A 142,383-nucleotide genomic window follows, 5' to 3' on the forward strand; every position below is an offset into this window, starting at 1 on the left:
GTATTGTTAGGGCTGGATTCGAGCCGAGCCAAGTTCAACTCAAATCGAGCTCGAGCCGAACTCGAGCCGGCCATAAAAAAACCGAGCCGAGCCCGAGCTGGCTGCGAGCCGAGCTCGGCTCAGCTCGAATCCAGCCCTATGTATGGTTAGGTCTCTTATTAGAAATAGATAATTTTTTTTCTATCAAATTGTCATAAGTTTGTTAGGAGAGCAGAGTCTCTCCGTATAACAGTCTTAAGTTAAGAGAATATGCCAGGTGATAGTGGTGTTTGTACTGTGGATTTAGCTCTCTCTGTTTCTTCTCCAAGAAATGTAGTCAAATTATCCACATACTCAATGGTCTGCAATACAGTTTGCGTAAGATGACGAAAAAAACAAGCGCCCTATCTGTTCTGCAAAAATAAATACTGCGGAGTTGCATCTTTCAAACAAGAAATATCACTTATTCTTATAATATAAGGTTACATAGAGCAGTTTGCAACAAGCAAAATTGTTGGAAATTAAAACATTTAGGTAAAATGATACAAAATAAGCCCGGAATATTCTCATATTTCGTTCACCCAGAAATTAGATGGAAGGAAAAAGAATATTGTGGAAAGCGCCTTCAGTTCTAACTGACTGTTTCAGTCTGCAGTTTCTTCAAAATCAAGTGGGCACCATGCTCCGGATGAACAGTAATGACTGTATCAGGAGCATGAACATAAGATGGAGACAACTCGAATGCAAAGTTTTGCAGAATTAAAGCTAAAGCCATTTTTGCCTCCATGAGAGCAAAGTTTTGACCAATGCATATTCTAGGACCCCATCCAAAAGGGACAAACGAAGCTTGACTCTTTGCGGCCTTTGAAACTCCCTCAGCAAACCGCTCTGGTTTAAACTCCGCCGCCTCATCACCCCAAAGTTCTTGATCACGGTGAACCAATATAACCGGCGTTGAAACTTCAACTCCAGCTGGCAGTGACAAGTCTGCAATCTTTATTTCTTCGTCAACAGCTCGACCAAGAGTAGTTGCTGGAGGGTATAACCTCAGCACCTCATATAATATCATTGTCACCTGAGCAATCAAAATTAAAATTAACATATGTTTGTACAGGTGGTTTTATTGCATATTAAAATCGAATTGGAATGAGCAAAAGAAAGATAATTTTTCTATGATAGAAACTCACAACTTTCAAGTGATTCAATTCATCAAAGCTAGGCTTCTGATCACCAAATACTTGGAAAACCTCTTCTCTTGCACGAGCTTGCCAATCTTGATGCTCACTCAATAGAACCAAAGTCCATACAAGCAAAACGGAGGTGGTCTCTTGACCAGCAAAGTAAAATAGCTTACACTCTTTAATCACTTCATCCATTGTCATTCCACCATTTTTGTTGTTTCCATGCTCTTCAATTTCTCTATAATTGGATTCCATGAGTAAACCCAGTAAATCATTCTTTACAGCTTCACTTCTTTTCATCTCCTTCTCTCTATTCTTAATGATGCACATAAGTAAGGCTCGTATTTCATCGTCAATCTCTTTCAATCTCCTATTCCTCTTTGTAGGTAAAAACCTGCATACATTTAAGCAATAAAAGTAAATCAAGAATGAAATAATTTTCTGGTTTCAACTTTAGAAATTGTTTTACCTCCATCCGGGAATGTAAACGGATTCTAGAATCTCTTGTGTAATATCACCTAATTCGGTGAGGAGTTCGAATATCTTTCTTCCTTCTTCAAAGTTACTTCCAAATGCTGTTTTAGAAATCACATCAGCCGTCAAATTAACAAGATATGGCCATACATCCAATTCACATGATCCTTCTGCGAAGACCAACTTTTCCCATTTGCTAATCATCTCATTACAAACTTGATAGAATTCAGGTAACATAAGCTGCAACAAGTCATTATAATTAGGCAGATATATTTGATCATATTGTTATTTGTATATATCAGAAAAACCTGTGCCATAAACAATTTACAGTGCCACATTAGTAAATGGAAAAAATAAATGAATTATTGACCTTCAACTTATCTAGATGGAATGCTGGTTGGATGATCCTTCTATGTTTGGCCCACTTCTTCCCCTCATACTCTGCAAGTCCAGTTGCAAGATACATCAAAAGTGGGTTTCCCTGAGGTTTATGAAAATCATCAAGTCTGGAAAATATGTCTTTTATTTGTTCAGGATTCATGATGGTCACCCTGGGTATTGGACCAACCCATATAAAAGAATTTTTACCTGCATTTTTTTTTTTGTTGACAAAGAAGAGTGATAATCAATTTCACGTTATAATAAAACTGTGTGCATATAGCTTCGCTCTTCACATAAGTGTTAATGTCATATACAAGATGAAAACATTAAGACCACCTTAATAATATAATCTTCATACATTGAAATACCAGACATGCATGAAAGAAATAAAAATTTTATAAGAAGATTGGGGATTGACATACCATAATCCTTTACCGTTTTACGGAGGAATGGAACAAGCCGTGGTGTAATGTCATCAGAGACATTGAAGGATCTGGATTTTTCTGTTTCTAGCATCATGGAGGCCTCCTTCAAGTCTCCATACAGAAGCCTGTAAGGTTTGCCGGAGAGACCTTGCTGTCTCAGGTACCTCTCCAGCTTCTTCGGCCTCAACCATACCCAGTTCAGCACTGTCCATGCCAGTGTTACCACTGTGACCAAAACAATGGAGGCTGCAATGGAATTCAGTGATAATTCCATTTCAGAATGAGTGAATTATGGACTGTTTAATTTGTATCTACGATTGTAGGTGCTTAGAATGAACTAACAGAGAGCCAAATGCTCTTAATTTATAGTATTTCAAAGAGACCATGAAAGAGCGTGAAAAAATTTATATGGGCTTTGCTGATATTTTACTTTAGACTTTTCGTTTTTGCTTAATAATTCGAAAACAGGATTGAAGACTTTTGTCGTCGTTTAATAGTCAAAAGTCACTATCTACAATGAAATTTAAGATGAATTTTTTGTTGGCAGCTAACTTGATCACCAAGGATCTAACTTGGTCTCCCGAACTTTTCTTACTGGCGGTATGCCATCCCCGTCAACAATTTTTTATAAATAATAATATATTATTATATAATTAAAATTTTTTATTTAATTTAAAATTATCAAATTTTATAATAATATATTATTATTTATATATAGAATTGTATGGATGATATTATTATTAAATTATATATGTTTTTATGCTTTAATAGTTATTATAACCGCAAAAATTATCATACAATAAATCACCAAATTTAATATAAATTCATTATCAATATTTTATAAAATATAAGATTTATTTTATAATATGGTATAATTCAAATATAAGATTATATATATCTTAAAATATATTAAATTAATACAATATAATAGATATATAATATAAAATAATACGCATTTTAAAGAAAATAATAATATACCAATAAAATTTTTTTATTATTTTATTTTTAAACAACACATATTATAATATAATATATATAATACAAAAAATTAAATTTTCAATATATTAATATATCAACTCAAAAATCTCTTTCCCTTGCCCTCCAAGTAATATTTTTCCCTTGCCCTCCAAGGCTTATTTTATTCAACAAGTACTCTCTCTTTTATATTTTTCTTCGCTAAATTACAAACAACGATTGACGTTTTACAAGGAAATAAGCCTAAAATTTTTTGAAGGATCAAAATCACCCTCTTTTTATCCTTTTTAAAAATACTTACATTAGAAAATCTTACCATCTTTTATGGGCACACGTGATAAGACCTTTCAATAGAATTCGGCAAATCAATTGAGTTAAAGTAAATAAAGATCCGGTTTGAAGTTCAAAAATAAAGTTTGATTCAAAAGAACCTTGTCAAGTTTGACCCATAAATCTTTTAGGCCAATTATAGGCCTAGGTATTAGGGTCATGGGTTAGCCCAACCCATTATTATTGAATATATTAAAAAATAATAAAAATTTATATAACAGTGCATAAGTCAACTATTTTCTACAGTTGCTCTTATATTTGTATTTACAAATCTCTTAATTTTAATTCTTTTATTATATTCTTAATCTCATTTTTTTTATCAACTCTTTTTAAAAAATTATCTAAATTCACAAAAAATAATTCTCTGTACTTGTAATTTCGTTTTTATTTCAATTTTATCAATACAAAATATTATAAATTAATCCAAGATCAAATAAATTCAATTCATTTGAATATCAATTAACCTATATGTCATATTAATCAAAATATATATGTTGCTCTTATGGGTAGCTATAACGTTAATAAAGGAAATTTCATGTATAAGAGAGTATAGTTCAAATATCCTTTGATAATATTATAAAATTAAATTTTATACTTATGTAATACAATGATTATAAATCCGATGTATATCAATATTATAAAAGAGTTTAAAAAAATATTCATACGACCATATATATAAATCAAAATGTTTTGTCCGCTGCATTTCGGATAAATAAAACTTGATTCTTTGTTTACATTTGAAATTTCCCTCTAAACCACTGTTTGGTTTAAAATCCATTGTATCTTCATCTCCAAGTTCCCGATCATACTTCAACAAAATATTTTTGATAATAGTGAGCTAACAATATATATCTATTCTTTATAAATATTTCTTCACTATTTCATAATAAGTTTCAAGTTAGTTAATAGTGTGCTAACCATATATAACCATAAACCCTAAATCATAAAATCTAAATTTTAAACTTTAAACCTTTAATTCTAAAATCAAAGTTAAAGGATTAAAATGATACTATTTGAAACGATTGTGCTTGGTCGGTACTAGGACTGAAAAAAACTTGGGAGAAAATAGAATCCTCTCTCAAATGACAGGTTGCATTGGGCGTATTTTAATGTCAGATTGAAGAAGGCTTTTTAATAGCAAGAGAAGATTATTGTATTGAGAAACTTATTAGTAATATTAAGTAAAACAATTATAGAGCTAGCTTCTTTTTTTTTTTTTGCTTTATTTATTTATTTATTAATTAATTGTTTATTTCAATTCTGTAGGAATCATTTGATATTTATATTTATATACGGGTCTGTAAAAAGTAAGTTATTGAATTATATACTAGTATTTTTCCCCATTAGGTTTTTTATTAAAAAATTACCTGTTTGTCTCATAACCTTATCTTTTATCTGGCCTATTTATATGAGATTTCTCATAATCTTTGGTCTGCCTTTTTAATTCTAGACGTCATTTTCTTTGCATGCTAGTATTTCTCCCCATTAGGTTTTTTATTAAAAAATTACCTATTTGTCTCATAACCCTATCTTATATCTGGCCAATTTATGTGAGATTTCTTATAATCTTTGGTCTGACTTTTTAATTTTGGACGTCATTTTCATTGCTTTCTCTCCCTATCAACCTGACTAGATATATGATTTATCATTAAAATATAGGCCGAAAGACTATTCCCACCCAAGGTTTAGAGAAAAGACAAATTTTTACCCATGAACTTTCAATAACTTAACTATGCACACATATGTTAAAATTCACTATTAAAGAAAAGAGTAAAATTATCATTTAGCTATAAATATTTAAAAAACTAAAAAAATTATCATATTTTCCTATTTAGGTTTGAAAATTATCAAAAAATATTGAAAATTCTATCTATTGTTGGTGAAACCATCAAGGAGGGAAGTGGTGGGACGGCCAGCTAACAACCTTCTCAAAATGGTCACCAAAAAGTGATTATTGGATAAAATCAAGCCCTAAAGGAGAAAATACAATTTTTTTAATTTTAAATGAAAGAAAATTTTTAAATTTTTAAATTTATAGGAAAATATGACAATTTTTTAGTTTTTTAATATTTTTAACTGAATAACAATATTACCCTTAACTATAATAATAAATTTTACTATATGAATGAGTATTTAAGTATTTAAAAATTAATAGGCGGGGATTTGTCTTTTAACTAAACAATGGGTAGTATATAGTCTTTTGGTCTAAAATATATTGTATGTTTTCAAAGGTTAGTGATAATTAGATATTGAGGAATGTTATATATATAATTTTTCTGTACAATTTTATATAAAATAACGATATGTCATTATATAATTGAATAGTTAAAAATTAAAAATAAATCAAAATCTAATTACAAGGTAACACCTCATATTTGTATATAAAATTATACACATATTTTTATTATTAAATACTTGACAATATAAAAATAAAATTGCTTCACTTACTAATAGACCGTCTGATGTTTAATATTATGCATATGATAGCCTGATTATATATTGTATTATGTATTAAAAATATAATTTTTTAATCACATATTGTATTATATAATATGTTTTTAATAAAATAAGATAATATAAAATTATAATTTGCATATCATCGTGTTAAAAAAATCACAAATACCTCTAAAGTTTAAAATTTTTATATACACCTCTATTACATCGTCATTTTCTCTAAAAATGTATATTAATATCAATCGATAATATGTATTATATTATAAAATATATATTATATTATATAATATATTTACTGTATCATATTAATTCGATACATTTCATAATATATGCTGATTTTTATCTATACTATATTATGTTATAAGTTATGTATTATATATATATATATATATATATATATATATATATATATATATATATATATATATATATATATATATATAAAGGAGATAGAATACGGCAAGCGTGAACACAAGATAATGCAATGTAGTCTCTGGCGTCTGAGTCTATTATTCCTATAATTTAATACATTATCTTACAAAGAGGGACAACTGGTATTTTACACCTGATTCAGTTGTTTTGCACAGAGGGTGGGTCTAAGAACTTTTTAAAATTAAATTAAAAAATAATTTGAAAATTTTGTAAAGTAAATGGAACTATTTCGCATGTAAAATATACATAAAATTTTTGGCCCATAAATTTATAGAATAAAATAAATATTAGAAACAAGTATTATATCTAATTGTCTCTATCAAATATTATTATATAAATTAAAAAAAAAAAGATATATAATTTGATTGAATTTTGAAACTTTAAACTTTAAACTAATTTTATAAAATTTATGAATTCAGGTGAAACTGTTTTATGAATCAAATTATACTGTATATGATTTGATTTTACAACTTAAAATAATTATTCATCCTCTGCCCTCTAGTATTTAAAAGGCTGGTGGTACCTTGTCTTTCTCGCAATGACGTATTCCCTTTTATTATGCTTATTAAAATAAGCAATAAGCTTGTTTATTTTTCTAATTAGCCGTTGATTCTAGACCACTTATTTTCGGAGATTTCTCCTCTCTCCTCTCACTGCCTTCTTGCAAATGGAGATCAGAGTTGCATCCATGGCCTTTTCCTTTGTTTTTGCTGCCATTCTAGCATCTGCATGGGTTTTACTGAACTGGATTTGGCTGAAGCCAAAGAAGGTGGAGATGATGCTGAGACAGCAAGGTTTCTCCGGCAACTCGTACAAACTTCTTCATGGAGACACAAAAGAGATGTTCATGATGACAAAACAAGCAGAAACCACTCCCATCAGCCCCTTCTCCCACGACATCGCACAGCGAGTCATTCCATATTACCATCATATCATCAAGTACTACGGTAGGCTTATTTCCACTTGAAACTTTTACTTGATTCAGGTTTACCAGTTAATGGAGATCTTAATGAGTTATTGAACTAACATTTCAATCTAGCTTTGTTGAAGGTTAATTTTGTTTGCTTTGTTAATTTTAAGAACTTCCTCATTCTTCTCCCATTTCATCACTTTTGGAAAGGCTTGTCAATCTGCAATCGAATTGATTAGTTAAGAGTCGAAAAATTCAAGGCAAGTGTATGGTTTAGGAGTAATTGAGTTTTAATTATTTCTGATATATCTTTTTTTTTTTTCATCGAATTGTCTGCGATCGAAGAATATGGATCTGGGTTCAAAATTTATATTAAATTTGATTGCAATCGTTTCTTGTTGAAAAGAGAGAAAATTTTGTCTCGTAGTGAGAGGAAAACTTTTCTCTAGCAGCGAAAAATTTGGGGCTCTTAGTGCTCGCTTAATTAATCTAGTAGGTTATTGGATTCATTTTGGCCCTTAAGCCTTATATACCTTTCAAATCTATAAACCAGCCTCACTTCGATCGATATTCCTCCCCTCCACCCCCCAAACGCCTTTATCACAAAACCCTCTCAAACTATAAAAATTTTCTCGACTATACTTTTATCACGTCATCACTTTATCCAAAAAGTATATTGATAATATATATCACATTATATGATATATTCATTGTATCGTATCAATTTGATAAATTTTAATATACGTATAATTTTTTATTTATAATTTATTATATCATATAATATTTATCACATTATATGATATATATTCATTGTATATCACATTATATTATAAGATACGTATCGTATATCGTACAATAATAATAATTATGTTTTTGACTTGAAGAAACATTAATCTCTAGTCTGTGAACATTCTTCTTTATTTAGTAAGAGTTTTTCACTCATCACTCATCCATGCTCAGTATATACCTTACCCCATAACCTCTGAATGATAAAAGTAACTTATGGTGTATAATTAATGCAGGAAAGAATTCGTTTATATGGATAGGTACAACGCCGAGCATAAATATCATGGACCCTCAATTGATAAAAGAAATTATGTTAAGACATGACATATTTCAAAAACCCAGAAGGATTCCGCTTCATAGGCTGGTTTTCAGCGGAATGTTTATGTACGAGGGTGAACAATGGTTCAGAGTCAGAAAGATAGCCAATCCAGCTTTCCATCTCGATAAGTTGAAGGTTCTTATCTTTCTTCTCTGTATAAGTCAGTCTATTCATACATAATATTTATGGGGTGCCCATGGAAATTAAGTCTTTTATTTGCTATTTCTTAGGATATGTTACCTAAAATGTATATAAGTTGCAATGAGATGGTGAAGAAATGGCAGAATTCAATCCCAGAGAAAGATTCTTATGAGTTAGATGTGTGGCCTGACATTAAGGCTTTAACTTCAGATGTGATTTCTCGGACTGCATTTGGGAGTAGTTATGAAGATGGAAGAAAAATATTTGAGCTCATAACTCAACAAGTTAATCTTTTGAAACAAGTTTTCTACACATACCATATTCCAGGATGGAGGTAATTTGAATTTATTAGTATCGGTTGAGTAGGAAGAACTTGCATTAATGAGATTAGTTTGTTTATTTTCAGGTTTTTGCCCACCAGTGCAAATAAAAAGCTAAAAAGTAGTTATAAAGAAATTCAAGAATTGATAGAAGGCATCATAAAGAAAAGAGAGGAAGTCCTAAAAGCTGGAGAAGCAAGTAATGATGATCTACTGGGTTTATTAGTGGAATCAAATCGCAGGGAAATTCAAGGGCATGGGAACAAAGAAAGTGGAATGAGCCTTGAAGAGGTGATTGAGGAGTGCAAGCTTTTCTATCTTGCTGGCCAAGAGACTACTGCATCTTTGATTGTATGGACAATGATTTTGTTATGCAGGCATCAGAATTGGCAAGAACGAGCAAGAGAAGAGGTTTTTCAAGTTTTTAGGAATAAGGAGGTAAGATTTGATGAGCTAAACCACTTGAAAGAAGTAAGTATACATCTTCCTTCTTCAAGCCTACTTTGAATTTCATGGAAAACCTATTTTCACTTTTACAAATTCCATTCGAGGGATTATGAGAGATCATGTCATTTTTCTAAAATGAAGGGATCAATATAACACTTTCAGACAAATCACACATTGACAAAGCAAAAGAGAGATGTTAGATTTGCATGTATATCTTACATCACTTAAAGATGCTAAGATAAGAGCTCAAGCTGTCAAGACATATTTTGGGTTATAAAACCCAAAAATAAACCATAGTGAGTGATTGGATCAGTGATATTACAAATGATATCAAAATCATATCGCTTATAGAGTTTAAGATAAAATTGGTTAATATGATATATAATTTGCACATTAATACACATTGTATAATGAAATCTCTTTATATATATCTATTTTAAAATTTGAAGAGTCTATATTACAGGTAAACAAGATTCTCCATGAGGCACTGAGATTATATCCACCAGCCTCTCTAATTACCAGAGAAACTATTAAAGAGACCAAACTGGGAGACATCATTATGCCACCTGGAGTTTTGATTTCAATGCCAATAATTCTGCTTCATCAAGATGAAGACTATTGGGGAAATGGAACAGCGTTTAATCCAGATAGATTTTCCCAAGGAGTCTCAAAGGCCTCAAAGAATGATCAAGTCCCTTTCTTCCCCTTTTCTTGGGGGCCTAGAATATGCATTGGACAAAATTTTGCTTTGATGGAAGCAAAATTGGCTTTAGCTATGCTCCTGCAAAATTTCTCTTTTCAACTTTCTCCAACTTATGCACATGCTCCAGCTCGTGGTGTAACCATTCAACCACAATATGGTGCTCATTTGATTTTAAGCAAAATTTAGTATTGCATATAATACTTAGTTTTGATGTAATTCATAATATTTTATAATCTGGATTAATTATTTTAACGTTATTAATATATAATATTTTGTTCCAATAATCGGTTGCAAGTATGATCAATGTAGTATGAAAGGTTTATTTTCTTAAATTAACTTAGTTATATGTATCTTGGGACATTCTGTAAGTACCAAAATCATGTTTTAATACGAACTTGTAATATCTCTTCTAGAAGTTATGTCTTTCGAAGTGAAGCTCTAACTAACTTGGCTAATTGGGTATGCAAGACTTAATTTCTTTTTGGAAATACAAGTTCCCTGATCTTTGTTTTTCCTCAAAACATCATATTCAGATAGCATTCTAGTGTGAAGATTGTAATGCATCTAAAACAAATGTTAGTTTTTGGTGTTCACTAGTGGGGTGAGCATACAGAGTAATTACAGAAGTTGGTGAAACTATACAATTATGTTGTGCTGACTATATGTTGGTTTGTGATCCTGTTTGCACTGGATGAGTTCTTTTTGGAATATTGTGTGAGACAAAATTAGGATGTGAGTTTGGGTGAGGTAGTGTGGAAGTTATAGTTAAATTAACTTGTAGAGAAATCTTTGGCAGAGACTCTGGTTTGCTACATGTATGTAGAACCGGAAGATAAGATGACTTTGGTTAAGTGACATGACAATGGATGGTGGAAGACCAATGAGATTTGACTTTGATGATGTTGTGGATGTAGATATTGTTGTATGATTAGATGGATATGATAGATGAGATTGGCTACGAAGACAATGAGTTGATGATGAAACTGAAGGCCAAGCCAGTCGGTGATAAAGAAAAATCACCTACAACTTCAAGAGGCTGCCAAGAGAAAAAAAAAAGAATTGTTAGTAGGAAAGGGAAAATTAGTTTTTTTGTGATTATAATTAACAAAAACAACAAAATATCTTTATACAAAGAAACTTTGTTGCTCAATGAAATACTATCTCATATAAGACTGTAATGTTTCGATACTGTTACAAACTTTTTTATAAGATAGATTAGAGTTTAAATTAGAATTTTCATTTTAATGATGTGTTTATATATCATTCATATTGTTATTTTGTTGATAAACATAAATACTAAAAATATTTAAACGGGGTTTTTGGTTTAACGTAATATTTGATCAAATAGATAATTTATCTTTTATTTCTTATATTACTTTGTTTAAGATAATATGATAAATAATATAAAAATAATTTAATTACCACTACTAAAATAATTTTAATTTTGTTATAATTTTATATTTATTAATTTTTTATATCAAAAATACTTTATTTTCAATTAAAGTAACAAGTTGTATGAAAATTTTTTAAAAATATATATATTAACAATAAAATGATAATTTAATAAAAATAATTTTATTAATAACTTATATAATTTGACAACTTGAAAATTTTTATTATATTATTAAGATTAAAAAATAATAATTTAATTAGAAAGTGTGAACTTGGCTGCTCATCCCCCATTTTAAAGTGAAAAATTGTCTATAAAATAAAAATGAAAAAACCTTAATGATGAAATTTTTCTACAAAAAGATGGTAGGGTCAAGTTTGTCTGAGTGATTCTATCATTTTCCTAGAGTAATGCAATTACATCATTCTAGACATCATCTTCATAATTTTTTTCTCTTATTTTCATGTAACCCTTAATTTTTTTTTTTCTCCAGTCAAAATTTGCAATTATTGGTATAATTCTGGACTAAAATTATGTTGAATTAGTATGATTTCAATCTAAACCATGTCAATCGATGTGATTCTAACGAGAATTTTCTATGTCGTATTTTACTATTTTAATATAAATTTTATTAAAATCATATTAATTAGTGTGATTTTAGATGTTATCAATTAGAAATATTATTAATAATTGTCAAATTTTAATTTTTATAATTTTAATTAAAATTAATATTAATTAAAAATAAAATTAATTTAATAATTTTTAACAAATAAAATATTATTTAGCTGGAAAGTTTCTGTCTTTTTCTTTTTGATAATCTTAAACAAATTTTCCTCATCTTTCTTTAATGAAATTGTCAAACTAGCAGAATATTGGATAGAATGGTCACATAATTAAACCTTTGGTCGGAAATATTATGTGGCCAATATTACTTTATCCCCTGTAATCAGCCAACAAATTTTGGGAATATGTATTAACACTGATAGCTTTTGAAACATAACAAGCACCATCCAATTTAACAGACTTAAGTGAGACTTGAAGATTTTAATAAACAATAATATTGTATATACATATATTTTTAAGTATATAATTAATTATACTAATGATATGTTAACAAGTCGACTATGAATTTAATTTTATATAAAAAATATATATATATTATTACTCAAATTTTATTTTTGTTAAGAGCAATCCATGCGCTCTGGTGTGATGTGATTTAGATTTGATATTGGATGTTTTTGTTAACTTTTAAATATTAAGCTGGGTTAGAACTTTGGTAATACTTCTTGATGGATATAAAAAAGACCAGTAAATAGGCCACGCATCTCAAACCACAGTTTTCCTGTATTTCTATTTTTCTCACTTCTGATGATGGAGTTCAGAGACACAGACACTGTCAAATCTATTGCCTTGTCCTTTGTTTTTGCAGTGATTGGATTATGTGTATGGGTTTTTGTGGATTGGGTATGGTTGAAGCCAAAGAAGCTAGAGAATTTGCTTCGAAAGGAAGGTTTCTCTGGCAACTCGTACAAGCTTCTTCATGGAGACACGAAAGAGATGTTCATGGTGTCAAAAGAAGCAAAAACCAGACCCGTTGGCCCCGTCTCCCACGATATTGGGTGGCGAATTCTTCCATTCCACCATCGTATCATCAGCAACTACGGTATGCCGACCTTCTCTCTTCAAACTTACAATTAATTAAGTTTTAATTACTAGTTAATGGAGATGTTAATTAGTTATTAAATCCATCATGTGCTGTTGTAGATTCTTCAATCTCTTGTTCTTTCGCTTTGGCTAGATTCGGTTGTCCTTAGGAAAAATTCTAGAATTGAATTAATTTATGGCTGAGAAGATAGAGAAGATTGTGTCTCTCTGTGAGCCAAAACCGCAAGCAGTAGGGCGGTGCCACCTTCTTATCTTTCTTTATCTGATCTTAATTTTGTCTACAGAAATTACAGTAGAACAAATTACAGCCAAATCTTCAAACATTTAAGCAAGAATTTAGAAAGTATGATACAACTTTTTCTTAAGCAAAAACCAGACCCACTTTTTCGCGGGATCGTGCAACACGGCACATCTCGCTGCGACCCTTTGCTTTTGCCTAACGCAAACTTTTTGCTCCCGCCACAACCCCAATCTTTCTGTCTCTTCAATCTTCCACCCAATAGTAAGGACGGCGAGTCATAAAAAGTTCTTTATATTCAACATTTCGTAGTTGCTGGGCTTTAAAACGTTTGAGAGAAATTAATTGGCCAAATGATTATGTCCCACCCAACTTTTGATAAAATAATAATTTTCACCCTTTAAGTTTGAACAAATAATTTATTACCCATTTACCAAAATCTAACATTTAGTTTAAATAAAAGGTATTTTTGTCATTTTCTTAAATATTACCATAAAGGTAATTAAATATTATTTTTTCCTTCAAGGAAAATAATAGCAGATTTTCGTGCATGTAAGACGCATAGGCACAACATGGTGATTTAATATATGCTTCATTGTCTATCGGTACTTTTGACTTAAACTGAGGATAATGAGAATTCTTTTGGAACTTAATTAAATATAAAACATAGATAAATCAAAATTTTGAGCACTGTAATATATGATTATGCAGAGTTTAAAGCAGATCTTATACTGAATCATTCTATACTTAGCAAGTTTTACTAATTTAGGATCAATAACAATTATCTATGGTGGATGCAGGTAAAAATTCATTCTTTTGGCTGGGTCCAACACCAAGCATAAACATCACAGACCCGAAATTGATAAGGGAAATAATGTTAAGGTATGAAATATTTCAAAAACCCAACAGAAGCCCACTTAGCCGGTTGGTGTTCAATGGGATGGTGATGTATGAGGGTGAACAATGGTTCAAAGTCAGAAAGATAGCCAACCCAGCTTTCCATCTAGACAAGTTGAAGGTTTTTCTTCTTTCTACCCTCCAAAAAGTCATCACATAACATTGTCAAACATAATAATTTAATTATAGGACTGTAAAAGTTAAGAATTTATCTTTAGTAGAGTGTATATATGCATATGTTTTCTTCTGAATCTAAAATTTATGTACTCGTACATTGAGATAATCAACTTCAGATTGTCCTTCTATTTTTTCTTTTTGTTTGTAGGATATGCCACCTAAAATGTATTTGAGTTGCAATGAGATGATAAGGAAATGGCAAAACTCAATCACCAATAAAGAATTCTGTGAGCTAGACGTATGGTCTGACATCAAGACCTTAACAGCAGATGTGATTTCTCGGACTGCATTTGGTAGTAGTTTTGAAGACGGAAGAAAAATATTTACACTCATGACCGAACAAATGAGTCTTTTGAATCAAATTTTCTACTTCTTCCACATCCCTGGATGGAGGTAATTTAGAATAAATTGAGGTCATTTTATTTTTATTTTATTGAAATTTATGATGAATAATTTCAAAAAATGGAAACAACTCCATGCATAGAAAGTACTCTCCATAAAATTGACTCATCTAAATTGTGATTTTTAATTTTGAAAATGAACTTGGAAAATGGTAAAATTAAGCATCATAATGTTTGCTCCATTCCTTTGCAGAAGTTTAGATATTGTCTTTAATCTATGTTATAATAAGGTGACTCTGTATATTTCATGCTTGCACTTTGAAGATTAATTTGTTTGTTTTCAGGTTTTTGCCTACTCAAGCCAATAGAAAATTGAAAAGCAATAATAGAGAAATTATAGAATTGATAAAAGGCATTATAAAGAAAAGAGAGGAGGCACTGAAAGTTGGAGAAACAAGTTACGATGATCTGTTGGGTTTATTAGTGGAATCAAATCATAGAGAAATTCAAGAGCATGGGAACAAGGAAAGTGGAATGAGTATTGAAGAGGTGATTGAGGAGTGCAAACTTTTTTATCTTGCTGGACAAGAGACTACTGCAACTTTGATTGGATGGACAATGGTTTTATTGTGTATGCATCAAAATTGGCAAGATCGTGCTAGAGAAGAAGCTTTCCAAGTTTTTGGAAACAAAGAACCGCAATTTGAGGAGTTAAACCGCTTGAAAGAAGTAAGTAAACAGATCACTTATAAAATTATGTTTTACTTGAGAGAATTCAGTGTTTTAAGACTCTTCCTTCATAGTGGTTAACTAATTTCCCTGAAAATGTGTTTCAGTTAAACAAAATTCTCCATGAGGCACTGAGGCTATATCCACCAGCAGCTTTGACTAACAGAGTAACTACGAAGGAGTTCAAATTAGGAGGAGTCAAGATACCATCGGGAGTTTTAATTTCATTACCAATAATTCTAGTTCATCATGATGAAGAATATTGGGGAGCTGATGCAAAGGAGTTCAATCCAGATAGATTTTCCAAGGGAGTTTCTAAGGCCTCAAAAAATGATCAAGTCTCATTCTTCCCATTTGGTTGGGGTCCTAGAATATGCATTGGACAGAACTTTGCACTGCTTGAAGCAAAATTAGCTTTAACGATGATTCTGCAAAATTTCTCTTTTCAATTTTCTCCAACTTATGTTCATGCCCCAGCTCGAGGTATAACCATACAACCACAACATGGTGCTTACATGGTTTTACGCAAGATTTAGTATTATATAATAAATGAGCAATGTTATCATATAATAATACATTATGTATATACTCAAAAGTATGTATGCATAATTTTATTGATAATCCATAACTTTGATGTAAGTTGTTATCTTTTTATAAACTAGTTTAGTCACTTTGGACCTTATAAATAAGCATATAATAAATTAAGAAGTGAAAAAAAAAAAATTGAAGGGGATCTTGTGTTGGTAGTTTTCCTGCCATACTTATTGTGTACTTGTTTTGTGTAAAGTCTGTTTCCATTGTGAATATATAGTAACTGTTGGATTGCTTTTGATGAGTTTATTTCTGATTCCTAAACCATTCGAATGTTAATCCAATATTATATTACCTTTTAATTGGATTTTTGTTTTGTTTGGCATTTAATTAAAATAACCTAATTTGCGGGTTTATATGAATTTAGTCAACGCTTTTATATAGTAGGTATTCTAAAGCCAACCTTTAAGGTTATATTTGTAATTTTCATATAAACAATGTATCATTTTTTATTTATAATAAATTGACATTTCTTCATTTGTTTCTATATGTATGTATAATAAATGTCCCTAAATTGATGGAATTGTAACAAGATGATTAATGAGTAATTTGATTTTAAGAATTCTATGAACACATATGGTGGTGAATATAAAAGTGTCTATAGCTTTAACATTATTCAAACCAAAAGCATAAAGAATACAGTAAGATTATTATCCTATAGAATGACTCTATCTAGTAACAGATCTCATGTGTTAAAATTATTGGTCTCAATTTATTGTAATATATAGGTACATATTGACTGTAGGTTCATCGAACCAGCACGCCAAAGAATTCTACATAATGGTACCCTGGTGTATATGGAATAAATGATCTAATGGATGGTGTTGCATGTGATTCTCAAACTCTAGAATTGAAGATATTCATCTATATCATTTTAACTTGTTTTTATATTTGTACGATTAACATTCAAATATTAATATTTTCAAATAAAACATTCTAACTTGAATTTTAGTTGATCGTTTTAACTTGAACTACTTTTAACTTTTACTCAATAAATTTAACTCGAATCTTATCCAAAAAATGTTTAGACACAATTTGATTTGTTTACACCTTTAACAATGATAGGGTCACGTGGACTCTCATTCAGTAAAAATTATAGGTTTGCCATTAAATATATTTATATTCTTCATTCTCAACTATTTTATGAGATGATATATTCAGGGATAAAGGGACTTTTTTATTCAAAGTATCTACCACAACATTGATCTTATCTTAGTTAAATCTGGGTGATATCAAATTTTACGATCATAGTCACTTATTTCGATCCTCTTTTATCTCATATTCAACTTTTGTTTAGTGAAAAAGTAAACACTTATAATAAATGTAAATGTTACGTTTGTCGGAGCTGTAATATGTCAAAATGGGCTAGGGTCATGTGGCTAGTTGTTTAAAAATGCATCATTTGAGCTTGCACAACTTCCATATCCTCACTCAAATTATATTTGTGTAATTTGAGGAAATTCATTTCACTACAAAAATAAATAGTCTTTAGCGGGAGAAAAATAACAAGATAATGAATATTTAATCATTATAAGTATTATTTTTATGATTTTAACAATTAATTTTTTTTTAAACGAAATAAAATTATACTTTTAACAATAGATTTTTAAAATTTTCACTGAAAAACTTGTAAGCCAGTTATTATCGGTGGGGTTAGACTCAAACCGAATTGGGTCAATCTTATAAGTCAATTTAGTTCAATTTGATTCAATTCAAATTTATTTAATTAAATTTTGGTGTGAAAATTTCTATATGGGTATGTAATATAGACATCACATTTTTCAGTAGTATTCTATGTATAAAGGCCAAAAGACTTATTCCCACCCAAGGTATAGTGAATTCTCAAATTCCCACCCACCAATTTTCAAAAACCCAAACACCCACCCATAGTTTAGAAAATTAACACCTACCCTGCAAAATTAAGTTAAGATTAAAGATAAAATTGTTATTTAACAATAATATTTAACATTTATATCATTTTACCCCCTTAATTTGAAAAATTAACAATTTACCCAAAATTAAGTTTTGAAAAGTGACATTTTCCCCCCTACCTAGGGTTTCCAATTTCGTCGACAAATTTTCAACCAACGATGGTTGATCTCTCTCTCTCTCTCCCGATGTCGTCTCTCCCTTCGGTGTTCAATATTGGGCCTACGATGTCTGGATTCAATGGAATCCAGACGAAGAGTCGAAACTCTTAGTTTGGATCTTCGTTGTTCAAACGAAGTTGGCTTTGTCTGGATAACGATGACTGTCCAGATGAAGAGATCGTTGGCCGAAAATTCATCGACAAAATTGGAAACCCTATGTAGGGGGAAAATGTTACTTTTCAAAATTTAATTTTAGACGAAATTATTAGTTTTTCAAATTAAGGGGGTAAAATGATATGAATGTTAAATATTATTATTAAATCATGATTTTGCCCTTAATATTAACTTAATTTTGGAGGGTAAGTGTTAGTTTTCCAAATCATAGGTAATGTTTAGGTTTTTGAAAGTTGACGGATGAGAATTTGGGAATTCACTATCCCTTCGGTGGGAATAAGTCTTTTGGCCATGTATAAATAATCTCAACAAATATGGTCGACAAAAACACAAATTTAAAAAAGATTCTTTTGATTAATCTAATTATTATTTTATCTCCAACTCGACTTTTGCATCCTAAGCTTTTCAACTGACAGAACAGTTGTCCCAAAATGATGTCACAATGGGCTGCAATATATTGACAAGAACTTCCAGAAAGTGATTAAATGGGAGTGGAATGATAAAGTGGCACACAATGCTTATTTATATTCAATGATCTTTTAAAAGTAATTAATTAAAATAATATTTTAATAATATTTTATTATTATATATTAAATATAGTAATAATTTATATATAATAATATTATATATAATACATAACATTGTGAAAATATATAATAAAAATTCTCAAAACCAAACTCACTCAAAAATGTTGTCTTAGCTATGGTTGCAAACCAATGGACTCTCCTCCTGAATTTGACTAAAGACATTTTAAAAAGGTCAGAAATTGTCTTTCATTCATAATATGAAACTATAGAACTCATATTTCCCTTAATTACGTGATTTTATATATATATATATATATAATAGGTATGTATAATATTTTTCTTATGTAAATTATTTTTTACTTTTTTACAGTTAAATTAGATAGTAAAATTGATGGACGGTTGAATAAATAAATTTTTTAAACTTAAAATTAAAGAAATCATTTCATTTAATTTTGAGTGGAAATAGACATTTAGTAAGTATGTCTATCAAAAACACGCATCCCGATTTAAAATAATAATTAAACCAACCCCTTAATAACAATATGCTTTTTCAATTGTAGAGTGTGGACTTGGCTGCTCAACCCGTATTTTAAAGTAAACAATTATCTATAAAATTAAAAAATAAGAAAACTTAATGATAACATTTTTCTAGAAATAGACAATGGGGTCAAGTTTGTTCTAGAGTAAGGCAATTACATCATTCTAGACATCATCTTAAACTATTAGCATTTGTCTTGTTTCTTAAAATTTAATTTTTTTCTTTCTTCTAGAGTAAGGCAATTACATCATTCTGGACATCATCTTAAACTATTAGCATTTGTCGTTGTTTCTTGAAATTTAAATATTGTTGTCTATGTGTGTGTGTTTTTATACATAACAAAAAATTATATTTGAATTGAATTATTATATTTGAAATTGAATCAATTATATTAAATAAGATAAATTTTTGATTTAATAATCAATCGTATAATCATTGAATTAGATAAATTAAAAATTTAATATTAATATATCACAAAAAAATTAAATTTATACACGTTTATGCATAAAACCTAGAGGATCAAGGTTTATATTTTAAGTTGGTTGGTAATGAAAAATCTAAAATAGACTTAGAAAATCAAGTTCAACACTCCAGCCTACGATTACGACGTATGATAATAGCCTACGGTTACGTCGTATGATAGTATGTTTTGGGCCTGCTAACTATTTTCCATCCAAAGTTTGACGAAATTAATAATCTAACCATTAAATTTAAAAACTCTATTTTTTCATCCGTTTGTGAAAGTTTCTCGTAAGTTTAATGGTCAAAAGATTCTTAAATTATTTTATTTAACATTACTTATATCTTTAACAGTGTAAACAAAATTAATGTTCATCTTAACCACTTTTTCCTTTTCATTTTCATCTCAACCCTACAATTTTTTAGTCAAATTTGCAATATGTAATTCTTTACTAAAATTACACTAATTTAGTTTGATTTCAATTTGAAGTGATCTCATTCAAAATCATATCAACTGGTATGATTCTAGATGTTGTTGATGGTGAATATCATTGAAAATTATTAAATTAAATTAAAATTAATATAAATTAGAAATTTAAAAAATATATATTTCATAAAATTTTTGGGATCAAATATTATTTAGCTAGGAGGTATTTTTGTTTTTTAATCTTTTCATCGATCTTACGAAAAAAAATCATATTTTTTTAATAAAGTGGACTAACGAGTGGAATATTGGGGTAGAATCTCACATCCTTAAACCTTGGGTAGGAAATTTCATGTGGCCAATGTTTTACGATATACTATCAAAAGAACCTTCCTTATTGGTTGAATCTCCTACAACCAGCCAACATTTTCTCATTATTGAATCTCTAATACCAGCCAACAAATTTTGAGAATATCATATCAACACTAGTGGCTTTTGAAACAAGACGAACAACCCCTATTTGACAAACATAAGTGAGATTTAACGAATTTAATAAACGTCAAACCAAGCATATAACTATGTAATTTATCATAAAATGATTATCTTGTAAGGAGCCCTCCATGTGCCTCATATGGTGATATATGCCTTGGCTGTTGGTGTGATGTTGTTCAGATTAGATATTGGATGATTTTACCTTATAAATATTAGGGTGCGTTTAGGATTTTTGTAATACTTCTTGACAGATATAAAAAAAGAAACGCAGTAACCAGGCCGTGCATCTCAGTCCACAATTTTCCCGTATTTCTCTTTTTTTTCACTTCCTGAAGATGGAATTCACAGACACAGAGACAGTCGCATCCATTGCCTTGTCGTTTGTTTTTGCAGCGATTGGATTATGTGTATGGGTTTTTGTAGATTGGGTATGGTTGAAGCCGAAGAAGCTAGAGAATTTGCTGCGAAAGGAAGGTTTCTCTGGCAACTCTTATAGGCTACTTCATGGAGACACGAAAGAGATGTTCATGGTGTCAAAAGAAGCAAAAAACAGACCTATGAGCCCCGGCTCCCACGATATTGGGTGGCGAATCCTTCCATTCGAACATCGTATCATCAGCAACTACGGTACGCCGACCTCCTCTCTTCAAACTTGCAATTATTTAAGATTTAATTACTAATTAATGGAGATGTTAATTAGTAATTTTGATATAATTTTTAAAACATCAACTATTTAATGATGGACACATGACTTTATCTTCCTCCTATATTATTCCTCAGTTTTGCTTTTTTTTTTTTTCTTATTTTTTTGCTGTTTCTTATTTTTTTTTCATAAAAAAAAGAAGGATAAGAATTGACAAAACCCATTTTTCGCCAAACCGCACCGAGATGGTGCAACACCGGAATTGCACATTTCGGTGGGGCCATTCTCTTTCCCTTAACGTAGTCTCTCCCTTTCTCTTTAACATGATTGAGAGAACTCAAAAGGCCAAATGACCATCTCTTTGCCCCCACTAAAGTGATGAATTGATTTTAAATTAAAGTTGAAATAATATATAATTATATAATAATATAAATAAATATATTTATTTGTATATTAAAAAAAGATACATATAATATTATTGAAAAAATAAATTTTTCACCTATTTATCGATTAGTATTTATATCATTTTATTAATAAAAATATAATTAAATATTATTTTGTTATCAAAATTTAAAATTTTACTATAACTTGCCTGTTAAAATTTTGAGTCTATATTTAGTAAGTTTCACTAACTCATGGGTCAATGACAACTACCTATGGTGGATGCAGGAAAAAATTCGTTCATATGGTTGGGTCCAACACCAAGCATAAACGTCACAGACCCTAAATTAATAAGGGAAATAATGTTAAGGTATGAAATATTTCAAAAACCGCAGAGAAGCCCACTTGGCCGGTTGGTTTTCAATGGGATGGTGATGTATGAGGGTGAACAATGGTTCAAAGTTAGAAAGATAGCCAACCCAGCTTTCCATCTTGACAAGTTGAAGGTTTTTCTTCTTTGTATCCTCCAAAAAGTTATGACATATCATCAAGAATAATTCAAAATAATTCTAATCTATGTACAGTTATAAAATATTAAATTAAATTGGATTAAGATTACAAGAATAGCAAATATGTCATGTTTCCAAATCTGTTAATTTCTTGAAATTTATCGGTATTAAAATAACTGGTTTTTTTATCTCAAAACTTCTCTAAATGATAGAAAGTTGTATTTTAAAATTAAAAAAATGAGATATAACTAATATATAATACATTATTAGACTCTTATAATAAATCTTAAGATCAATATTAATGATATCATTCAAATTTAAGTTCATCCAAGAAAATTTTATTAAATTGTTTAATTATTTGATTTTATTTAATTGACATAATTAATGTTAGCTCATGATTCTAACTTAGCGAACCTAGCTTTCCATCTAGACAATTTGAAATTTTTTCTTCTGTCTGTCCTCCAAAAGTCATCACATAACATTATCTTTTAATTATGTGGTGCCCATTCAAAGATTTACAATTTTTACCTTTCATTCAAAGTCATATTTAACCTCATATTTTCCTTCTGTTTCTTTTTCTTTTAGGATATGTTACCGAAAATGCATTTGAGTTGCAATGAGATGATAAGGAAATGGAAAATCTTAGTCACCAATGAAGAATCCTGTGAGTTAGACATATGGCCTGACATCAAGGCTTTAACAGCAGATGTGATTTCTCGAACTGCATTTGGTAGTAGTTTTGAAGACGGAAGAAAAATATTTGAACTTATAACTGAACAAATCAATCTTTTGAATCAGGTTTTCTATTTCTTCCACATCCCTGGATGGAGGTAATTTAAACTAAATTGTGGTCATTAAGGTTACTCGGTACATTTCATGCTTGCACTTGGGAGATTAATTTGTCTATTTTCAGGTTTTTGCCCACTCAAGTCAACAGAAAATTGAAAAGCAATAATAGAAAAATTATGGAGTTGATAAAAGGCATCATAAAGAAAAGAGAGGAGGCACTGAAAGTTGGAGAAGCAAGTAATGATGATCTATTGGGTTTATTAGTGGAATCAAATCATAGAGAAATTCAAGAGCATGGGAATAAAGAAAGTGGAATAAGTATTAAAGAGGTGATTGAGGAGTGTAAACTTTTTTATCTTGCTGGACAAGAGACTACTGTAAATTTGATTGGATGGACAATGGTTTTATTGTGTATGCATCAAAATTGGCAAGATCGTGCTAGAGAAGAAGTTTTCCAAGTTTTTGGAAATAAAGAACCGCAATTTGATGAGTTAAATCGCTTGAAAGAAGTAAGTAAACATATATATCCCTTATAAAGTTATGTTTTACTTGAGAGAATTTAATGTTTTAAGACTTCCTTCCTAAAATTGTGTTTCAGGTAAACAAAATTCTCCACGAGGCACTAAGGCTATATCCACCGATAGCTTTGTTTACTAGAGTAACTGTGAAAGAGTTAAAATTAGGAGAAGCCAGAATACCACCTAGAGTTTTAATCGCGATACCAACAATTCTAATTCACCATGATGAAGAATATTGGGGAGCTGATGCAAAGGATTTCAATCCTGATAGATTTTCCAGGGGAGTTTCTAAGGCCTCAAAGAATGATCAAGTTTCATTCTTCCCATTTGGTTGGGGCCCTAGAATATGCATTGGACAAAACTTTGCATTGCTAGAGGCAAAGCTAGCTTTAACAATGATTCTGCAGAATTTCTCTTTTCAACTTTCCCCAACTTATGTTCATGCCCCAGCTCGTGATATAACTATGCAACCACAACATGGTGCTCACATGGTTTTACACAAGATTTAGAATTATATAATCCATAGCTTTTATGTAATATCTTTTTATAAACTTGATTAGTCACTACGGACTTTAGAAATCAGCATCTAATAAATGGAGAAGTGAAAAGAAAAAAATAAATAGGGTCTTGTGCTGGCAGTTATCCTGCCATACTTACTGTGTATTTGTAATTGTTTTGTGTAAGGTTTGTTGTTGTTGTGAATATATAATAAGTGTTGGATTGTTGTTTGATAGTTTATTTCTGATTCCTAAACCATTTGTATGTTAATCCAATATTATATTACCTTTTTGTTGGATTCATTGTTGGGTAATTTATTAAAACACCCTAATTTGGGAGCTTTTAGTCAACACTGTTATGGCAATTAATTACTCTAAAACCAATAGTCAAGGCTATATTTGTAATTTTAACATGAATAATGTATCATATTTTAATAATTATAAATTGTCATTTATTTATTTATCTATAATGTATATGTATGTATATGTGCATGAGGACTGTCTTTATATTAATAGAATCATAGTGAGGGGATCAATATGTAATTTGATTATGAGAATTTTATAAACACGTTTGGTGGTAAATCTAACTAAGGGCACAAAAAATGCAATAAAGTTATCATCTTATTGAACAACCATACCTTGCAATAGATCTTATGTGTCAAAGTTAGTGTCAATATGATGCAACATGTGAGTACATGTTGATTGCATGTTCACGAGATTGACTCGCAAAGGAATTCTACATTGTGGTAATCCCAATGTTTGCAAAACTCAATCACTAATGAAGAATCCTATAAGCTAGACGTATGACCTAACATCAAAACTTTAACAGCAGATGTGATTTCTCGAACTGCATTTGGTAATGGTTTTGAAGATAGAAGAAAAATATTTGCACTTCTAACCAAACAAATGAGTCTTTTGAATCAGGTCTTCTACTTCTTCCACATCCCTGGATGGAGGTAATTTAAACTAAATTGGGGTCATTTTATTTTTATTTTATTGAAATTTATGATGAATAATTTCAAAAAATGAAAATGACTCTATGCATAGAAAGTACTTTACATAAAATTGACTCAACTAAATTGTGATTTTTAATTTTGTAAATGAACTTGCAAAATGGTAAAATTAAGCATCATAGTGTTTGCTCCATTCTTTTGTAGATACTGTCTTTAATCTATTTTATAATAAAGTTACTCTGTACATTTCATGCTTGCACTTAGAAGATTAATTTGTCTATTTTCAGGTTTTTGCCTACTCAAACCAATAGAAAATTGAAAAGCAATAATAGAGAAATTATAGAATTGATAAAAGGCATCATAAAGAAAAGAAAGAAGGCACTGAAAGTTGGAGAAACAAGTTACGATGATCTATTGGGTTTGTTAGTGGAATCAAATCATAGAGAAATTCAAAAGCATGGGAACAAGGAAAGTGAAATGAGTATTGAGGAGGTGATTGAGGAGTGCAAACTTTTTTATCTTGCTAGACAAGAGACTACTACAAATTTGATTCTATGGACAATGGTTTTATTGTGTATGCATCAAAATTGGCAAGATCATGCTAGAGAAAAAGTTTTCCAAGTTTTCGAAAACAAAGAGCCATAATTCGATGAGTTAACCCGCTTGAAAGAAGTAAGTAAACACATACCTTATAAAGTTATGTTTTACTTGAGAGAATTCAATGTTTTAAAACTCTTCCTTCACATTGGTTAATTAATTTCCTTGGAAATGCGTTTCAGCTAAACAAAATTCTCCATGAGACAGTGAGGCTGTATCCACTAGTAGCTTTGACTAACAGAGTAACTATGAAGGAGTTCAAATTAGGGGGAGTCAAGATACCACCTGGAGTTTTAATTGCATTACCAATAATTCTAGTTCACCATGATGAAGAATATTAGGGAGTTGATGTAAAGGAGTTCAATCTTGATAGATTGTCCAAGAGAGTTTCTAAGGACTCAAAAAATGATCAAGTCTCATTCTTCCCATTTGGTTGGGGTCCTAGAATATGCATGGGACAAAATTTTGCATTGCTTGAAGCAAAATTAGCTGTAATGATGATTCTGCAAAATTGTTGTTTTCAATTTTCTCCAACTTATGCTCATGCCCCAGCTCCAGGTATACCAATAGATCCGTAACATGGTGCTCACATGGTTTTACACAAGATTTAGTATTATATAATCCATGAGCAATGTTATCACACATTATGTATGTACTCAAAAGTATGCATACATAATTTTATTGATGATTCATAGTTTTGATGTAAGTTATTATCTTTTTATAAACTAGATTAGTCACTTTGGACTTTAAAAATAAGCATCAAATAAATTAAGAAGTGAAAAGAAAAAATTGAAGGGGATCTTGCATTGGTAGTTATCTTGCCATACTTATTGTGTACTTGTTTTGTGTAAAGTATGTTTCCATTGTGAATATATAGTAAGTGTTGGATTGCTTTTGATGAGTTTATTTCTAATTCCTAAACCATTTGAATGTTGATCCAACATTATATTACCTTTTAATTGGATTTTTTTTGTTTGGCATTTAATTAAAAAAACCTAACTTGAGGGTTTATATGATTTTAGTCAACACTTTCATATAGTAGGTACTCTAAAGCCAACCATTAAGGTTATATTTGTAATTTTCATATAAACAATGTATCATTTTTTGTCTATAATAAATTGACATTTCTTCATTTGTTTCTATCTGTATGTGTAATAAATATCTTTAGATTGATAGAATTATGACAAGATGATTAACAAGTAATTTGGCTTTAAGAATTCTATGAGCACGCATGGTGGTCAATATAAAAGTGTTCATAACCTTAACATTATTCAAATCAAAGACACAAAGAATGCAATAAGATTATTATCCTGTAGAATGACTTTATCTAGTAACAGATCTCACGAATCAAAATTGTTTGTCTCAATTTATTGCAATATATAGAAACATATTGATTGCATGCTCATCAAACCGGCACGCCAAAGAATTCTATATAATGGTACCTGGTATGTATGGAACAAATGCTCTAATGGATGGTGATGCATGTGATTTTCAAACTTGATAATTGAAGATATTCATGTATACCATTTTAACTTGCTTTCATGTTTAAACAATTAATATTCAAATATTCATTTTTTTAAGTATAATATTCTAGCTTGAATTTAAGTTGGTCGTTTTAACTTAAACTACTTTTAACTTTGGCTTAATAAATTTGATTTGAATTTGAGACAAAAAAGTGTTTAAACACAACGTAATGTGTTTCCACTTTTAACAATGATAGAGTCACGCAGACTCATTCAATAAATTATAGGTTTGCCACTAAAAATATATATATTGTTTATTTTCAATTATTTTAGGAGATATTATATTATGGGATAAAGAGACTTTTCTACTCAAAGTATCTACCACAACATTAGTCTTTTTTTAGTCAAATCTCATGATCATAGTCACTAATTTCAATTTTGTTGATCACATATTGAAACTTTTGTTTGGTGAAAAAGTGAACGCTTATGATATATGCAAATGTTACATTTGTCGGAGTTGTAATTTGTCAAAATGGGCTAGGGCCATATGGGTAACTGCCTAAAACTTTGATAGGTGCATGTCAATGTATCATTTGAGCTTGCACAACTTCCAAATCCTCCCTCAAATTATATTTGTGTAATTTGAGGAAATTCATTTCCATATGGATATATACTATAGACGTCACATTTTTAAGTAGTATTTTTATGTATAAGTAATGTCAACACATATGGTTGACAAAAAAACAAATAACAGAACAGTTGTTCCAAAAAGGTGTCAAAATAGGCTATGATATATTGACAAGAATTTCCAAAAGTGATGAGAGAATGATAAAGTAGCACACAATACTTATTTATACTCAATAATATTTTAAAAACAATTAAGTAAAATAATATTTTAGTATTATTTTATTATAATAAATTATATAATATATATTTTTTATACATATTATATATAATAATAATTTATATCTAATAATATTACATATAATATATGACATTGTGAAAATATTTTATTTTTTATAATAAAAGATTCCCAAAACCAGACTCACTCAAATATGTTGTTTTAGCTATGACTGCAAACTAATGGGACTCTCCTCCTGAATCTGACTAAAGACATTTTAAAGAGGCTGGAAATTGTTTCACATTAATAATATGAAACTATTGAAACTCATACTTCAATTTTTGTTTTCAGTTGATAAACCAAAGGAAAACTGTTAAAAGTATTTGATTTATATAAATAATAAAACTATATATACTCACTTTAAATAAATAAATAAATACACATTTAACAAATATATCTATTAAATCCAATAATACACATCCCGAATTAAAATAATAATTTAACTAACCCCTTAATGATAATATGCTTTTTGTTATAAACAGCCCAACAGATATTGTCCGCTTTGGGCTTCAGTCCCTCACGGCTTTAAAACGCGTCTATTGAGTTAAGGGCTTCTGGCCCCTGCCTATATACACGCTTAGTGGACTGCACGGGAGTGATGTGGGACTTCAAATCACAACACACCCCACATCGCGAATTGTATTGATAACGTGTTATAAACAGCCCAACAGATATTGTCCGCTTTGGGCTTCAGGCCCTCACGGCTTTAAAATGTGGCTATTTGAAGGGGCAGGCTTCAGGCCTGCATGGGCCACCTTCAACAGATATTGTCCGCTTTGCTCTTCAGGAGGTCACGGTTTTATTACGCGTCTAGCGGGGTAAGGCTTCAAGCCTGTACCCAGGTCCGAGACCTATATGGGCGACTAGATATTGTCCTCTTTGGATCTTCAGGATCCTCAAGGTTTTCATACGCGTCTGTTCGAAGGGGCAGGCTTCAGGCCTGCATGGGCCACCTTCAACAAATATTGTCCATTTTGCTCTTCAGGAGCTCACGGTTTTATTACGCGTCTGTTCGAAGGGGCAGGCTTCAGGCCTACATGGGCCACCTTCAACAAATATTGTCCACTTTGCTCTTCAGGAGCTCACGGTTTTAAAACGCGTCTGTTGAGTTAAGGGCTTCTGACCCCTGTCTATATACATGCTCAATGGACTACACGAGAGCGATGTAAGACTTCAGGTCACAACACACCCCCCTATCGCGAATCGTATTGATAACATGTTATAAACAGTTCAACATATATTGTCCGCTTTAGGTTCAGACCCTCACAGCTTTAAAACACGTCTATTGAGTTAAGGGCTCTGGCCCCTACCTATACACACACTCAGTAAACTACACGAAAGCGATATAGGACTTCAGATTACAACACTTTTTCAATTATAAAGTGTGAACTTGGCTGCTCATCCCGTACTTTAAAGTGAAAAATTATCTATAAAGTTTCAAAAAAGAAAACCTTAATGATCAAATATTTCTAGAAATTGACAATAGGGTCAAGTTTGTCGGAGTGAGTACACCTTTTTTCTAGATTTAGGCAATTACATCATTCTAGACATCACCTTAAACTATTAGCATTTGTCTTTATTTTAAAATTTAAATTTTGTTTTTATATATATTTAATAAAAAATCTCATTTGAATTAAATTATCATATTTAAAATTAAATTAATTTTATTAAGTAAAACAAACTCTAGATTTAATAATCAATTTTATAATTAATGAACTAAATAAATTAAAAATTTGATTTTAATATATTCTTAAAAGAAACATAAATTTATACACATTTAAACATACCACCTAGAGAATCAAGGTATATATTTTAAATAGGTTGGTAATAAAAAATCTGAAATAGACTCTTAGATAATCAAGTTTAACACTCCAATCTTGATTAGTACGTATGATAGTATGTTTTAGGCTAACTAACTGTTTTCCATCCGAAGTTTGATGAAGTTATTAGTCTAACCATTAAATTTAAAAACTCTATTTTAAATTTATCGTTAGTTTAATAGTCAAAAAATATGTAAGTCATTTTATTTAATATCACTTTATCTTCGACAGTATAAAAAAATTAATGTTAACCTTATACACTTTTTTCCCCTTCATTATCATCTCACCCCTACAATTTTTATTTTAGTCAAGATTTGCAATGTGTAATTCTTGACTAAAATTATACTAATTTAGTTTTGATTTCAATCAAAACCACATTCATTAGTGTGATTTTTGACTGAAATTGTATCGATTTGAAGTGATTTCAATCAAAATTGTATCAACTAGCGTTTTTATATGTTGTCGATGATGAATATTATTGACAATTATTAAATTAAATTAAAATTAATATAAGTTAGAAATTAAAAAATATATATTCCATAAAATTTTGGAGATCAAATATTATTTAGCTAGGAGGTTTTTTTTTTTAACTTTTCATCAATCTTACAAAAAAAAAAATTAATCATATTTTTTTTAATAAAATTGAAAAACTAGTGGAATATTGGGGTAGAATCTTCACACCCTTAAACCTTGGGTAGTAAATAACCATGTGGCCTATGTTATACAGTATACTATACAAAAGATTCTTTTATTTTTTGGTGCAATAAAACTATAAGTATAATTTTTATGTATAATTTTATATACAAATAATAATGTTTCACCATAAGATTAGTTGTTATTTAATCACATAATAACATATCGTTATTTATACATAAAATTATATACAAAAATTATACATATAATACTGCTCTTTCTAAGTATGCATGCCTTCCTCATTATTGAATCTCCTACAATCAGCCAACAAATTTTGAGAATATTATAGTAACACTAACGGCTTTTGAAATATAACAAACAACTCCTATTTGACATATATAAGTGAGGTTTAACGATTTTAATAAATATCCAACCAAATATATAACTATGTAATTTATCATAAAATTATTATCTTGTAAAGGAGCCATCCATGTGCCTCATATGGTCATATATGCCTTGGCTCTTGGTGTGATGTTATTTAGATTAGATACTGGATGATTTGTTTACCTTTTAAATATTAAGGTGCGCTTACAATTTTTGTAATACTTCTTGATAGAGATAAAAAAAGAAACGCAGTATCCAGGCCACGCATCTCAATCCACAACGTTCCTCTATTTCTCCTTTTTCTCACTTCCTGAAGATGGAATTCACAGACACAGACACAGTCGCATCCATTGCCTTGTCGTTTGTTTTTGCAGCGATTGGATTATGTGTATGGTTTTTTGTAGATTGGGTATGGTTGAAGCCGAAGAAGCTAGAGAATTTGCTGCGAAAGGAAGGTTTCTCTGGCAACTCGTACAGGCTTCTTCATGGAGACACTCAGGAGATGTTCATGCTGTCAAAAGAAGCAAAAACCAGACCTATAAGCCCCGGCTCCCACGATATTGGGAGGCGAATCCTTCCATTCCACCATCGTATCATCAGCATCTATGGTACGCCGACCTTCTCTCTTCAAACTTGCAATTATTTAAGATTTAATTACTAATTAATGGAGATGTTAATTAGTAATTTTGAAATAATTTTTAAAACGTCAACTAGTTAACGATGGACACATGACTTTATCTTTCTCCTATATTATTCCTCAGTTTTGCTTCAATTTTTTTCTCATTTTTTTGCTTTTTTTTTTTTTCCTCCTCCTCTAAAAAGATGGATGTGAATTGGCAAAACCCCTTTTTCGCCAAACCGCACCGAGATGGCCTGCAACATCAGAATTGCACATTTCGGTGGGGCCGTTCTCTTTCCCTTACGTAAACTCTTTCCACGCGAACCACAAACGCCAATCTCTCCCTTTCTCTTTAACACGTCTGAGAGAAATCAAAAGGCCAAATGACCATCTCAATCTCTTATCTAATAAAGAGAAATTTTTAATTAAAAATAAAATAATATTTAATTATATAATAATTTAAATAAATATAATATTATTTTTAAAAAAATTTCAATCTATTTATTAAAGACAACATTTATTATTTACCATCAATTAGTATTTATATCATTTTATTAAAATATTATAATAAAAATATAATTAAATATTATTTCGTTGTCAAAATTTAAATTTTTTCTATAACATACCTGTTAAAATTTTGAGCACTATGATAGCGTTGAAAGCAAATCTCATACTCAGCCATTCTATATCTATATTTAGTTAGTCTTACTAACTTATGGGTCAATAACAATTACCTATGGTGGATGCAGGAAAAAATTCGTTCTTTTGGCTGGGTCCAATACCAAGCATAAACATCACAGACCCCAAATTAATAAGGGAAATAATGTTAAGGTATGAAATATTTCAAAAACCCCAGAGCAGCCCACTTGGCCGGTTGGTTTTCAGTGGGATGGTGATTTATGAGGGTGAACAATGGTTCAAAGTTAGAAAGATAGCCAACCCAGCTTTCCATCTTGACAAGTTGAAGGTTTTTCTTCTTTCTATCCTCCAAAAGGTCATGACATATCATTATCAAGAATAATTCAAAATAATTCCCAGAGTCTATGTTCAGTTATAAAATATTAAATTAAACTGGATTAAGATTACAAGAATACCAGATATGTTATGATTCCAAATTCGTTAATTTCTTAAAATTTATTAGTATTGAAATAATTGGTCTTCGAATCTTGAAACCTCTCTAAATGATCGAAAGTTGTATTTTAAAATTTAAAAAAACCCTTATAATAAATCTTAAGGTTGATATTACTGACATCATTGAATTTATCTTTATTAATCATGTAAGTTTAATTGTAAAATTTTTATTAAATTGTTTAATTATTTGATTTTATTTAATCAACATCATTAATGTTAGCTCATGATTCTAACGTAGCGAACCTAGCTTTCCATCTAGACAATTTGAAATTTTTTCTTCTATCTGTCCTCCAAAAGTCATCACATAACATTATCATTTAATTATGTGGTGCCCATTCAAAGATTTACAATTTTTACCTCAAAGTCATATTTAATCTCATATTTTCCTTCTGTTTCCTTTTCTTTTAGGATATGTTATCGAAAATGCATTTGAGTTGCAATGAGATGATAAGGAAATGGAAAACCTCAGTCACCAATGAAGAATCCTGTGAGTTAGACATATGGCCTGACATTAAGGCTTTAACAGCAGATATGATTTCTCGGACTGCATTTGGTAGTAGTTTTGAAGACGGAAGAAAAATATTTGAACTCATAACTGAACAACTCAGTCTTTTGAATCAGGTTTTCTACTACTTCCACATCCCTGGATGGAGGTAATTTAAACTAAATAAGGATCATTAAGGTTACTCGGTACATTTCATGCTTGTACGTAAGAGATCAGTTTGTCTATTTTCAGGTTTTTGCCCACTCAAGCCAACAGAAAATTGAAAAGCAATAACAAAGAAATTGTAGAACTGATAAAAGGCATCATCAAGAAAAGAGAGGAGGCATTGAAAGTTGGAGAAGCAAGTTATGATGATCTATTGGGCTTATTAGTGGAATCAAATCATAAAGAAATTCAAGAGCATAGGAATAAAGAAAGTGGAATGAGTATTGAAGAGGTGATTGAGGAGTGCAAACTTTTTTATCTTGCTGGGCAAGAGACTACTACAAATTTGATTGGATGGACAATGGTTTTATTGTGTATGCACCAAAATTGGCAAAATCGTGCCAGAGAAGAGGTTTTCCAAGTTTTCGGAAATAAAGAACCACAATTCAATGAGTTAAACCACTTGAAAGAAGTAAGTAAACACATCCCTTATAAAGTTATTTGATAGAACTTGTAATATGAATCTTGGAGAATCATACTTCAAAAGTCAACTATTAAGATTGAAGAACTCAAATTCATATAAACCCTAAATAAAAATCTCATACTTTTTAACTTGGGATCCAAGTCCTATATCTTGTATTGGGATCCTAACAATCTAATGTTTTAAGACTCTTTCTTTTTGAAAATGTCTTCCAGGTAAACAAAATTCTCCACGAGACACTGAGGCTATATCCACCAGCTTCTTTGTTTACTAGAGTAACTATGAAGGAGTTCAAATTAGGAGAAGCCAGAATACCACTTGGAGTTTCAATTGCGATACCAACAATTCTAGTTCATCATGATGAAGAATATTGGGGAGCTGATGCAAAGGATTTCAATCCTGATAGATTTTCCAAGGGAGTTTCTAAGGCCTCAAAGAATGATCAAGTTTCATTCTTCCCATTTGGTTGGGGCCCTAGAATATGCATTGGACAAAACTTTGCATTGTTAGAAGCAAAACTAGCTTTAACAATGATTCTGCAGAATTTCTCTTTTCAACTTTCTCCAACTTATGTTCATGCCCCAGCTCGTGGTATAACTATGCAACCACAACATGGTGTTCACATGGTTTTACACAAGATTTAGAATATTATAATCCACAGCTTTTATATGAGTTTTATCTTTTTATAAACTTGATTAGTCACTAAGGACTTTAGAAATCAACATCTAATAAATGAAGAAGTGAAAAGAAAAAAAATAAAAAGGTCTTGTGCTGGTAGTTATCCTACCATACTGTGCATTTGCAATGTTTTGTGTAAGGTTTGTTGCTATTGTGAATATATAATAGGTGTTGGATTGTTTTTTGATGAGCTTATTTCTGTTTCCTAAACCATCTATATGTTAATCCAATGTCATATTACCTTTCTGTTGGATTAATTGTTGGGTAATATATTAAAATATCCTAATTTGGGAGTATATATGCTTTTGGTCAACACTGTTATAGCAGTTACTCTAAAACCAATAGTCAAGGCTATACTTGTAATTTTCACATGAACAATTTATCATATTTTAATAATAATAAATTGTCATTTCCTTATATTTCTAATGTGTATAATGAATGTCTTTATATTAATAGAACTATAGTGAGAGGATTAATATGTAATTTGATCGTGAGAATCATATGATCATATATGGTGATCAATTTAACAAAAGACACAAAGAATGCAAAAAGGTTATCATCTTGTTGAATAACTATACCTAGCAATTTTTATGTGTCGAAGTTGTTGATATCAATATGATACAATATATGAGTGTATGTTGACTGCATGTTCACGAGATTAACCCGACAAAGGATTTTACTTTGTGGTAACCCCAATGTTTGTGAAATAGATCCTCTAATGAACAGTAACACATGTGATCCTCATATTTAATGTCATTGGAATGTCTTATACACCTATTGACCTAATTTGACAATAGACTAATGTAGCCTTCTTTGTCAGGCTATCAATACGGTAGTTATTGACTATGCCAAGAAGTGTATATAACAGATCAATATTGGATTCATCAATCTCGAGTACAAAAAAAAAATATCTCGTGACATTATTTAACACATAATAACCAATTAAATTTGTGACCACAATAGGATTGGGTTGGTGCTTAAATCTAATTATATTTAGTCATTGTTGTTGACGTTAAATCATTAAATCAAAAGAATCTAAAGTAGACACTACTTTTGTATCTCATCCTTGATGGGATATTAGTATGATAAAAAGATTTGATTGTACAATAATTGTACCATTGAAAAATATAATAAGTTTAATGTCGATTTTTTGTTAGTTAGATGGTTATGACATTTTGCTAAAAGTTGTTCATGGTCCATAAAAAAAAAGATGAATAATTTTAGATTCATCACAAGTTTATTTACTGTCCATTTTTATGAGAACCACTAAGTCACATACAATATGAGATTGGTTGTTATGACTCAAAAGGTTTGACTTTATTGTATAAAAAGTGATCACCTCTAGTTTTACTGAATATGATGAATGTATATCCCTATTAATGTGTCTTGAAATTTGGTAATAAATATATGACACATTATTAGGTCTAATTGAGCATGACTAAAAATTTGGGATCAAAATGTAATTACCAAAACTTATGGTGTCGAGTAAAATGTGTATGTTTAGTGTTGTAAGAATGTCTCATATGAATTGAATACTTTCTTTTAATCCTCGAGATTATTTGAATTCAACAAAAAGAGAAAAAATCATTCTCTTAAATTTCTTCTCACAAAGCACATATTATCTCAATTGAATACACATGCTAGCACATGTGAGCCACTCTTTTGTTTTCTTATGATTCGAAGAGTCATAGTGCCTTTGTGTGGATGAGTGAGGCTTTGTTGACATGACGAAAAGAGTGAAAATGAATTTGGGATGGGATTTTGTGTGATGGAGCCTTCAAACGCAGGTTTCATGTTCTAAATCTTGTAAATTTTCATATATAATGACCTTTGATCCTGAATAATGAGATTAGGATGGGATTTTGTGCGATGGAGATCTTAATGTTTGATTTTGAATTGTATTTCGCTGTTATATTGTTTTGAATAATGAGATTAGAAACTTTCTTATTTTAAAAGTTGTCAGCAATGAATATTATACGCGACTATTAAATTTAAATTTTATTTTTTTTATAATTTTTAATTTAAATTAATGTAAATCAGTAATTAAAATATATTTAATAAAATATTAAAGATAAAATAATATTTAAAAATATTTTGCTTTTCAACCATCTTTTTAAATTTTAACAAATTTTTTCAAACAAAATCAACAAACAAGTGGAAAATTGGGGTAGAATATCGTTTCTTTAAGCCTTCGGTGGAAAACAGTCATCTGTCCTAAGTTTAACGATATTTAATACAAAAGAACCTTCTATTTGCTGACATGCAAGCCTGTAATCCATCTGACTCATTATTGAATAATTTTATCCTTTTTCATCGGGCAAAAATTTTTTAGAATATCATATTAACGCTGAAGGCTTTTAAAACACACAAACACCCCCAATAATTTTTGGAAATTTGTCATATCAATAATTTATTCACTTGTCAAGGAGCCATCCATGTGCTTGAGCTGGTCATATATGCCTGCGCCTTTTGTGTGATGTTCTTTAGATTTGATATTGGATGTTTTTGTTATCTTTTCAATATTAAGGTGCTAAAATTTGTTAACAAAATTGTGGAGTAATAAAATTTCAAAAAAAAAAAAAGATATAAATACGATCCTCTGTTACAGCTAGTAAAATCTAAACTTTCTTGATACAGTGATGATGATAAGTTCAGCCGAAAAAACAATTTAAAGGTGGGTTTTGAGATTTTGTAATACTTATTGACAGATATAAAAAAAGATGCAGTAAACAGGGCACGCATCTCAATCCACAATTTTCCTGTATTTCTCTTTTTTTCACTTCCAGATGATGGAGTTCAGAGACACAGACACAGTCACCTCCATGGCCTTCTCGTTTGTTTTTGAAGCGATTGTAGCGTGTGTATGGATTTTTCTGGATTGGATATGGCTGAAGCCAAAGAAGCTAGAGAATTTGCTGCGAAAGGAAGGTTTCTCTGGCAACTCGTACAAGCTTCTTCATGGAGACACAAAAGAGATGTTGATGGTGTTAAAACAAGCAAAAACCAGACCCATCAGCCCCGTATCCCACGATGTTGGGTGGCGAATCTTTCCATTCCACCATCGTATCATCAGCAACTACGGTACGCCGACCTCCTTTCTTCAAACTTACAATTAATTAAGTCTTAAATACTAGTTAATGGAGAGTTAATTAGTTATTAAATCCATCATGTGTTGTATATATGCTTCAATCACCACTTTTTTCGTCTTTGGTTATCTTTCTTTATTCTCATCTTAATTTTGTCTACTGATATTACTGATGGTCTTCGTCTAAAATAAAGACACCCAAAGATAGCTAAAGAGAAAAGAGAGAGGGACTGAAATGAGAGATAAGATAGGAGAGAGAATAATCAACCGTCAAAAATGGTAAATCGATGTCGAAAAAGAGACAAACAAATCCTAGGAATATTTATTGGTTTTCAAATTTTGAGTTTTAGGAAAATTGTAAGTTTTTTAAATTTATAAAAAAAAATATAATAAAACTTTAAAATTTTTTAATAAATGATAGTTATATTTTTAATCTTATCTAAAATTTTTAATAGGAATTTCATTATAAATAAATGTTTGAATTTTTGAAAATTAGAAAATAAGAGTTTGAAAGTTCACTATATCTTAGATGAGAATAAGTCTTTTGGCCTACATCAAAATGTTAAAAGGTTATTAATATTATAATTATCTTTATTGGAGTACAACATAATTTTTTTCCATTGTTATTACTAAACTTTTTCTAAAATTTTATATATATATATATACACACATTTTTTGAAATCAGTAGTTTATAAAGAATTTAGAAATGGCCAAATTGATAGAAAATAATTTCTCTCCGTTTAAATTTGATAAGTTTATTTTTTTAATTTATTTATCAAAGCTTAACTTTAATTTAAATAGTTAAAAGGTTTGTTAATTTTTATACAAATCTTAAAATAATTTTTATAACATTCAAATGAATGACAGATTCATGACTTTATCGTCTTTTATCCTTCTTAAACATGTTTCTAATTAAAAAAAAAAAAAAGGTGACAATTGACAAAACCTATTTTTCAGAGAAGTCAAAAGGCTAATGACTATTTACGACCCCACATATGATAAATTCACACTATTTATGATTAAAAAAAATTTAAAAATTTGTGTATTATATTATTCAAATATTATAATAAAAATATAATTAAATATTATTTTATTTTTAAAATTTAAAATATTATAATTTCACACTTATCAAAAGCAAATCTTATGCTTAATCATTCTATATATGTAGTAAGTTTTACTGACTTATAGGTTAATAACAATTACCTATGGTGGATGCAGGAAAAAAATCATTCTTTTTGCTGGGTCCAACGCCAAGCATAAACATCACAGACCCCAAAGTGATTAGGGAAATAATGTTAAGGTATGAAACATTTCAAAAACCCAAAAGAGGCCCACTTGACCGGTTGGCTCTCAATGGGATGGTGATGTATGAGGGTGAACAATGGTTCAAAGTCAGAAAGATAGCCAACCCAGCTTTCCATCTAGACAAGTTGAAGGTTTTTCTTCTTACTATCCTTAACATAACATTATAAAAAATAATTCAAAATAATTCCCGGAATTTATGCACAATTTATAAAATATTAAATTAAATTAGATTAAGATTACAAGAATACTAGATACACCTTGTTTCTAAACCAATTAAATTCTTTGAAATTTATTAGCATTGAAGTAACTAGTTTTTCATTCTGGAAACTTCTTTAAATTACAAAAGCTATATATTAAAGTTTTGCAAAAAGAATATAACCAATAAATAATATGTTATTAGACCCTTCTAATAAATATTAAAGTCTACACTGATGACATAATTTAACTTATTTTTATTAACCACTTAAATTTGTCAGTAAAATTATTAAATCTAGGTAATTAATGTCAGTTCAATTTTTAAAAAAAAAAAAAAAACCCTTACTCGGCGAATCTAGCTTTCCATCTAGACAATTTGCAATTTTTTCTCCTGTCTGTCCTCCAAAAGTCATCACATAACATTGTCTTTTAATTTTGTGGTGCCCATTCAAAGACACACAGTTTTTGCTTTTCATTCAAAGTCATATTTTATTATTTTATGTGGGGTAATTATTTTTATTTCATCTAAGTCTTGACTCATGATTTAAAGATTGATCCAACCGCATTCCTAATAACATGAAAGTCTAACAAGTAAGATTGATTTACTAATATTGTTAGATTGTAATGTTACTTGCTTGTTTTATGCTTTTGATATGTCAGCTAATATGACTTATCATGTATTGTTCTTACATTGTTAAACATGTTATTTAGTGCAAAATCTGAAATAGGACTGTAAAAGTTAAGAATTTCTCTTTAGTAGTGTTTATATATGCATATATATTTCTACTAAACCAACAATTTATGCACTCTTTGTAGGATATGTTACCTAAAATGTATTTGAGTTGCAATGAGATGATAAGGAAATGGAAAAACTCAATCACCAATGAAAAATCCTGTGAGTTAGACGTATGGCCTGACATCAAGGATTTAACAGCAGATGTGATTTCTCGAACTGCATTTGATAGTAATTTTGAAGACGGAAGAAAAATATTTGAACTCAAAACTGAGCAACTTAGTCTTTTGAATCAGGTTTTCTATTTCTTCCACATCCCTGGATGGAGGTAATTTAAACTATATTGGAGTCATTAAGATTTACCAGTACATTTCGTGCTTGCACTTAGGAAATTCATTTGTCTATTGTCAGGTTTTTGCCCACTCAAGCCAACAGAAAATTGAAAAGCAATAACAGAAAAATTATAGAGTTGATAAAAGACATCATAAAGACAAGAGAGGAGGCACTAAGCGTTGGAGAAGCAAGTAATGATGATTTATTGGGTTTACAAGTGGAATCAAATCATAGAGAAATTCAAGAGCATAGGAATAAAGAAAATGGAATGAGTATTAAAGAGGTGATTGAGGAGTGCAAACTTTTTTATATTGCTGGACAAGAGACTACTACAAATTTGATTGGATGGACAATGGTTTTGCTGTGTATGCATCAAGATTGGCAAGATCGTGCTAGAGAAGAAGTTTTCCAAATTTTCGGAAATAAAGAACCGCAATTCGATGAGTTAAATTGCTTGAAAGAAGTAAACATATATATCCCTTATAAAGTTATGCTTTACTTGAGAGAATTTAATGTTTTAAGACTTACTTCCTAAAAATGTGTTTCAGGTAAACAAAATTCTCCACGAGGCACTGAGGCTATATCCGCCGGTAGCTTTGTTTACAAGAGTAACTATGAAGGAGTTCAAATTAGGAGAAGCCAGAATACCACCCGGAGTTTTAATTGCGATACCAACAATTCTAGTTCATCATGATGAAGAATATTGGGGAGTTGATGCAAAGGATTTCAATCCTGATAGATTTTCCAAAGGAGTTTCTAAGGCCTCAAAGAATGATCAAGTTTCATTCTTCCCATTTGGTTGGGACCCTAGAATATGCATTGGACAAAACTTTGCATTGCTAGAAGCAAAACTAGTTTTAACAATGATTTTGCAGAATTTCTCTTTTCAACTTTCTCCAACTTATCTTCATGCCCCAACTCGTGGTATAACTATACAACCACAACATGGTGCTCACATGGTTTTACACAAGATTTAGTATTATATAATCCATAGCTTTTATGTAAGTTATATCTTTTTATAAACTTAATTAGTCACTAAGGACTTTAGAAATCAGCATCTAATAATTGAAGAAGTGAAAAGAAAAAAAAAATAAAAGGGTCTTGTGCTGGCAGTTATCCTGCAATACTTACTGTGTATTTGTAATTGTTTTGTGTAAGGTTTGTTGTTGTTGTGATTATATAATAAGTGTTGGATTGTTTTTTGATAGTTTATTTTTGATTCCTAAACCATTTGTATGTTAATCCAATATCATATTACCTTTTTGTTGGATTTATTGTAGGGTAATTTATTAAGACAGCCTAATTTGAGAGTTTATATGTTTTTTAGTCGACACCGTTATGGCAATTAATTACTCTAACACCAATAGTCAAGGCTATATTTGTAATTTTCACATGAACAATGTATCATATTTTAATAATAATAAATTATCATTTATTTATAATGTGCGTGTATGAGTAATATGTTTCTATTAATAGAATCATAGTGAGGGGATCAATATGTAATTTGATCGTGAGAATTTTGTGAACACATTTGGTGGTAAATCTAATCAGGGGCACAAAAAATGCAATAAGGTTATCATCGTGTTGAACGACCATACCTTATAATAGATCTTATGTGTCAAAGTTGTTGTTGTCAATATGATGCAACACGCCAGTGCATATTGATTGCATGTCCACAAGATTGACCCGCGAAGGAATTCCACGTTGTGGTAACTTCAATATTTGTGGAACAAATCTTCTAATGAACGACAACACATGTGACATTCAGACTTGAGATTATTGGAATGTCTTGTACACCAATTGATCTAGTCTGACAATAGGCTAATGTAGCCTTTTTGGTCGAGCTATCAATATGGTAGTTATTGACTATATCAAGAAGTGTATTGGAATAGCTATAGTGGATCGATATAGGATTCATTACTCTCGGGTATAAAAGAAGATATCTTGTGACGTTATTTGACATATGATAACTAATTAAATTTATACCCACAATGGGATTAGGTTGGTGCCCAAATCTAATTATATTTGGTCATTATTGTTGAAGTTAAATCATTAAGTTAAAGGAATTTGAGATAGACATTATTTTTTTGTCTCACCCTTAATGGAATATTAGTATCATGAAAGAATTTGATTGCACGATAATCGTACCATTAAAGGATATAATCAATTTAATGTTGATACTCTGTTAATTTGGTGGTCATGACATTTTGATAGAGGTTGTTTTGGTCTATGAAAAAAAAGATGATTAATTTTAGATTCATCACAATTTTATTCACAATCAATTTAATAGAGAGCTTATAAGTTACACACAATATGAAGTTGTTTGTTATGATTTAGGAGGTTTGAGTTTATTGCATAAAAAGTGATCACCTTGGGTTTTCCTGAATACAATGAATTTATATCTCTGTTAATGTGTTTTGAAATTTGGTAATAAATATATAACATATTATTGAGTCTAATTAAAAACGAATAAAAGTTTGGGGTCAAAATGTGTCTAGGGTTATGAGAATGTTTCATATAAATTAAATGTTTTCTTAAACTTCTAAGTCATTCAAATTCAACAAAAAGAGAAAAAATTATTCTCTCAAATTTCTTCTCACAAAATAGATATTCTCTCAATCGAATACATTGGCTAGCATCCATGAGACACTCTTTTTGCCTTCTTGTGATTGATGGTGTGGTAACACCTTTGTGTGGATAAGAAAGGCTTCGTTGACTTGGCGAAGAGAGTGAAAATGGACTTGGGATAGGATTCTACATGGTGGAGCCTTCAAACACAAATACATGTATAATGACACTTGATTCGAAAGGACGGTTTTGTGATCTTAACAATTGATTTTGAATTCATTTTGTTGTCATATTGTTCCAAATAATGAAATCACAAACCTTGACTCAAGTTTGATCTTAAATGTTGCCACCAATAAATATCGATGACAACTATTAAATTTGAATTTAAATTTTTTATTAATTTTATTTTAATTTAATGTAAATTAGTAATTAAAATATATTTAATAAAATATTGGGGATAAAATGATATTTAAAATTTTTTTATACAATTTTTTTCTTTTCAACAATCTCATAAAAAATTTCAACAAATTTTTTCAAACAAAATTAACGTACAAATGCAAAACTGGGGTTGAATATCATTTCTTAAATGCTTCGGTGGGAAATAGTCATATTGTCTAAGTTTTACAATGTTTAATATGGCAGAACCTTCTTTTTGCTGGCATGCAGGCCACTTATCTATCTGACTCACTGTTGAATAACTTTATCTACTTTGATCAGCTAATAATTTGTGGGAATAACATATTAATGCCAAAGGCTTTTAAGACATAACAAACAACCCCTAATTTGACAAACGTAAGTAAGATTTAATGATTTCAATAAATATCTATCCAACGATATAACTGTGTAATTTATCATATCATAAATTTATTAACTTGTTAAGGAGTCATCCATGTGCCTAAGATGGTTATATATGATGAAGCTATGGAGCAGTGAAGTTGATTGTTGAAAATTTCTAAATTTTTTAAGATGGTTCTGGTGTAGAAACTTGAAGCTAATGTGGATTATTTTTTCAGCCTTAAAATGATGACAAACTTACTTAACCATTTTTTAATGCTTTTGGTTAGAATGCAAACAAAACAAATTGTAATAATTGTGTTTGGTGTACTTTGATAATTAAGGTTTGGTTAACTTGTAAGAAATTATATGAATAAGCTTAATTTAAGCTGCTATTATATATGGATTTAGTGAAACTAATGTAGATATAAATGTATGGAAAAGAATAGAAAATGTTGACTATTTACAGCAACAAAAATCTTTCGTTCCACCTCTCCAGTTTCTCTCTCTGTTTTTGCATTTTTTCATGCTTTCTTTGCATACAAATCTTCATTAAAAATCAAAAAGTGTTGTCAAAGCTTTTAGTTCTTTGTAAGGGCCTATGCCAAGAAAGAAGTATGAAACAAAGGAAGGCTAGTGTATGCAATAAGGAGAAGAAATTGAGAATGCAAACCATGGCCTCAAGCAGTTTTACAGGGATGTCTGCACTAGTTCTTTCTAGTGAAAATTATGTAGTCTGAGTAGTGAAGATGAAAGCTTACTTAAAAGCTTTCGATTTGTGGGATATGGTTATTGAGATAGATAAACAACCAAATCTGCCGCCTGAAAATCCAACATTGAATCAAATTAAGCATCATTCTGAAGAAGTAGCTAAGAGGTATGAGGTTTTATCTTGTATCCATTTTGCTGTATCAAAGGTGATGTTTGCGAAGATCATGGCCCTTGAGACAGCAAAGGAGGCATGGGATAAGTTGAAATTGGAATTCCATGGAAGTGACAAATCTAAGCAAATGCAAATTTTCAATTTAAAAAGGAAGTTTGCCTTGCTTAGAATGAAAAAGGATGAATTAGTTAAAGATTACATTGATAGGCTAATGAAGATTGTGAACCAACTTACTCTTCTTGGAGAACTAATTTCTAAAAATAAAGTTGTAGCACAAGTATTGGTGAGTTTGCCAGAAAAGTTTGAGGCAAAGATCTTTTCATTGGAAGATTCGAAAGACATGAGCATCATAACCATTTCAGAGCTTTCAAACTCCTTACAAGTTGTGGAATTGAGACAAGTATTCAAAGATGGAGTGATAATATCTGAAAAGGCTTTTGTTGTAAATCAAAAAACAAAAATACATGTTGGTTCTAGTTCAAATAAACAACAATTTGGCAAAAAAGGGAAAGAAAATAATGAGAGCTTTGATAGAAGAAAAAAAGGGCAAAAAAGGCAGATTTCCACCCTACTAACATTGCAAAAAGACCAACCACACAAAGAGGTATTACTGGTGTAGACCTGAAATACAATGTAGAAGGTGCAAAGAATTTGGTCATATGGAGAAAGTATGTAAGAACAAGGGAAAAACATATTAGAAGTAAACACAAGTTGCTGAAAAGTTATAAGAAAAGGAAAAACAACCTGAAAAGCAGTTCTTTATAGTAAGTTGTTATAAAGCTCAAGTCCATTCTCAAACTTGGTTATTGGACAACAAATGCACCAACCATATGAGTTCAGATGAAAGTCTTTTTGTTAACTTGAAGAAGAGCAAAATCTCTAAAGTTGAAATTGGGAATGGAAAGTATTTGCAAGTGAAAGGAGTTGGCACAGTTTCTGTCAATACATAATCAGGTACAAAAATGATTAATGATGTTTTATTTGTGTCTTATATAGCTCTCAATTTATTAAGTATTGTCAGATGTTGAAGAAGAATTACTTTTTAAAATTTAACAATAAAAAAATGCTTTGTGTATGATTCGAATGGGGTTCAATTAATGGCAGTCGAAATGATGCATAGAAGTTTTTGTTTAGAGCTAAATAAGTTGAATGTTCAAGCACTTGTTAGTAATGATCATGAGTCAATTAAATGGCATTAAAGACTAGGACACTTTCATGACAAAGGCTCAAACTTTTGCATTGAAAAAAGCTTACTATTGGGGTGCTAAATGTGGCAATGATAAGAAGAGTATGTTAAACTTGTCAATTAGGCAAGCAAACCAAACTCTCATTCTTAAAGAATGATGCATGGAGGGCCAAAGAGAAATTACAACTAGTGCACACTGATATGTATGGTCCTATGAAGGAGAGTTTTTTAAATGGAAGCAAATATTTTGTTCTATTTATTGATGATCTTAATAGAATGTGTTAGGTCTATTTCATGAAATTGAAATCTAAAGTTTCAGATTTGTTTTTAAGTTTTAAAAGACTTATGGAGAATGAAAGTGAATACAAAATAAAAATAGTAAGGAGTAATGATGGAGGGGAATATATTAGTAGAAAATTTGAAAAAAATTTCAGGGAAAATGGCATTAAACATCAACTCACAGCTCCTTACAGGCCTCAACAAAATAGGGTGAGTGAAAAGAAGAATAGTACAATGATGGAAATAGCTAGATGTCTTTTGTTTGAAGCTAACTTGCCAAAAAGCTTTTGGGCAAAAACTATGAATACAACAATGTATTTACTCAACAGATTACCAACAAGAACTTAAAGGAAATGACACCATATGATGCTTGGTTTGGTTCAAAGCCAAATATGAGTTATGTGAGGATATTTGAATGTGTTTGCTGGACTTATATACTAGAAATAAAGAGAGAAAAGAATTAGGCATCTTTGTTGGCTATAATGACTTATCAAAAGTATATAGAGTACATCATTTTTTAACTAGAAAAATCAGCATCTATAGAGACTTAAAATTTGATGAAGATTCATTATGGAATTGGGAAGTCAATGACATTCATGTGAAGGTGAAAGATGAGTCTAACTTGCAAAGTAAAAATATGGCAGAAGATGAGCTACAAGGTAGCAATGATGATGAAGATAGAGCACCTAAAATGAAATCACTTGCTAATATTTATAACAAGTGTAATATAGTTGTATTTGAGCTTGTAACATATGAAAAAGCATCAAGGTTTCCTAGTTAGAGGGTTGCAATGCCGGAGAAGATAAAAATAATTGAAAAAAAAGGATTAGAGGCTTGTAGAGAGACTCATAATATGCATCTAATAGGGATAAAATGGGTGTATAGAACAAAAATGAATGTTGATGGTTATGTAAACAAGTTAAAGGTAAGACTTGTAGTGTAAGACTTGTAGTGCAAGGTTTGACATTATTAAACTCCTTATTGCATTAACAACACAAAAATGTTAGATCCTCTATCAACTTGATGTTGAATCTGCATTTCTTAATGGTGAATTAAGTGAGGAAATGTACATTGAACAAGCTCCTAGATTTGTAAAGAAAGGTGAAGAAAGTAAAGTGTGTCTACTTAGAAAAGCCTTAGCCTTGTATAGCTCGAAACGAGCTCTAAAAGCCTGGTATAGCAAGGTGAATGCATAATTGCTAAAGCTTGTCTTTGTAAAAAGCCTAAATAAGGCTGCATCATATGTGAAATTTGTCAAAGAAAATGTGTTGGTAGTATCCATTTATGTGGATAATCTTCTGGTTACAAGAAGTAATGAAGAATTGTTTGTTTGGCTAAATTTGGAGATGCAAAATGCATTTGAAATGACAAACTTGGGAAAGCTTAGTTTCTTTTTAGGCATTGAAGTAATTCAATCTGATGTTGGGACATTTATTGGTTAAAAAAAATGCAAAAGAGATATTAAAGAGGTTTGGCATGGAGAATGCAAAGGGAGTTGACAACACTTTAGTGTTAAACTAAAAGCTAGAAAAGAATGATGGATTTCTAGAGGTTGAACTATCTGTTTACAAAAGCTTGGTGGGTTGCTTGCTTTATTTAACAACAATTGGATCAGATATAATACATGCCACAAGTTTGCTTTCAAGGTTTATGCAAAAGTCAAGCCAACAACAGTTTAAAGCAGCCAAAAAGGTACTTAGATATCTCAAAAACACGTCTTGGTATTTTTTATGGCAGAAAATTGGAGGTAAATTTATGTGGCTATGTTGATATTGGTTGGGGTGGATCTATTGATGATTTCAAAAGCACTTCTAGTTACATATTTTCTCTTGAATTAGGTCCAATATGCTAGAATTCTATGAAGTAAAGTGTTGTTGCTCAATCAATAGTAGAAGTTGAATACATAGTTGTTGCTTCAGCTGTAAATCAAACCATTTTGTTGAGAAAAATTTTAGATGATTTGCATGAAAAACAAGTGGAAGTTACACCTGTTTATTGTAATAACAAAGTTGCAGTAGTCATAACAAAAAATCATGTTTTCCATGGTAAAACAAAACATATCAAAATCAAATATCATACCATTAGGCAAGCAGAAGAAGAATCAGAGGTAAGGCTAATCCATTACAGCTCAGATGAGCAATTAGCTAACATTTTGACTAAGGCAATAAACACCAAAAGGTTTGTTCAGATGAGAAACAAGTTGTGAATGGTAAGCAAGTTGTCAAGGAATGGTGAAGTTATAGAGCAGTGAAGTTGGCTATTGAAAATTTTTGAATTTTTTAAGATGGTTCTGGTGTAGAAACTTGAAGCTGATGTGGATTATTTTTCATCCTTAAAATAATGACAAACTTAACCATATTTTAATGTTTTTGGTTAAATTGCAAACAAACCAAATTGTAGTAGTTGTGTTTTGTGTACTTTTATAATTTAAGGTTTGGTTAGCTTGTAAGAAATTGTATACGTAAGCTTAATTTAAGCTGCTACTGTACATGGATTTAATGAAACTAATGTAAATATAAATGTATGGAAAATAATAGAAAATGTTGACTATTTACAGCAACAAAAATCTTCCATTCCAGCTCTCCAATTTCTCTCCTTTGTTTTTGCATTTTTTCATGTTTTCTTTGCATACAAATCTCCATTAAAAATCAACAATATATGCCTTGGCCCTTGGTGTGATGTTATTTAGATTTGATATTGGATGTTTTCACTGTCTTTTAAATATTAAGGTGTAGAGCAATAGAACTTTCAGAAAAAATGTTTGGATTCGAGTCTTTATAGTGAAACACAAACTTGCTTAGTGTAAATTGTGGATCTGACTAATGTATTCTGGATTTCAACTATTTGACCAAACCGGGCATCTTTACAGATATTAAAAAAAAATGCAGTAAACAAGCCACGCATCTCAATCCACAATTTTCCTGTCTTTCTCTTTTTCTCACTTCCTGATGATGACACAGTCACCTCCATGGCCTTGTCCTTTGTTTTTGCAGCGATTGTAGCATGTGTATGGATTTTTGTGGATTGGATATGGTTGAAGCCAAAGCAGCTAGAGAATTTGCTGCGAAAGGAAGGTTTCTCTGGCAACTCGTACAAACTTCTTCATGGAGACACGGAAGAGATGTTGATGGTGTCAAAACAAGTAAAAACCAGACCTATGAGCCCTGGCTCCCCGATATTGGGTGGCGAATCCTTCCATTCCACCATCGTATCATCAGCAACTACGGCTCGCCGACCTCCTCTCTTGATACTAACGATTAATTAAGTTTTAATTACTAGTTAATGGAGATGTTAATTAGTTATTAAATCCATCATGTGTTTGTTGTATATACTTCAATCACTTCTTTCATCTTTGGCTAGTTATGGTTGTCCTTAACGAAAAATCTGGAATCGAATTGATTAACGGGTGAGAAGATGGAGAAGATTGTGTCTGTTTGTGAGCCAAAAACTTAATTTTCGCAAGTGGCATGCCTGCGCTACCTTGTTATCTTTCTTTATTCTGATCTTAATTTTGTCTATTGAAATTACAGTAGAACAAATTACATAGAAATCTTAAAACAGTCAACTGTTAAATTTTATCAACTATTGTCCACCCAAATTTTGATGAAAAGATATTTTCTACTTTTTTATCAACATGGAACATATGTTTTCATCTTATCCTATTTTTTCTTATTTTCCTTTTTTTACTGGTTTTGTCGGTTCCTATTTTCTCTCTCTTTTTCCTTATTCAAAACTTGTTCTTCCAGTGTGGACCACAAAGCCCAATCTCTCTCTCCTTATGTCTTTCTTCACACTTGAGTCCAGCGAGCGCGAGTTCTTTATATTCAACATGTCAACATGGCTAGTTTTTTACACGTTTGAGAGAAATCGAAAACTCAAAGAGTGATTTCTGCACTTTTTTTTTTTCTTTTTACACCTGAAGGGTGTTTTGAGATGGGCAATTATAAGTTCAGGTTGTCAGATATGATGCCCAATTCCTGGTTTTTCAAGAGCAAATAGATGGGTAAACCCAAAAACCAGAACTCCACCAACACAAATTCTCAATACTTGAAGGAAAAAAAAAATAGAAAAGAAAACAGCCAACTTCAGCTTCAACAACAACTCCACTATCAAAAATTGATGATGAGTGGGTAAATAGTGTTTCAAACATATAGAGTAGAAAATTGTCATTTCATTAAAGCTCGGGTGGGAAATAGTCATTTGGCTTTTAGAAACTTGATGTTAATTCATAATCAACCATTCAATACCTTGGCTTTCAGAGTTAAAACTTATAGGAAGGAAAATTCTAGGAGATGATGAAGCATGTACAGATGGATACACACAACATAGTGATTTAATATATGCTTTATTGTCTATCAATACTTTTTGACTTAAACTAAGGAGAATGAGAATGAAAAGTTTCTGCATTAAAAAGAAAACGTAGAAAAATCAAAATTTTGAGCACGGTAATATATGTTTATGCAAAATTTAAAGCAAATCTTATACTGAATCATTCTATATTTAGTAAGTTTCACTAATTTATGGATCAATAACAATTACCTATGGTGGATACAGGAAATAATTCATTCTTATGGCTGGGTCCAACACCAAGCATAAACATCACAGACCCCAAATTGATAAGGGAAATAATGTTAAGGAATGAAATAATTCAAAAACCCACTTGGCCTGTTGGTGTTCAGTAGGATGGTGACGTATGAGGGTGAACAATGGTTCAAAGTCAGAAAGATAGCCAACCCAGCTTTCCATCTAGAGAAGCTGAAGGTTTTCTTCTTCCATCCTCCAAAAAGTCATGAAATAACATTATCAATCATAACAATTTAATTATGTGGCGTCCATTCAAAGACATAAGGGACTGTAAAAGTTAAGAATTTCTGTTTAGTAGTGTGTATATATGCGTATGTTTTCTTCTCAATATAAAATTTATGCACTTTACATTGAGATAACCTCACATTGTCCTACTGTTTTTTCTTTCTCTTTGTAGGATATGTTACCTCGTATGTATTTGAGTTGTAGCGAGATGATAAGGAAATGGAAAAACTCAATCACCAATAAAGAATTCTGTGAGTTAGACTTTTGACCTGACATCAAGACTTTAACATCATATGTGATTTCTCGGACTACATTTGGTAATAGTTTTAAAGATGGAAGAAAAATATTTAAACTTTTAATTGAATAAATTAGTTTTACGAATCTGGTTTATTACTTTTTCCACATCCCTGAATGGGGGTAATTTAAAATAACTAGGATCATTTTAATTTTATAATAAGGTTACTTGGTACATTTCATGCTTGTACTTAGGAGATTAATTCATCTATTTTCAGGTTTTCGCCCACTCAAGCCAATAGAAAATTAGAAAATGATAACAAAAAAATTATAGAATTAATAAAAGGCATCATCAAGAAAAGAGAGGAGGCACTGAAAGTTGGAGAAGCAAGTTATGATGATCTATTGGTTTTATTAGTGAAATCAAATCATAGAGAAATTCAAGAGCATGAGAATAAAGAAAGTGGAATGAGTATTGAAGAAGTGATTGAGGAGTGCAAACCTTTTTATCTTGCTGGACAAGAGACTACTGCAAATTTGATTGAATAGACAATGATTTTATTGTATATGCATCAGAACTGACAAGAGCGTGCAAGAGAAGAAGTTTTCCAAATTTTTAGAAACAAAGAACCACAATTCGATAAGTTAAATTGTTTGAAAGAAGTAAACATATATATCCCTCATAAAATTATGTTTTACTTGAGAGAATTTAATGTTTTAAAACTCTTCCTTCCTAAAAATGTGTCAGGTAAACAAATTTTTTTACGATGCACTGAAGCTATATCCACTGGTAGCTTTATTTGTCATAGTAACTATGAAGAAGTTCAAATTAAAAGAGGTCAATATACCACCTAGAGTTTTGATTGTAGTACCAATAATTCTAGTTCACCAGAATGAAGAATATTGGGTAGTTGATGCAAAGGATTTTAATCCAAATAGATTTTCAAAGGGAGTTTCTAAGGCCTCAAAGAATGATGAACTTCCATTCTTCCCATTTGGTTGGGGTCTTAGAATATGCATTGAACAAAACTTTGCATTGCTAGAAACAAAACTGACTTTATCAATGATTCTACAAAATTTCTTCTTCCATCTTTCTCCAACTTATTTTTATGCCCCAGCTCATGGTATAACTGTACAACCACAACATGGTACTCACATGATTTTACACAAGATTTAGTATTGCATAATCCATAGCTTTGATGTGAGTTACATCTTTTTTACAAACTAGATTAGTCGCTAAGGACTTTAGAAATCAGCTCATGGAGACGGGATTTTTAGGTCTCGTAAATTCCAAAGATAAAAAAAGAAAACAGTTCGTGATTTTCTCTCTCAATGGATTTGGGTCGGATCTGTATTTATCCATACCGTAGCAGGCCCATCAACATCCTTACGCGTAAATCATACCCGAAACTTTTACCATGTGTTGGCTTCATATTTCATCAGTTTTCCCAACAATAATTGAGTATCACGCTAAACATAAAATATACTACTCAATAGGCATCTTCATATCACCCAGCACTTTCTCAAAACATTTTTCTCTCTTTAATTTCTCTTAGCCTTTCCTGAAAATGGAGATTCCAGTGACATCTATTGCCTTCTCTGTTGCTTTCGTTGCCGTTTCAGCATGTCTGTGGAAGTTGCTGGACTGGGTTTGGTTGAAGCCAAAGAAGCTAGAGAAGTTTCTTAGGCAACAAGGCTTCTCCGGCAACCACTACAAACTTTTCTATGGAGACACAACAGAGATGATCATGATGAGAAAACAAGCAAAAACACGACCCATCAGCCCCTTCTCACATGATATTGCATCTCGAGTCATCCCGTTCCACCATCACATCTGCAGAAACTACGGTGTGCCCTTTTCTTCACTCAGAAACTTGTTATTCGTCAATACTTTATAGTAAATGGAGATGCTAACAAGTTATGAATTGATTTTTTGAAAACAAATTTATAGATTAAATTTGATGTTATAGTGACTGATAATATTTCTAGCTCCCAACAACAAGGCTTGAGCATCGTCCTCTTCAATCTTCAGTTCTTCAACATGTTCATACTTGAGAACATTTTTCTTTTTCTTTTTATTTTTTAAAGTTTGATTGTTTGGCTAGACTTGCTTGTCCTTATCGAATAAATAATAGGATATAATTAGTTCAAAGTTTAAGATAAAGTGAGACAAAGATTGTTTAATTTCTTTAGCAGGGGAATGGTGCCACCTTATCTTTCTTTTTCTTCATTTGTCTGCCATTTACGGCAATGAGTATAAAGTAAAGTTATATAATTGACTGAATGATATAAAATTGCTTTAACACAAGCTTTTTCTATTGATGTGGGGCTCAATTTTTTTTAGGCCAAAAGACTTGTTCCCACCTAACGCCCGGTGTAATCGCAAATTCACATCAGTCAATTTTTATGAACTTAAAAGTTTTATTTATAAGTCATATTCTTTTAAAATTTTCTATTACTGTTATTTAACAAAACTTATAAAAAAACTAAAATTTTATTACAATTTTCTTTTTAGTTTAAAAATTTAATAATTTTCTCTAATCAAAGTTTGAAAAGTAATTATTTTCCCTTAGGTTTTTTTCTCCTCTCCAACAACTCTTTCCTTTCTGATTGTCGGCTACCTTCCCTCCTTCCTTGGTGGGTCGTCATCCCCGGGTCGTCATCCCCCCCACCCCCCCACTTTTGTCTTTATCAGAGATAAAATATCTTAGACGAAAACAGAACGTCTTCATCTTGGATGAAGACAGAATGTCAGACGAAAACAGAACATCTTTGTCTCTGACGAAGACAAAAGGAGAGCAAAGGAGATAGACCGCCTGAGGGAGGAGAGAAGGCCAATCGACAGCTGAGAAAGAGAAAATACCCTAGGAGGGAAACAACCACTTTTTGAACTTTGAGTAAGAAAAAATTGTTAGATTTTCAAACTAAGAAGGAAAACTTGATAAAAATTTAGTTTTTTAAATTCTTTTATTAAATGACAATTTTATCTTTAATTTTTACTGAGAATTTTAATGGAATTTAGCGCATAAGTGAAACTTAGGGTTTTTAAAAGTTGACAAATGTGAATTTAAAATTATACCTAACCTTGGGTGGGAACAAGTCTTTTGGCCTCTTTTAAATAAATAAAAAGTTATCTGAACCAAATCCTTTTTCATAGCAAATATCATATATAAAATTATAACTATGTAGCAGATATCGTACATAAAATTGTAACTATGTTTGATCCTACAAAGTAAAATAGAAAATCCTTGAAGGTGCTGATACATGCAATCTCAAAATGATGAGATGATATAAAAGTATTTCAATAAAAATTAATAATAAAAATAAGATTTGTGGTATACTTAACAATTGACATAGAATAATGAAAATTATGGAAATATTAATTTAACCATAGAAACGTTAGTGTTAAACTTCTACAGTTCTACTTAATTATAAAATCCAGGCAAAAAATTTAAAATAATTATTTTTATATTACACTCTTCTGTTAATTTTATACACATTGCTTTCTATGAAAGAGGTTGTACGCTTAGTATAATTTTTTTTATTTAATTATAACATAAAATGAATAATAATTTATGCAGGGAAGAATTCATTTATATGGTTGGGTCCTATACCAGATATAAACATTACAGACCCCAGACTGATAAAGGAAATCATGTTAAGGCACGAAATATTCCAAAAACCCAAGCTGAACTCACTTGGCAGGTCTGTATTTAGTGGGATGGGGATCTATGAGGGTGAACGATGGTTCAAAGTCAGAAAGATAGCAAACCCAGCTTTCCATCTCGATAAGTTAAAGGTTTTTCTTCTCTCTATCCTCTTAAATTAATAATGATTTATAAGACTTGAAATAATTTCCATGCACTCTTAGTTTGATACAATGTGTAAGCGGTTCCACGTTTTCACGTTTATGTTTTCATGCTACTTAGCTTAATGTCTTTTTACTTTTAGGGTATGGTGCCTAAGATGTATCTGAGTTGCAAGGACATGATAAGAAAATGGAAATTTTCAATGGCTGACAAAGAGTCGTGTGAGTTAGATGTGTGGCCTGATATTAAGGTTTTAACATCAGATGTGATTTCTCGGACAACATTTGGTAGTAGTTACGAAGATGGAAGAAAAATATTTGAACTTATAAGCCAACAAATCAATCTTTTGAATCAAGTTTTCTACACTTTCCACATCCCAGGATGGAGGTAAATTGAATTTTATATTTTTATGATTATGTGAGATTAATATTCATTCTTGCTCTGATGAGATGGAATATTGAACTTTCAGTTTTGTGCCTACTCAAGCAAACAGAAAATTGAAAAGCAATGACAAGGAAATTCGAGAGATGATAAAAGGCATCATAAAGAAAAGAGAAGGGGTCTTGAAAGTTGGAGAAGCAAGTTACGATGATCTCTTGGGTTTATTAGTGGAATCAAATCATAGAGAAATCCAAGAAAATGGGAACAAAGAAAGTGGAATGAGTATTGAAGAGGTGATTGATGAATGCAAACTTTTTTACCTTGCTGGGCAAGAGACTACTGCAACTTTGATCATATGGACAATGATTTTGTTATGCATGCATCAAAATTGGCAAGAACGTGCAAGAGAAGAAGTTTTTCAAGTTTTTGGAGACAAAGAACCCCAATTTGATGAGTTAAACCGTTTGAAAGAAGTAAGTAAACATTTTCCTTCTTAAATAAGTTCACCCACCAATAGGGAACGTGAACTAAGTCCAAACCATCGTGAGATAAATTAATTTTACATTATTTATGATAGCAAAGTATGTGTTGCAGGTAAACAAAATTCTTCATGAAGTACTAAGATTATATCCACCACCTTTGTTACTAAGACAAACTATAAAGGAGGCCAAACTGGGAGAAATTATTATACCGTCTGGAGCTTTCATTTCAATACCAATACTTCTAGTTCATCATGACGAAGAATATTGGGGGGTCGATGCAAAGGAATTTAATCCAGATAGATTTTCCCAAGGAGTTTCAAAGGCTTCGAAGACCGATCAACTCTCATTCTTCCCTTTCAGTTGGGGTCCCAGAACATGCATTGGACAAAACTTTGCACTATTGGAAATGAAACTAGCTTTAGCGATGATTCTGCAAAATTTCTCCTTTCAACTTTCTCCAGACTATGCTCATACCCCTGTTCTTGGCATAACTATACAACCACAGAATGGTGTTCCCATGATTTTACAAAAGCTTTAGTATTGTATGTGTTGGAATATATTAGGTATATAAGTGTGTAGATTGAAATTCATAATACACAAAACCAATTGACTTGTGCTAAGATCTAATTTACCACACTTATGGGTCTCATATATTTTGATAGTATAGAATAAAATAGGTTTGATCTAATACATATATATAAAAAGCCTTCGAGTTGTGAGTCTACAAAATTACTACATTTAGTAATTATTGGATTACTTTGATTAATGTGTTAGTACTGATATATAAGTCAATTGTGTTTTTCAAAAATTATTTTTATGTTAATCTATGTGTTAGAGATAGTAATTTCGATCCGAATTTAATATCTTCAACTCTAACGAGGGGAAAATTCTCTTATAGAAATGGACGAGCATAAAAAATATCTTCGTAATTAGAGACAGGGATATATGTATCCCCTTCTTGCCCTACTTTACCCCAATTAACTATATAATATTTGTAACATTTGAAATAGTGAGTAGGTGTTAATTTTAATTAGTTTTGTTATTTAATATATTTATGTTATGTGTAAATAGTATGGAAAGAAGATTTTTTTTCACGAGAATAAGAACGCAAAGGAAATTATTCTTCATAGAGAAGGGATGAGGAATTCTTTTCATCTTGTAGCAGGGACAAAAATTTATACCCCCTATAGCTACGAGAATTGAGATCCCCTTCCCGCCACTTATGATTGCCATCCCTACAATGCGTGACCAAATTTAAACTATAAAAATGAAATAGTTGATGGGTTTAATAAGAAAAAATAATACATACTATGCCTACCACATTGACGTCCCTACTCGCAAATCTAACTTCTAACTTTTTCCATTGGGATGACTTCACCATTGAATATTGGCTCCTTAATTTAGTATCATTAAAGAAGGGATTTTGGTTAGGCCGAAAGTCTTATTCCCACCCAAGGCTTGGTGAACTCACAAACTCATAGCCATTAATTTTCAAAAACTTAAATATCACATTTTACGTATTAAATGTATGTTAAGGTTGAAAATAAAAATATCATTTAACTAAAAATATTGAAAAACACTAACAATTTATCACTTTTTTTTCTTAGTTTAAAATTTTAATAATTTCTTTCCACCAAAAATGTAACAAGTGATCATTTCTCCCTTATCCTCTTATAGTGTTGAAACTGTCACTAAAGATGGCAAACTTTACTATCTCTGACTGTGTTCTTTCTCTCCCAGTCTAAAACTCTAAACCCAAGGAGGGAGAACACGTGTATAAGTATTTGGGTGCATATTTATAGTTTTGAAAACTAAGTATGACTTTAAAATTTCACCGAACCTTAGGTGGGAATAAGTCTTCAGGCCTCCGGTTATGCTCATTGGGCTTCAGATTTTGTATCCAGTTTCACTTAAACTCAAATCTGACGATTTTAATTCTTCTTATCCACCATCCACAGGCAAACTCCTTCGCTTCTGGCATGCCATTTACTTTGACTCATGTTCCATAGTTATATTAACGAAGTTAAGCAATTATCAGAAAAACATATGAAACAGATACTTTTATATGCCCGTAATGGCAATTTTTTAATTCCATTTGATTGGTTTGACACAAGGCATAGCTTAGCCTCAGATTTTGCTAAGCCATTTTATTGGTTTAAGTCCTCTAAACCGAACCTATACACCCCTTACACTGGAAAAAAATACTTGGTAAAAAACAGGGTTCTAGACTTCTAGTTATAATCCAAAAAAAATTACAGAAAGGCGAATTTTAGTAGTTGAAATATCAAATCAGAAATTAAATTTTGCAAGAGGGTCTGTTGGTGTGGCCTTCATTCAAGTTGATCCAAAGCTTCATTCAAAATAACCCCAATTCCATTGAATACAAACACAGCCAAAATTCTAATAATGCAATCAAAATGAAAATGAAAAAGAAAAATTTAGGGCAGTTCCCTAAATTAGAACATGAGTGAAAGACATGTAAAACCTTGAGGCTGCCCCAATATTCAACTTTAGGCCGGGTGAAATTGAGTTCTCTCAAAACATAAAATAAGCAAGAACCCATTTGGATCGGCCGAACTATAACCCAGAAACAAAAACAAAACAAGATTTGAAATTATTAAAATTCATGTGAACATGTATAATACCTTTCTTCATAATTGCAAGAAACTAGGAGGAGACTTGCAGAGAGAAAGAAAGGAATTAAAAGGTTTTTGTATGCCGGCAACGGAACCACAGCTGCACTGTCACATAGCTCACTGAGTTCTCTCAAAGGCAAGCAGGAAAACCCCAAGCCCCTCCTGTGCTTTTATGCTAAGTGGGTTTCAGTGAATTGTCCCTATTACCCTTAAAAGGTTGTGAAAAGGTTGTGAAAATGTTGCCAAATCTTGAGCAGAAACATGTAATTTACTAAAATTTTTATTAAACCTTTGTAACTATCGGATTAGGCATGAACAAATTTTTTAAAATTGATTACCCGTTTAAAGGCAAAGAATTTTCAGCCAAAATATTACTTGTCAAGGATTCTTTTGATGAAAATGGATTTAAAGAATCTGTATTGTTTATTGTTTTTATTTTAGAGATTTTTTTTTTTTGTGTGTTTGTTAAAATGTTTAGTCTTTGTTAAGTTTTTCTTTTCTTTTGTTAAATTTTGTTGAAGAATATTGTGCTTTATGAGTGAAAATTTGTATATTATTTAAAAAAAAAAAGGGTAAATTAAGAAGAGCAAATGTATGCCTTTTTAAGCAGAAACCGAGATCTATGTGAAAATAAATAAAACTGAATAAAGTAACTTCGATTTAATGCACGATTGAACACATTATTTATATTATTATGTGATTAAATAATTAATTAGCTCCTTTGCCTTACAAGTTTTACTTAAATAGTCAATGCTCTTTCATTGACACAATCTTATCTATGTTGCCTTGCCTGTACAGCATTAAACATTATATTCCTCTAACATACTCCAAAAGCTTCTGCAGATTGTGATCCTGGATATTTTCACTTCCAAGCCAAACATTTTCAGGCATCGAAACAAGATGGGGTAACTCATCTTCTAAACATATGAACTAGGTGGGTGTGTGCATACATAGATACAGTCACATGACAATACACAGTAGTATGAGCTATATTTGACTGATAAAAGAAGGTTACAGGAAGAATAACATGACATTATTGATGATCTTGAAAACTTTAGTGTACAACAATGGCTGTGAATTGCTTTTTCTGTTTTCCAAAGAAAAGAATGTGTGCTTGAACAAACAATATTATGAGCTGGGGTTATTGCTCAATACCTTTTATGATATACAACTGGTTGCGGGCAGCTTGTCTTTGTATAACCACCTGAGGTTCGGCAAGAGTGCATGAAATACTAGTAGAGATCTGTCTGAGCAACCTTGTCGATGACGGTGCTCCACTAGGAAGTAGCTTGTACTATGAAAATACTTTTAACTAATCAATTCGTTGAAGATTAAACAACACCATTTCCTCAAGGCCTGATCGAAAAGCACTTCGAGGAAGGCTTCGGAGATTCTGGATTGCAAGATCAGCCTTTTCTTTTGCTAATTCTTGTGCTCTCTCAATGCCTCCACAAGTCTTTACCAATTCAATGGCTTCTTCAAGGGAACCTGTCTCACAGAATTCAGATTCAATAGTCTCTCTTAATTTTGGCTCTTTCTCTAAAGCAAAAATTACTGGTGCAGTCAGGTTCCCTTTTAGAAAGTATGATACAACTTTTTCTTAAGCAAAAACCAGACCCACTTTTTCGCGGGATCGTGCAACACCGCACATCTCGCTGCGACCCTTTGCTTTTGCCTAACGCAAACTTTTTGCTCCCGCCACAACCCCAATCTTTCTGTCTCTTCAATCTTCCGCCCAATAGTAAGGACGGCGAGTCATAAAAAGTTCTTTATATTCAACATTTCGTAGTTGCTGGGCTTTAAAACGTTTTAGAGAAATTAATTGGCCAAATGATTATGTCCCACCCAACTTTTGATAAACTAATAATTTTCACCCTTTAAGTTTGAACAAATAATTTATTACCCATTTACCAAAATCTAACATTTAGTTTAAATAAAAGGTATTTATGTCATTTTCTTAAATATTACCATAAAGGTAATTAAATATTATTTTTTCCTTCAAGGAAAATAATAGCAGATTTTCGTGCATGTAAGACGCATAGGCACAACATGGTGATTTAATATATGCTTCATTGTCTATCAGTACTTTTGACTTAAACTGAGGATAATGAGAATTCTTTTGGAACTTAATTAAATATAAAACATAGATAAATCAAAATTTTGAGCACTGTAATATATGATTATGCAGAGTTTAAAGCAGATCTTATACTGAATCATTCTATACTTAGCAAGTTTTACTAATTTAGGATCAACAACAATTATCTATGGTGGATGCAGGTAAAAATTCATTCTTTTGGCTGGGTCCAACACCAAGCATACACATCACAGACCCCAAATTGATAAGGGAAATAATGTTAAGGTATGAAATATTTCAAAAACCCAACAGAAGCCCACTTAGCCGGTTGGTGTTCAATGGGATGGTGATGTATGAGGGTGAACAATGGTTCAAAGTCAGAAAGATAGCCAACCCAGCTTTCCATCTAGACAAGTTGAAGGTTTTTCTTCTTTCTACCCTCCAAAAAGTCATCACATAACATTATCAAACATAATAATTTAATTATAGGACTGTAAAAGTTAAGAATTTATCTTTAGTAGAGTGTATATATGCATATGTTTTCTTCTGAATCTAAAATTTATGTACTCGCACATTGAGATAATCAACTTCAAATTGTCCTTCTATTTTTTCTTTTGTTTGTAGGATATGCCACCTAAAATGTATTTGAGTTGCAATGAGATGATAAGGAAATGGCAAAACTCAATCACTAATAAATAATTCTGTGAGTTAGACGTATGGTCTGACATCAAGACCTTAACAGCAGATGTGATTTCTCGGACTGCATTTGGTAGTAGTTTTGAAGACGGAAGAAAAATATTTACACTCATGACCGAACAAATGAGTCTTTTAAATCAAATTTTCTACTTCTTCCACATCCCTGGATAGAGGTAATTTAGAATAAATTGAGGTCATTTTATTGAAATTTATGATGAATAATTTCAAAAAATGGAAACAACTCCATGCATAGAAAGTACTCTCCATAAAATTGACTCATCTAAATTGTGATTTTTAATTTTGAAAATGAACTTGGAAAATGGTAAAATTAAGCATCATAATGTTTGCTCCATTCCTTTGCAGAAGTTTAGATATTGTCTTTAATCTATGTTATAATAAGGTTACTATGTATATTTCATGCTTGCACTTTGAAGATTAATTTGTTTGTTTTTAGGTTTTTGCCTACTCAAGCCAATAGAAAATTGAAAAGCAATAATAGAGAAATTATAGAATTGATAAAAGGCATTATAAAGAAAAGATAGGAGGCACTGAAAGTTGGAGAAACAAGTTACGATGATCTGTTGGGTTTATTAGTGGAATCAAATCATAGAGAAATTCAAGAGCATGGGAACAAGGAAAGTGGAATGAGTATTGAAGAGGTGATTGAGGAGTGCAAACTTTTTTATCTTGCTGGACAAGAGACTACTACAACTTTGATTGGATGGACAATGGTTTTATTGTGTATGCATCAAAATTGGCAAGATCGTGCTAGAGAAGAAGTTTTCCAAGTTTTTGGAAACAAAGAACCGCAATTTGAGGAGTTAAACCGCTTGAAAGAAGTAAGTAAACAGATCACTTATAAAATTATGTTTTACTTGAGAGAATTCAGTGTTTTAAGACTCTTCCTTCATAGTGGTTAACTAATTTCCCTGAAAATGTGTTTCAGTTAAACAAAATTCTCCATGAGGCACTGAGGCTATATCCACCAGCAGCTTTGACTAACAGAGTAACTATGAAGGAGTTCAAATTAGGAGGAGTCAAGATACCATCGGGAGTTTTAATTTCATTACCAATAATTCTAGTTCATCATGATGAAAAATATTGGGGAGCTGATGCAAAGGAGTTCAATCCAGATAGATTTTCCAAGGGAGTTTCTAAGGCCTCAAAAAATGATCAAGTCTCATTCTTCCCATTTGGTTGGGGTCCTAGAATATGCATTGGACAGAACTTTGCACTGCTTGAAGCAAAATTAGCTTTAACGATGATTCTGCAAAATTTCTCTTTTCAATTTTCTCCAACTTATGTTCATGCCCCAGCTCGAGGTATAACCATACAACCACAACATGGTGCTTACATGGTTTTACGCAAGATTTAGTATTATATAATAAATGAGCAATGTTATCATATAATAATACATTATATATATACTCAAAAGTATGTATGCATAATTTTATTGATAATCCATAACTTTGATGTAAGTTGTTATCTTTTTATAAACTAGTTTAGTCACTTTGGACCTTAGAAATAAGCATATAATAAATTAAGAAGTGAAAAAAAAAAATTGAAGGGGATCTTGTGTTGGTAGTTTTCCTGTCATACTTATTGTGTACTTGTTTTGTGTAAAGTCTGTTTCCATTGTGAATATATAGTAAGTGTTGGATTGCTTTTGATGAGTTTATTTCTGATTCCTAAACCATTTGAATGTTAATCCAATATTATATTACCTTTTAATTGGATTTTTTTTTGTTTGGCATTTAATTAAAATAACCTAATTTGCAGGTTTATATGAATTTAGTCAACGCTTTTATACAGTAGGTATTCTAAAGCCAACCTTTAAGGTTATATTTGTAATTTTCATATAAACAATGTATCATTTTTTATTTATAATAAATTGACATTTCTTCATTTGTTTCTATATGTATGTATAATAAATGTCCCTAAATTGATGGAATTGTAACAAAAGGATTAACGAGTAATTTAATTTTAAGAATTCTATGAGCACATATGGTGGTGAATATAAAAGTGTCTATAGCTTTAACATTATTCAAACCAAAAGCATAAAGAATGCAGTAAGATTATTACCTATAGAATGACTCTATCTAGTAACAGATCTCATGTGTTAAAATTATTAGTCTCAATTTATTGCAATATATGGGTACATATTGACTGTAGGTTCATCGAACCAGCACGCCAAAGAATTCTATATAATAGTACCCCGGTTTATATGGAATAAATGATCTAATGGATGGTGTTGCATGTGATTCTCAAACTTTAGAATTGAAGATATTCATCTATATCATTTTAACTTGTTTTCATATCTTAGTTAAATCTGGGTGATAACAAATTTTATGATCATAGTCACTAATTTCAATCCTCTTTATCTCATATTCAACTTTTGTTTAGTGAAATAGTAAACACTTATAATACATGTAAATGTTACGTTTGTCGGAGCTGTAATACGTCAAAATGGGCTAGGGTCATGTGGCTAGTTGTTTAAAATTTTGATAGGCGCATGTAAAAATGTATCATTAGAGCTTGCACAACTTCCATATCCTCCCTCAAATTATATTTGTGTAATTTGAGGAAATTCATTTCACTACAAAAGCAAATAGCCTTTAGCGAGAGAAAAATAACATCATGATGAATGCTCAATCATTATAAGCATTATTTTTATGATTTTAATAACTAATTATTTATATTTTTGTCAAAACAAAATAAAATTATACTTTTTACAATGAATTTTTAAATTTTTCACTAAAAAACTTATAAGTCAGTTGTTATTAGTGAAGTTAGACTCAAACCGAATTATATCAATCTTATAAGTCAATTCAGTTTGATTTGATTCAATTCATATTTATTTAATTTAATTTTGATATGAATATGTAATATAGACATCACATTTTTTAGTAGTATTTTATGAACAAATATGGTTGACAAAAACACAAATTAAAAAAAAGATTCTTATGATTGATCTAATTATTATTTTATCTCCAACTTAGACTTTCCATCCTAAGCTTTTCAACTGTCAGACCAGTTGTCCCAAAAAGATGTCAAAATGGGCTGTAATATATTGACAAGAACTTCCAGAAAGTGATTAAATGGGGGGATATTAATTAAAATCGATAAAAAATTTTTTGTGTAAATGTTTTTAGGTAAATGTACAGTAGTTTTATTTTTATAAACAAATTTTTTTATAACTCCAAAAATACCCTCTGACTTATTACACGTCATTTTTAATCATTCCGTGTGTGGGATGTCAAGGGTTGTACAAGGTGCGTGAGTGCGTGCAGAGTGCGTGGGTGCGTACAAAGTGCGTGGGTGCGCGCAAGATGCGTGTGTGCGTACAGAATATGTGGGTGTGTGCAAAGTGCATACAGAGTATGTGGGTGCGTGCGAGTGCGTGAAGAGTGCGTGCGGGATGTCTGAGTGCGTGAAGAATGCGTGAATACGTGAGTGTGTGCAGGTGCATACGCACCCTCATATATATATATAGAGTGCGCGCACCCTCGCACTGCCGCACTATGTTTTGTTATATATATATATATAAAATTAAATAATATAATATAATATTTAAAATATATAATAATATAATATATATTTAAAAATTATTATTTTTATTTATATATATTATACTAAATATTAAATATATTATAGTATAATCAATTTTTATTTTTAAATATGTTTGTAGTTGATTAGAAATAATCAATTTTTTAGTTATGCAGTTCACGCACCGTGCACCGCGCACTCCGGACTCACCTCGTGCACTCTGCACGCACCCCGCACTCCGCACGCACTTAAGTATTTTTTCTCGTGCCTACGCACCCTGTATGACACCTACAGGGTCAGAAGAGTATTTTTAGAATTACAAATAAATTTGTTTATAAAGGTAAAATGACTGTACGTTTACCTAAAACAGTTTAAGCGGAAAATTTTTTACCTATTTTAATTAATATCCCTTAAATGGGAGAGGAATGATAAAGTGGCACACAATGCTTATTTATATTCAATGATCTTTTAAAAGCAATTAATTAAAATAATATTTTAATATTATAAATTATATAATATGATATTTTGTACATATTAAATATAATAATAATTTATATCTAATAATATTATATATAATACATAACATTGTGAAAATATTTTATTTCTATAATAAAAATTCTCAAAACCAAACTCACTCAAAAATGTTGTTTTAGCTATGGTTGCAAACCAATGGACACTCCTCCTGAATTTGATTAAAGACATTTTAAAAGGGTCAGAAATTGTTTTTCATTCATAATATGAAACTATAAAAATTCATATTTTACTTAATTACGTGATAATATATATAAATGTGTATATATTTATATATACATAATAGGTATGTATAATATTTTTTTTATGTAAATTATTTTTGACCCTTTTACAGTTAAATTAGGTAGTAAAATTGATAGACGGGTGAATAAATAAATTTTTCAAACTTAAAATTAAAGAAATCATTTCATGTAATTTTGAGTGGAAATAGATATTTAGCAAGTGTGTCTATCAACACACGCATCTCGATTTAAAATAATAATTAAAGTAACCCCTTAATAATAATATGCTTTTTCAATTGTAGAGAGTGGACTTGGCTGCTCAACCCGTATTTTAAAGTAAAAAATTATCTATAAAATTAAAAAATAAGAAAACTTGATGACGAAATTTTTCTAGAAATAGATAATGGGGTCAAGTTTGTTCTAGAGTAAGGCAATTACATCATTCTAGACATCATCTTAAACTATTAGCATTTGTCTTGTTTCTTAAAATTTAATTTTTTCTTTCTTCTAGAGTAAGGAAATTACATCATTCTGGACATCATCTTAAACTATCAGCATTTGTCGTTGTTTCTTGACATTTAAATTTTGTTGTGTATGTGCATGTGTTTTTATATATAACAAAAAATCTTATTTGAATTAGATTATTATATTTGAAATTGACTCAATTATATTAAATAAAACAAAATTTTAATTTAATAATCAATCGTATAACCACTGAATTAAATAAATTAAGAGTTTAATATTAATATATCACAAAAAAACTTAAATTTATGCACGTTTATGCATAAAACCTAGAGGATCAAGGTTTATATTTTAAGTTGGTTGGTAATGAAAAATCTAAAATAGACTTAGAAAATCAAGTTCAACACTCCAGCCTACGATTACGACGTATGATAATAGCCTACGGTTACGTCGTATGATAGTATGTTTTGGGCAAGCTAACTATTTTCCATCCAAAGTTTGACGAAATTAAATAATCTAACCATTAAATTTAAAAACTCTATTTTTTCACCCGTTTGTGAAAGTTTATCGTAAGTTTAATGGTCAAAAGATTCTTAAATTATTTTATTTAACATTACTTATATCTTTAACAGTATAAACAAATTAATGTTAATCTTAACCACTTTTTCCTTTTCATTTTCATCTCACCCCTACAATTTTTTAGTCAAGATTTGCAATATGTAATTCTTTACTAAAATTACACTAATTTAGTTTGATTTCAATCAGAATCACATTCATTAGTTTGATTCTTGACTGAAATTATTTCAATTTGAAGTGATCTCATTCAAAATCGTATCAACTGGTATGATTCTAGATATTGTCGATGGTGAATATTATTGAAAATTATTAAATTAAATTAAAATTAATATAAATTAGAAATTTAAAAAATATATATTTCATAAAATTTTTGGGGTCAAATATTATTTAGCTAGGAGGTATTTTTGTTTTTTAATCTTTCATCGATCTTACAAAAAAAAATCATATTTTTTTAATAAAATGGACTAACGAGTGGAATATTGGGGTAGAATCTTCACATCCTTAAACCTTGGGTAGCAAATTTTATGTGGCCAATGTTTTACGATATACTATACAAAAGAACCTTCCTTATTGGTTGAATCTCCTACAACCAGCCAACATTTTCTCATTATTGATCTCGTAATACCAGCCAACAAATTTTGAGAATATCATATCAACACTAGTGGCTTTTGAAACAAGACGAACAACCCCTATTTGACAAACATAAGTGAGATTTAACGAATTTAATAAGGCCAAACGACTATTTCCCACCCAAGTATGTTGTAATGACAAGTTTTCACCCTTTAACTATGAAAACACTAAATATCTACCCATGACCAGTTAAAAATAACAGTGGTAAGGGTAAAATCGTCATTTTCTCTATAATATTAAAAAATAAACTAAAATATAATCTATTTTTACCCCTCTAAACTTTGAAAACTAAAATTTTTTCTCAGCCTAAATTTTAAAAAATGATAGTTTCACCCTAGGGTTTGGTTTTGAAATCTCCGACGACCTCTCCGGTTCCATTGCTGACGGACTCTCCCTCCCGAGACATCCTCTTCTTCCGGCGATCTCTTTCCTTCTATTTGAAGGGTCGATCGACGTCGAAGACGCCTTAGAAGACGAAGAACTTCGTCTTCCCCGACAAATAGAAAAAGTGATTGAATTTGAGTTAATTCGATTTGAATCTAATCCTAATCATCATCAGGAGGTATTTTTGTTTTTTAATCTTTTCATCAATCTTACAAAAAAAAAATCATATTTTTTTAATAAAATGGACAAACGAGTGGAATATTGGGGTAGAATTTCACGTCCTTAAACATTGGGTACGAAATTTTATGTGGCCAATGTTTTACAATATACTATACAAAAGAACCTTCCTTATTGGTTGAATCTCCTACAACCAGCCAACATTTTCTCATTATTGAATCTCCCAATACCAACCAACAAATTTTGAGAATATCCTATCAACACTAGTGGCTTTTGAAACAAGACGAACAACCCCTATTTGACAAACATAAGTGAGATTTAACGAACTTAATAAAAGTCAAACCAAGCATATAACTATGCAATTTATCATAAAATGATTATCTAGTAAAGGAGCCCTCCATGTGCCTCATATGGTGATATATGCCTTGGCTGTTGGTGTGATGTTGTTTAGATTAGATATTGGATGATTTTTTACCTTATAAATATTAGGGTGCGTTTAGAATTTTTGTAATACTTCTTGATAGATATAAAAAAAGAAACGCAGTAACCAGGCCGTGCATCTCAATCCACAATTTTCCCGTATTTCTCTTTTTTTTCACTTCCTGAAGATGGAATTCACCGACACAGACACAGTCGCATCCATTGCCTTGTCGTTTGTTTTTGCAGCGATTGGATTATGTGTATGGGTTTTTGTAGATTGGGTATGGTTGAAGCCGAAGAAGCTAGAGAATTTGCTGCGAAAGGAAGGTTTCTCTGGCAACTCTTATAGGCTACTTCATGGAGACACCAAAGAGATGTTCATGGTGTCAAAAGAAGCAAAAACCAGACCTATGAGCCCCGGCTCCCACGATATTGGGTGGCGAATCCTTCCATTCCACCATCGTATCATCAGCAACTACGGTACGCCGACCTCCTCTCTTCAAACTTGCAATTATTTAAGATTTAATTACTAATTAATGGAGATGTTAATTAGTAAATTTGATATAATTTTTAAAACATCAACTATTTAACGATGGACACATGACTTTATCTTACTCCTATATTATTCCTCAGTTTTGCCTCTTCTTTTTTTCTTATTTTTTTGCTGTTTCTTTTTTTTTTTTTCATAAAAAAAAGAAAGATAAGAATTGACAAAACCCATTTTTCGCCAAACCGCACCGAGATGGTGCAACACCGGAATTGCACATTTCGGTGGGGCCACTCTCTTTCCCTTAACGTAATCTCTCCCTTTCTCTTTAACACGATTGAGAGAACACAAAAGGCCAAATGACCATCTCTTTGCCCCCACTAAAACGATAAATTGATTTTAAATTAAACGTGAAATAATATATAATTATATAATAATATAAATAAATATATATTTATTTGTATATAAAAAAGATACATATAATATTAGTGAAAAAATAAAATTTTTACCTATTTATCAAAATTAACATTTATTTTTTACCATCAATTAGTATTTATATCATTTTATTAAAATATTATAATAAAAATATAATTAATATTATTTTGTTATTAAATTTAAAATTTTACTATAACTTGCCTGTTAAAATTTTGAGTCTATATTTAGTAAGTTTCACTAACTCATGGGTCAATAACAACTACCTATGGTGGATGCAGGAAAAAATTCGTTCATATGGTTGGGTCCAACACCAAGCATAAACGTCACAGACCCTAAATTAGTAAGGGAAATAATGTTAAGGTATGAAATATTTCAAAAACCCCAGACAAACCCACTTGGCGGGTTGGTTTTCAATGGGATGGTGATGTATGAGGGTGAACAATGGTTCAAAGTTAGAAAGATAGCCAACCCAGCTTTCCATCTTGACAAGTTGAAGGTTTTTCTTCTTTGTATCCTCCAAAAAGTCATGACATATCATTATCAAGAATAATTCAAAATAATTCTAATCTATGTACAGTTATAAAATATTAAATTAAATTGGATTAAGATTACAAGAATAGCAGATATGTCATGTTTCCAAATCCGTTAATTTCTTGAAATTTATCGGTACTGAAATAGCTGGTCTTTATATCTTAGAACTTCTCTAAATGATGGAAAGTTGTATTTTAAAGTTAAAAAAATGAGATATAACCAATATATAATATATTATTAGACTCTTATAATAAGTCTTAAGATTGATATTAATGATATCATTCAAATTTAAGTTCATCCAGGAAAATTTTATTAAATTGTTTAATTATTTGATTTTATTTAATTAACATAATTAATGTTAGCTCATGATTCTAACTTAGCGAACCTAGCTTTCCATCAAGACAATTTGAAATTTTTTCTTCTGTCTGCCCTCCAAAAGTCATCACATAACATTATCATTTAATTATGTGGTGCCCATTCAAAGATTTACAATTTTTACCTTTCATTCAAAGTCATATTTAACCTCATATTTTCCTTCTGTTTCTTTTTCTTTTAGGATATGTTACCGAAAATGCATTTGAGTTGCAATGAGATGATAAGGAAATGGAAAACCTCAGTCACCAATGAAGAATCCTGTAAGTTAGACATATGGTCTGACATCAAGGCTTTAATAGCAGATGTGATTTCTCGGACTGCATTTGGTAGTAGTTTTAAAGACGGAAGAAAAATATTTGAACTCATAACTGAACAACTCAGTCTTTTGAATCAGGTTTTCTATTTCTTCCACATCCTTGGATGGAGGTAATTTAAACTAAATTGGCGTCATTAAGGTTACTCGGTACATTTCATGCTTGCACTTGGGAGATTAATTTGTCTATTTTCAGGTTTTTGCCCACTCAAGCCAATAGAAAATTGAAAAACAATAACAGAAAAATTATAGAGTTGATAAAAGGCATCATAAAGAAAAGAGAGGAGGCACTGAAAGTTGGAGAAGCAAGTAATGATGATCTATTGGGCTTATTAGTGGAATCAAATCATAGAGAAATTCAAGAGCATGGGAATAAAGAAAGTGGAATGAGTATTGAAAAGGTGATTGAGGAGTGTAAACTTTTTTATCTTGCTGGACAAGAGACTACTGTAAATTTGACTGGATGGACAATGGTTTTATTGTGTATGCATCAAAATTGGCAAGATCGTGCTAGAGAAGAAGTTTTCCAAGTTTTCGGAAATAAAGAACCGCAATTTGATGGGTTAAATCGTTTGAAAGAAGTAAGTAAACATATATATCCCTTATAAAGTTATGTTTTACTTGAGAGAATTTAATGTTTTAAGACTTCCCTCCTAAAAATGTGTTTCAGGTAAACAAAATTCTCCACGAGGCACTAAGGCTATATCCACCGATAGCTTTGTTTACTAGAGTAACTATGAAAGAGTTAAAATTAGGAGAAGTCAGAATACCACCTGGAGTTTTAATTGCGATACCAACAATTTTAATTCATCATGATGAAGAATATTGGGGAGCTGATGCAAAGGATTTCAATCCTGATAGATTTTCCAAGGGAGTTTCTAAGGCCTCAAAGAATGATCAAGTTTCATTCTTCCCATTTGGTTGGGGCCCTAAAATATGCATTGGACAAAACTTTGCATTGCTAGAAGCAAAACTAGCTTTAACAATGATTCTGCAGAATTTCTCTTTTCAACTTTCCCCAACTTATGTTCATGCCCCAGCTCGTGATATAGTTATGCAACCACAACATGGTGCTCACATGGTTTTACACAAGATTTAGAATTATATAATCCATAGCTTTTATGTAATATCTTTTTATAAACTTGATTAGTCACTAAGGACTTTAGAAATCAGCATCTAATAAATCGAGAAGTGAAAAGAAAAAAATAAACAGGGTCTTGTGCTGGCAGTTATCCTGCCATACTTACTGTGTATTTGTAATTGTTTTGTGTAAGGTTTGTTGTTGTTGTGAATATATAATAAGTGTTGGATTGTTTTTTGATAGTTTATTTTTTATTCCTAAACCATTTGTATGTTAATCCAATATTATATTACCTTTTTGTTGGATTTATTGTTGGGTAATTTATTAAAACACCCTAATTTGGGAGCTTTTAGTCAACACTATTATGGCAATTAATTACTCTAAAACCAATAGTCAAGGCTATATTTGTAATTTTGACATGAACAATGTATCATATTTCAATAATTATAAATTGTCATTTATTTATTTATCTATAATGTGTATGTATGTATATGTGCATGAGAAATGTCTTTATATTAATAGAAGTATAGTGAGGGGATCAATATGTTATTTGATAGTGAGAATTTTATAAACACGTTTGGTGGTAAATCTAACCAAGGGCACAAAAAATGCAATAAAGTTATCATCTTATTGAGCAACCATACTTTGTAATAGATCTTATGTGTCCAAGTTGTTGGTGTCAATATGATGCAATATGTGAATACATGTTGATTGCATGTTCACGAGATTGACTCGCAAAGGAATTCCACATTGTGGTAATCCCAATGTTTGTAAAACAAATTTTCTAATGAAAAATAACATATGTGACTTGAGATCATTAAAATGTCTTGTACGTCAATTGACTTAGTTTGACAATAGGCTAATGTAGCCTTCTTTGTTGAGCTATCAATATAGTTGGTCCAATACCCAGGTGACCATCATGAATGCTGAACAAATAAAAGACATATTTTCCAGACTTGATGATTTTCATAGATCTCAGGGAAACCCACTGGCAAATTATCTTGCAACTGGACTTGCAGAGCATGAGGGGAAGAAGTGGGCCAAACATAGAAGGATCATCGAACCAGCGTTCCATCTAGTTAAGTTGAAGGTCAATAAATCATTTATTTTTTCCATTTACTAATATGGCACTGTAAATTTTTTATGGCACAGGTTTTTCTGCTCTATACAAATAACAATATGATCAAGCATATTTGCCTAATAATAATGACTTGTTACAGCTTATGTTACCTGAATCCTATCAAGTTTGTAATGAGATGATTAGCAAATGGGAAAAGTTGATCTCCGCAGAAGGATCATGTGAGTTGGATGTATGGTCGTATCTTGTTTATTTGACAGGTGATGTGATTTCTAAAACAGCATTTGGAAGCAACTTCGAAGAAGGAAGAAAGATATTCCGACTCCCCAAAGAATTAGTTGATATCACACAACAGATTATACGATCTGTTTACATTCCCAGATGAAGGTAAAACAATATCTAATATTGAAACTAGAAAATTATGTCAATAATATCTATTGCTTATATGTATGCAGGTTTTTACCTACAAAGAGGAATAGGAGATTGAAACGGATAGACGTTAAAATACGAGCCTTACTTTTGAGTATCATTAAGAATAGAGAGAAGATGAAGAGAAGTGAAGCTCCAAAGAATGACTTACTAGGTTTACTCATGGAATCCAATTTTAGGGAAATTAAAGAGGATGGAAACAACAAAAATGTTGGGATGACAATAGATGAGGTGATTCAAGAGTGTAAGCTATTTTACTTTGCTGGTCAAGAGACCACCTCCGTTTTGCTTGTATGGACTCTGGTTTTATTAAGTAAGCATCAAGATTGGCAAGCTTGTGCAAGATAAGAGGTTTTCCAAGTATTTGGGGATAAGAAGCCTAGCTTTGATGAATTGAATCACTTGAAAGTTGTAAGCTTCTATCATAGAAAAATTCTCTTTCTCTTATTCTTTCGAATTCGATTTTGATGTATTGATTCTAATTTTGATTGCTCAGGTCTCAATGATACTATATGAGGTGCTCAGGTTATACCCTCTAGCAGTTGCTCTTGATCGAGTTGCTGGGGAAGAGATAAAGCTTGGAGACTTGTCACTGCCTGCTGGAGTTGAGGTTCAAACGCCGGTTATACTGGTTCACCGTGATCAAGAGTTTCGGCTTGATGATGCGGCGGAGTTTAAACCGGAGCGGTTTGTTGAAGGGATTTCAAAGGCGGCGAAGAGTCAAGTTTCGTTTGTCCCTTTTGGATGGGGTCCTAGAATATGCATTGGTCAAAATTTTGCTCTCATGGAGGCAAAAATGGCTTTGGTTTTAATTCTGCAAAACTTTGCATTTGAGTTATCTCCATCTTATTACTGTTAATCCGGAACATGGTGCCCACTTGATTTTGAAGAAAAGCAGTCAACTGTGTTGACAAATAAGATTAATTAGCAGTAAACTGTTGAAACATTAGTGTTATTATGTTACCGTGAATGACAAACTAAGTATATTAATGTATCAACATGTGAAACTCATAATGCAATGACCAATTTTATAATTGTTATATCATTTAAATCAAGAGTTTAATTTTGAAATATTATTAAATAAAATTTAAACTTTTATTCTCATACTTAAAATCTCATTTTTACGTTACCCAAATTATTTTGTATAATTTACCTTAATGTTTTAAGTTCCAAAGATTATGTTTGTTGCACACTGCTCTACGTAACCATATATTATAAGCATAAGTGATACTTCTTCTTTAAAAAATGTAACTCTCTAAGCATTTACTTTTGCAGAAACAGATAAGAGTGCATGTGGATTTAGCTCTCTCAGTGTCTTCTCCAAGAACTGTAATTAAATCATCCAAATACTCAAGGGTCTGCGCTACGGTTTTTTAAGAGACAAATAAAACAAGCCCTCTATCTGTTCTACAAAAACAGATGTTGCAGAATTGCATCTTTTAAATTGGAAATACCACTTATGCTTTTAATATTTAACAAAAGTGTATCTAAATTTATAACAATATAAAATTATATGATTGACTATTTGTTTTATCTAAACCCAATTGTATGATACAAATAAAATTAAGTTTATAAATAACCTATACATTATAAAACTCATATAAAAAATAATATTATAAAAAAAGGCTTTAACAAAGAGAAATTTTTTTTTACTTTTATAATTAATATTTTTAATGACGAAAGTTATAATGATGGTTGATAATGGAAAATAGATTTATAATGACTATTTTTAAACTGTTAAAGTCATAAATTTCACACAAATAAAAAAAATTTCTTATGATTGATATAATTGTTATTTTTTCTGTAACTCGATTTTCCATCCTAAGCTTTTCAACGAACAGAACAATTGCTCCAAAAAAAGTCAAAATGGGTATAATACATTGACAAAAATTTCCAAAAGTGATGAAAGAATGATAAAATAGCATACAATCCATATTTATGTTTAATAATCTTTTAAAAACTATTAAATAAAATAATATTTTTATTTTATTTTATTATTATAAATTATACAATATAATTTTTTATACATATTAAATATAATAATATATTAAATATAATATATAATATTGTGAAAATATTTTATTTTTTATAATAAAAAATTCTCAAAACCAAACACACTCAAAAATGTTGTTGTAGCTATGGCTGCAAACTAATGGACTCTCCTCCCGAACCTGACTAAAGACATCTTAAAGAGGTCAGAAATTGTTTTTCATTCATAATATGAACACTTCACTCTTCGTTTTTAGTTGATAAACCCAAGTAAAACTGCTAAAAGCATTTGGACTATATAAAACATAAAACTATATATACTCAGTTTAAATACATAAATAAATATATATTTTTATATATTAAAGATAAAATAATATTTAATTATATGATAATATATATAAACATATATATATTTATGTATCTAAAATAAGTATGTATAATATTATTCTTATATAAATTATTTTTTACCTTTTTACAGTTAAATTAGATAGTAAAATTGATGACTAGGTAAATAAATAAAATTTTCAAACTTAAAATTAAACAATATGATTTCATTTAATTTTGAGTGGAAGTAGACATTTGGCAAGTATATCTGTCAGATCTAATAATACGCATCCGAATTAAAATAATAATTTAACTAACCCCTTAATAATAATATGCTCAACCCGTATTTTAAAGTAAAAAATTTTCTATAAAATTAAAAAAAAAAAACTTAATGACGGAATTTTTCTAGAAATGGACAATGAGGCCTAGTTTGTCGGAGTGATTACACCTTTTTTATAGGCAATTACATCATTCTAGACATCATCTTACACTATTAGCATTCGTCTTTAATTTATAACTTAAATTTTGCTTTTCTTTTGGGTGTGTATATCAATAAATTTTATTCAAACTGAATCATCATATTTAGAATCGAATTAATTATATTGAATAAAATAAATTTTAAATTTAATAATTAATTTTACAATCAATAAATTAGATAAATCAAAAGTTTGATTTTAATATATCATCAAAAAAAATTTAAATTTAAAAACCCTTATATATGGAGTTTAGAGAATCAAGTTGTACTACACAATAGAACCTTCTATTCTTTGGTATCATAAAATTATGTATATAATTTTTGTGTAAATTCTATACATAAATAATTATATATTATCATATAATTAAGTATTTTTATTTTTTATTTTTAATTATCTAACCACATCATAATATATTATTATTTATACATAAAATTATATACAAAAATTTGTACATAATACTATAGTTTCTAGAATGCAAGCCTTCCTCATTATTGAATCTCCTACAACCAGCCAACAAATTTTGAGAATATTATATTAACACTAACAGCTCTTGAAACATGACAAACAACCCCTATTTGACAAAAATAAGTGAGATTTAACAAATTTAATAAACATCGAACCAAGCATATAACTTTGTAATTTATCATAAAATTATTATCTTGTAAAGGAGCTATCCATGTGCCTCGTATGGTCATATATGCATTCACCCTTGCTGTGATGTTATTTCGATTAGATATTGGATGATTTTGTTACCTTTTAAATATTAGGATGCGTTTAGAATTTTTGTTATACTTCTTGATAGATACTTAAAAAGGAGACGCAGTAAACAGGCCATGCATGTCAATCCACAATTTCCTGTATTTCTCTTTTTTCTCACTTCCTGAAGATGGAGTTCACAGACAAAGACACAGTCGCATCCATTGCCTTGTCGTTTATTTTTGCAGCGATTGGATTTTGTGTATGGGTTTTTGTGGAGAGGGTATCACTGAAGCCGATTGGATTATGCTTCATTGTCTATCAATACTTTTGACTTAAACTGAGGATAATGAGAATTCTTTTGGAACTTAATTAAATAGAAAACATAGAAAAATCAAAATTTTGAGCACTGTAATATATGATTATGCAGAGTTTAAAGCAGATCTTATACTGAATCATTCTATACTTAGCAAGTTTTACTAATTTAGGATCAATAACAATTATCTATGGTGGATGCAGGAAAAAATTCATTCTTTCGGCTGGGTCCAACACCAAGCATAAACATCACAGACCCCAAATTGATAAGGGAAATTATGTTAAGGTATGAAATATTTCAAAAACCCAACAGAAGCCCACTTAGCCGGTTGTGTTGGAAATAATTCAAGTGTGGTCTTTTACTGTTGCTATATTACCGGTTTGTGGATGTTAGTTCCTAGAATTAATGTTGAATAAGTCTAAGTAGTGGGTTGTCCACTAAGTGTCTGTTAGAAAAATTAGGAGTCATGGCTTTGTGGTGTAACAACTAAGTTGAGAGAGTCTTCATTTAAATGCTCACTTACGTGTTTAATGAAATCTTTCTTTAATTTTAAATTTATTAAAGTTTCTTCCTCCAGACTTGTTCAGTTTTTTTTAATGTGTATTGTGAGTTAATTCTCTAATTTCCTACAGGTTGGTGTTCAATGGGATGGTGATGTATGAGGGTGAACAATGGTTCAAAGTCAGAAAGATAGCCAACCCAGCTTTCCATCTAGACAAGTTGAAGGTTTTTCTTCTTTCTACCCTCCAAAAAAGTCATCACATAACATTATCAAACATAATAATTTAATTATAGGACTGTAAAAGTTAAGAATTTCTCTTTAGTAGAGTGTCTATATGCATATGTTTTCTTCTGAATCTAAAATTTATGCACTCTTACATTGAGATAATCAACCTCACATTGTCCTTTTTTTTCTTTTCTTTTTCTTTGTAGGATATGTTACCTAAAATGTGTTTGAGTTGCAATGAGATGATAAGGAAATCACAAAACTAAATCACCAATGAAGAATCCTATGAGTTAGACGTATGACCTGACATCAAAACTTTAACAACATATGTGATTTCTCAGACTGTATTTGGTAGTGGTTTTGAAGACAGAAGAAAAATATTTGTACTTCTGACTAAACAAATGAGTCTTTTGAATCAGGTCTTCTACTTCTTCCACATCCCCGGATGGAGGTAATTTAAACTAAATTAGGGTCATTTTATTTTTATTTTATTGAAATTTATGATGAATAATTTCGAAAAATGAAAATAACTCCATGCATAGAAAGTACTTTACATAAAATTGACTCAACTAAATTGTGATTTTTAATTTTGTAAATGAACTTGCAAAATGGTAAAATTAAGCATCATAACGTTTGCTCCATTCCTTTGTAGATACTGTCTTTAATCTATTTTATAATAAAGTTACTCTATACATTTCATGCTTGCACTTAGAAGATTAATTTGTCTATTTTCAGGTTTTTGCCTACTCAAACCAATAGAAAATTGAAAAGCAATAATAGAGAAATTATAGAATTGATAAAAGGCATCATAAAGAAAAGAGATGAGGCACTAAAGGTTGGAGAAACAAGTTATGATGATCTATTGGGTTTGTTAGTGGAATCAAATCATAGAGAAATTCAAAAGCATGGGAACAAGGAAAGTGGAATGAGTATTGAAAAGGTGATTGAGGAGTGCAAACTTTTTTATCTTGTTGGACAAGAGACTACAACAAATTTGATTGGATGGACAATGGTTTTATTGTGTATGCATCAAAATTGGCAAGATCGTGCTAGAGAAGAAGTTTTCCAAGTTTTCGAAAACAAAGAGCCACAATTTGATGAGTTAAACCGCTTGAAAGAAGTAAGTAAACACATACCTTATAAAGTTATGTTTTACTTGAGAGAATTCAATGTTTTAAGACTCTTCCTTCACATTGGTTAATTAATTTCCCTGGAAATGCGTTTCAGCTAAACAAAATTCTCCATGAGACACTGAGACTATATCCACTAGTAGCTTTGACTAACAAAGTAACTATGAAGGAGTACAAATTAGGAGGAGTCAAGATACCACCTGGAGTTTTAATTGCATTACCAATAATTCTAGTTCACCATGATGAAGAATATTAGGGAGCTGATGTAAAGGAGTTCAATATTGATAGATTGTCCAAGAGAGTTTCTAAGGACTCAAAAAATGATCAAGTCTCATTCTTCCCATTTGGTTGGGGTCCTAGAATATGCATAGGATAGAACTTTGCATTGCTTGAAGCAAAATTAGCTTTAACGATGATTTTGCTAAATTTTCTTTTCAATTTTCTCCAACTTATGTTCATGCCCCAACTCTAGGTACAACCATACATCCACAACATGGTGCTCACATGGTTTTACGGAAGATTTAGTATTATATAATCCATGAGCAATGTTATCACATGATAACATATTATGTATGTACTCAAAAGTATATATATATAATTTTATTGATAATCCATAGCTTTGATGTAAGTTATTATCTTTTTATAACTAGATTAGTCACTTTGGACTTTAAAAATAAGCATCAAATAAATTAAGAAGTGAAAAGAAAAAATTGAAGGGGATCTTGCGTTGGTAGTTATCCTGCCATACTTATTGTGTACTTGTTTTGTGTAAAGTTTGTTTCCATTGTGAATATATAGTAAGTGTTGGATTGCTTTTGATGAGTTTATTTCCGATTCCTAAACCATTTGAATGTTAATCCAACATTATATTACCTTTTAATTGGATTTTTTTTGTTTGGAATTTAATTAAAAAAACCTAACTTGAGGGTTTATATGATTTTAGTCAACACTTTTATATAGTAGATACTCTAAAGCCAACCATTAAGATTATATTTGTAATTTTCATATAAACAATGTATCATTTTTTGTATATAATAAATTGAAATTTCTTCATTTGTTTCTATGTGTATGTATAATAAATGTCTTTAGATTGATAGAATTATGACAAGATGATTAACAAGTAATTTGACTTTAAGAATTCTATGAGCACGTATGGTGATCAATATAAAAGTGTTCATAACCTTAACATTATTCAAATCAAAGACACAAAGGATGCAATAAGATTATTATCCTGTAAAATAACTCTATCTAGTAACAGATCTCACGTATCAAAATTATTTGTCTCAATTTATTGTAACATATAGGTACATATTGATTGTATGTTCATTGAACAGCCATGCCAAAGAATTCTATATAATAGTGCTTGGTATGTATGGAACAAATGCTTTAATGGATGGTGATGCATGTGATTTTCAAACTTGATAATTGAAGATATTCATGTATACCATTTTAACTTTCTTTCATGTTTAAACAATTAATATTCAAATATTCATTTTTTTAAATATAACATTCTAACTTGAATTTAAGTTGGTCGTTTTAACTTGAACTACTTGTAACTTTGGATTAATAAATTTGAGTTGAATTTGAGCCAAAAAATTGTTTAGACACAACTTAATGTGTTTCCACTTTTAACAATGATAGAGTCACGCGGGCTCTCATTCAATAAATTATAGGTTTGTCACTAAAAATGTCTATATTATTTATTTTCAATTATTTTAGGAGATATTATATTATGGGATAAAAAGACTTTTCTACTCAAAGTATCTACCACAACATTAGTCTTATTTTAGTCAAATCTAAGTGATATCAAATCTCATGATCATAGTCACTAATTTCAATTTTGTTTGATCACATATTCAAACTTTTGTTTGGTAAAAAAGTGAACGCTTATGATATATGCAAATGTTACATTTGTCGGAGTTGTAATTTGTCAAAATGGGCTAGGGCCATATGGGTAACTGTCTAAAACTTTGATAGGTGCATGTCAATGTATCATTTGAGCTTGCACAACTTCCAAATCCTCCCTCAAATTATATTTGTGTAATTTGAGGAAATTCGTTTCCATATGGATATGTATTATAGACATCACATTTTTAAGTAGTATTTTTATGTGTAAGTAATGTCAACACATGTGGTTGACAAAAGCACACATAAAAAAAAAGAAGAATCTTATGATTGATGTAATTGTTATTTTATCTCAAACTTGAGTTTTCATCCTAAACTTTTCAACTAACAGAACAGTTGTTCCAAAAAGGTGTCAAAATAGGCTATAATATATTGACAAGAATTTCCAAAAGTGATGAGAGAATCATAAAGTAACGCACAATACTTATTTATACTCAATAATATTTTTAAAATAATTAAGTAAAATAATATTTTAGTATTATTTTATTATTATAAATTATATAATATAATTTTTTATACATATTATATATAATAATAATTTATATCTAATAATATTGCATATAATATATGACATTGTGAAATTTTTTTTTTTTTTATAATAAAAGATTCCCAAAACCAAACTCACTCAAATATGTTGTTTTGGCTGTGACTGCAAGCTAATGGGACTCTCCTCCTGAATCTGACTAAAGACATTTTAAAGAGGTCGGAAATTGTTTCACATTAACAATATGAAACTATTGAAACTCATACTTCAATTTTTGTTTTCAGTTGATAAACCCAAGAAAAACTGCTAAAAGCATTTTATTTATATAAACAATAAAATTATATATATTTATTTTAAATAGATAAATAAGTACATATTTATATTTATCACATATAAATAGATAATTTTAAATTAAAAATAAAATAATACTTAATTATATGATAATATATATATATATATATTTATGTATCTAAAATAGATATGTATAATATTGTTCTTATGTAAATTATTTTTTATCCTGTTACAGTTAAATTAGGTAGTAAAATTGATGGACAGGTGAATAAATAAATTTTTTTAACTTAAAATTAAAAAATTATCATTTCATTTAATTTTGAGTTTTTAATTTTAAGTGGTCGTAGACATTTGGCAAGTATATCTATCAAATCCAATAATACGCATCCCGAATTAAAATAATAATTTAACTAACCCCCTAATAATAATATGCTTTTTCAATTATATAGTGTGAACTTGGCTGCTCAACCCGGTCTATAAAGTGAAAAATTATCTATAAAATTAAAAAAAAAAAAAAACCTCAATGATCAATTTTTTCTAGAAAGAGACAATAGGGTCAAGTTTGTCGGAGTGACTACACCCTTTTTCTAGATTTAGGCAATTACATCATTCTAGACGTCATCTTAAACTATTAGCATTTGTCTTTATTTTAAATTTTAAATTTTGTTCTGTCCATGTGCGTGTATGTATATATATATTTAATAAAAAAATTTATTTGAACTAGATTATCATATTTAAAATCAAATTAATTTTATTAAATAAGGTAAACTCTAGATTTAATAATCAATTTTATAATTAATGAATCAAATAAATTAAAATTTTGATCTTAATATATCCCCAAAAGAAACTTAAACTTAAACGTATATACATTTATACATACAGCCTAAAGAATCAAGTTATATATTTTAAATAGGCTGGTAATAAAAAATCTGACTTATACTCTTAGATAATCAAGTTTAACACTCCAATCTATGATTAGTACGTATGATAGTATGTTTTAGGCCAACTAACTATTTTCCATCCGAAGTTTTATGAAATTAGTAGTCTAACCATTAAATTTAAAAACTCTATTTTAAATTTATCATTAGTTTAATAGTCAAAAAATATGTAAGTCATTTTATTTAATATCACTTATATCTTCGACAGTATAAACAAATTAATGTTAACCTTACACACTTTTTTCCCCTTCATTTTCATCTCACCCCTACAATTTTTATTTTAGTCAAGATTTGCAATGTGTAATTCTTGACTAAAATTATACTAATTTAGTTTTGATTTCAATCAAAACCACATTCATTAATGCGGTTCTTGACTGAAATTGTATCGATTTGAAGTGATTTCAATCAAAATTATATCAACTAGTGTTTTTATATGTTGTCGATGATGAATATTATTGACAATTATTAAATTAAATTAAAATTAATATAAGTTAGAAATTAAAAAAAAAATATATTCCATAAAATTTTGGAGATCAAATATTATTTAGCTAGGAGGTTTTTTCTCTTTTAACTTTTCATCAATCTTACAAAAAAAAAAATTAATCATATTTTTTTTAATAAAATTGACAAACTAGTGGAATATTGGGGTAGAATCTTCACATCCTTAAACCTTGGGGAGTAAATTATTATGTGGCCTATGTTATACAGTATACTATACAAAAGATTCTTTTATTTTTTGGTGCAATAAAACTATAAGTATAATTTTTATGTATAATTTTATATACAAATAATAATGTTTCACCATAAGATTAGTTGTTATTTAATCACATAATAACATATCGTTATTTATACATAAAATTATATACAAAAATTATACATATAATACTACTCTTTCTAAGTATGCATGCCTTCCTCATTATTGAATCTCCTACAATCAGCCAACAAATTTTGAGAATATTATATTAACACTAACGGCTTTTGAAATATAACAAACAACTCCTATTTGACATATATAAGTGAGGTTTAACGATTTTAATAAATATCCAACCAAATATATAACTATGTAATTTATCATAAAATTATTATCTTGTAAAGGAGCCATCCATGTGCCTCATATGGTCATATATGCCTTGGCTCTTGGTGTGATGTTATTTAGATTAGATACTGGATGATTTTGTTTACCTTTTAAATATTAAGGTGCGCTTACAATTTTTGTAATACTTCTTGATAGAGATAAAAAAAGAAACGCAGTATCCAGGCCACGCATCTCAATCCACAACGTTCCTCTATTTCTCCTTTTTCTCACTTCCTGAAGATGGAATTCACAGACACAGACACAGTCGCATCCATTGCCTTGTCGTTTGTTTTTGCAGCGATTGGATTATGTGTATGGTTTTTTGTAGATTGGGTATGGTTGAAGCCGAAGAAGCTAGAGAATTTGCTGCGAAAGGAAGGTTTCTCTGGCAACTCGTACAGGCTTCTTCATGGAGACACTCAGGAGATGTTCATGCTGTCAAAAGAAGCAAAAACCAGACCTATAAGCCCCGGCTCCCACGATATTGGGTGGCGAATCCTTCCATTCCACCATCGTATCATCAGCATCTATGGTACGCCGACCTTCTCTCTTCAAACTTGCAATTATTTAAGATTTAATTACTAATTAATGGAGATGTTAATTAGTAATTTTGAAATAATTTTTAAAACGTCAACTAGTTAACGATGGACACATGACTTTATCTTTCTCCTATATTATTCCTCAGTTTTGCTTCAATTTTTTTGCTGTTTCTTTTTTTTTTTTCCTCCTCCTCAAACATGTTTTTCATAAAAAAGAAGGATGCGAATTGGCAAAACCCCTTTTCGCCAAACCGCACCGAGATGGCCTGCAACATCAGAATTGCACATTTCTGTGGGGCCGTTCTCTTTCCCTTACGTAAACTCTTACGCAAACTCTTTCCACGCGAACCACAAACGCCAATCTCTCCCTTTCTCTTTAACACGTCTGAGAGAAAGGATTTTTAACAGGGGAGAATTTTTAATTAAAAATAAAATAATATTTAATTATATAATAATATAAATAAATATATTCAAAAAAATAAATATAGTATTACTTTAAAAAAAAAAATTTAATCTATTTATCAAAGACAACATTTATTGTTTACCATCAATTAGTATTTATATCATTTTATTAAAATATTATAATAAAAATATAATTAAATATTATTTCGTTGTCAAAATTTAAATTTTTTCTAAACATACCTGTTAAAATTTTGAGCACTGTGATAGCGTTGAAAGCAAATCTCATACTCAGCCATTCTATATCTATATTTAGTTAGTCTTACTAACTTATGGGTCAATAACAATTACCTATGGTGGATGCAGGAAAAAATTCGTTCTTTTGGCTGGGTCCAATACCAAGCATAAACATCACAGACCCAAAATTAATAAGGGAAATAATGTTAAGGTATGAAATATTTCAAAAACCCCAGAGCAGCCCACTTGGCCGGCTGGTTTTCAGTGGGATGGTGATGTATGAGGGTGAACAATGGTTCAAAGTTAGAAAGATAGCCAACCCAGCTTTCCATCTTGACAAGTTGAAGGTTTTTCTTCTTTCTATCCTCCAAAAGGTCATGACATATCATTATCAAGAATAATTCAAAATAATTCCCAGAGTCTATGTACAGTTATAAAATATTAAATTAAACTGGATTAAGATTACAAGAATACCAGATATGTTATGTTTCCAAATTCATTATTCTTAAAATTTACTAGTATTGAAGTAATTGGTCTTCGTATCTTGAAACCTCTCTAAATGATCGAAAGTTGTATTTTAAAATTTAAAAAGACCCTTATAATAAATCTTAAGGTTGATATTATTAACATCATTGAATTTATCTTTATTAATAACTTAAGTTTAATTGTAAAAATTTTATTAAATTGTTTAATTATTTGATTTTATTTAATCAACATCATTAATGTTAGCTCATGATTCTAATGTAGCGAACCTAGCTTTCCATCTAGACAATTTGAAATTTTTTCTTCTATCTGTCCTCCAAAAGTCATCACATAACATTATCATTTAATTATGTGGTGCCCATTCAAAGATTTACAGTTTTTACTTTTCATTCAAAGTCATATTTAACCTCATATTTTCCTTTTGTTTCTTTTTCTTTTAGGATATGTTACCGAAAATGCATTTGAGTTGCAATGAGATGATAAGGAAATGGAAAACCTCAGTCACCAATGAAGAATCCTGTGAGTTAGACGTATGGCCTGACATTAAGGCTTTAACAGCAGATGTGATTTCTCGGACTGCATTTGGTAGTAGTTTTGAAGACAGAAAAAAAATATTTGAACTCATAACTGAACAACTCAGTCTTTTGAATCAGGTTTTCTACTATTTTCACATCCCTGGATGGAGGTAATTTAAACTAAACAGGGATCATTAAGGTTACTCGGTACATTTCATGCTTGTACGTAAGAGATTTATTTGTCTATTTTCAGGTTTTTGCCCACTCAAGCCAACAGAAAATTGAAAAGCAATAACAAAGAAATTGTAGAATTGATAAAAGGCATCATCAAGAAAAGAGAGGAGGCACTGAAAGTTGGAGAAGCAAGTTATGATGATCTATTGGGTTTATTAGTGGAATCAAATCATAAAGAAATTCAAGAGCATAGGAATAAAGAAAATGGAATGAGTATTGAAGAGGTGATTGAGGAGTGCAAACTTTTTTATCTTGCCGGGCAAGAGACTACTACAAATTTGATTGGATGGGCAATGGTTTTATTGTGTATGCATCAAAATTGGCAAGATCGTGCTAGAGAAGAGGTTTTCCAAGTTTTCGGAAATAAAGAACTGCAATTCGATAAGTTAAACCACTTGAAAGAAGTAAGTAAACACATCCCTTATAAAGTTATTTGATAGAACTTGTCATATGAATCTTATAGAATCATACTTCAAAAGTCAACTATTAAGATTGAATAACTCAAAGTCATATAAACCCTATATAAAAATCTCATACTTTTTAACTTGGGATCCAAGTCCTATACTTTGTATTGGGATCCTAACAATCTAATGTTTTAAGACTCTTTCTTTCTAAAAATGTCTTCTAGGTAAACAAAATTCTCCACGAGACATTAAGGCTATATCCACCAGCTTCTTTGTTTACCAGAGTAACTATGAAGGAGTTCAAATTAGGAGAAGCTAGAATACCACCTGGAGTTTCAATTGCGATACCAACAATTCTAGTTCATCATGATGAAGAATATTGGGGAACTGATGCAAAGGATTTCAATCCTGATAGATTTTCCAAGGGAGTTTCTAAGGCCTCAAAGAATGATCAAGTTTCATTCTTCCCATTTGGTTGGGGCCCTAGAATATGCATTGGACAAAACTTTGCATTGTTAGAAGCAAAACTAGCTTTAACAATGATTCTGCAGAATTTCTCTTTTCAACTTTCTCCAACTTATGTTCATGCCCCAGCTCGTGGTATAACTATGCAACCACAACATGGTGCTCACATGGTTTTACACAAGATTTAGAATAATATAATCCATAGCTTTTATATGAGTTATATCTTTTTATAAACTTGATTAGTCACTAAGGACTTTAGAAATCAACGTCTAATAAATGAAGAAGTGAAAAGAAAAAAAATAAAAAGGTCTTGTGCTAGTAGTTATCCTATCATACTGTGCATTTGCAATTGTTTTGTGTAAGGTTTGTTGCTATTGTGAATATATAATAGGTGATGGATTGTTTTTGATGAGTTTATTTTTGTTTCCTAAACCATTTGTATGTTAATCCAATATCATATTACCTTTCTGTTGGATTAATTGTTGGGTAATATATTAAAATATCCTAATTTGGGAGTATATATGCTTTCGGTCAACACTGTTATAGCAGTTACTCTAAAACCAATAATCAAGGCTATATTTGTAATTTTCACATGAACAATTTATAATATTTTAATAATAATAAATTGTCATTTCCTTATGTTTCTAATGTGTATAATGAATGTCTTTATATTAATAGAACTATAGTGAGAGAATTAATATGTAATTTGATCGTGAGAATCATATGATCATATATGGTGATCAATCTAACAAAAGACACAAAGAATGCAATAAGGTTATCATCTTATTGAACGACCACACCTAGCAATTTTTACGTGTCAAAGTTGTTGATATCAATATGATACAATACATGAGTGTATGTTGATTGCATGTTCATGAGATTAACCCGACAAAGGATTTTACCCTGTGGTAACCCCAATGTTTGTGAAATAGATTCTATAATTAACGGTAACACGTGATCCTCAGATTTAATATCATCGGAATGTCCTATACACCTATTGACCTAATTTGACAAGAGAGTAATGTAGCCTTCTTTGTTAGGCTATCAATACGGTAGTTATTGACTATGCCAAGAAGTGTATATAGCAGATCAATATAGGATTCATCAATCTCGAGTACAAAAAAAGATATCTCGTGACATTATTTAACACATAATAACCAATTAAATTTGTAACCATAATAGGATTGGGTTGGTGTCTAAATCTAATTATATTTAGTCATTGTTGTTGACGTTAAATCATTAAATCAAAGGAATCTGAGGTAGACATTGCTTTTGTATCTCATCCTTGATGGAATATTAGTATGATAAAAAGATTTGATTGTTGTACCATTGAAAAATATAATAAGTTTAATGTCGATTTTTTGTTAGTTGGATGGTTATGATATTTTGCTAAAAATTGTTCATGGTCCATGAAGAAAAAGATGAATAATTTTAGATTCATCACAAGTTTATTTACTATTCATTTTTATGAGAACCACTAAGTCACATACAATATAAGATTGTTTGATATGACTCAAAAGGTTTGACTTTATTGCATAAAAAGTGATCACCTCTAGTTTTACTGAATACGATGAATGTATATCCCTATTAATGTGTCTTGAAATTTGGTAATAAATATATGACACATTATTAGGTCTAATTGAGAATGACTAAAAATTTGGGATCAAAATGTAATTACCAAAAATTATGGTGTCGAGTAAAATGTGTATGTTTAGTGTTGTAAGAATGTCTCATATGAATTGAACACTTTCTTTTAATCCTGGAGATTATTTGAATTCAACAAAAAGAGAAAAAATCATTCTCCTAAATTTCTTCTCACAAAGCACATATTATCTCAATTGAATACACATGCTAGCACATGTGAGACACTCTTTTGTTTTCTTATGATTCGAAGAGTCGTAGTGACTTTGTGTGGATGAGTGAGGCTTTGTTGACATGACGAAAAGAGTGAAAATGAATTTGGGATGGGATTTTGTGTGATGGAGCCTTCAAACGCAGGTTTCATGTTCTAAATCTTGTAAAATTTCATATATAATGACCTTTGATCCTGAATAATGAGATTAGGATGGGATTTTGTGTGATGGAGATCTTAATGTTTGATTTTGAATTGTATTTCGTTGTCATATTGTTCTGAATAATGAGATTAGAAACTTTCTTATTTTAAAAGTTATCAGCAATGAATATTAGACGCGACTATTAAATTGAAATTTTATTTTTTTTATAATAATTAAAATATATTTAATAAAATATTAAAGATAAAATAATATTTAAAAATATTTTGCTTTTCAACCATCTTTTTAAATTTTAACAAATTTTTTCAAACAAAATCAACAAACAAGTGGAAAATTGGGGTAGAATATCGTTTCTTTAAGCCTTCGGTGGAAAACAGTCATCTGTCCTAAGTTTAACGATATTTAATACAAAAGAACCTTCTATTTGCTGACATGCAAGCCTGTAATCCATCTGACTCATTATTGAATAATTTTTCCTTTTTCATCGGGCAAAAATTTTTTAGAATATCATATTAACGCTGAAGGCTTTTAAAACGTACAAACACCCCCAATAATTTTTGGAAATTTGTCATATCAATAATTTATTAACTTGATAAGGAGCCATCCATGTGCTTGAGCTGGTCATATATGCCTGCGCCCTTTGTGTGATGTTCTTTAGATTTGATATTGGATGTTTTTGTTATCTTTTCAATATTAAGGTGCTAAAATTTGTTAACAAAATTGTGGAGTAATAAAATTTCAAAAAAAAAAAAAGATATAAATACGATCCTCTGTTACAGCTAGTAAAATCTAAACTTTCTTGATACAGTGATGATGATAAGTTCAGCCGAAAAAACAATTTAAAGGTGGGTTTTGAGATTTTGTAATACTTATTGACAGATATAAAAAAAGATGCAGTAAACAGGGCACGCATCTCAATCCACAATTTTCCTGTATTTCTCTTTTTTTCACTTCCAGATGATGGAGTTCAGAGACACAGACACAGTCACCTCCATGGCCTTCTCGTTTGTTTTTGCAGCGATTGTAGCGTGTGTATGGATTTTTCTGGATTGGATATGGCTGAAGCCAAAGAAGCTAGAGAATTTGCTGCGAAAGGAAGGTTTCTCTGGCAACTCGTACAAGCTTCTTCATGGAGACACAAAAGAGATGTTGATGGTGTTAAAACAAGCAAAAACCAGACCCATCAGCCCGGTATCCCACGATGTTGGGTGGCGAATCCTTCCATTCCACCATCGTATCATCAGCAACTACGGTACGCCGACCTCCTTTCTTCAAACTTAAAATTAATTAAGTCTTAATTACTAGTTAATGGAGAGTTAATTAGTTATTAAATCCATCATGTGTTGTATATATGCTTCAATCACCACTTCTTTCGTCTTTGGTTATCTTTCTTTATTCTTATCTTAATTTTATCTATTGATATTACTGATGGTCTTCGTCTCAAATAAAGACACCCAAAGACGACTAAAGAGGAAAGAGAAAGGGACTGAAATGAGAGATAAGATAAGAGAGAGAATAATCAACTGTCAAAAATGGTAAATCGATGCCGAAAAAGAGACTAACAAATCCTAGGAATATTTATTGGTGTTCAAATTTTGAGTTTTAGGAAAATTGTAAGTTTTTTAAATTTATAAAGAAAAATATAATAAAACTTTAAAATTTTTTAATAAATAATGGTTATATTTCTAATCTTATTTGAAATTTTTAATAGGAATTTCATTATAAACAAATGTTTGAATTTTTAAAAATTAAAAAATAAGAGTTTGAAAGTTCACTATATCTTAAATGAGAATAAGTCTTTTGGCCTACATCAAAATGTTAAAAGGTTATTAATATTATAATTATTTTTATTGGAGTACAACATAATTTTTTTCCATTGTTATTACTAAACTTTTTCTAAAATTATATATATATATATATATATATATATATATATATATATATATATATATATACACACACATTTTTTGAAATCAGTAGTTTATAAAGAATTTAGAAATGGCCAAATTGATAGAAAATAATTTCTCTCCCTTTAAATTTGATAAGTTTATTTTTTTAATTTATTTATCAAAGTTTAACTTTAATTTAAATAGTTAAAAGGTTTTTTAATTTTTATACAAATCTTAAAATAATTTTTGTAACATTCAAATGAATGACAGATACATGACTTTATCGTCTTTTATCCTTCTTAAACATGTTTCTAATTAAAAAAAAAAAAGGTGACAATTGACAAAACCTATTTTTCAGAGAAGTCAAAAGGCAAATGACTATTTACGACCCCACATATGATAAATTCACACTATTTATGATTAAAAAAAAATTTAAAATTTGTGTATTATATTATTCAAATATTATAATAAAAATATAATTAAATATTATTTTATTTTTAAAATTTAAAATATTATAATTTCACACTTATCAAAAGCAAATCTTATGCTTAATCATTCTATATATGTAGTAAGTTTTACTGACTTATGGGTTAATAACGATTACCTATGGTGGATGCAGGAAAAAAATCATTCTTTCGGCTGGGTCCAACGCCAAGCATAAACATCACAGAACCCAAAGTGATTAGGGAAATGATGTTAAGGTATGAAACATTTCAAAAACCCAAAAGAGGCCCACTTGACCGGTTGGCTCTCAATGGGATGGTGATGTATGAGGGTGAACAATGGTTCAAAGTCAGAAAGATAGCCTACCCAGCTTTCCATCTAGACAAGTTGAAGGTTTTTCTTCTTACTATCCTTAACATAACATTATAAAAAATAATTCAAAATAATTCCCGGAATTTATGCACAATTTATAAAATATTAAATTAAATTAGATTAAGATTACAAGAATACTAGATACATCTTGTTTCTAAACCGATTAAATTCTTTGAAATTTATTAGCATTGAAGTAACTAGTTTTTCATTCTGGAAACTTCTTTAAATTACAAAAGTTATATATTAAAGTTTTGCAAAAAGAATATAACCAATAAATAATCTGTTATTAGACCTTTCTAATAAATATTAAAGTCTACACTGATGACATAATTTAACTTATTTTTATTAACCACTTAAATTTGTCAGTAAAATTATTAAATCTAGGTAATTAATGTTAGTTCAATTTAAAAAAAAAAAAAAAACCCTTACTCGGCGAATCTAGCTTTCCATCTAGACAATTTGCAATTTTTTCTTCTGTCTGTCCTCCAAAAGTCATCACATAACATTGTCTTTTAATTTTGTGGTGCCCATTCAAAGACACACAGTTTTTGCTTTTCATTCAAAGTCATATTTTATTATTTTATGTGGGGTAATTATTTTTATTTCATCTAAGTCTTGACTCATGATTTAAAGATTGATCCAACCGCATTCCTAATAACATGAAAGTCTAACAAGTAAGATTGATTTACTAATATTGTTAGATTGTAATGTTACTTTCTTGTTTTATGCTTGTGATATGTCAGCTAATATGACTTATCATGTATTGTTCTTACATTGTTAAACATGTTATTTAGTGCAAAATCTGAAATAGGACTGTAAAAGTTAAGAATTTCTCTTTAGTAGTGTTTATATATGCATATATATTTCTACTAAACGAACAATTTATGCACTCTTTGTAGGATATGTTACCTAAAATGTATTTGAGTTGCAATGAGATGATAAGGAAATGGAAAAACTCAATCACCAATGAAGAATCCTGTGAGTTAGACGTATGGCCTGACATCAAGGATTTAACAGCAGATGTGATTTCTCGAACTGCATTTGGTAGTAATTTTGAAGACGGAAGAAAAATATTTGAACTCATAACTGAGCAACTTAGTCTTTTGAATCAGGTTTTATATTTCTTCCACATCCCTGGATGGAGGTAATTTAAACTATATTGGAGTCATTAAGATTACCTAGTACATTTCGTGCTTGCACTTAGGAAATTCATTTGTCTATTGTCAGGTTTTTGCCCACTCAAGCCAACAGAAAATTGAAAAGCAATAACAGAAAAATTATAGAGTTGATAAAAGACATCATAAAGATAAGAGAGGAGGCACTAAGCGTTGGAGAAGCAAGTAATGATGATTTATTGGGTTTACTAGTGGAATCAAATCATAGAGAAATTCAAGAGCATAGGAATAAAGAAAATGGAATGAGTATTAAAGAGGTGATTGAGGAGTGCAAACTTTTTTATATTGCTGGACAAGAGACTACTACAAATTTGATTGGATGGACAATGGTTTTACTGTGTATGCATCAAGATTGGCAAGATCGTGCTAGAGAAGAAGTTTTCCAAATTTTCGGAAATAAAGAACCGCAATTCGATGAGTTAAATTGCTTGAAAGAAGTAAACATATATATCCCTTATAAAGTTATGCTTTACTTGAGAGAATTTAATGTTTTAAGACTTACTTCCTAAAAATGTGTTTCAGGTAAACAAAATTCTCCACGAGGCACTGAGGCTATATCCGCCGGTAGCTTTGTTTACAAGAGTAACTATGAAGGAGTTCAAATTAGGAGAAGCCAGAATACCACCGGAGTTTTAATTGCGATACCAACAATTCTAGTTCATCATGATGAAGAATATTGGGGAGTTGATGCAAAGGATTTCAATCCTGATAGATTTTCCAAAGGAGTTTCTAAGGCCTCAAAGAATGATCAAGTTTCATTCTTCCCATTTGGTTGGGGCCCTAGAATATGCATTGGACAAAACTTTGCATTGCTAGAAGCAAAACTAGTTTTAACAATGATTTTGCAGAATTTCTCTTTTCAACTTTCTCCAACTTATCTTTATGCCCCAACTCGTGGTATAACTATACAACCACAACATGGTGCTCACATGGTTTTACACAAGATTTAGTATTATATAATCCATAGCTTTTATGTAAGTTATATCTTTTTATAAACTTAATTAGTCACTAAGGACTTTAGAAATCAGCATCTAATAATTGAAGAAGTGAAAAGAAAAAAAAATAAAAGGGTCGTGTGCTGGCAGTTATCCTGCCATACTTACTGTGTATTTGTAATTGTTTTGTGTAAGGTTTGTTGTTGTTGTGATTATATAATAAGTGTTGGATTGTTTTTTGATAGTTTATTTCTGATTCCTAAACCATTTGTATGTTAATCCAATATCATATTACCTTTTTGTTGGATTTGTTGTAGGGTAATTTATTAAGACAGCCTAATTTGAGAGTTTATATGTTTTTTAGTCGACACCGTTATGGCAATTAATTACTCTAACACCAATAGTCAAGGCTATATTTGTAATTTTCACATGAACAATGTATCATATTTTAATAATAATAAATTATCATTTATTTATTTATTTATAATGTGCGTGTATGAGGAATATGTTTCTATTAATATAACTATAGTGAGGGGATCAATATGTAATTTGATCGTGAGAATTTTGTGAACACATTTGGTGGTAAATCTAATCAGGGGCACAAAAAATGCAATAAGGTTATCATCGTGTTGAACGACCATACCTTGTAATAGATCTTATGTGTCAAAGTTGTTGTTGTCAATATGATGCAACACGCCAGTGCATATTGATTGCATGTCCACAAGATTGACCCGCGAAGGAATTCCACGTTGTGGTAACTTCAATATTTGTGGAACAAATCTTCTAATGAACAACAACACATGTGACCTTCAGACTTGAGATTATTGGAATGTCTTGTACACCAATTGATCTAGTCTGACAATGGGCTAATGTAGCCTTTTTGGTCGAGCTATCAATATGGTAGTTATTGACTATATCAAGAAGTGTATTGGAATAGCTATAGTGGATCGATATAGGATTCATTACTCTCGGGTATAAAAGAAGATATCTTGTGACGTTATTTGACATATGATAACTAATTAAATTTATACCCACAATGGGATTAGGTTGGTGCCCAAATCTAATTATATTTGGTCATTATTGTTGAAGTTAAATCATTAAGTTAAAGGAATTTGAGATAGACATTATTTTTTTGTCTCACCCTTAATGGGATATTAGTATCATGAAAGAATTTGATTGCACGATAATCGTACCATTAAAGGATATAATCAATTTAATGTTGATACTCTGTTAATTCGGTGGTCATGACATTTTGATAGAGGTTGTTTTGGTCTATGAAAAAAAAGATGATTAATTTTAGATTCATCACAATTTTATTCACAATCAATTTAATAGAGAGCTTATAAGTTACACACAATATGAGGTTGTTTGTTATGATTTAGGAGGTTTGAGTTTATTGCATAAAAAGTGATCACCTTGGGTTTTCCTGAATACAATGAATTTATATCTCTGTTAATGTGTCTTGAAATTTGGTAATAAATATAGAACATATTATTGAGTCTAATTAAAAACGAATAAAAGTTTGGGGTCAAAATGTGTCTAGGGTTATGAGAATGTTTCATATAAATTAAACGTTTTCTTAAACTCCTAAGTCATTCAAATTCAACAAAAAGAGAAAAAATTATTCTCTCAAATTTCTTCTCACAAAATAGATATTCTCTTAATCGAATACATTGGCTAGCATCCATGAGACACTCTTTTTGCCTTCTTGTGATTGATGGTGTGGTAACACCTTTGTGTGGATAAGAAAGGCTTCATTGACTTGGCAAAGAGAGTGAAATTGGACTTGGGATAGGATTCTACATGGTGGAGCCTTCAAACACAAATACATGTATAATGACACTTGATTCGAAAGGACGGTTTTGTGATCTTAACAATTGATTTTGAATTCATTTTGTTGTCATATTGTTCCAAATAATGAAATCGCAAACCTTGACTCAAGTTTGATCTTAAATGTTGTCACCAATAAATATCGATGACAACTATTAAATTTGAATTTAAATTTTTTATTAATTTTATTTTAATTTAATGTAAATTAGTAATTAAAATATATTTAATAAAATATTGGGGATAAAATGATATTTAAAATTTTTTTATACAATTTTTTTCTTTTCAACAATCTCATAAAAAATTTCAACAAATTTTTTCAAACAAAATTAACGTACAAGTGCAAAACTGGGGTTGAATATCATTTCTTAAATGCTTCGGTGGGAAATAGTCATATTGCCTAATTTGACAAACGTAAGTAAGATTTAATGATTTCAATAAATATCTATCCAACGATATAACTGTGTAATTTATCATATCATAAATTTATTAACTTGTTAAGGAGTCATCCATGTGCCTAAGATGGTTATATATGATGAAGCTATGGAGCAGTGAAGTTGATTGTTGAAAATTTCTAAATTTTTAAGATGGTTATGGTGTAGAAACTTGAAGCTAATGTGGATTATTTTTTCAGCCTTAAAATGATGACAAACTTACTTAACCATTTTTTAATGCTTTTGGTTAGATTGCAAACAAAACAAATTGTAATAATTGTGTTTGGTGTACTTTGATAATTAAGGTTTGGTTAACTTGTAAGAAATTGTATGAATAAGCTTAATTTAAGCTGCTATTATATATGGATTTAGTGAAACTAATGTAGATATAAATGTATGGAAAAGAATAGAAAATGTTGACTATTTACAGCAACAAAAATCTTTCGTTCCATCTCTCCAGTTTCTCTCTCTGTTTTTGCATTTTTTCATGCTTTCTTTGCATACAAATCTTCATTAAAAATCAACAAGTGTTGTCAAAGCTTTTAGTTCTTTGTAAGGGCCTATGCCAAGAAAGAAGTATGAAACAAAGGAAGGCTAGTGTATGCAATAAGGAGAAGAAATTGAGAATGCAAACCATGGCCTCAAGCAGTTTTACAGGGATGTCTGCACTAGTCTTTTCTAGTGAAAATTATGTAGTCTGAGTAGTGAAGATGAAAGCTTACTTAAAAGCTTTCGATTTGTGGGATATGGTTATTGAGATAGATAAACAACCAAATCTGCCGCCTGAAAATCCAACATTGAATCAAATTAAGCATCATTCTGAAGAAGTAGCTAAGAGGTATGAGGTTTTATCTTGTATCCATTTTGCTGTATCAAAGGTGATGTTTGCGAAGATCATGGCCCCTGAGACAGCAAAGGAGGCATGGGATAAGTTGAAATTGGAATTCCATGGAAGTGACAAATCTAAGCAAATGCAAATTTTCAATTTAAAAGGAAGTTTGCCTTGCTTAGAATGAAAGAGGATGAATCAGTTAAAGATTACATTGATAGGCTAATGAAGATTGTGAACCAACTTACTCTTCTTGGAGAACTAATTTCTAAAAATAAAGTTGTAGCACAAGTATTGGTGAGTTTGCCAGAAAAGTTTGAGGCAAAGATCTTTTCATTGGAAGATTCGAAAGACATGAGCATCATGACCATTTCAGAGCTTTCAAACTCCTTACAAGTTGTGGAATTGAGACAAGTATTCAAAGATGGAGTGATAATATCTGAAAAGGCTTTTGTTGTAAATCAAAAAACAAAAATACATGTTGGTTCTAGTTCAAATAAACAACAATTTGGCAAAAAAGGGAAAGAAAATAAGGAGAGCTTTGATAGAAGAAAAAAAGGGCAAAAAAGGCAGATTTCCACCCTACTAACATTGCAAAAAGACCAACCACACAAAGAGGTATTACTGGTGTAGACCTGAAATACAATGTAGAAGGTGCAAAGAATTTGGTCATATGGAGAAAGTATGTAAGAACAAGGGCAAAGCATATTAGAAGTAAACACAAGTTGCTGAAAAGTTATAAGAAAAGGAAAAACAACCTGAAAGCAGTTCTTTACAGTAAGTTGTTATAAAGCTCAAGTCCATTCTCAAACTTGGTTATTGGACAACAAATGCACCAACCATATGAGTTCAGATGAAAGTCTTTTTGTCAACTTGAAGAAGAGCAAAATCTCTAAAGTTGAAATTGGGAATGGAAAGTATTTGCAAGTGAAAGGAGTTGGCACAGTTTCTGTCAATACATAATCAGGTACAAAAATGATTAATGATGTTTTATTTGTGTCTTATATAGCTCTCAATTTATTAAGTATTGGTCAGATGTTGAAGAAGAATTACTTTTTAAAATTTAACAATAAAAAAATGCTTTGTGTATGATTCGAATGGGGTTCAATTAATGGCAGTCGAAATGATGCATAGAAGTTTTTGTTTAGAGCTAAATAAGTTGAATGTTCAAGCACTTGTTAGTAATGATCATGAGTCAGTTAAATGGCATAAAAGACTAGGACACTTTCATGACAAAGGCTCAAACTTTTGCATTGAAAAAAGCTTACTATTGGGGTGCTAAATGTGGCAATGATAAGAAGAGTATGTTAAACTTGTCAATTAGGCAAGCAAACCAAACTCTCATTCTTAAAGAATGATGCATGGAGGGCCAAAGAGAAATTACAACTAGTGCACACTGATATGTATGGTCCTATGAAGGAGAGTTTTTTAAATGGAAGCAAATATTTTGTTCTATTTATTGATGATCTTAATAGAATGTGTTAGGTCTATTTCATGAAATTGAAATCTAAAGTTTCATATTTCTTTTTAAGTTTTAAAAGACTTATGGAGAATGAAAGTGAATACAAAATAAAAATAGTAAGGAGTAATGATGGAGGGGAATATATTAGTAGAAAATTTGAAAAAAATTTCAGGGAAAATGGCATTAAACATCAACTCACAGCTCCTTACAGGCCTCAACAAAATAGGGTGAGTGAAAAGAAGAATAGTACAATGATGGAAATAGCTAGATGTCTTTTGTTTGAAGCTAACTTGCGAAAAAGCTTTTGGGCAAAAACTATGAATACAACAATGTATTTACTCAACAGATTACCAACAAGAACTTAAAGGAAATGACACCATATGATGCTTGGGTTTGGTTCAAAGCCAAATATGAGTTATGTGAGGATATTTGAATGTGTTTGCTGGACTTATATACTAGAAATAAAGAGAGAAAAGAATTAGGCATCTTTGTTGGCTATAATGACTTATCAAAAGTATATAGAGTACATCATTTTTTAACTAGAAAAATCAGCATCTATAGAGACTTAAAATTTGATGAAGATTCATTATGGAATTGGGAAGTCAATGACATTCATGTGAAGGTGAAAGATGAGTCTAACTTGCAAAGTAAAAATATGGCAGAAGATGAGCTACAAGGTAGCAATGATGATGAAGATAGAGCACCTAAAATGAAATCACTTGCTAATATTTATAACAAGTGTAATATAGTTGTATTTGAGCTTGTAACATATGAAAAAGCATCAAGGTTTCCTAGTTAGAGGGTTGCAATGCCGGAGAAGATAAAAATAATTGAAAAAAAAGAATTAGAGGCTTGCAGAGAGACTCATAATATGCATCTAATAGGGATAAAATGGGTGTATAGAACAAAAATGAATGTTGATGGTTATGTAAACAAGTTAAAGGTAAGACTTGTAGTGCAAGGTTTGACATTATTAAACTCCTTATTGCATTAGCAGCACAAAAGGGTTAAATCCTCTATCAACTTGATGTTGAATCTGTATTTCTTAATGGTGAATTAAGTGAGGAAAAGTACATTGAACAAGCTCCTAGATTTGTAAAGAAAGGTGAAGAAAGTAAAGTGTGTGTACTTAGAAAAGTCTTAGCCTTGTATAGCCCGAAACAGGCTCCAAAAGCTTGGTATAGCAAGGTGAATGCATAATTGCTAAAGCTTGTCTTTGTAAAAAGCCTAAATGAGGCTGCATCATATGTGAAATTTGTCAAAGAAAATGTGTTGGTAGTATCCATTTATGTGGATAATCTTCTGGTTACAAGAAGTAATGAAGAATTGTTTGTTTGGCTAAAGTTGGAGATGCAAAATGCATTTGAAATGACAAACTTGGGAAAGCTTAGTTTCTTTTTAGGCATTGAAGTAATTCAATCTGATGTTGGGACATTTATTGGTTAAAAAAAATGCAAAAGAGATATTAAAGAGGTTTGGCATGGAGAATGCAAAGGGAGTTGACAACACTTTAGTGTTAAACTAAAAGCTAGAAAAGAATGATGGATTTCTAGAGGTTGAACTATCTGTTTACAAAAGCTTGGTGGGTTGCTTGCTTTATTTAACAACAATTGGATCAGATATAATACATGCCACAAGTTTGCTTTCAAGGTTTATGCAAAAGTCAAGCCAACAACAGTTTAAAGCAGTCAAAAAGGTACTTAGATATCTCAAAAACATGTCTTGGTATTTTTTATGGCAGAAAATTGGAGGTAAATTTATGTGGCTATGTTGATATTGGTTGGGGTGGATCTATTGATGATTTCAAAAGCACTTATAGTTACATATTTTCTCTTGAATTAGGCCCAATATGCTAGAATTCTACGAAGTAAAGTGTTGTTGCTCAATCAATAGTAGAAGTTGAATACATAGTTGTTGCTTCAGCGGTAAATCAAACCATTTTGTTGAGAAAAATTTTAGATGATTTGCATGAAAAACAAGTGGAAGTTACACCTGTTTATTGTAATAACAAAGTTGCAGTAGTCATAACAAAAAATCATGTTTTCCATGGTAAAACAAAACATATCAAAATCAAATATCATACCATTAGGCAAGCAGAAGAAGAATCAGAGGTAAGGCTAATCCATTACAGCTCAGATGAGCAATTAGCTAACATTTTGACTAAGGCAATAAACACCAAAAGGTTTGTTTAGATGATAAACAAGTTGGGAATGGTAAGCAAGTTGTCAAGGAGTGGTGAAGTTATAGAGCAGTGAAGTTGGCTATTGAAAATTTTTGATTTTTTGAAGATGGTTATGGTGCAGAAACTTGAAGCTGATGTGGATTATTTTTTCAGCCTTAAAATAATGACAAACTTAACCATATTTTAATGTTTTTGGTTAAATTGCAATCATACCAAATTGTAGTAGTTGTGTTTTGTGTATTTTTATAATTAAAGTTTGGTTAGCTTGTAAGAAATTGTATGCATAAGCTTAATTTAAGCTGCTACTGTACATGGATTTAATGAAACTAATGTAAATATAAATGTATGGAAAATAATAAAAAATGTTGACTATTTACAGCAACAAAAATCTTCCATTCCAGCTCTCCAATTTCTCTCCTTTGTTTTGCATTTTTTCATGTTTTCTTTGCATACAAATCTCCATTAAAAATCAACAATATATGCCTTCGCCCTTGGTGTGATGTTATTTAGATTTGATATTGGATGTTTTCATTGTCTTTTAAATATTAAGGTGTAGAGCAATAGAACTTTCAGAAAAAATGTTTGGATTCGAGTCTTTATAGTGAAACACAAACTTGCTTAGTGTAAATTGTGGATCTGACTAATGTATTCTGGATTTTAACTATTTGACCAAACCAGGCATCTTTATAGATATTAAAAAAAAATGCAGTAAACAAGCCACGCATCTCAATCCACAATTTTCCTGTCTTTCTCTTTTTCTCACTTCCTGATGATGACACAGTCACCTCCATGGCCTTGTCCTTTGTTTTTGCAGCGATTGTAGCATGTGTATGGATTTTTGTGGATTGGATATGGTTGAAGCCAAAGCAGCTAGAGAATTTGCTGCGAAAGGAAGGTTTCTCTGGCAACTCGTACAAACTTCTTCATGGAGACACGGAAGAGATGTTGATGGTGTCAAAACAAGTAAAAACCAGACCTATGAGCCCTGGCTCCCCGATATTGGGTGGCGAATCCTTCCATTCCACCATCGTATCATCAGCAACTACGGCTCGCCGACCTCCTCTCTTGATACTAACGATTAATTAAGTTTTAATTACTAGTTAATGGAGATGTTAATTAGTTATTAAATCCATCATGTGTTTGTTGTATATACTTCAATCACTTCTTTCGTCTTTGGCTAGTTATGGTTGTCCTTAACGAAAAATCTGGAATCGAATTGATTAACGGGTGAGAAGATGGAGAAGATTGTGTCTGTTTGTGAGCCAAAAACTTAATTTTCGCAAGTGGCATGCCTGCGCTACCTTGTTATCTTTCTTTATTCTGATCTTAATTTTGTCTATTGAAATTACAGTAGAACAAATTACATAGAAATCTTAAAACAGTCAACTGTTAAATTTTATCAACTATTGTCCACCCAAATTTTGATGAAAAGATATTTTCTACTTTTTTATCAACATGGAACATATGTTTTCATCTTATCCTATTTTTTCTTATTTTCCTTTTTTTACTGGTTTTGTCGGTTCCTATTTTCTCTCTCTTTTTCCTTATTCAAAACTTGTTCTTCCAGTGTGGACCACAAAGCCCAATCTCTCTCTCTTTATGTCTTTCTTCACACTTGAGTCCAGCGAGCGCGAGTTCTTTATATTCAACATGTCACCATGGCTAGTCTTTTACACGTTTGAGAGAAATCGAAAACTCAAAGAGTGATTTCTGCACTTTTTTTTTTTCTTTTTACACCTGAAGGGTGTTTTGAGATGGGCAATTATAAGTTCAGGTTGTCAGATATGATGCCCAATTCCTGGTTTTTCAAGCGCAAATAGATGGGTAAACCCAAAAACCAGAACTCCACCAACACAAATTCTCAATACTTGAAGGAAAAAAAAAATAGAAAAGAAAACAGCCAACTTCAGCTTCAACAACAACTCCACTATCAAAAATTGATGATGAGTGGGTAAATAGTTTTTCAAACATATAGAGTAGAAAATTGTCATTTCATTAAAGCTCGGGTGGGAAATAGTCATTTGGCTTTTAGAAACTTGATGTTAATTCATAATCAACCATTCAATACCTTGGCTTTCAGAGTTAAAACTTATAGGAAGGAAAATTCTAGGAGATGATGAAGCATGTACAGATGGATACACACAACATAGTGATTTAATATATGCTTTATTGTCTATCAATACTTTTTGACTTAAACTAAGGAGAATGAGAATGAAAAGTTTCTGCATTAAAAAGAAAACGTAGAAAAATCAAAATTTTGAGCACGGTAATATATGTTTATGCAAAATTTAAAGCAAATCTTATACTGAATCATTCTATATTTAGTAAGTTTCACTAATTTATGGATCAATAACAATTACCTATGGTGGATACAGGAAATAATTCATTCTTATGGCTGGGTCCAACACCAAGCATAAACATCACAGACCCCAAATTGATAAGGGAAATAATGTTAAAGGAATGAAATAATTCAAAAACCCCAGAGAAACCCACTTGGCCTGTTGGTGTTCAGTAGGATGGTGACGTATGAGGGTGAACAATGGTTAAAGTCAGAAAGATAGCCAACCCAGCTTTCCATCTAGAGAAGCTGAAGGTTTTCTTCTTCCATCCTCCAAAAAGTCCTGAATAACATTATCAATCATAACAATTTAATTATGTGGCGTCCTTTCAAAGACATAAGGGACTGTAAAAGTTAAGAATTTCTGTTTAGTAGTGTGTATATATGCGTATGTTTTCTTCTCAATATAAAATTTATGCACTTTACATTGAGATAACCTCACATTGTCCTACTGTTTTTTCTTTCTCTTCGTAGGATATGTTACCTCGTATGTATTTGAGTTGTAGCGAGATGATAAGGAAATGGAAAAACTCAATCACCAATAAAGAATTCTGTGAGTTAGACTTTTGACCTGACATCAAGACTTTAACATCATATGTGATTTCTCGGACTACATTTGGTAATAGTTTTGAAGATGGAAGAAAAATATTTAAACTTTTAATTGAATAAATTAGTTTTACGAATCTGGTTTATTACTTTTTCCACATCCCTGAATGGGGGTAATTTAAAATAACTAGGATCATTTTAATTTTATAATAAGGTTACTTGGTACATTTCATGCTTGTACTTAGGAGATTAATTCATCTATTTTCAGGTTTTCGCCCACTCAAGCCAATAGAAAATTAGAAAATGATAACAAAAAAATTATAGAATTAATAAAAGGCATCATCAAGAAAAGAGAGGAGGCACTGAAAGTTGGAGAAGCAAGTTATGATGATCTATTGGTTTTATTAGTGAAATCAAATCATAGAGAAATTCAAGAGCATGAGAATAAAGAAGTGGAATGAGTATTGAAGAAGTGATTGAGGAGTGCAAACCTTTTTATCTTGCTGGACAAGAGACTACTGCAAATTTGATTGAATAGACAATGATTTTATTGTATATGCATCAGAACTGACAAGAGCGTGCAAGAGAAGAAGTTTTCCAAATTTTTAGAAACAAAGAACCACAATTCGATAAGTTAAATTGTTTGAAAGAAGTAAACATATATATCCCTCATAAAATTATGTTTTACTTGAGAGAATTTAATGTTTTAAAACTCTTCCTTCCTAAAAATGTGTGTCAGGTAAACAAAATTTTTTACGATGCACTGAAGCTATATCCACTGGTAGCTTTATTTGTCATAGTAACTATGAAGAAGTTCAAATTAAAAGAGGTCAATATACCACCTAGAGTTTTGATTGTAGTACCAATAATTCTAGTTCATCACAATGAAGAATATTGGGGAGTTGATGCAAAGGACTTTAATCCAGATAGATTTTCAAAGGGAGTTTCTAAGGCCTCAAAGAATGATGAAGTTCCATTCTTCCCATTTGGTTGGGGTCTTAGAATATGCATTGGACAAAACTTTGCATTGCTAGAAACAAAACTGACTTTATCAATGATTCTACAAAATTTCTTCTTCCATCTTTCTCCAACTTATTTTTATGCCCCAGCTCATGGTATAACTGTACAACCACAACATGGTACTCACATGATTTTACACAAGATTTAGTATTACATAATCCATAGCTTTGATGTGAGTTACATCTTTTTTACAAACTAGATTAGTCGCTAAGGACTTTAGAAATCAGCTCATGGAGACAGGATTTTTAGGTCTCGTAAATTCCAAAGAAAAAAAATGAAAACAGTTCGTGATTTTCTCTCTCAATGGATTTGGGTCGGATCTATATTTATCCATACCGTAGCAGGCCCATCAACATCCTTACGCGTAAATCATACCCGAAACTTTTACCATGTGTTGGCTTCATATTTCATCAGTTTTCCCAACAATAATTGAGTATCACGCTAAACATAAAATATACTACTCAATAGGCATCTTCATATCACCCAGCACTTTCTCAAAACATTTTTCTCTCTTTAATTTCTCTTAGCCTTTCCTGAAAATGGAGATTCCAGTGACATCTATTGCCTTCTCTGTTGCTTTCGTTGCCGTTTCAGCATGTCTGTGGAAGTTGCTGGACTGGGTTTGTTGAAGCCAAAGAAGCTAGAGAAGTTTCTTAGGCAACAAGGCTTCTCCGGCAACCACTACAAACTTTTCCATGGAGACACAACAGAGATGATCATGATGAGAAAACAAGCAAAAACACGACCCATCAGCCCATTCTCACATGATATTGCATCTCGAGTCATCCCGTTCCACCATCACATCTGCAGAAACTACGGTGTGCCTTTTTCTTCACTCAGAAACTTGTTATTCGTCAATACTTTATAGTAAATGGAGATCCTAACAAGTTATGAATTGATTTTTCGAAAACAAATTTATAGATTAAATTTGATGTTATAGTGACTGATAATATTTCTAGCTCCCAACAACAAGGCTTGAGCATCGTCCTCTTCAATCTTCAGTTCTTCAACATGTTCATGCTTGAGAACATTTTTCTTTTTCTTTTTATTTTTTAAAGTTTGATTGCTTGGCTAGACTTGCTTGTCCTTATCGAATAAATAATAGGATCTAATTAGTTCAAAGTATAAGATAAAGTGAGACAAAGATTGTTTAATTTCTTTAGCGGTGGAATGGTGCCACCTTATCTTTCTTTTTCTTCATTTGTCTGCCACTTACGGCAACGCGTATAAAGTAAAGTTATATAATTGACGGAATGATATAAAATTGCTTTAACACAAGCTTTTTCTATTGATGTGGGGCTCAATTTTTTGAAGGCCAAAAGACTTGTTCCCACCCAACGCCCGGTGTAATCGCAAATTCACATCGGTCAATTTTTATAAACTTAAAAGTTTTATTTATAAGTCATATTCTTTTAAAATTTTTTGTTACTGTTATTTAAAAAAAATTATACAAAACTAAAATTTTATTACAATTTTCTCTTCAGTTTAAGAATCTAACAATTTTTTATACTCAAAGTTTGAAAAGTAGTTATTTTCCTCTAGGTTTTTTTCTCCTCCCCAACAACTCAGTCCTTTCTAATTGTCGATTGGCCTTCTCTCCTCCTTCCTCGGTGGGTCGTCATCCTCTCCTCCCCCCCCCCCCCCCCCCCCCTCTTTTGTCTTCATCAGAGATTAAATATCTCAGACAAAAACAAAATGTCTTCATCTCAGATGAAGACAGAATATCTGACGAACACAGAACATTTTTGTCTCTGACGAAGACAAAAGGAGAGCAAAGGAGATAGACTGCCTGAGGGAGAAGAAGAGAAGCCTAGTCGATAGCTTAGAAGGAATGAGTTGTTAGAGAGAAGGAGAAAAAAACCTAAGAGGGAAATAACCATTTTTTAAACTTTGAGTGAGAGAAAATTATTAGATTTTCAAGTTGAGAGGAGAAATGTAATAAAAATTTAGTTTTTTAAATTTTTTATTAAATAGCAGTTTTATCTTTAACTTTTACTAAAAATTTTAACGAAATTTAGCTCATGAGTGAAACTTAGGGTTTTTAAAAGTTGACAAGTGTGAATTTAAAATTATACCTAACCTTGGGTGGGAACAAGTCTTTTGGCCTTTTTCAAATAAATAAAAAGTTATGTGAACCGAATCCTTTTTCATAGCAAATATCATATATAAAATTATAACCATGTAGCAGATATCGTAAATAAAATTATAACTATGTTTGATCATACAAAGTAAAATAGAAAATCCTTGAAGGTGCTGATACATGCAATCTCAAAATGATGAGATGATATAATACTATTTCAATAAAAATTAATAATAAAAATAAGATTTGAGGTATACTTAACAATTAACATAGAATAATGAAAATTATGGAAATATTAATTTAACCATGGAAACGTTAGGGTTAAACTTCTACAGTTCTACTTAATTATCAAATCCAGGCAAAAAATTTAAAATAATTATTTTTATATTACACTCTTCTGTTAATTTTATACACATTGCTTTCTATGAAAGAGGTTGTACGCTTAGTATAATTTTTTTAATTTAATTCTAACATAAAATGAATAATAATTTATGCAGGGAAGAATTCATTTATATGGTTGGGTCCTATACCAAATATAAACATTACAGACCCCAGACTGATAAAGGAAATCATGTTAAGGCACGAAATATTCCAAAAACCCAAGCTGAACTCACTTGGCAGGTCTGTATTTAGTGGGATGGGGATCTATGAGGGTGAACGATGGTTCAAAGTCAGAAAGATAGCAAACCCAGCTTTCCATCTCGATAAGTTAAAGGTTTTTCTTCTCTCTATCCTCTTAAATTAATAATGATTTATAAGACTTGAAATAATTTCCATGCACTCTTAGTTTGATACAATGTGTAAGCGGTTCCACGTTTTCACGTTTATGTTTTCATGCTACTTAGCTTAATGTCTTTTTACTTTTAGGGTATGGTGCCTAAGATGTATCTGAGTTGCAAGGACATGATAAGAAAATGGAAATTTTCAATGGCTGACAAAGAGTCGTGTGAGTTAGATGTGTGGCCTGATATTAAGGCTTTAACATCAGATGTGATTTCTCGGACAACATTTGGTAGTAGTTATGAAGATGGAAGAAAAATATTTGAACTTATAAGCCAACAAATCAATCTTTTGAATCAAGTTTTCTACACCTTCCACATCCCAGGATGGAGGTAAATTGAATTTTTATTTTTATGATTATGTGAGATTAATATTGGGTGAGTAACAACTGTTTCATTCTTGCTCTGATGAGATGGAATATTGAACTTTCAGTTTTGTGCCTACTCAAGCAAACAGAAAATTGAAAAGCAATGACAAGGAAATTCGAGAGATGATAAAAGGCATCATAAAGAAAAGAGAGGGGGTCCTGAAAGTTGAAGAAGCAAGTTACGATGATCTCTTGGGCTTATTAGTGGAATCAAATCATAGAGAAATCCAAGAAAATGGGAACAAAGAAAGTGGAATGAGTATTGAAGAGGTGATTGATGAATGCAAACTTTTTTACCTTGCTGGGCAAGAGACTACTGCAACTTTGATCATATGGACAATGATTTTGTTATGCATGCATCAAAATTGGCAAGAACGTGCAAGAGAAGAAGTTTTTCAAGTTTTCGGAGACAAAGAACCCCAATTTGATGAGTTAAACCGTTTGAAAGAAGTAAGTAAACATTTTCCTTCTTAAATAAGTTCACCCACCAATAGGGAACGTGAACTAAGTCCAAACCATCATGAGATAAATTAATTTTACATTATTTATGATAGCAAAAGTATGTGTTGCAGGTAAACAAAATTCTCCATGAAGTACTAAGATTATATCCACCACCTTTGTTACTAAGACAAACTATAAAGGAGGCCAAACTGGGAGAAATTATTATACCGTCTGGAGCTTTCATTTCAATACCAATACTTCTAGTTCATCATGATGAAGAATATTGGGGAGCTGATGCAAAGGAATTTAATCCAGATAGATTTTCCCAAGGAGTTTCAAAGGCTTCGAAGACCGATCAACTTTCATTCTTCCCTTTCAGTTGGGGTCCCAGAACATGCATTGGACAAAACTTTGCACTATTGGAAATGAAACTAGCTTTAGCGATGATTCTGCAAAATTTCTCCTTTCAACTTTCTCCAAACTATGCCCATACCCCTGTTCTTGGCATAACCATACAACCACAGAATGGTGTTCCCATGATTTTACAAAAGCTTTAGTATTGTATGTGTTGGAATATATTAGGTATATAAGTGTGTAGATCGAAATTCATAATACACAAAACCAATTGACTTCTGTTAAGATCTAATCTACCACACTTATGGGCCTCATATATTTTGATAGTATAGAATAAAATAGGTTTGATCTAATACATATATATGAAAAGCCTTCAAGTTGTGAGTCTACAAAATTACTACATTTAGTAATTATTGGATTACTTTTATTGATGTGTTAGTACTGATATATAAGTCAATTGTATTTTTCAAAAATTATTTTTATGTTAATCTATGTGTTAGAGATGGCAATTTCGATCCGAATTTAATATTTTCAACTCTAACGAGGAGGAAATTCTCTGATAGAAATAGACGAGGATTAAAAATATCTTCGTAATTAGAGACAGGAATATATGTATCCCCTCCCTGCCCTGCTTTACCCCGATTAACTATATAATATTTGTAACATTTGAAATAGTGATAAGTGTTAATTTTAATTAATTTTGTTATTTAATATATTTATGTTATGTTTAACTAGTATGAAAAGAAGATTTTTTTTCACGAGAATGAAAACGCAAAGGAAATTATTTTTCACAAAGAGGGAATGAGGAATCATTTTCATCTCATAGCAAGGACAAAAATTTTACCTCCTATAGCTACGAGAATTGAAATTCCCTTCCCGCCACTTATGACTGTCATCCCTACTATGCGTGACCAAATTTAAACTATAAAAATGAAATAGTTGATGGGTTTAATAAGAAAAAATAACACATACTATGCCTACCCCATTGACGTCCCTACACGCAAATCTAACTTCTAACTTTTTCAACCGGATGACTTCACCATTGAATATTGGCTCCTTAATTTAGTATCATTAAGAAAGGGATTTTGGTTAGGCCGAAAGACTTATTCCCACCCAAGGCTTGGTGAACTCACAAACTCATAACTATTAATTTTCAAAAACTTAAATATCATATTTTGTATTAAATGTATTGTTAAAGTTAAAGATAAAAATAACATTTAACTAAAAATATTAAAAAACACTAATAGCTTATCACATTTTTTCTCTTAGTTTAAAATTTTAATAATTTTTTTCTACTAAAAATTTCAAAAGTGATCATCTCCTCCTTATCCCCTTATAGTGTTGAAACCGTCACTAAAGATGGCAAACTTTATTATCTCTGACTGTGTTCTCTCTCTCCCAGCCTAAAATTCTAAACCCAAGGAGAGATAATGCGTGTATAAGTATTTGGGTGCATATTTATAGTTTTAAAAACTAAGTATGACTTTGAAATTTCACCGAACCTTAGTGGGAATAATCTTCTGGCCTCCGGTTATGTTCATTGGGCTTCAGATTTTGTATCCAGTCTCACTTAAACTCAAATCTGACGTTTTTTACTTCTTCTTATCCACCATCCACAGGCAAACTCCTTCGCTTCTTGCATGCAATTTACTTCGACTCATGTTTCATAGTTATATTAACGAAGTTAAGCAATTATCAGAAAAACATATGAAACAGATACTTTTATATGCCCGTAATCGCAATTTTTTAATTCCATTTGATTGGTTTGACACAGGGCATAGCTTAGCCTCAGATTTTGCTAAGCCATTTTATTGGTTTAAGTCCTCTAAACCGAACCTATACACCCCTTACACTGGAAAAAAATACTTGGTAAAAAACAGGGTTCTAGACTTCTAGTTATAATCCAAAAAAAATTACAGAAAGGCGAATTTTAGTAGTTGAAATATCAAATCAGAAATTAAATTTTGCAAGAGGGTCTGTTGGTGTGGCCTTCATTCAAGTTGATCCAAAGCTTCATTCAAAATAACCCCAATTCCATTGAATACAAACACAGCCAAAATTCTAATAATGCAATCAAAATGAAAATGAAAAAGAAAAATTTAGGGCAGTTCCCTGAATTAGAACATGAGTGAAAGACATGTAAAACCTTGAGGCTGCCCCAATATTCAACTTTAGGCCGGGTGAAATTGAGTTCTCTCAAAACATAAAATAAGCAAGAACCCATTTGGATCGGCCGAACTATAACCCAGAAACAAAAACAAAACAAGATTTGAAATTATTAAAATTCATGTGAACATGTATAATACCTTTCTTCATAATTGCAAGAAACTAGGAGGAGACTTGCAGAGAGAAAGAAAGGAATTAATAGGTTTTTGTATGCCGGCAACGGAACCACAGCAGAACTGTCACATAGCTCACTGAGTTCTCTCAAAGGCAATCAGGAAAACCCTAACCCCCTGCTATGCTTTTATGCTAAGTGGGTTTCAGTGAATTGTCCCTATTACCCTTAAAAGGTTGTGAAAATGTTGCCAAATCTTTAGCAGAAACATGTAATTTACTAAAAATTTTATTAAACCTTTGTAACTATCGGATTAGGCATGAACAAATTTTTAAAATTGATTACCAGTTTAAAGGCAAAGAATTTTCAGCCAAAATATTACTTGTCCAGGATTCTTTTGATGAAAATGGATTTAAAGAATCTGTATTGTTTATTGTTTTTATTTTAGAGATTTTTTTTTTTTGTGTTTGTTAAAATGTTTAGTCTTTGTTAAGTTTTTCTTTCCTTTTGTTAAATTTTGTTGAAGAATATTGTGCTTTATGAGTGAATATTTGTATATTATTTTTTAAAAAAAGGTAAATTAAGAAGAGCAAATGTATGCCTTTTTAAGCAGAAACTGAGAGATCTATGTGAAAATAGATAAAACTGAATAAAGTAACTCCGATTTAATACACGATTGAGCACATTATTTATATTATTATATGATTAAATAAATAATTGGCTGTTTTGCCTTACAAGTTTTACTTAAATAGTCAATGCTCTTTCATTGACACAATCTTATCTATGTTGCCTTGCCTGTACAGCATTAAACATTATATTCCTCTAACATACTCCAAAAGCTTCTGCAGATTGTGATCCTGGATATTTTCACTTCCAAGCCAAACATTTTCAGGCATCGAAACAAGATGGGGTAACTCATCCTCTAAACATATGAACTAGGTGGGTGTGTGCATACATAGATACAGTCACATGACAATACACGGTAGTATGAGCTATATTTGACTGATAAAAGAAGGTTTCAGGAAGAATAACATGACATTATTGATGATCTTGAAAACTTTAGTGTACAACAATGGCTGTGAATTGCTTTTTCTGTTTTCCAAAGAAAAGAATGTGTGCTTGAACAAACAATATTATGAGCTGGGGTTATTGCTCAATACCTTTTATGATATACAACTGGTTGCGGGCAGCTTGTCTTTGTATAACCACCTGAGGTTCGGCAAGAGTGCATGAAATACTAGTAGAGATCTGTCTGAGCAACCTTGTCGATGACGGTGCTCCACTAGGAAGTAGCTTGTACTATGAAAATACTTTTAACTAATCAATTCGTTGAAGATTAAACAACACCATTTCCTCAAGGCCTGATCGAAAAGCACTTCGAGGAAGGCTTCGGAGATTCTGGATTGCAAGATCAGCCTTTTCTTTTGCTAATTCTTGTGCTCTCTCAATGCCTCCACAAGTCTTTACCAATTCAATGGCTTCTTCAAGGGAACCTGTCTCACAGAATTCAGATTCAATAGTCTCTCTTAATTTTGGCTCTTTCTCTAAAGCAAAAATTACTGGTGCAGTCAGGTTTCCTTTTGCCAGATCACAGCCAACCGGCTTCCCCAGCTGCTCTGCTGACTGAGTGAAATCCAATATGTCATCAACTACTTGGAAAGACAGACCAAGATTTTTACCATATTCGTACATTTGATTTGTCACAGTACTATCAACCCCACTAAAAACAGCAGCTCCCTTGGTACTAGCAGCAATTAAGGAGGCTGTTTTATAGTAGCTTTTGAGTAGGTATTCTTCAAGTTTGACGTCACAGTCAAACAAGCTAGACGCTTGCTTTATTTCACCACTTGCAAAATCTTTAATAACCTGTCATGATACTTAGGTTGATAAGCATGAAACTAATTCAACACAAATATCACAGAGTGCACCCATTTTATGATGCCGCAAAATGTAATTTGTAATTGACTAGCGTCATAACCATCAAAAAGTGGATACTGAATTTTTATTGGAGGATAGAAAGCGATGAGGTGTCTGCATACCTGACTGATAAGCTTAATAACTTCAAGATTTTCAAGATTTGCAAGATACCACGAAGACTGAGCAAACATGAAGTCCCCAGCCAGTACAGCGACTCTTGTGCCATATAACTGGTGAACAGTTTTCTTACCTGCATATAAACAGCTATTAGTTCATATCAGAAGGAATTTTGAAGGGACAAAAAGTTTGAACATAAGGGGAGAAACCATAACATGTCAGAGGAACAACATGTGGTACCGCAACTGGTATACACCAGTAGACCAAGTGTCACTGATAAAGCCCAAGTCACAGGGAAGAAGAGGACACATATCATGGACTATACCATCAATTGATTCCATTTACCAATTTCAGAATACAATACACATGAATGATCAATTTTTAAGCACCCAGAAGGATTATTACAGCAACTACATTCTCAAGATCTTTACATAATCTTTTTATCATCTTTTAATACCTGAAAATTCCTCAACCTTTTGCCACATTCATCAAGTTCTATATAGGGAACTGCTTCCAGATTCTACAATCTTGGTAGCTCGGGAAGTTGTAGATTATAACATCCAAGTATGTGGCCCCAATGGGATTTTAAACCTTTAACCTCTAGGTTGAAACGAAGGACTTTTACCACGTAGCCCAACCCTTGGGAAATGTAATTTATTCCACATTTCTCCTTTGCCATTGATCAAAATAATGCTAAAGTCAGAAGCAAACCCAAAATTAGGTCAAAGAAGCTATCACAATGGTTTCTACAGAGGACACCAAACACTCTTCTCAGATAGACAAGTAGGAAATCTATGTGCAATCAAACTTCAAGAAGCAAAACTTGACAAATATATTAGGGGCATTTGGACACTCCAAAATGCAATATGCAGACATGTGTTGGTTTCTTACTTAGGTGTACACAAATTGGCATAGAGCTGTCAATAAGATTTCTAAAAGATCTTGATGTCACATATACCTCTTCTCATGTCACTTTCATCTAATACATCATCATGAATTAAACTTGCAGTGTGGATCATCTCAATGATCTCAGCTAAGCGACAATGCTCTGTTGTAAGTTCTCTGAAAGAAAACAGTACAGAATGAGTCTCCAGTTTAATTTAATGAGTTTAAAAGAAAGGGTTCTGTATTTTGCTTACTTCAATCCAACCATTTCTGCCGTTGCTCTTGACACTAGGAACACCAAAGCTGGTCTCATCCGCTTGCCACCAGCACCAAAGATCTGCTGAGCTGCAGACATAAGAACCGGGTTTTCTGCACCAACAATCTAACAAAGAATCATGATCAGATACATGATTTACAATTCAATAAGAAAATAATGACAAAACACTCAGCTTCGTATATAAATATGGTGAAACAGTCATGCAATTGGAAATGCATTATCATAAATATAATCACAGGAATATAAAAATGAGCTACATAATAAAACACAGGGATCGGATACTGAATAAACAGGTACCAAGGGCCACTCCTGCTTTTATAACAGATGTTCGATAAATGGAAAAATGCATGAGACCTTGTTCACTTGGAAACAAAGAATTATGGCTTAGTCAGCTATGAGGCACCATCCTAGAGTACTATTGGCTACATTTGCTAACCTAAAGTAGCATCTAAGAAAAATATATCAAAGAGAATGACAGGAATGAAAGATAAAATGGCAAAATTAATTCATTAGACCTAGAGTCTTATCTGAAGAGACAACACAACCAAGAACAAGCTCTGTATTTTAGCAGTATAAGTGTTGGCATCAACAACTTAATTCAGTGCTATATAAAACTCTACCACAATTGAAATTACCCCAAATTTCAGCAAAAAGCATTTAATTGAACAAGGGACCTTTCTTCTATTTTATTCCAAACTGAATTGCATCTTTCATATAAGAACAAACTGAAATTTAGCTCAGCAGTCACCAGTCAATATTTACAAAACAATAAAACTATGTGTACCCATTTTATATACACAAATAGGTACTCACTTGATGCATGTCATCAAGTGATTGAGTGATTTTGAATTAAGAATAAAGTATAACCCAATTACATAATAACATATCATGTGTATGCATTTGTGTATTAAAAAGTGGATACGCATAGTATTGCTCTTTACACAAAATAAAAAGTAAAACACCATGAACCTGCTTCATCTTTAAATTGTTATACAAAAACTTTCTCCATAGTTAACATCATGAAAAATAAAGATAGGTAGCATTCTCACACTTGACAATATCAAAAGTTTTCAAAGAAATACCGATTGGAGATTTTGATTGAGAGTCCTGAGGTCATCAGCAACCACTTGAAAGATATTTGCCAGCGAAACTGGACTTCTTGCCTCTTTCTTCAAATCCAGAACTGGTGGAGGACCTTGACTCACTTCTAAAATAAATCCACAAGTACACCAAATATATAACTTGCCTCACTCATTAACCAAAATTCAAACAATCTTACACTAAAGCATTCACAGCCATTATCAATTTACTAAAACAACAAACACCAATACAACAACAAGAAGAAGCAAGTCAACATATTAGATAAAAACCAATCAGTAAATCAACTAAAGCCAACACTTAGTAATAAAAAATCAGTACCATTAAGCAAAGTTTCAGGCGTTTTAGTTGAATAAACCCGACACCGAGCGAGGTTTTGCTTGCAAAAAACCAATCTATTAGCACCAAAGTGTCTACTACTTCTCCTAGAAACACTCTTTGCGTAACTTCTAGCCCAATACCTATCAATGGAGGCATTAGAAGAACACCCACAAGCCACCAAATCAAGCACACTTCTTCGAAAATCAAGATTGCGGCATATCATTGACATCTTTCTCAACAGCAATTCCCACAACGCCGAAGAACCTAAAGGCCACCAAATTTCAAGAATCTAGATAGAAAACCAAGTTGAAACTCCCATTAAAGATAACAACATCACAGAATCGCCTACTGGGTTGTGAACAAAACTTGAAAAGGAATAAAAAAAAGAGCGCAGATGGGGGATTTCCGTTTTAAGTTATGCTCCTCACAATGAAAAAAAAAGTCCAAATGGGGGATTGGCGTGTTAAGTTTTGCTCTTCATAACCAACACAAATCGGTTATTAATATTGAGTGGTAGAAAGAAACCCACATAAGACATAAAACATCAACGTGTAACTTTATCAGCAGAGAGAGGTGAACTGAGATGAGTTAAGCGCCAAGAGCTGTTTGTTCAGTGTAATCTAAGAAAGGACTGTAAGGACATGAATGAACGGGCCATTTCTACTGGTCAATATCAAATCCACTCCAGGCCAAATTGTAGTTGGTGGTCAAAATTGAAGCAAAGCAACGTTAAAGTCTCAACCGTTATTTATAGGTCAAAAGACTTGTTTTCACCGAACGTAAAATGTAAACCGACACTTCAAAACTCCCCTAACTTTTAAAAATCCAATCCCCTGCCAATAAATTAAATTTTATTAAAACTCTGAGTTAAATATAAGAAAAAAAAATAATTTTAATAATAATATTAAATTTTAAAAATTAACAATTTCATTTTTATTAAAATTTTTCAATTTTAAAAAATCATATTTTCCCTCTAAACCTAATTTTTTTCATCTCTTTAACCAATATTTTCATCTCCAACGACCATTAAATCTACCTTAAACTATTGTCATCAAAGTCTTTTCACCTATTCAACCACAAAACTTATCATTTAGATGATTTTTATTTAGATTCGACAAATCCAAATGAACCGTCTAGACAACGTCATCCAAAAAAATTATTTGGATGTGTCATCATCTAGAACGAAGGTCTTGAAAGATGGAAGATGGTTGAATCATCTTTCATCTTCCATCTTCGTTCCCCACTTCGTTTCATTGGTCATCTTCCGTCTTTGTCGGCCATTGACAAAACAGGAGAGATGGGAGATACATGGCCAACAAGAAATCGAAGAGAAGGAGAGAGGTTGTCAACATGAAGAAGAGAGGTCATCAGAGAGAAGGAGAGCACCGACCGATGCGTTCAACGAAGATCATTCGGCGGTTGAATTTTCAAAGCTAAAACCCCTAAGGTGGGGATGAAAAAATGTTCAAAAATGTTGGGGGGTTTTTTTTTTTTTAAGACGATTCAACGGTTGGTTTGATCCTTGGAATTGTGGTTTCATTTCTTAAATTTTGCAAATTTTATGAAAATAAAAAAAATTTGTTTGATCAACAAAAAAAAATTTCCCCTTTTCAACTTTCATAAGTGTTTCGTATATAAAGTTGTTAACTCAATTCTACAATTATACAAAGAAGTTTAATTAGATGTAATCAAACATTCAAGGATTAGTTAAACCAAAAGGGAGAAACTAGTACTTCAATTTTAAAATGGCTCCAAATATTCTTTCAATGTAGGGTATGTTCTATACTTGACTCCCAGGCATTCAAGAAGAACGATCTCATTCACAATTGATACTAATGGTTTTTACTGTTATTCCACATTGAAAATGTGTAATGTGTGCAACTTGTTAGGATTCCTTCACTGTGGGTGGCTCATTGGTGAGCTCACGGTGTGTTCAACTTCCATAATCATTGTGTCCTGATTCCAAATATTCAAAAATTTCAGCTCTGGTATACAACAATGGTAGGCCTAACTTGAACTGATGGAAATTGTGTCATCAACAACCCCATATTTCTTCCATTACAGGTTTAGCTAGTTCAGAGTCTTTGTCTTTCTTGCTGCTCTTCAGTTTGTCTCCTCTCCAAATTGAATTTCAATCCTTCAGTCTTTTCGTTTGTCAAGCTCCTTGAGTAGTGCTTGGTTTTTTTTCACTTCAGCAACCTCTAAACTTTTTCCTAAGTTCAATTATCTCTTCTTGTGACTTATCTAATTCAATCTCTACAAGCTTAACAAACTTGAATGATGTCCTAGAAGCCTAGTAGAATTGATGCAAAAACTTTAATTACTTCCACAAATTCTAGTGCGATTTCTATCTCTTTACTGTCTTGTTTCTAGACTTGTCCGTGAGCCGACACCACCCACATTGTCTTGGCTTGGCACGGAGCTTGACAAGGTCTGTCATGTCAGAGTGTCACGGGAAGGTTGGTAAAAATTTTAACAATAATTACAAAATTACAATATGTATATATTATATGTTCCTAGGCTTTAAATTTTATGAGTCAGCCTGACCTACCAAGGCCTACATTTTCACAGGTCGTGGTCCAACATAGGCCATGAAAAGATGGGTCATACGACAAGTTATGGGTCATGTTAATTTTGATCCAACTTGACCATAGACAAATCTACACGCTCCCAATGTCACACAATTTTTGACCCACAAATTGTTTATGATAAACTTTTTAATTAATTCATTAGTAAGATTTAAATTAAAGAATAGCGGTGATAATTTTTTTACTTAGCAAAATCTAAATTAATTATTTTGTCATGAAATCCAATATTTTAATTTATTATAATTTAAATTAAAGACACCAATGATTATTTTGTTATCTATTAAGATTAAATTTATTAATTGGGCCAAATGACTCTCACCCAACATTTGATAAAGTGAAAGATCTCATATTTTTTGAAAACAAATTTCATTTGTTTGTTAAAAATTAATCATCAAATGGTATTTTTATAGATGTAATAATTTTAATATGATATTTACACGTCTAATTTATTATATTTTATTCTTTGAGTGTGATTGTAATTTTTTTAAAATTATTAAGAGACATATTAAAAATTAAAGATTTCAAAGGCATCCCAAACTTTTTTGTAATCGTATATACCCTCTCTAAAAATTTCATTATCAACCTTAAAATTAAAAGAATTATAATTTACCCCCAAAATTTTAAAAAATTTGAAATTACATTTATGCCCCTTCATGTTATTGACATTGTATTAAATTTTTTTTATTTTTAGTTTAAATTAATATAAAATAAGGGGTATAAAACTTTAATAATCTTTTGGAGGTAGATTTAGTTAGAGGTTTTTTGGCCTTTTTAATATTTAAAAATTTTAATTACAATTAACATAATTTTTTAACAAATTTAATAAGTAGATAAAAAATTTACTTTTTCAAAACCTAAAGGGGACCTTTCATCAAACTTTTTATGTAAGAAATAGTCATTTGGCCTTACTTGTAAAATTGACGCCAAATGACTTTTTTGTCTTTTCAATATTTAAAAAAAAAATTAATAGAAATTTTTAAATAAGTAGAAAAAAGAAGTAGAAAATTGACTTTTTCAAACTTAAAAGATAGGATACACCATCAAACTTTGGTGAGAAACAGTGATTTAGCCTTACTTACAAATTTAAGGCAACAAATGATTGCTTCATACAAGTTTGTTGTGGAGAAAAAAACATAACAATGTTTCCTTCTACTTTGATTTTTCTTATTGAGTTCTTTAGCAAAGTTAATATAGGTAAATGGTAGAAATTTAAGGGGGAATATTATATAAAATATTATAGAGTTTTCCACTGTCTTCACTGCCCAAGATTCATTAATTCACCACCCATCACCTTGCTTCAAGGGGGTGAAAAACCAAAACCCTAGACCTTATAAATATCCCACATTAAAAAATTACATTCTTTACTTTGGTTTTTCACCTTCTTAACAAGTTAATGTTATTATTTGTAAATAATAAAAATCTAAAGAGAGAGTTATATATTAGATTTCTCTCAAAGTGAGTAGTGAATTAATGATCTTTGATAGTAAGGGTGATGGAAAACTCTAGATAACCCCTCATGCTTATAAAATTTGCAACAACTGATTACAAAATGTAATGCAAATGTGGGAGTTAGTTATAGAGTTTTCCATTTTCCACTGTCTCCTATCGCCCAAAGCACACTAATTCATTGCCCATCACATTACTTCATTGGGTGGCAAATCTAAAATAAATATCTCACTTTATAAGATATTAAATAATATTCTTCTGTTTTGATTTTTCATCTCATTGGTTTTTATTTAGTAAAATTAATGTAATTATTTGTAAATGATAAAAATCTAAAGACAATATATATATTAGATTTCCCCAAAGGTGATGGACGATGCATTAATGTGCTTAAACAATGAAAAACTCTATAAATAACCCCTTTATGCCTTTAAAGCTTGCAACAAACTATTACAAAATTGTTACAAAATGTTTTGTGTATAATGTAAGGTGGGGAGTGTATCTATAGACTTTTCCATCGAAGCAATTAATTCAACCTCCATCACATTATTTCAATAAATGAGAAATCTAATATCATATTTTATGATACATTAAATAATTACATTTTTCTTTTTTAGTATTTTCATCTTATGTAAGATGTAGAGATATAAGGGGAGTAATATTGATTTTTCTCACCCCTTAGAGTAAGATAGACGGCCAATTAATGGAGTTTTAGTGGTAGGGCAGTGGAAAATTCTAAAATACACCCCTACCTGTGTCATTATATTCCAAAATGTTATGTGTATAATTACATTTTTTTTATTTTGTAGAAAATTATTCAAACTTTTGCAGAAAATCTTCATAATTGTATCATATGCAACTGCAAGAAAACAGCTATAGAAATTCAATTAGGAAGATTTCCTGCAAAAGTTTGAATAATTTCTTGCAAAATTCAAAAAATATAATAATTTCCCCCCTACAACAATTCAAAGAAATTTCAATTAGAAGTTTATAATTGGCCAAAGAACAATTTCCCACCCAAGGTTTAATGAAAGGACAAATTCCCACCCATTAACTTTTAAAAACCCAATACCCACCCATTTATTGTTACGAATAGGAATAAAATTGTCATTTAACTAAAAATATTAAAAAAATAAAATACTATCACGTTTTTTCCCCACTCAAGATTTGAAAAATTGTCATTTTTTCCCTAGGGTTTCATTCCTTCTCCGACGACATTCTCTGGCCTACCTTTTGTCTATCGGCGCTCCCTCTAGCCTCCATGACGAAGATGCGGTCATGAAAAGGCTACAAAGATGACAACTGGAAGCGACGTCGTCGAAGATCTGTCGCACAATGGATCTTCTGGAAGTAATGTCTAACATGAACGATATTCGACCAAGATTTAGGGTTTTAAACCAGGAGGAAGAGAAAAGTTGGAAGGGAGAAAGAGCGCGACCAGAGACAGCAGAGTTCGCTGTCTCTGGTGATACTTTCAAAACTCTAGGGGGAAAATGTGATTTTTCAAACTTTCATGGGAGGAAATAGATTTATAAACTTATCGGGAAATAAATTATTTTTTTTATGAAATGACAATTTTATCTCTATTCGTAACAGTAAATTGGTAGATATTTAATTTTTGAAAGTTAACGGGTGAGAATTTTCCATTTCATTAAACTTTGGGTGGGAAATTGTCCTTTGGCCTTTATAATTTGATTGGAATAGCAATTAGGAAGAAAAATATCTAGAAGTTTTGGTGATTAAATCGAAAAAAGTAAATTAAGAAGAAAACACTGAAATTATGGAATAGAAGCAATTTTTAATGACAAACAGGTAAAATAGTGAAGTAAACAGAAATCAAAGAGATAAAAGAGAAGAAAGTAAGAAAAATACCTGAAATGAAAGAGAAATAGAAGAAGAAGAAAACTGATTGAGGCATTGTTGAGGAAATGAATGAAATTGAACGGAAAGAAAGGAGAAAGGAGAATTTAAAGGGAGGGGGAAAGGTGAGTGGTAACGGCTAGATTCAGACAGTGGAGAGCCGTTAACAAGAGACGAACAAGACAGAGGTGAAAAGGCAGGCCAGGCGCCTCGTTATGTTGACATATAATTGTGCTTCCGCCGTTGGATTATTCTCTAATTAAATAATGCCAATAAATAATAAAGGGATTTTTGGCGCCACAAAAAAAATTTAAAATTCAAGAAGATGACTTGAGTCATGATACATATATATATATATATACATATATATATATATACATATATATATATATATATATCAATAAAACTATGTGTACCTATTTTAGGTACACAAATATGTACACATTTATATGTGTCATCATGTGATTGCATGATTTTGAATTAAGAATAAAACAATAACCAATCATATGATGACACATATGAGTGTGTATATATTTGTATACCCAAAATGGATACACATAGTATTACTCTATAAATATATATATGATATCAGAATGTTATATATACCCCAATTTGTCTAATTGGGTGCTTAGGCTTGAACTTGCGTTCAATTTTGTTTGAGTCAAATTTATTTCGGATTTATTCAAAACGAATTTAAAAAAACTCGATTCAAATCTTACCCTGCCATCACATATTAGCCATCTGTATTTCATATTTGGGTAAAAGAACAGTTAATTTATAAAGACCACAAGAGTAACATAGGACAAACTTCTAATCACCAGCAAGTGCAAGTGTTAAGCTATTACTACTCAACAACTTATCTTCATTCTAGTAAAGACCATTAACTAATGCTGGTCAGTTGACGACCGCTGAGGAGAATGCTAGCTTACCCCCGTAACATTATCCGAACATTTACTCTGTCAAGCAAGTTAAGGTTTTCCTGGAGAGAGAGAGTTGTGGCGACATTTCTGTGCTTAAGAACTTGATATAATGATAATGAGAATATATCATATACACATTACAGGCAAGAACAAAAATACAACAAAGATAACACCCTCCTTATCTCCCAAAATATCAGAATGGTTCAAAGTAAACAAATAAATAATGGCTGGGAATACTGCAAGTAGGAGAATATGATATGCTAAAAGTCAATCAGGTGTAGTGAGTTCTTCTGATCCTGCATTTCCATGTAATGAAATCATTAATAAGATGATAAAGGAATTTTACTACAACCAATACACACATGAGCATGCTATACTTCCTAGATACGGCATTGTCACGTTATCATGTTTGTAGGAATGATGTTAGGGAAAGGCAATATTAGTTATGCAAAAGAAGAGAATTAAGTATTGAGATATATCTTGCCTTCCCCATCGAGAGAGCTCCGGCTCTGCCAATAGCAATTCTTGCAGAGGTTTCACATCCTTCTCCCTTTCATCAGATAAATAGATAACCATAAGATATAGAAATTAACCCCAGAAACACCAATATGCTTCATGCAAAAGCAACCAACAAATACATAAATTAACTTACCATTCTCCATTAAGCTGCAAACTTAATGCAAACAGGCACGGGAAAAGGAAGTAATTTCAAACCTTTGAGAAATATTATCATGTGCACAGACATGAAAAACCATTACCATGCCACATGCTGAATCAAAGCTAATCCAACTATTCAAATTGTGATTTAATCATCACAATTTCTATCTTAAGGGCAATTGTGTCAGTTTCATTTTAAATCATCTATACTGGAATATACAACCAATTAAATATTCTTCTGCAAATTTAACATTACTATTTGAAGCAAGGCAAGACCTCTTCTCACTGTCGGACAACCAAAAACCTATCAGGGCATTACACACTGTTGATAAAGACCTATAAAATAATTGAATTAACAAATATAATAGATACCAGACCATCCTATGACTTCCCTCCCTATATTTATGTTTTTCCTGAACAAATTAGCATGTTATCCTAACAAGTCAGATCCTAAAAGTTCCTGTATAATCACCATTTCATAGTAAGATATCCTGCTGTCCCACTTATACACAGTTCAACTTCAAGAGAATCAAGGCATGTTAATGAAGTGGAAGTTAGCTAAATGATTTTAAAGTAAGATAAGTTTAAAATGTAGTTTTGAAAGAAGAGGAAGAACCAAATGAAGTATATACCTGTAAATATAATCAACAGAAACCTGCCTGTGATGGATGCTGTAATCAGTGCCAACATATGTCACAATTAAGCTTCCTGCATCAGGATGGGGCCAGCTTCTTGAAGTGGGAAACCGGAGGATAAATGTTCCAGGCTCCTGAAGGCCCCTCGGGCCCTGAAGTGAATATTCAGCTTCTTCCTTTGTAATAAAGCCTTCTATCCACTTGGGGGATGTGGACTTCCATGTGGTATTTATCCAATCTTGAGATAATGTAAAAGCAACAGGGTATAACCAACACCACAGCTTCTCAAAGTTTTCCTGGGCCATATAATCTCCACATCCAGCAATTCTCCTCAGAAGGTCAAAGTCCTGAAACATTAAGAAAGACCATAGTTTTCAGAGTTTTCATAGTCACAGACAACTGTTGATCTAAGCAAAAGAAAGCTATTCACAAATTTATACATTAAAAATCTTTTTTTTTTTAAAATCTAATAACAGTCAAGCAAAAATATAACTGAAATGATCTAAAATTGTCATGTTGTAATTATATGGTTTAAATAGATGTATGCCACAACAGCAATATTGTAGCACCTCAAACTAGACATGTATCATTTTCTTATAAATTGAATAGAAAAATTACATGCAATGTGTTCAGATTTAAGAAAGACAGTACTGCTAGATTTGTGCTATCTTAAGTGTGCAAGAGTGTGCGTGTGAGAGAGAGAATGAGAGAGAATGAGAGAGAGAGAGAGAGGACCTGTTGTGTGAGAGATCTAGTACTGCAGCATGAAATCTTCATGAATTGCTCCTCAATTTCGAAAATTGCACTACCCCAATGAACATGATGGTTGTTTTGAGAGATTGAATTCCAAGCATTTCTTCCTTCTTCAATCAATTTCTTTGCAATGATTATTTGATACCTGAACGATGGGGAAAATTATCTCTCTTACAAAATAGGATTAGGAACCAAACTTACATGGTACATAACAAGCAGAAGACTAAGATTTAATCTGAGAGTTATTCATTGACATGTGACAGATGCAAAAAGATATGCAGCAATATTGCAATTGGTTCAGTTATCATCCCCACAATTGAGGACACCAAGCCAGTAGCTTCCCTTTCTGACAGACAGTTAGGCATATAGAAGGAAACAATAATAAATTAGATATAAATGCCCTCTAACCAAGAAAAAATTGAAAGCCCTATTCCATTCCATTCTTAAAGTAATAGAGATACAGCACTAGAGAACATGGAAGCATAATTGTGGTTATGGTTGTGTTTTGATTCGCAGCTGAAAACTTTTAATATATTATTAGGGTTATGGTTTTCAGCTAAAAAGCTAGCAAACAATTGAAGCAAATAAATTAATTTCAAAATACTAATTTTTGTGTAGCATATTTTTTCCGTTACGAAGATCAACAAATAGCAATCATATCAGCAGGGTTTCAATATGTGCCTACTAAGTGATTCAACAGGAACATGATCAATCATACGATGACGCTCAAAGAATGAAGAACCATTGTAAATCACCTGTGGTGAGAACATCCGGAGTAAATGGATACTTGATGTGCAAACTCCAACACCTCATCATCAGAAGAAGAGGTTACAATCTCCTTGAGCACACGAGATTTCTCAGCCAAGTTTCCCAGGCAGTACTTAAAGATTGTTAAGTCCGAAACTGAATCTCCACTACTTAGCATACTCTTGAAAGATGAGTTTCTTGCTCCAGTGCTCTCTGAATCAGATGGGGAGTTGTCTGCTTCCACAAAGTTTTCATGTCTCCCATTCGAACTCTTTGCAAGTGCATTCTCAGCCTAATTAACAATTGTGAGAACTGGGATCAATATTTTCTCAATAAGCAAAAAGATTAAATGTCAACATAAATGTAGATCACCAAGTAAATTCTGAAAATCAGACAGAAAAACAGTCACCATATTCAAAAAATCATTTTAAGGAATAAATAGCTCCTAACTCCTAAGGATGGAGCATGACGACGAAGGGTCTAAGGTGTGACCGGCAATAATTTGTCATTTATTGAAACTGATTGTAACCAGCAATATTTATAATATCGTGTTTGAACAATGTCATAGTGATTATGATTTCCACAACATTATTGTTCTTTCACTCTCCAGAACTAAGAACAAAATTTTGCCCTTGCTATCACATCGACCCTGAGGCTCTCACATGAAGTGTATACATTAGGTCCAAATAGGACTCTTACAATCATTAAAGAAATAACAGCATAATTTTATTTCTAGTTATAGACAACATGAAACGTCTGCACAGATGCACATAGTGAAACATATTTTAGTAGATGGCAGTGATCATTTATTATAGTAAGGAGTTGCAGTTGTGAGAGTTGGTTGCATGTGTGTATATTTGGCTCTCACTTTTCCAATTAGTCTAATCTCCAAAATGTATGAGAAATGAGAAGGGACAAAAACTAATTAATTGGCAGGCCAAATGTAGCATATAAAAATTTGAAATCATAACTAGAGTATGGAATATTCATTAAATACAGAAGCAGACTAGAAAAGGAAAAGTATTTCTTGAACCATGTGGTTCTTCAATGAAGAAACCATGTACATGTACCATAATCATACAAGTTATGTTTAAAGAAAAAGGTCAGTAGCCACCATCCATACCCAATATCTCAATGCGGTTCAAATAGAAAATTTGGTTATTCTGTATCTTTAAAAGATTATGAATAAAGATAATTCAAGACAATTCATGAAATACCTTATTAGCGGTCCAGGGATGAGAGTTGCATTCCCCTCCAGGTTGCTCCATGACAGATATATTTTCTTGTTCCAACCTCACCCGCTTTGAAGATGGACTAGGTTTTGCTTCACGTACAGTATTGTGTTGAAATTCTGCAGATCCATCATCAAATCCGCATGATTGAGATCCATCAAGTAGATGGATAGCAGCTGGGGTTTTTTTGTTTACCATAGGGAATGTGCGTATAGTACGATTTCTTGAGATACAACGAATTGGATGGGAAAGAGCCTCCAGGAAAGGATACCCAGCAACTTTTGGTACTTCAAACCTAATACGGAACAACCTGTTGTCGCACTTGGATGAAAGCTGAAGCAGGAGAAAAGTAATGAATTGGCAAATTCTTAAGGATAAAATAAGTTCAAATTATCAATTCCAAAAAGTAATGGCACAGGTAACAACAATATATCATAATTAGAACCCATCAAATTGTCAAATTGTCAGTCACAATGTTGAGGCACTCTAAGCATGTGCAATCTTCACAGATTAAACTGTAAGGATTAATATAAAGTAAGAGGTCATTGTAGATAACCCCCAATAAATCCACAAATATATAAAGACTACAGACTGTCATGGATATAGAAAACCAAAAACAGAAAGAAAAAAGACTAGTAGTGCGATGTCAAACTACTACAATCACTTCAACTTTGCTAAGAAAGTATATCACAAAGAAGTTAACATTCATCCCTACTTCATTTAGATCCAAAGTTGGAATGCAGTGAACTACAAAAGGCACCAATGGTTTCAACCATGGGAATACAAGCCAAACAAAGTAGCCACAACAGATCACAATGATAAAAACCACTATTAAGTATTTGTTCCACAAGAAGTAGGTTCATCCTGGATGTTACATCTAAATAAAACATTACAGCACTAAATACATATACAGGGGTAAAAGATCATAAGAAACACTTCCAAACTGCATCAGACCACAAGCTGCATGTGAAAGAGGTCAATCATTGCAGCTTCCTACCTTGCATTTCTATGTTACGATCACTTCAACCAGGATAGCCATATGAAACCATATTTTGAGTTCATAAAGAAGATGAATATATTTAATGTAAAAAGGATATTTTAGTGGAAGTCACTGAATGACAACTTAGTCTGACATGCACTAGAGCAAGATCTTAGTAAACTTCCATATCAAGATGTGAACAGTATCCCAATGTCACCGTACCAAAAGTGCTACTAGAAAAGGTGATTTTTTTCCTATAAAAACCACAACCTAAATTTTTATATCTGATATTTTACCTGAGATATCTTCAGCTTAAAGGAAGCAAACCCATGCAACATTTTACTAGGTCTATCACAAGACGCATATTCAATTCCATCATAACTTGTCAAAAGGGGAGCTTCTCCATCACTTGTCTTCTCTACAGGGCCACCATTGTCAGCATACAAAAGTGAAGCGATAACCTGTTTCAACAGCCAACTTGAAACATAAATATTAAAACAACCAGAAACAAACAAGCAACAGGTGACAAATTATTTAGTAAGCAAAAGCTAGAGATATAAACCTCAAGTTCCTTGTTTACAGGCTCTCCAAATGCATTTAATAATTGAACATCCACAGAAAAGATCCTGCGGCAAGATGCCTGAAAAATGGTGAATGCATTAGAAAAAATCTCAAAATGGTATTATCTGATCATAATTACATAAGCTATAACTTCCAGAACATCATGTTCTGCAGTAAAATCTCATAACCCATCTCAATCCAATAAATTGATACGTGATCCACTAGAAAATGCACAATGTTAATGGCCTTCCAAGTGTCTAACCTTGCCACCGACAATGCTCCAAACACCATCGCTATCTTCTTCAATCTCAGAGGCAGATGAATTATCAATAGATAATTGCAAAGGTGGGTCCTATAATAAACATATATATGTGAAATAAGAAACAAAAATAGCTGGCACATAAATGAGACAACAAGAAATTTTCAAGAAACAGAAACTAGAACTTCACTGCACCTTAGCATAGTGTTCACTGACAGAAAAGTTTAGAGGCAAGACTTTTGCATGGTGGACAAAACCTTGCACATCACTACCAACCAATGTTATCCTCTTCAAAGAATTTGACATTGAATCTTCACAGAAAAATGAAGATAGAGGCTGCTCGGCCACAATTCCCCCATCAATATGAAGTAGAACAGAATCAACAGAGACCTAACAAAGGCACATCAACATATTAGAATTTTAAGAATATAATAAATCCAAAAAATAACAATGAGCATCAGAATCACCAAGTTTAACAATAAGATGAAGCCAAAATGCTAAAGAATGCATAGAAAAAAAATACATTTAATCAGGGTACAAAGGAATATGTAATAAATGCTGATGTAATATTGAAGAAAACAAAGATTCAAATATAAAAGACACTACAAGGAATTGGACCAAAATTTCTCAACAGTGAAAAAAAGGGACTCACTGCTAGCTTGGCATATGGCATGAAGAAGTCATTTCTTACATGAACTTTATCCATAACATCTCACATAAAGCACTACGTTCATGTACTAAGCTTTAACACTTAATCTAGCCACCACACAATGTTTCTTCCTATATCAGCGAGATTTCAACCAGCAAAAAGTACCGAAACCAGAAATTGGCCTTCCATACACACATTGTCCAGCCAATTTGCATTAGTAATATCAACTATATCAAGTACACTAGAAAATTATTCACTCTTAAGTAGACAAAATAAGGCATCACAATATTCTACTTCCGGATTCCACAGAAAGTGACTAACTGCAATAACAAATTTTATATCTAGTTGATCTGAGAATGTGTCTACCAACATCTCATCACCATCTCGGTCAAATTTCAGATTGAAATCCATTTAAGTATCAACCAGATTACTCCCAACAATTCAATTTCTTCTAAAAGATCAGCGACATACTTCCATTGTGAAAGGACTGGACTGAGCAACATTGTCTTTGAAAAGTTAACAGAAGATGATTATATAAATGAGTGGCATAAAAACCTGAATCCAGTTAAATTACTTTGTTATCTGTTTGAAACATACCTTGCATCCAACATGAACCCATTTTTCAGAAGGAAATTCAGTCTCCATAGATGCATGGGGAACTTCTGTCAACAGAGTAGAATTTTCAGGATCAAGGGCTTCATGGTCTAATGAAGTCAAAGGAAAAAGCTTCAATATTTTCTTCTCGTTTAGCACTAGAAAGGGAGCACTGCCAGAAATATCCACCTGCATAGAAAATATAATTTAATCAAACTTTTATTGCATTCAAAGAAGAAATAAAAGATCAAAGATAACAGTTTCATAGTGCATTGTAAAAGTATGTCATTAATCAGTACTGGAATTAAAAGTGCCTTAGCTTATCATGTTCAATATTCGATGCACCCTACGAAATAGAAAAATAAACCAGCTCATTCACTTCATGAACAAACTCATAAGTATAAATTCCCAGCATCAAAGCTCACTTATAGAAAATAATATTTCTTATATTGATTCAAAGACTAGTCAAAAGAAAACACAAGAATCAAACAACAAAAAGACTGTCATAAAAAGAACAAACATACTGGATCAAAATATCTCAAATTTCTTAAAAAATTGCAGCAAAAATATGAAATTCCACAAAATAAGATTTAAGATCACAAAACACGCATCAAAAACATATTTTCCAACTCATAACCTGAGTCACTTAAAAGCACATTTAATTTCTAAGAAAAGAGAAAAAATTTCATTTCCAACTACAACTGATGAAAATATAACAACCTTGAACCAAACATTTAAGCTGTAAAATTCCAGAAAAACCAACCAAAACACGACTGAGTGTAAACTAGAACAAACCAAAACAAATATCAAAGCGGAAAACAAGAAGGGGAAATTTCTGAAACATATCGAATCCCTAAAAATCATGTTCAAACAACAAGAAATCAACATCGAACACCCACATATCCCCAAAAAACAACTTAAAAACAAATGGGGTTTTTCAACAAAAAAGCAAGAAACACAATAGCTAAGACTTTTAAAACCTGACTAATGAGTGGAGCAGGAAATGTGCAAGTCTTGAGGAGATAAACCCAGAAACAAAAAGTGAAACCCTCTTCTTGTGCTTCAAATTTCACTGTGAGATCCTTAAGCAAACTATAATCTTCACTTTTTATCACAATTTCACCCATAATTTCGACTACCTTTTTAGCCTTCAGGTCACACAAAGCCTTAAACCCACCAAGCCACCACTCTTATCTCAGTTTTTTTTCATTAATCCAAGAAAAAAGTTTTCAGTTTTGTTGCCTCGGCTCATCTCCCTGGAGCCACTGTTTCTGGAAGACGGCTGTTAAGTAGCGGTTGGTATTTTGTTTCGGTTATTGCACGAAAGTGTGTTCAAATCTCCTACACGTGCTAAGAGCAGTATAAAACAAAAGAGCTAATAATTCAATGCCACGTCCCTGTAAAATAATTAGGGGTGCGTACAATCCAGTTTAATGTGATTTGAGAGAATGTTTAAACCAAACTAAAATAATGATTTAAAAAGCTTTTAAATCAAACCAAACTAAATTAAAAAAATAGATTTGATCCGATTTAGATTATAATTTGAATTATAATTATCAGTATCATACGATATATGAGACGATACGTTACAGATAGAAAACGATATATATTATAAGGTATATCAAATTAATACAATACAATAAATGTATTGTATGATACAATATGTATTTTACGATATGATACATATTTCTTATACGAATTAATATATTTTTTTAGAGAAAATGAATGAATTAGTGGTGTATATGAAAATTTTTAAAATATTAAAAGTATTTATGATGTTTTTCAAAATTATAAGGTCTCAATTTAATATTTTATTAGTAATTTATTTTTTTAATTTTTAAAATATGTATAATACAATATGATACACGGTATGGTAAATTGAGTTTTTGATATATTATATGATACACAATTTAACTATTATAGTTTGAATATTTTAAAATTATATATATAAATAATTTAATAAAATTAGTTGAATTATAGTTTTTCAAAACGTAATATACAGGTGTAAAATAAATATAAAATATATATACAATTAAATATACAGAAAATAATAAAATAAATATAAAAAAACAAGTTGTACACCTAATTTGTTTTTTAGAAAATTTTGTCAAACATATATATATTTTAAATACGGTTTACGGTTTGATTCGGTTTGAAAATTGTTCAAACTATAATCCGAACTGAAAAAACAGTTTGAAAAATTCCAACCCAAATCAAATCATTTTATAAACCAAATCAAACCAAATCATAATTTTTAAGTGGTTTGGTTTGGTTTTATTATTTGAATTAAATTATACACACCTCTAAAAATAAAGGAATTGAAAATGGACGTAACTAAAGAAATACAAAATTAAGGGGCGGCCAAACGACTATTTCTTTCCCAAGGTTTGGTGGAAACTCACTTTCCCATTCAGTAAGTTTTAAACATCTAAATGTCTACATTTCTGTTAAATTTTACTGTTATTATCAAGGGTAAAATCATTATTTAATTAAAATATTTTTAAAACTATAAATTTATCATATTTTATCTCACCAGGTTTAAAAACTAATAATTTTACCTCACCTTCCTCTACCTAAGATTTGAAAATTCAATATTTCTCCCATAGGATTTTTGCAGTAACTATTGGCGACCGGAGACAACGACAACAGTGACATTCTCTCTCTCTCCCAACTTCTCTCTCAGTCACTATCTATTTTCGACCATCATTGATCGTCACCGACTAGCGCATAAAGAGATCCAAATCTCTTTGTCGCAAGACATTACAACAAAGAAACCGAGATCTCTTCGTCTTTCAATACAGGTGATGGTCAATGATAGTTGATAATGGACCATGACTAAGAGAGATGCTAAGAGGGAAGGAGAGTATCATTGTTGTCATCATTTTTTATCACTAACGATTGTTGTAAAAACTCCAAAAAAGAAATATTGATTTTTCAAACTTTAAGTGAAGAAATATGAGGTAAAATTGTTAATTTTTAATTATAGTGGAATAAAATTAGTTTTTAAACTTGGTGGCCTAAAATGTAATATATTTATAGTTTTATAAATATTTTTATTAAATAACAATGTTACCTCTGACAGTAACAGTGAGATTTAACAAAAAAATTTGGTGAATAAGAAAGTGAGTTTGCACCAAACCTTGGGTGGGAAATAGTCTTTGGGCCTTAAGTGGCTGGCTGGGTAGTGAATTTGGGTCTGGGTATATAAGCAGAGGCCAATTAAGGCCCACAGGAAGTTACATGCAATGCAAATTTATTAAGTTGTGACACTTAGGCATAGAATTTTTGCTGAATTAGCCAACACGTTTGAGCTCACTCACTAGTGTTGTTGACTGTACTACATTACTTAACATAGCACAGATGAAAACACAGTATAACACAATGATAAAATAACAAAACAATCAAAACCCACTAAGTAAAAACGAAGAATTAAGATACCGCAGTGGACTTTAGATGCACTCACTGTGATAAAACACCAAAAATCTGACATATTTACTGCAGAATGACATAATTTCGTATTGATGAACAAATAGTTAATGCTTCACTTATGCATTTGAATACACTGTTAATTTTTCACTTCACAATAATCGTCTACAAAAAAGGCTCTTTAGTGGAAGTGAGCAGTGATTCAGACGGGTTTAATGGTGCTTGGTACGAGGCCAAAGTATTGGAACCACCACCACTACCACCGTTGACTCCTCCCAACAAAAGGATTGATTTTTCCATACAGAATACTAATCTTTGCTTTGTGATAAAAAGCTATCAGAAGGCATTAACTGAATGCGTTGAGTCCTCTCTTGTGAGGTCTTTGCCTCCAAACGATGATCATGACCTTCAAGCCAAAGATGTTGTTGATGCGATGTATCCTGATGGATGGTGGATTAGTGTTGTTGTGAAAGTAAACCAGGAGTCAAATATTTACTTTCTGCACTTTGAGAATCCACCTGAGTTGCTTCATTTTAAGCGTTATGTGTTAAGGCCTCCCTGGGATTGGGAAGGAGCAAGGAGGTTAATGGGTTCGACCCCAATAGCAGGTGCTCATCACCATTTGAAGGTATTCAAGTTCTTTAAGTTTGTTTTGTCGGGTTTCATGGAGGCCGGTAGCATAAAGCTTCTGTTTTCATGAGTATGGTGGATGATTTGGTTGAGTTTTGCGTCAAAGGTGCCATCTTTTAAAAATCTTATGCAGAAAATGTAAGGGAAAATCGTAAAGCTGATGACTTTTTATTGGTGAAGTTTATAAATGAAGTTGATTTGTGATTATGGTGGGTGATTTTTTTTTAGTTCTGAGTCAAACTGATAACAATCTGAACACAAGCTGAAACAGATAAGAGCGGGAAAAGGAGTTGAAGTAATCTGAAATGGCATGAGAATACGCTGTCGTTTGACGCAAAGGAATCAGTTTAACGCTGTCGTTTTGTTTGAGCTCGAAATTCGAATTTGCAATACGGATAAAAACGGTGACGTTAATTCTTTCGGTTTTAGAAACTCTATCGTGTGATGTTAATCAAGCTCTCTCCCTGAATTCCAATTTCTCTGTTTTCTCTGATATCGTATCACCTTTCTGAAAATCAGTTCTCCCACTCGCAGTTCAGTTTTCGTTTTATGCAATTCATCTGGTTGTATCACAACAGTGCCATCTTTTTCTGATTTTGTGCAAAAAATGAAAGGAAGATTCATGAAGCTGATAACTTTTTAGGTGTGAAGTCTATTTCCCTCTGTTTTCTTTTTAAGCGTTCTCTACTATGTTGCTCTTCATTGTAGTTATTGAATACCATATGGTAGTATAAATGCTCAATCATGTTTCAGACACATTGAGTAAAACAATAAGGTTAACTAAGAATTAGGGTTTTAATTTTTGTTTATTTAATAAATGTTATATTGATAAAATGGCTTTGAAGTATCCTGTGATTATAGATGTTGAATCACCTAAAAATATGGCACTCCAAAGGTGTTAATGGTGCAGGATAACTTGAGCTACAATTATGTCTTCGGATTTATATTTTCTTGTGCATAAAGAAGTAATATGATTTTTTAGATAAGGAGTGTGATGGAGCTGGAGTAGCTGTTAATAAAATGGACTCACAGGATTGTGCTGTTAATGGTGTTGAATCTTTTAAAGTCACTGGAGAGACTACAGGTATGGGAGTTTATTCTACTTCAAAGCAGGTCTTGAATAAACCATAAAGCAAACTAAAATGGCTACGAAATCATGGTGCATTATCATTGGGGGAAAAAATTGCCATATCTAAAAGTTGAACCAGCATTCGGCAACAAACTTGACTAGCATTTGCTGTAGAAAATAATACTAAAGAAGAAAAATGTTAATGATTGATCTTCTACTTTTCTTCCTTTTTAGTAATGTCAGACTTAAACACTGGGTATTGTTAAATTACTAGTTGAACATGTTTATTGCATCTTTTGCGAAACATCTTCAAATAACAGCTACAGCAGTCCACTAGTTTGTTTACATGTTTCCACACCTATTGGGCAACATTTTCACAATTAACTGCAAATGTGGTATAAAAACTGTTGTAATTAATCAAATGAAATGCCATTTCCTTTCTCATAAAAATCAATATTTGTGAGAGGCTTGACACATCTTGAGAATGATTACCATGAAAGGAAAGATAAGATGAGTTCTGATGTTGCACATCTTAGATGATGTGCTAATCTGAATCAAAAGCCAAGCATTCCATTTTCTTTGAGTGGAAGACATACTGAAATAAAATTATCGGGCCTTGGTTTCTTATCCTTTGTTTAGCATATGTTCTATTTTTTTCTTTTGTGTGGACTTTTCTCAATTGGATATTAACTCCTTTCATGGATTTGTAGGTTCTGGAGATGCATCAGCAGAAAAAGCAGCTAACACTTATGATACAGGTTACAGCACGAGAAAAGCTGAGGTGGTCAATGTCGAATTACCAGGTAATATGGATACTGTTGCAAAACCTTTATCAATGTGGTTTGATGGGTTATGCAGTCGAAAAATTGTGATTGACTCACGTAAGCTGATGTAAGTTTTAATCTAGTCCCACTTGTTATAGTTGGCTTGATTTTTTGGTTTTGTTTCAGGATTTCTCTGTGGTAGGACTGTCAACCAGAACCAGTGGAATAAGGGTGAAGGCTGATTGAATATGCAAAGGAATTTGCTGCAAACATATCAGTGAGTGATAGAATGCAAGATGAGAATCAGGGCCTCCCTTGTATGGAGACTTCATCAATGTGGAAAATTTTTATCAAGTATCTAGAAGTATTGGAAACAATGCTGCAGAAGCCTCACTTCCATCCTTTAAAACAATGCAGAGAGATGTATCGTGATGGATTAGCATTTGGTTACATGATAACTTTTGCCAAAGTGGTAAAGCAGACTTCTGATTTACAAGTCAAGGACCCAAAAAGTATCTTTGATGGCATTTCTGAAACTCTTTAGGACTTAGCATTGCATGGCTTTGACGTTCAGCCCATACAGAAACGTCTCACTGAGTTGCAGTTAGTGAAAGATAGGCAAGAACAGCTTCAAGAGGCATTGAAAGAATTTCAACATCAGATCTTAGAATGCATTTGTGAGCAAATGAAAATCGATGCAGAGTTTGCTAAAGTTGTCGAGGAAATGATGTTGTTAGAAGAAAAGAAGAGAAAGATTATGTTACTTAAGCAGGAAAATGATATGAAGATTACTGAAGTGAAATCAAATTTGGATCTTTGTAACCAGGATATTGAGAAATCTCAGCTTGATTTTGAAAATCTGGCTGCAGCTCCTTGGTGGTCGATCCTCATTCGACAGACCTCTTCTGGGTTCTACTAACTGAGACTTTTGGATGTTCTAGGAAACTGTCTTTGACATTTAGAGTGCACGAAAAGGTTCAAGATTAATCCTAAGTTTACAGTGTTAAAATTTGGAACTTGATTAGCACTACTGTTAGCTCATGATGTTCAGTTACTCTGTACACAGTCCTTGATTTGGTGTGCAGCTAATAGTCCTTTCTGATAGAACTATGAACACTGATATGGTGGATGAACTGAATAGAACAAAGCATCTATAGTTTGAATCAGTATCTCTTATAGCTCCAAGTTTTTATAGCCATGTTAATGTTAATGACCTATTGATAAGATAAAAAAATCAGACTAAGAGAATCATTATCTTGTTCAATATCGTCTAAGTGACCATGATCTTTTAAGTTTGTTAGTTTTGAAATTATTAACCTTCCTATTTTGACAACACATGAAAGATTTCTTGTAATACTTGCCATTAATGAACAAGATTCTCCTTGATTAATAGTAACTTCAACTCCTTGAACTATTTTGACAACACAATTTAGCCCAATAATTTAATTAAGTTCATTAATTTTTGTTATTAATAACCTTCCTATTTTGACAACACAAAATATTTCCTTAATATTTGTCATTAATGAACAAGGTTTTCCTTGATTATTAATGACAACTTCAACTCCTTCAACAATTTGGATTCAAATAAATAAGTTTGATTGTTGAAGATGGCTCCAACCAGAAAAATTCCAATGAGGAAATGGAAAACTCGAGCCGTCACTTTCTCTAAAAGGCGTTAAAGATTGTTCAATAAAGTTGGAAAATTGTGCATTCTTTCAGGAGCTTGAATTGTCATGGTGGTTTCTTCACTTTGTTTGAAACAAAACATTTTCTCTTCCGAACATTCTTCAATTGATTCAATGTTTGACATTTTTATTTGTAACTAAGTTCCTTTACCTATGGGTGAGGAAGTTAAATTGTCAACTGTTTCTTTTTGTAATAAAATTAAGGAACTTGAGCAAGAACCCAAGAATATAGAGAATATAATTCATGCGTTAAGGATTTTGAAGACCTAGAGAAAAATCTTGAGTCTATTGATGAGTTGCTTGCTGTTGAAGAAAAGATTGAGAATTTGCAAAACAATGCAATGGTGAGATTGAGTGGGTTGCCTTCTGAGACATTTGCTATAGAAAATTTTGGTGACTAGAGTTAGGCCATGCCACCAGTAGCTGTGGATCAGTTTAATCAATTTTCTACTGCAAATTTTGGTAACCAGAGTGAGACTATACTACTTGCAACTGTGGATCAGTTTAATCAATTTTTTACTGCAAATTTTGGTGTTCAGAATGAGACCATACCACTAGCAAATGTGGATCAGTTTGATTAATTTTCTGCTGCAAATTTTGGTAACTTGACTGAGAACATGCCACTAACAGCTACGGATCAGTTTGATCAATTTTCTACTGCAGATTTTGGTTACCAGAAAGAGGCGATGCCACTTACAGCTGTGGATCAGTTTGGGCAATTACTTTCTTCTGGTCTGCCTTAATTTTTTCCAATAGCCAGCTTGTATTATCTTCTTGTTGTAAATTTTTTTCTGAACTTGTGACCCTTAATGCTATTAGAAGACAAAAAAGATGTGCGTGTATATATATATTTATAAGTTACAATATCAGACACAGAAGAACAAAGAAAAAACAAAGTATTATTAATTTTGATATATTATATGCCTGAATATCGAAGAAACTTATGGTCACTCGAGTTTTAAATCATTATGCATTATGCTCAACTTCATGCTGTACCAGAAACCTAACGCAATAGAAATCAACAAACTCCATAGCCATACAAAGAGAACCTGTAGTTTATAACATAAGCTGTGCCATGAAGACTTAACATTTGATCACTGCATTTACAAATCAACAGGAGAAAGTATATGAATACTGTCAGTTCAGAAGAACTAGAGTTGGACTGCTAGTTTTACAAGAAACTACAAGAACAGATACAGAGTAACTGAGCTCAAGAGAAATCATTTTTAACTCATCTTCCCTCATATTGAGCCCCTGGAAGTAGAAGTGCACCAGGATTGACAGCAAACAATGTGGCAGACTTTCTGGTGAGCACCAATGGTAGTCCCTTTCATGATTGCAGAAGGTATTCTAGAGAACTATTTAACTCAAGAATCAAAGAGAAAGTTCAGGAAAATACTCAACTAAAGCTGACATAGTTTGCTTTGCTAAAACTTTACAGAAGCATATCTAACTCACTCTTTGAAGGGTAAGAGACCACGAATTGGGCGAGTTGTTGAGAAATACCCCCAGTCCTCACAGTGCTCAACATTCAGAGACAACTCTGTCAAATTAGGAAACTGGACAGATTCTGATGGAGAGCAATTCTAATAGTCTTCACCAAAATCATGGAGATTATGGTGAATCACACAAATAATCAATAATTCCTAATTTAATATCAAGAATCTTAAATATAAGGATGAGACCAAAAACCGTAACATGAATTAAACTAAATGAGCTCGAGCAAACTTACAAGCATTGTAATGGCAGAGAGCTAGAATCTGAACTTGAGATATCGCTCTAAAAGCCTAAAATACATATTCTGAGTAATCCGGTTTGTGTCCACCAGGATGGCCAAAGCAGTTACCAGGGCAAATATAGGCATCAATTACAGAGCTTAGGCTCTTAACCACAAGTTTAGCAGTGAACTGAAGGCACATATATTTACATTCAGGGGCATCAATAACAATCTGGTCTCTAATATGTGATTCTAAAAATATATTTGGCTTCTTCAAAACAGGAGCAACAATATTTAAATTCACGGCAACATGATCTTCTTTGTATCCTTCAATTAGTAACTCTTCCAGCACCGGGCAGCAAGAAAAGAGTCTCTCCGAGATTTCTTCAGTTACATTACCTATAACATGGAGGACCGTGAGGGAAGGAAATTCTATCAAACTGGGGACACAGACAGTCATCCTGATTGCAGCTTTAAGGATACCAGTGTTTTGCAAGTAAAAATTTCAGGGGGTAACATGTAAGGTCGAACATCCATGACATCAAATCAGATCATCTTTGTTATCACAATTTTGATCATTTTCTGATAACAAAGCATCCATGTTTGACCAATTGCGATAAACACAAGAATCAAAGGTCATGCACACCACAAAATGCCCTTTCAAACCTCAGCTAAACTAAAATCAAGAAAGTAAACAAAGTCCTGCAAAATATATATCCTCAAGTCAAACAAAGAAGAAATTAACCCTCACAAAATATCATAAATACAAGCAAAATGTCAGTGGATCAAGCTACCAAAACATACCCAGATACAGAAGTAAGCTTGTCTACCTAAAAATCATAACTCTACCATAAGTCACCATTTGCCTAACTAATAAATTCACTCGATAGTTAAATTAAAGGCTAAAAGCTCAAATCTTTACATACTCAGAATTTGGAGAGTTCACCAGAGTGATCTCCGAGTTCAGGTAGGAGTTGCCACGGTTTCTCAGCTCAGAAATCTGCGTCGTTTTGGGGTTTCCGAACTACTAAAAAAATAATTGTCAAAGACAAGACAGTGTTTAACTTGGACCCAATCCCGAGATCCCACGTTTCTCTTGTCATCTAAAATAATTTATGAGAACCATTAAATGGTTTTCTTGATTCAATAATTATCGAAATTATTAAATGCAAAATCGTTGAATTCTGAAAAAAAAATTAAATTAACTTTTTCTTTTGTTGCTGTGAATGATGATGGCATTTCTTTAAATCATTTATTATTTTATTAAGTTTGTTAATTTTGAAATTATTAACCTTCCTATTTTGACAACGGATGAAAGATCATCTGAAATATATGTCATTAATGAACAAGATTCTGTTTGATTATTAATGGCAACTAACTCCTTAAACAGTAGGGATTCAGACCTTACATAAAGACTAGCTTCGACTCTCAATACTTGTTAAGAGGTTCAATACAGAAAATGGCGCCACCCAGAAAAATTCCAATGAAGAAACGTGAAACAAGAGCCAAAAGAGCCGTCACTTTTTCAAAAAGGCGTTACGGGTTGTTCAACAAAGCTGCAGAATTGTGCATTATTTCAGGAGCTCAAATCGCCATAGTGGTCTCGTCGCCTTCTTTGAAACAAAACATCTTCTCTTTTGGACACCCTTCTGTTGATTCAGTGTTTGACGCTTTTCTTTACAACCGTGTTCCTCCACTTATGGGTGATGAAGTTAAATTGTCAAGTGTTTCTCTCTGTAATGAAATCAAAGAACTTGAACAGGAACCCAAGAATGGAGAGAATATAATTGGCGGGCTGTTTAAGGATTTTGAAGACCTGGAAAAAAATTTTGAGTCTGTTGATGAGCTGCTTGCTGTTGAAGAAAAGATGGAGAATTTGAAAAACAATGCAATGGGAAGATTGAGGGAGTTGTTGTCTTCCAAGGCGTTTGCTGCAGGAAATTCTGGCGACAATTCTTTTCAGAGTGATAATAATTTCAGTAATGAAATTAGCCCTGCTTTGGCTTCAGAATTTTCCCATCTTCATCAGATTCTTGTGAACTGTGATAACAAGTCTGTTTTCAATCATGATTTTCTGGGACAATTTGGGGGCAATAGTTTTTGCAATGGCAATGATAATGTTGGAATCAACAATGGTTCAACTTCTAATGCAATTTATCTTAACCAGGAAGTTGAATTTGGGGCAATGCCAAAACCTCTTCCCGATCCCCATGATTATTTTTTTAACCAAAAGGAGTCTGAAAATTTACAAGCCATGTTTGGTCAGTATGAAAACAAAGGACTTCCAGTTTACTCTTCCGCAAACGTGGATCAACTTTCTACTGCAAGTTTTGGTGATCACAGTGAAGCCAAACCACTTGCAGCTGTGAATCAGTTTAATCAACTTTCTACTGCAAATTTTGGTGATCAGAGTGAGGTCATATCACTTGCAACTGTGGATCAGTTTAATCAATTTTCTACTGCAAATTATAGTGACAAGAGTCAGGTCATATCACTTGCAACTGAAGATCAGTTTAATCAATTTTCTACTGCAAATTATGGTGACTAGAGTCAGGCCATGTCACTAGCAACTGTGGATTTTAGTAACCAAAATGAGGTCATGTCACTAGCAGCTATGGATCAGTTTGATCAATTTTCTAATGCAGATTTTGGTTACCAGAATGAGATAATGCAACTTACAGCTGTGGATCAATTTGGTCAATTTTTTACTGCAGATTTTGGTTACTGAAAAAAGGTCATGTCCCTTGCAGCTGTGGATCAATTTAGGCAGCTACTTTCCTATGGTCTGCCTTATTTTTTCCATTAACCAGCTTGTATTATCTTCTTTTAGTAAATTTTTTTCTTAAACTTGTGGCCCCTAATGGTATTAGAAGACAAAATATGTGTACATACATAATACTATATTAGATACAGAAGAACAAATTAAGAAAAAGCAAAATAAATATTAATTTTGATAAATTGTACACTTGAATAATAAAAAACTACAATTCGAAATACTAAATTTTTTTTCCTTAAAATGTTATTAATGCAACGCATGCAAATCTTGAATGACCCATTTAAAAATGAACAATATTAAATACATAAATAGACATATACTTATTTGTATTATCACGTAATTGAGTATTACTTTATCTTTGATTCAAAATCAATCAATCACATGATGAGACACATCAAATGTATATCCATTTGTGTACTCAAAATAGATATGTCCCTCATAGAAAGATCCACTTTAGTGACCAACTAACCTATACTATGCACTTCATATCTGTGCACAAAATTAACTTAACAATCATGTTGACTAATTTGAGCATATAACTAGTCAATTTCTTCTCTGCCCACGAAGTAAGTGGATTAATACAAGCTTTTACTTGATCAAACAAACATTGTAAGTATACACTTCATCATTATACATAAAAAAAATATAATTTGAAAAATTATATGGACCTACTAGGTTGCATCAGGTATAAAACCATTTCTGCATAATGAAATATAAAAACACAATAGTATTATAACTGGTAACTTTTACGTGTGTTGTGTCATGACATTAAACGACTCTGCAATGTTTGTTATCATTATATTATATCGGATACTAGGGAAACAAACACGAGTCCACCATCGATAGTTAATACCCTACAACTAAGTACCCACTAATAGATTTTCATCATTAATCATTCACATTGTCTTTTAAAAATCTGGTATCCGATAAGCTTTTGTGGCTCTTCAAAACAACCCATTTATGTAACGAAAATAAGTGGTCAATTAAATTATTAGTCACAAAATGGGCAAGCCTACCCACCAAATATAACACAATTCAAGTTGACTGTGATGTCAACCAATAATTTTTCATTATCTCTTTATAAGGTCGATTCCAATAAAAAATTTCAAAGGATTTTAGTGGGTAAAATTGGTTCAATTATTTGTTTATGGGGCCAGAATAAAATTTCCTAAAATTAAAAAAAAAAAACAAATGTACATTACTTTTACAAATGGGCACTACATAAAACTTAAAATTTCATGAAAAACTAATCCAAAAAATTGAATTTTTATTAAATAAAAATATATAACCCAAGTTTCCGTATCAATTTCTATATATTTTTTAAATTGAAAAGGTTAAAACTTGTAAAATTAAATGAAGTTTTTATATGAAAATACATCACATGTGTTATCGCGTGATTTTGTGTTATTTTATTTATAATTTAAAATTATCAAATCATATATAAAATACATAAATATATATCTATTAGTATTTTTATCATAATTTTATTAGAAAAATAATTATGAAAGACCATACCGAGGGATCATGGGTAATAATAAATAAAGAGAGTGAGACATTGAGCTTTAAATGTGTGGGCATAATGGCAGATGATGACTACACTTAAATTGGATTTGGATAAATGACATAATATATGCATGAAACACAGAAGAATTTGGATAA

The 142,383-nt window shown here is 31.3% G+C and overlaps 15 protein-coding genes, 2 long non-coding RNA genes and 2 pseudogenes across 20 annotated transcripts; 16 read left to right on the forward strand and 3 right to left on the reverse strand.

Annotated features, from left to right (window-relative positions):
• Positions 1–420: 420 nt before the first annotated feature.
• On the reverse strand, positions 421–2,759 carry LOC123201308 (cytochrome P450 CYP72A219-like). The gene is made up of 5 exons (XM_044616789.1): positions 2,438–2,759; positions 2,005–2,222; positions 1,630–1,874; positions 1,167–1,554; positions 421–1,054 (listed from the first exon to the last, which is right to left on the reverse strand). Exons 1-5 carry the CDS (start codon positions 2,712–2,714, stop codon positions 611–613), a joined length of 1,572 nt encoding a protein of 523 aa, XP_044472724.1. The 5' UTR covers positions 2,715–2,759; the 3' UTR covers positions 421–610.
• A 4,372-nt stretch (positions 2,760–7,131) lies between these two features.
• LOC123201876 (cytochrome P450 72A397-like) lies at positions 7,132–10,538 on the forward strand. 2 transcript variants are annotated; one of them, XM_044617567.1, is made up of 5 exons: positions 7,132–7,578; positions 8,564–8,781; positions 8,877–9,121; positions 9,194–9,545; positions 10,018–10,538. In XM_044617567.1, the coding sequence occupies exons 1-5, from the start codon at positions 7,299–7,301 to the stop codon at positions 10,441–10,443; spliced, it is 1,521 nt and encodes a 506-aa protein (XP_044473502.1). In that variant the 5' UTR covers positions 7,132–7,298; the 3' UTR covers positions 10,444–10,538. The 2 variants fall into 2 exon arrangements, with proteins under 2 accessions (XP_044473502.1, XP_044473418.1); XM_044617483.1 differs by having other exon boundaries at positions 7,133–7,578; positions 9,194–9,578.
• A 2,314-nt stretch (positions 10,539–12,852) lies between these two features.
• Positions 12,853–16,534, forward strand: LOC123201213 (cytochrome P450 CYP72A219-like). The gene is made up of 5 exons (XM_044616674.1): positions 12,853–13,310; positions 14,351–14,568; positions 14,773–15,017; positions 15,310–15,694; positions 15,802–16,534. The coding sequence occupies exons 1-5, from the start codon at positions 13,016–13,018 to the stop codon at positions 16,228–16,230; spliced, it is 1,572 nt and encodes a 523-aa protein (XP_044472609.1). The 5' UTR covers positions 12,853–13,015; the 3' UTR covers positions 16,231–16,534.
• Positions 16,535–21,150: 4,616 nt separating this feature from the next.
• LOC123201386 (cytochrome P450 CYP72A219-like) lies at positions 21,151–24,567 on the forward strand. Its single transcript, XM_044616909.1, has 5 exons — positions 21,151–21,616; positions 22,302–22,519; positions 23,108–23,352; positions 23,436–23,820; positions 23,910–24,567. Exons 1-5 carry the CDS (start codon positions 21,325–21,327, stop codon positions 24,336–24,338), a joined length of 1,569 nt encoding a protein of 522 aa, XP_044472844.1. The 5' UTR covers positions 21,151–21,324; the 3' UTR covers positions 24,339–24,567.
• Positions 24,568–31,248: 6,681 nt separating this feature from the next.
• Positions 31,249–34,825, forward strand: LOC123201470 (cytochrome P450 CYP72A219-like). Its single transcript, XM_044617029.1, has 5 exons — positions 31,249–31,685; positions 32,446–32,663; positions 33,236–33,480; positions 33,564–33,948; positions 34,173–34,825. The coding sequence occupies exons 1-5, from the start codon at positions 31,394–31,396 to the stop codon at positions 34,599–34,601; spliced, it is 1,569 nt and encodes a 522-aa protein (XP_044472964.1). The 5' UTR covers positions 31,249–31,393; the 3' UTR covers positions 34,602–34,825.
• A 2,507-nt stretch (positions 34,826–37,332) lies between these two features.
• On the forward strand, positions 37,333–41,513 carry LOC123202436 (cytochrome P450 CYP72A219-like). The gene is made up of 5 exons (XM_044618417.1): positions 37,333–37,716; positions 38,939–39,156; positions 40,037–40,281; positions 40,365–40,749; positions 40,835–41,513. The coding sequence occupies exons 1-5, from the start codon at positions 37,422–37,424 to the stop codon at positions 41,261–41,263; spliced, it is 1,572 nt and encodes a 523-aa protein (XP_044474352.1). The 5' UTR covers positions 37,333–37,421; the 3' UTR covers positions 41,264–41,513.
• Positions 41,514–44,377: 2,864 nt separating this feature from the next.
• On the forward strand, positions 44,378–51,568 carry LOC123224897. Its single transcript, XM_044648695.1, has 3 exons — positions 44,378–44,911; positions 46,581–46,744; positions 51,298–51,568. The coding sequence occupies exons 1-3, from the start codon at positions 44,378–44,380 to the stop codon at positions 51,566–51,568; spliced, it is 969 nt and encodes a 322-aa protein (XP_044504630.1).
• Positions 51,569–52,469: 901 nt separating this feature from the next.
• Positions 52,470–56,327, forward strand: LOC123202680 (cytochrome P450 CYP72A219-like). Its single transcript, XM_044618739.1, has 5 exons — positions 52,470–52,867; positions 54,601–54,818; positions 54,971–55,215; positions 55,298–55,682; positions 55,804–56,327. The coding sequence occupies exons 1-5, from the start codon at positions 52,588–52,590 to the stop codon at positions 56,227–56,229; spliced, it is 1,554 nt and encodes a 517-aa protein (XP_044474674.1). The 5' UTR covers positions 52,470–52,587; the 3' UTR covers positions 56,230–56,327.
• A 4,282-nt stretch (positions 56,328–60,609) lies between these two features.
• LOC123202950 lies at positions 60,610–62,775 on the forward strand (annotated as a pseudogene).
• Positions 62,776–68,062: 5,287 nt separating this feature from the next.
• On the forward strand, positions 68,063–71,508 carry LOC123202615 (cytochrome P450 CYP72A219-like). Its single transcript, XM_044618614.1, has 5 exons — positions 68,063–68,524; positions 69,245–69,462; positions 70,054–70,298; positions 70,382–70,766; positions 70,856–71,508. Exons 1-5 carry the CDS (start codon positions 68,233–68,235, stop codon positions 71,282–71,284), a joined length of 1,569 nt encoding a protein of 522 aa, XP_044474549.1. The 5' UTR covers positions 68,063–68,232; the 3' UTR covers positions 71,285–71,508.
• A 660-nt stretch (positions 71,509–72,168) lies between these two features.
• Positions 72,169–73,684, forward strand: LOC123224968 (annotated as a pseudogene).
• Positions 73,685–76,780: 3,096 nt separating this feature from the next.
• Positions 76,781–77,557, forward strand: LOC123203039. Its single transcript, XR_006499145.1, has 3 exons — positions 76,781–76,901; positions 77,207–77,300; positions 77,508–77,557. It is a non-coding gene; the product is annotated as an uncharacterized LOC123203039 (long non-coding RNA).
• A 145-nt stretch (positions 77,558–77,702) lies between these two features.
• LOC123225047 (cytochrome P450 CYP72A219-like) lies at positions 77,703–78,687 on the forward strand. The gene is made up of 3 exons (XM_044648930.1): positions 77,703–77,752; positions 78,037–78,421; positions 78,529–78,687. Exons 1-3 carry the CDS (start codon positions 77,703–77,705, stop codon positions 78,685–78,687), a joined length of 594 nt encoding a protein of 197 aa, XP_044504865.1.
• Positions 78,688–83,148: 4,461 nt separating this feature from the next.
• Positions 83,149–86,817, forward strand: LOC123202533 (cytochrome P450 CYP72A219-like). Its single transcript, XM_044618496.1, has 5 exons — positions 83,149–83,656; positions 84,429–84,646; positions 85,223–85,467; positions 85,551–85,935; positions 86,160–86,817. The coding sequence occupies exons 1-5, from the start codon at positions 83,365–83,367 to the stop codon at positions 86,586–86,588; spliced, it is 1,569 nt and encodes a 522-aa protein (XP_044474431.1). The 5' UTR covers positions 83,149–83,364; the 3' UTR covers positions 86,589–86,817.
• A 2,456-nt stretch (positions 86,818–89,273) lies between these two features.
• LOC123202855 (cytochrome P450 CYP72A219-like) lies at positions 89,274–93,155 on the forward strand. The gene is made up of 5 exons (XM_044619037.1): positions 89,274–89,664; positions 90,921–91,138; positions 92,017–92,261; positions 92,345–92,729; positions 92,815–93,155. Exons 1-5 carry the CDS (start codon positions 89,370–89,372, stop codon positions 92,926–92,928), a joined length of 1,257 nt encoding a protein of 418 aa, XP_044474972.1. The 5' UTR covers positions 89,274–89,369; the 3' UTR covers positions 92,929–93,155.
• Positions 93,156–104,288: 11,133 nt separating this feature from the next.
• Positions 104,289–108,314, forward strand: LOC123202737 (cytochrome P450 CYP72A219-like). Of its 2 annotated transcripts, none has more exons than XM_044618869.1 (5): positions 104,289–104,683; positions 106,443–106,660; positions 106,813–107,057; positions 107,158–107,542; positions 107,653–108,314. In XM_044618869.1, the coding sequence occupies exons 1-5, from the start codon at positions 104,461–104,463 to the stop codon at positions 108,088–108,090; spliced, it is 1,509 nt and encodes a 502-aa protein (XP_044474804.1). In that variant the 5' UTR covers positions 104,289–104,460; the 3' UTR covers positions 108,091–108,314. The 2 variants fall into 2 exon arrangements, with proteins under 2 accessions (XP_044474804.1, XP_044474876.1); XM_044618941.1 differs by having other exon boundaries at positions 104,290–104,683; positions 107,665–108,314.
• Positions 108,315–111,181: 2,867 nt separating this feature from the next.
• LOC123229888 (solanesyl diphosphate synthase 2, chloroplastic-like) lies at positions 111,182–115,460 on the reverse strand. Of its 2 annotated transcripts, none has more exons than XM_044655911.1 (6): positions 114,781–115,460; positions 114,444–114,565; positions 113,339–113,466; positions 113,158–113,261; positions 112,205–112,332; positions 111,182–112,031 (listed from the first exon to the last, which is right to left on the reverse strand). In XM_044655911.1, exons 1-6 carry the CDS (start codon positions 115,007–115,009, stop codon positions 111,483–111,485), a joined length of 1,260 nt encoding a protein of 419 aa, XP_044511846.1. In that variant the 5' UTR covers positions 115,010–115,460; the 3' UTR covers positions 111,182–111,482. The 2 variants fall into 2 exon arrangements, with proteins under 2 accessions (XP_044511846.1, XP_044511841.1); XM_044655906.1 differs by having other exon boundaries at positions 114,444–114,568; positions 114,781–115,457.
• A 6,204-nt stretch (positions 115,461–121,664) lies between these two features.
• On the reverse strand, positions 121,665–129,944 carry LOC123218817 (SH2 domain-containing protein B-like). Its single transcript, XM_044640487.1, has 12 exons — positions 129,638–129,944; positions 128,661–128,846; positions 127,610–127,804; positions 127,418–127,507; positions 127,157–127,234; positions 126,891–127,055; positions 125,601–125,948; positions 124,392–124,675; positions 123,619–123,781; positions 122,881–123,230; positions 122,076–122,141; positions 121,665–121,887 (listed from the first exon to the last, which is right to left on the reverse strand). The coding sequence occupies exons 1-12, from the start codon at positions 129,782–129,784 to the stop codon at positions 121,863–121,865; spliced, it is 2,097 nt and encodes a 698-aa protein (XP_044496422.1). The 5' UTR covers positions 129,785–129,944; the 3' UTR covers positions 121,665–121,862.
• Positions 129,945–134,492: 4,548 nt separating this feature from the next.
• On the forward strand, positions 134,493–135,290 carry LOC123200926. Its single transcript, XR_006498681.1, has 2 exons — positions 134,493–134,585; positions 134,733–135,290. It is a non-coding gene; the product is annotated as an uncharacterized LOC123200926 (long non-coding RNA).
• Positions 135,291–142,383: the final 7,093 nt, after the last annotated feature.

The sequence above is a fragment of the Mangifera indica genome, chromosome 1 (genome assembly GCF_011075055.1).
Source record: "Mangifera indica cultivar Alphonso chromosome 1, CATAS_Mindica_2.1, whole genome shotgun sequence".
Taxonomy (NCBI): domain Eukaryota; kingdom Viridiplantae; phylum Streptophyta; class Magnoliopsida; order Sapindales; family Anacardiaceae; genus Mangifera; species Mangifera indica.

Excerpts from the sequence above, each read along its gene's own strand:
- LOC123202737 (XM_044618869.1), top strand. The coding sequence starts at position 104,461 with ATGTCTGTGGAAGTTGCTGGACTGGGTTTGTTGAAGCCAAAGAAGCTA. Across the intron at positions 104,684-106,442 it reads TCACATCTGCAGAAACTACG|GGAAGAATTCATTTATATGG; the intron begins GTGTGCCTTTTT and ends TAATTTATGCAG. Across the intron at positions 106,661-106,812 it reads TCCATCTCGATAAGTTAAAG|GGTATGGTGCCTAAGATGTA; the intron begins GTTTTTCTTCTC and ends TTTTACTTTTAG.
- LOC123202533 (XM_044618496.1), top strand. The coding sequence starts at position 83,365 with ATGGAATTCACAGACACAGACACAGTCGCATCCATTGCCTTGTCGTTT. Across the intron at positions 85,468-85,550 it reads TTTCACATCCCTGGATGGAG|GTTTTTGCCCACTCAAGCCA; the intron begins GTAATTTAAACT and ends GTCTATTTTCAG. Across the intron at positions 85,936-86,159 it reads AGTTAAACCACTTGAAAGAA|GTAAACAAAATTCTCCACGA; the intron begins GTAAGTAAACAC and ends AATGTCTTCTAG.
- LOC123201876 (XM_044617483.1), top strand. The coding sequence starts at position 7,299 with ATGGAGATCAGAGTTGCATCCATGGCCTTTTCCTTTGTTTTTGCTGCC. Across the intron at positions 8,782-8,876 it reads TCCATCTCGATAAGTTGAAG|GATATGTTACCTAAAATGTA; the intron begins GTTCTTATCTTT and ends GCTATTTCTTAG. Across the intron at positions 9,122-9,193 it reads TACCATATTCCAGGATGGAG|GTTTTTGCCCACCAGTGCAA; the intron begins GTAATTTGAATT and ends GTTTATTTTCAG.
- LOC123202436 (XM_044618417.1), top strand. The coding sequence starts at position 37,422 with ATGATGGAGTTCAGAGACACAGACACAGTCACCTCCATGGCCTTCTCG. Across the intron at positions 40,282-40,364 it reads TTCCACATCCCTGGATGGAG|GTTTTTGCCCACTCAAGCCA; the intron begins GTAATTTAAACT and ends GTCTATTGTCAG. Across the intron at positions 40,750-40,834 it reads AGTTAAATTGCTTGAAAGAA|GTAAACAAAATTCTCCACGA; the intron begins GTAAACATATAT and ends AATGTGTTTCAG.
- LOC123201386 (XM_044616909.1), top strand. The coding sequence starts at position 21,325 with ATGGAATTCACAGACACAGAGACAGTCGCATCCATTGCCTTGTCGTTT. Across the intron at positions 22,520-23,107 it reads TCCATCTTGACAAGTTGAAG|GATATGTTACCGAAAATGCA; the intron begins GTTTTTCTTCTT and ends TTTTTCTTTTAG. Across the intron at positions 23,353-23,435 it reads TTCCACATCCCTGGATGGAG|GTTTTTGCCCACTCAAGTCA; the intron begins GTAATTTAAACT and ends GTCTATTTTCAG.
- LOC123202680 (XM_044618739.1), top strand. The coding sequence starts at position 52,588 with ATGGAGATTCCAGTGACATCTATTGCCTTCTCTGTTGCTTTCGTTGCC. Across the intron at positions 52,868-54,600 it reads TCACATCTGCAGAAACTACG|GGAAGAATTCATTTATATGG; the intron begins GTGTGCCCTTTT and ends TAATTTATGCAG. Across the intron at positions 55,216-55,297 it reads TTCCACATCCCAGGATGGAG|TTTTGTGCCTACTCAAGCAA; the intron begins GTAAATTGAATT and ends TTGAACTTTCAG.
- LOC123218817 (XM_044640487.1), bottom strand. The coding sequence starts at position 129,784 with ATGGGTGAAATTGTGATAAAAAGTGAAGATTATAGTTTGCTTAAGGAT. Across the intron at positions 127,805-128,660 it reads GGGTTCATGTTGGATGCAAG|GTCTCTGTTGATTCTGTTCT; the intron begins GTATGTTTCAAA and ends TGCCTTTGTTAG. Across the intron at positions 123,782-124,391 it reads TCCGGATGTTCTCACCACAG|GTATCAAATAATCATTGCAA; the intron begins GTGATTTACAAT and ends CCCATCGTTCAG.
- LOC123224897 (XM_044648695.1), top strand. The coding sequence starts at position 44,378 with ATGAAAGCTTACTTAAAAGCTTTCGATTTGTGGGATATGGTTATTGAG. Across the intron at positions 44,912-46,580 it reads AAGTTGTGGAATTGAGACAA|GTGAAAGATGAGTCTAACTT; the intron begins GTATTCAAAGAT and ends ATTCATGTGAAG. Across the intron at positions 46,745-51,297 it reads ACATATGAAAAAGCATCAAG|GTTTTCGCCCACTCAAGCCA; the intron begins GTTTCCTAGTTA and ends ATCTATTTTCAG.
- LOC123201308 (XM_044616789.1), bottom strand. The coding sequence starts at position 2,714 with ATGGAATTATCACTGAATTCCATTGCAGCCTCCATTGTTTTGGTCACA. Across the intron at positions 2,223-2,437 it reads TAAAACGGTAAAGGATTATG|GTAAAAATTCTTTTATATGG; the intron begins GTATGTCAATCC and ends AAAAAAATGCAG. Across the intron at positions 1,055-1,166 it reads AATTGAATCACTTGAAAGTT|GTGACAATGATATTATATGA; the intron begins GTGAGTTTCTAT and ends TTGATTGCTCAG.
- LOC123229888 (XM_044655906.1), bottom strand. The coding sequence starts at position 115,009 with ATGTCAATGATATGCCGCAATCTTGATTTTCGAAGAAGTGTGCTTGAT. Across the intron at positions 113,467-114,443 it reads TCAATCAAAATCTCCAATCG|ATTGTTGGTGCAGAAAACCC; the intron begins GTATTTCTTTGA and ends ATTCTTTGTTAG. Across the intron at positions 112,333-113,157 it reads TGAAAGTGACATGAGAAGAG|GTAAGAAAACTGTTCACCAG; the intron begins GTATATGTGACA and ends GTTTATATGCAG.
- LOC123202615 (XM_044618614.1), top strand. The coding sequence starts at position 68,233 with ATGGAATTCACCGACACAGACACAGTCGCATCCATTGCCTTGTCGTTT. Across the intron at positions 68,525-69,244 it reads TCGTATCATCAGCAACTACG|GAAAAAATTCGTTCATATGG; the intron begins GTACGCCGACCT and ends TGGTGGATGCAG. Across the intron at positions 70,767-70,855 it reads GGTTAAATCGTTTGAAAGAA|GTAAACAAAATTCTCCACGA; the intron begins GTAAGTAAACAT and ends AATGTGTTTCAG.
- LOC123225047 (XM_044648930.1), top strand. The coding sequence starts at position 77,703 with ATGAGTCTTTTGAATCAGGTCTTCTACTTCTTCCACATCCCCGGATGG. Across the intron at positions 77,753-78,036 it reads TTCCACATCCCCGGATGGAG|GTTTTTGCCTACTCAAACCA; the intron begins GTAATTTAAACT and ends GTCTATTTTCAG. Across the intron at positions 78,422-78,528 it reads AGTTAAACCGCTTGAAAGAA|CTAAACAAAATTCTCCATGA; the intron begins GTAAGTAAACAC and ends AATGCGTTTCAG.
- LOC123201213 (XM_044616674.1), top strand. The coding sequence starts at position 13,016 with ATGATGGAGTTCAGAGACACAGACACTGTCAAATCTATTGCCTTGTCC. Across the intron at positions 13,311-14,350 it reads TCGTATCATCAGCAACTACG|GTAAAAATTCATTCTTTTGG; the intron begins GTATGCCGACCT and ends TGGTGGATGCAG. Across the intron at positions 15,695-15,801 it reads AGTTAAACCGCTTGAAAGAA|TTAAACAAAATTCTCCATGA; the intron begins GTAAGTAAACAG and ends AATGTGTTTCAG.
- LOC123201470 (XM_044617029.1), top strand. The coding sequence starts at position 31,394 with ATGGAATTCACAGACACAGACACAGTCGCATCCATTGCCTTGTCGTTT. Across the intron at positions 31,686-32,445 it reads TCGTATCATCAGCATCTATG|GAAAAAATTCGTTCTTTTGG; the intron begins GTACGCCGACCT and ends TGGTGGATGCAG. Across the intron at positions 33,481-33,563 it reads TTCCACATCCCTGGATGGAG|GTTTTTGCCCACTCAAGCCA; the intron begins GTAATTTAAACT and ends GTCTATTTTCAG.
- LOC123202855 (XM_044619037.1), top strand. The coding sequence starts at position 89,370 with ATGATGGAGTTCAGAGACACAGACACAGTCACCTCCATGGCCTTCTCG. Across the intron at positions 89,665-90,920 it reads TCGTATCATCAGCAACTACG|GAAAAAAATCATTCTTTCGG; the intron begins GTACGCCGACCT and ends TGGTGGATGCAG. Across the intron at positions 91,139-92,016 it reads TCCATCTAGACAAGTTGAAG|GATATGTTACCTAAAATGTA; the intron begins GTTTTTCTTCTT and ends CACTCTTTGTAG.